Here is a 144,179-nt window from a genome sequence, read left to right as displayed (position 1 = left end):
CCCACATCTCCCACTGAGCCAAATATAGGGGCAGTGTTGGCAGCTGCAAGTTACCTGCAACTGCTGGACCTGGTGGCTCTGTGCAAGAAGAAGCTGAAGAAGAATGGAAAGTACCACTTACGCCCCAACCCTGGGTTTTTGCCTTACAAGATTGGCCCTGGTGGGGTAGGGGGAGGACGGTTTCGCGTATCCACTCCAGTCATTCACTCCTGCCTCTCTGGTGGCGTAGTTGGCACTCCTCGACCAACATCATTAGAGGATATGCACCATCTGCCACTGGCCCCCCACGCAGGAGAGCTTTATGCCCCAGCTCCCATACAGGGTCCACCACCTTACCCTCCAACAAAGGCATCCCTGTCACCACAATCAGGCCTGCGCTTACCCCCCACTGACAGGAACTGCTCATCCGTCTTTGGCCTTGACCTGTCCAAGAAAAGCCCCAGTTCCCAGTCACAGCTCCCTTCCAGTCACCCGTACTTGATCTCCTCTCTCCACCCAGACGAGGAGCCTCAGGGGGAGCTGGACCAAAGAACCAGCCCCCTGCTCAGCCCCAATGATGGCTCCAGAAAAATGGAGATAGCCCACCATGCAGGGTCCCTTACCCCACATCCTTTCCCTCTCTCTAACCATCCACTTGCACCCCATCTTCCCAACCTACACCGTTCTCAGGGCCAGGAGCCGTACCCCTGTCCTCCCAGTCCTGAGCCCATGGAGGACTCCAGAGAACAAGGCAGAGATGGCTCAAGCATCTACCGCTGGATGAAGAATGAACCGTCCAATCCAGAAGACGAATATGAGGAGGATGATGAAGATGATAGTGGAGGAATGGGTGAGCAAGATAAAGAGAGACACCACCAGCACATGAATCACCATAAGAACAGCGAAGAAAAGCTGAATATGAGTGAGAGGGGCTACGACAGAGGTACTGTGACCTGTGATGATGGTGAGGATGAGAATGTGACTGGAAGTGAAGAAACGGGGAGCAGTGAAGGCCGTTCATCTCCCCCTGGTGCAGGTGGGAGATATCACATACCGTATGAACCAGAGAGTTTTGGAGATAACTTGTATGTGTGCATCCCATGTGACAAAGGCTTCCCCAGTTCAGAGCAGCTCAATGCCCATGTGGAGACTCATACAGAGGAGGAGCTCAACAATGGCAGTGAGCTGGAAAACAGCAACAATGGCAGCAAACCCAACAATGCCCATGGACCTACAAGCTTGAACAGCTCAAGCAGTCTTCACAGCCCCTTCTTAGATAGCAAATCAGGGCAAAACCTCCATCCTATTGGCCTGGGAGAGATCATACGACCATATCGCTGTTCTTCCTGCGACAAGTCCTATAAAGACCCTGCCACACTGCGGCAGCATGAAAAGACACACTGGCTGACCCGCCCATACCCATGTAGCATCTGTGGCAAGAAGTTCACCCAGCGTGGTACCATGACACGCCACATGCGCAGCCATTTGGGCCTAAAACCATTCGCTTGTGATGCCTGTGGGATGCGTTTTACTCGGCAATATCGCCTCACGGAGCACATGCGTATCCACTCTGGAGAGAAGCCATATGAGTGCCAGGTATGCGGGGGCAAGTTTGCTCAGCAGCGCAACCTCATCAGCCACATGAAAATGCACAGCAGTGTAGCAGCCAGTGGAGGACTCACTCCTGATGGTAAGCTGAAGATAGACTTCACTGAGGGCATTTATCCCTTGAGTAAGTACACCGTTGAACATCTGGGTCTGAAGCAGGAGAAAACCTCAGATCTTCTCACGGCCTCTCAGCACCTGCTGGCTGATGCCAAGGCCATGGAGAGCCTCTACCCACTGTCAAAGCTGGCTGCAGTACATCTCGGCCTCACACACAATAAGATGGACATCCTAAACCAACCACTTCCACCTACTCCCCAGCAGCTCTCAGCGGAGGCTCGCACCATTGACCGCTACTCTCCCAGCTAGAGGGGGGAACCACTAACTATACTTTCCAAAGAGACATCACTGTATACCATTCACAGTATTCAACTCGCACCTCATCTTTATTTGAACTTGCACCTCAAAGAGTGGAGGCCAGAAAGTTTTGGCTATAAAATGCACACAGACTGTTTGACTTCTAAACGTGCCTTTCTTTGCTGATTTTTGCAGTACATGTATTTCCTAAATTACTTTTCTAAAAGGAGGAAACAGCTTTATTTATAATCTGTTTTGACCATGGACAAATAGACAATGCAGTATTTATATGAAAACAACTTCTTTTTTGTTCAATCAACCGAGCCAAATAACCAATTGAAAACCAAAAAGAGATTTTTATTTATTTTTTGTTTGTTGCAAAAAGCCAAAGAGAAAATGTCAAAATGTTACAGAAGAGTGTTGCAGTCATACCCTAAACCTGTGTACTAAATATTATTGGTGTATATAGAAAGAAAAAAAAAAAAGCACATATGAACAATATTCAGGGCTTCTGTCCAGAATGGAGAGGGAAATCTGGACAAATGAAAAAGCCAAACCTATGGGATTTTATAGTAATTGGAGGACTTTTTATAGACTATTTTTGGAGTACTGGATCACCTGTATCTGATTTTCCATCTCTGTGAATGGCCCAGTTTTTTTCCATACTAAAGGGAGCAACTAACAGAAGAGTGTGTTTGTTCCAGGACTTAGGTAAAGTGAAGCTTTTCTCTGCATTGATGTAGATGTGATCCCCTTCAGCATGGCGTGAGAGCGAGCTCACAGAGTGATATTTCATTTTTCTTTTTTTTTTTTACCTTCAAATGTATTGTCTCTTTATGTTTCCTTTCCTCCAACTCTTTCTTTTACTTCACACACCAAGTGCCTTTAGTTTGTTATTGGAAATGTAGCAAGTACTGCCCTGTGATCTCACAACTGGAATGTCTTTGCGCATATTCCGATCATGATATAACAATCTGTCCACGTATTTCAGTCCATCTGGTGTGACAGACTAAGCATGGGCGGCGCTTTTGAAAATTGAGTAATATTTATAGCAGAACAATCCTGCTTTAAATATGTTGCAGTTGACCCCTTTCAGAAAGCAAGCCAGTCTACAATATTCTTTTAAGCTAGATGTTTCTTTTGCTACAAATCGAGTGTATCTGACCAAACAGTGACATTTTGTGAATTACTGATTTAGACACACCTTTAAGAGCCTCCCTTATGTGAATTATCAGAGAGCACCTCCTCACCCCTATTATGGTGCAGTTAATTTAAGGCTAATGTAACTGCTTTAACCCAGTTGTGCCAAATGCACACACATATGTAGAGCTGCTAATGTGACAACCATCTGAACATAAGGAGCAGGACTTTCTATCTCTCTCTGATACTGTAAGCACAGATAGAAGCAGCTGGTCCACTCAGGGTAAGCCCTGTGAAATTTCAGATTTTCGAAGCCCATTCGCGCTTGTCTGTCCCACTGATCTTGGATTTGATGCCAGTTGACCAGGCCCTGTGATGTACATGCTTCCTGGATATACACCCTAATCCCCCAGCTACTGCACTAACAGACCATAAGCTACATTCATCTTCAAAACTGTACAGCAATGAATCCATCAATCCTTTCCTAACCTGTTAGGGTCACAGCCCTTGCTTGCTTCCTTTTTGTAGTCTTAAAATTTAGCTGGTTTGCCTCTTGATGTATAATAATATTTTCCCATGTATGTTAATGCATCTTCTAAAGAGATACGGCACCCCACAGTTTTTTAAAGTATTCCAAAGAGATCTTTCCCTCTGACCTTAAGTGAAACAAATATTTGTTGACCACTAGTTACAATTACAACCTCAGTGGGTGAATGTGAAGAAACAACGAATGCACTGTGAAAGAACTAATGAATCTTCAAGCTTTAGACCTTAGTGAATCTTGAGGGTATTTGAGACAAATTACCTGCTTTACTCTTTAGCATGTTGGCTAATCAAGGTTGTTTTCTTTCTTTCTTTTGTTGGTCAGCCTTAACTCTCTTACTGAAAGCAAAGTGAAATTGGTGCTTACCTCAGGACTGAAACAAAGTTTTGGCAATAGTTTGACACATAAGGCACACAAACGCACATAAACACTCATGCTCTCTGTCTCTTACATATATACATCTACACTCAAGTACACTCTATCTGAAGGGATCTTATTGTCTTTAAACCTGTGGTTATTTCATGTTAAAAGTATGTATTTTGTTCTGAAATGATTTTTTGAAATTACTTTTTTTTCTGAGTAGCCTATGCAACTCTCTTCTATTTGTACATTTACATATTCTATTGTTCAATTAAATGGTAAATTACTTTATTACCATAAAAGGCAAATTTTTAAATTAAAAATGATTTCATGATAAGAATCAGTATTTCCGCAATATGTTCCTCTGTACACTTGAAGGTACTTAAAATACATAGCATGGTTTTAAACTCTAAGAGGAATGGCAGACGGTAACTTAGTTTTCTGTTAATGTTATGCTGTATAAGAAATGTGTGTTTATCAATAATTTGCTGCAATCATAAACACTTGGCTGAGTTGGTAAGGAGAGAAGCATAGTTTCTGAAGTTGATTGACCCATTTGTTCTGGGCGGGCCTGCAATAACTTTCGCTGACCTCTTTGCCGAGAGGAGGATTAGACTCCCAGTGAGGTTTTGTATACATGTACTATTAAACCACACACATGAAACCAGCTTGTTTGGGGCGAGACAGATGCTGAAGTTTCCCAACACTCTTAAGTGGACAGCAGAGTTCCAAAAATTCCTCTCAACGTAATTTTGCAAAACACATGAAAATAGTCTGGGCACAGCAGTTTGTTTGTATCCAAACTAAACCCAGAGCATAAACGGGATACAAATCTTCTGACTTGAAGCAAAAAACAATATTACAGCTTTCATAACAGTTGAAACTTTGACCGCAGACATATTAATACACGCTGAGGAGATGTGACAGACCGTTTGAAGTGGATTTCAGTGGTGGGAAAATAAATCTCACACTCCCCCTCTCCACCATTCATTAACTCGGCTCTCATCGAAAATCTATCGCTCTCTCTCTATTTCCTGCTGTCCGAGAGACAAAACAAGAGATGAAAAGAGGGCTTTAAAGAAACTCCATTTTGGTTTCAAAAGCACAGAGAAAAGATATCACCTTTGTGCTACTTCGTTTAGTAATGCTCTGACAGGGCTGGGAATGTAGAGGTGTGCACATGTGCATAATGAGTCAGGGTGAGGGGGCAGGTGGGTTGTGGGTGCATGTTAGGTTGAGTTTTTGTACATACAATCAATTTGAAAGTCAAAAGTGCAGGAGCATTTGCAAAGGAGTAAAGTTAAGCTGAGGAAGTGAACTTTTGACTCTGTAGTAGCAGCGAGATGGATGGTTGGTGTGGTTCTGCTCTGAAGCAGAAAGGCAGATGATGATAGAGAGGCAGAGAGACACAGAGAAAGAGGGTGAAAAGAGAGGGTGAAAGAGAACAGAGCAAGTTTGGCGGGTGGACTGCAACCATTGTCTATCTATGGAAGAGTAGATTTTAAACCTCCATCCTATTTAGATATAGAATGCTGGGTCTGTTCTCCTCAAAGCGACTTAGTAATCTTTCCCTCCTTTCTTTAAAGTTGGATATTGGCAGTATTTGACAGCTCTGAGTCATTAACCCTCTGGTCACCCTGCTTGTCCTCCTTATGTGCCAAGCGAAGAGAAATAAAATGTGAGATATGGTGTAAAAAAATGTGGAACAATATTCTCTCTGATCATGCTTCATAAATGTGTCCAAGGGAAATATTCCTCTCAGCCTCAAGAAGCCCACATAATCAGAGTTAAAACCAAAGCTTAACCAAAGCTGATCGTAAAGTTTATAAGAAACAAATATACTAGAGAGAGAGGGTGATCTAAGGGGCTGTTCAGGCCGAATGTATTCTTGCGCAAAAAAAACTAGATACAATGCAACGAATTGAACAGAACAGGTGTCTCATGACATGGTTTAAGAGCTGAAGTTCTTTTTAACCTGACACTAGGTCTAAAATATGCAGTGTTCCTGCATGAGACACTGAAAAATAAAGACATTGTTAAAACTTAGGCAAATTAGAATGGGCAAATTAGAATGTTTAAAAGTGAAATTTAAAGCTTCTTGCTACGTTAGTGAGAAGGGGCTTTCACAGGACTCGCATCAGCGTGTCAACGCAATGTTTTGACCTCCAATGAAAACCCGCTGCAGAGAACCCCCATATCAGAGAACATTCCAACAACCTTGGCAAACGTTACGTGAAGGCCAGGAACAAAAGTTTTTAAAATAATGTTAATGGAACAATCTACACAATGTTATTAGTATTCAATAAAAGTTTAGAGAAAACATTCTTAGTGCAACCTTTCAATATTGTTCTACTCACATTTAGAAAACTTTTCATGGTTCCCACAACCACAATGTAATGTTTGGAACATACATTTTTTAACTGTGAATGTCTTGTTTTGATTTTAGTGCTAACAGCACCCAAGTATTAATATGCCATTTGAATTTTCCAGTTATCATTGGCTGCCGATTCGAAAAGACAATGGCAATGGCGTCAAAGTTAAAAATAGTTTGCATTAAATTGCTTGACAATGCTTGGCTAATGCTTCACTTCATAGACTTCAATGTATTCTGTAATGCTAACAAGAGTCATGTGGAAGCCCCCAAAATGAAGAGCTAATATTGCGGCTTCACCACAGGTCTGATATAAATCACACAGGAAGGTTGGTTGCATGTATTTAAAGGATTTGTTCCAAAACTTAGTGAGCATCCTCTGGAGCAGCATTTTAAGACATCATAGGCATGCTCCCGACACAAAGGCTGTTCCAAAAGGTAGCTAGGTACGTATCTTAATTATGCTGCCTCTTAAGATATCTTGTTTTGGCCAATTCTAAGGTAGCATCGGATGTGTCCTTCCCTGGGTAGGCGATCACAGAATGCACTGTGATGTAGTGATGGGAAGTCCGATTCTTTTCCATGAACCGGTTCTTTCGGATGGTTAGTTTCAATGAACTGGTTCAAAAAGCCGATTCATCAGTTGATTTATGTCATCACATAATGACGTCACTATATATAATGCTAATACGCTGCCGTCATAGAATACACGCACAAACACATTCAATAAAGCCATATGTAAGGGCGTATTGCTGATTATAACATTATATTTAAGTTATAATAATAAGGGTGTTTATTGTCATCAGTGTTTCATTCAGTGATCTTACAACACATCCTACATTAAAGTTTTGCATCTAAAGCACCCAATACTGACACTGATATACAAAATTTTTAAGGAATAAAAAGTGATTAAACTAGTCTTAATCAACTCACCCTTTTTTACAGAAACCATGATCCAGCTCATCACAACTTCAGATATAATCTGCATGCAAAATACTCAATAGTAAAACTTTTTACATCTCTCGATTGAAACGTTTCGTCCCCTCATTCAAGTCCTCGGTTCACGCATGCTCATCAGCTGCTCCCTGATCAGCAGTTCTCAGTATTATGTCCGAAAGAGGCGATTTTCAGTTCAGTGTACTGGTGACTTGAGAACTGATGTGATCGACTCAATGTACTGTTGCCTGGCGAACTACTGTCCTCGGATCAGTGTACTGTTGACTCGAGAACTGCTGTGATCGACTCAATGTACTGTTGACTCAAGAACTGCTGTCCTCGGATCAGTGTACTTTTGACTTGAGAACTGCTGTGATCGACTCAATGTACTGTTGACTCGAGAACTGCGGTCCTCGGATAAGTGTACTCTTGACTCGAGAACTGCTGTGATCGACTCAATGTACTGTTGACTCAAGAGCTGCTGTCCTCGGATCAGTGTACTGTTGACTCGAGAACTGTTGCGAATGACTCAATGTACTGTTGACTCGAGAGCTGTAGACTGGATCATCTTCATACGTTGATAAAACGGTAATACAATCAAGTTATAAACATATTTCCAGTATGTTTTATTTTTTACACTCTCTGTTTCTCACAAAATACACCTGAAATATACATTTCGCCCCTTAATCACACATGCTCAATGTCAGCAGTTCATTGGTTCTCAGGTTGTCAGACACATCCGAAAGATGCGATTCTCAGTTCAGTGTACTGTTGACTCGAGAACTGTTACGAGCGACTCGTACTGTTGACTTGAGAACTGTTGCGACCCGAGCGTTCAGTCCGATTTGTGAACTAGTTGGAGCAGTTAATTGCAAAGAAGAGTTGGCAAAAGCAGATATCACCAGTTCTAGGATCCTATTACTCCCGGTTAACGGCTCATTTAGATTCGGAGTGTCAGGCACATCCGAGAGACAGGTTAAGAGAGTAACTTGTGGATCAGTGTTGACTCGAGACGCGAACTGTTTCAAAAGTTTCAGTCCAATTTGGTGAACTAGTTCAACTCTTTCACTAAAAAGAACCAGTTCAAAAGAACGATTTGTTCACGAACTGGAAATCACTACCGTGATGAGCTCAGCGGAAAACTAAATCCAAGATGGCGGTCGAAGCGAAAGAAATTTAGATTAAAAATATATTTATAATCAGGGTTGGGAGGGTTACTTTTGAAATGTATTCCACTACAGATTACAGAATACATGCTGTAAAATGTAATTTGTAATGTATTCCATTAGATTACTCAAAGTCAGTAATTGGTAGATTTTTTCACTTGTTTTGACTATAAAAACTCTGCCAGTTAGACAAAATACACTTGTTAAAAATACATTCTCTGAAAAACCTAAATATCTTATGCAGTGTTGTTTCTAAAACAAGATTAATCAAATTGATCTTGTTTTAAGGATGTTTTGATATTTTTACAGGAAAACAATATGAAAATGATCAAGAAAACGATTTTTGCCCTAATATCAAAGGTCTTTCTAGAAAAAAATAAATAATGATCTAACGTGAATTTTCTTGATAAAAAAATATGATGTGCATGTAAAATGGCTAGAAATAGCATTTTAGCATAGCATAAAGCTGACAATTTACACAAGGTTATTTCTATTTCTTCTGCTCCAAACTTACTTCAAACTTACTTCTCTGTCTGCTCGTATGAATGTAACACATCATAAGAAAGTGTTTCACCGCTGTTCAAATGCACTTGGTATCGCATCATTTATATGTATAAATGTTTTCCATCTGAAAGGACTAAATATTAAATGAAACAAATGACAATAAAATGCAAAGTAATCTCTTCAGTAATCAAAATACTTTTTGAATGTAATTGTATTCTAATTATCAATTATTTAAATTGTAACTGTAGTGGAATACAGTTACTTATATTTTGTATTTTAAATATGTATTCCCGTTACATGTATTTCGTTACTCCCCAACCCTGCTTATAATCCATTCAATACTGAAAAGTATCGATAAATAACAGTTTAATATGACACAAAACTGACTATTTTACCCAAAATGTGTGTGTGTGTGTCATGCATATTTAGACTCATTAGAGGGTCGTGTCGTTTCTCTTGTGCCACCTGTATTGAAATTAGTTGCAAGATGAGTGTCCCGTGTGCTGTGCATGAGGAGGCTATTTGAATGATGCACGGAGCTGCCATCTATGTAGAGCGTTCCAAATCGCTCTCTTGTGAGGCATTATTTCAGCAAGGATGCTGCCATAGAGTAGAAGACAGCTGCCTATGTAGGCAGTAGACAGTGAGGCAGCTCACTAAGTTTTGTAACAGATCCAAAGTGTCAATTTATGCACATCCTCTGAATCTGTAGAGATAATCTTGACAGCCTAGTGATTCTTAGAATTGCTATTGATAAACTGGGCTTCACTTCCTTCATACAGCTGGTGCAATCTGTATACTGTTTGAGCATGCTGTGCATTTTTTCCTTCATCTAGGTATAAATTGTTGATCTTGACTTATTTTAAACAGGCTACACTGAGTCATGTGTGGGCATGTGAAATTTTCCCGGATGTCTTGATGAAATCGGTGTGGCCCACAGTGCACCTGTCCATGCATCTGTCTCTTACTGTCCCAGTAAGAGGAGGGCGCATTGACAAATTTTACATTAATCTTTGTCATAGCATTCTTGCGGATTCATATTTGAATCATGATTTTGAGTCACTTCACGAGAACTTGCATTTCTCAGCAGTCTTCACGTTCAGGCCACTCCTTCTTCTTCCCACTCATTCTCCTCCCTTCATTCTCCTCCCTTCATTCACCACACCATCTTTCCCAAGACCATCTTTTCCCAGCACATTTCAATAATCTTTCCCCTATCTCTGAGAGAACCACCTTGAACATCTCCCACAGTCTGACCCACAGTGCTGAGCACTTGCCCACACCTCAGATGAAGAGGCATCCAGCTGTTTTTCATGCTGAAGAAGACAGTTGTCTAAATGTTTATGTGAATAACTACTTTTTTTTTCTTCACACCCTGACAGAGTTCCCGAGTGAACTTAAAGGCATGTGTTAATATTCTCTAAAGATCAAGATCGACTAAATAAACAGAGGACAAGGCTATTGTCTGTGACTTCATAACTACAAAAATTTACCAAAGGCACAGATAAAAGAGGAACCTTTGTGATTAAGGAAACTTGATGATATAAAAGGGAAATGCTGTACTTGCCAGTATGGCCAACATGTTTAGCACTGCATAATTGTTGTTTGTTTGTGCAGATGTGCTAGCCTGCCCCTGAATATGTGAGAGTGAGAGAGAAACTAACGAAACTGACAAGATTAATGTTCATTAAATGTTGTTTTCTGTTCATTTTCTTCCCTGTTGAAAAGATCAGCAAATGTTGTGTTTTCGATACTGGTCCCAAACATGATATGGTGGTGTGCTGGTGTTCCTACAGACCGATCACACTGTGAATTCAGTAAAAGTAGGTAGGAAGTTTTGATGCTATGCTTACAGAAAATCGAATTACTGCCCCTAGTGCCCAAAGCTAGAAGTGTTGTTAAACATAGAGTATGAGAGTGTGTGAGCTCCAGTTTCCAATTTAAAATGTCCACAGAGTGGTGCCAAAAGCGATTTATATTTTTAGTTTTTTAAATGATGTAATACAATCAACAGGAATGTGTGTTTTATCAATTCTACCCCCTAACTCCAAACCCGACCCTAAACCTAACCGTCAGTGGAGTATTTTTCAGCCAAAAAATGCAACCTCTGAATCACGCTCACCATTGTTATGTGAACAGGATTACTTCCTGTTTCGGAGGTTGCTCAAACAAAATACTATCTGTAGCACTACAAGGAAATGTGTTCACGCTTGAACTAATGCAAAAATGTCTGACTGGGTATGCCACTTGTCAGTAAATTGGCAGAATGGGGTTGATTTCAGGGTACATTAACTTTTCGAAGCAACATGCCAATTGTGATCATGTTGGCTCCAACCAGGCTTCTAAACAAGCTTAACCAGGAAGCCTCCTTTGGTCAACCAGATCCATCAGAAACATCATGCTGGTTGACAATTTTTTTTGCTGGTGAACAACATGGCTACGCTGATCCACCAGCAAGACCAGCACCAAACCAGTATAAACCAACTTGGTCTAAGGTGGTCTTTTCCATAGGCAATTGTCATCCTGTGGGACCGATTTTACAAAACAACTTCTTGTATTGTTGACCTTGTGATGGGTCACTAAACACAGCATGTAGAGAACCATTTTTCAAGAGTGTCAAGTTACATTTAAGTTGTTTATTTTTTTTTAAAGTGGCATTGAGTTGAGGCATAATAGTGATGCAGGATCATATTTCGATTTCGATGCTTATGCGCTGAGCATCAGGATAGATTTACCAGGCCCTAAAATTAAAACCTTATCTCACTGTGACAGGAACAGGCTGTCTTTGTGCTGGCAGCGAGGTCCCGTAGCTACCAATGTCTTCTTCAGCATGTTTTGTTTGGTGTGAAAGCTATGCTGTACCCCATCCAGAGCTGAAACTCAGTCACAGCAGAGCTCAGATGAGCTGATTAGACAAAATCAGCAGACTGCAAGTGAATTTCCAGGCTACAGTGCAGTACGGACCATTCTGAGCTCTGTTTGTATTTTTGCAGCTCATCCTTGAATAGACATGCTTAAAAATTCTGTACAGCGTAACCAAACATATAAACAACAGGAAAAGTTGGATCCATTGGCAAAACAGAGTGCCTGATATTATTGTGCCGCTGGTAGTCATGCATGACCACACACACACACACACTTGCAGCTGGATGGCAAACAGCCCTGGCATTTCTCCCTGTTCCAGATTAGGTCAGATTTAATTAGACTGCCCTGCTTCTTTTGGAGTGTCGCTTTGAGTTTAAAAAGCCATTACTAAAGCACAGGCAGTGTTACTGACAAGGCGAAGCTAAAAAAGAGACCAATCAGAACATCTCGAGATGGTTGCAAGGTCTACACACACACATGTATAGGCTACACACGGTATACATATTGCTTTTATTTAAAATGTATTTAGCGTAATGAAGAATAAAAGAAGTGGGGTGAGGTTGTGGCTCGGAGTACAAAAAAGAAAAAAAGGGCCAGTACATAAACCAGACACCAACCAAAGAGCTAAAGTAATGGTAGGCATTTAGAAGTAGAACCCCCCACCCCCACCACAGTGTGAACAGAGAAAAAGAGGAAAAGGCACAAACTCACCCAACAACCCAGCTCACTGTGAATGTTCCCATTACTCTCGGGCCAAGTAATACACCAGCATGTCTGTTTTGATTTTACTGATCACCATTTCTTCTTTTTCTGAACTTCTTTCAAATATAACACAATTTATTATGCCACTTTCAAGTGCTTTCTTGCAAGATTTACATGACCAAAAAAGGCAATACAAATACATTTGAGCAGTATTTTTTTTAATTGCGTTGTCAATAGTTTATTTCTTTCCTAACAAAATGCTTTTACTGAAATGAATGTATTTATTGCATGTGAAATGTTTTATAAGATTTTTGTATAAATTTCAATTGTGGGGTAATAAAATTGTGTTCTTTAATTCCAGTATCTTAATGAATGACTTTGATAAGGCTTTTAATTGTTTTAAAAGCCATTGTGAAAATGTATTTTTTTTTCTCCATATTATCTGAATCAACTTGCCAATAAACAAAAAACATTCACAGAAATTGCATGACCAAATTTATTTTTATTTAATTAGATTTTTATTAACTGTGACCAAATATGAGAGTATTAACCACACTGCAGTTCTGGTTAAAGGAATATTCTGGGTTCAATACAAGTTAAGGTCAATCAGCAGCATTTGTGGAATAATGTTGATTACCACAAAAATGTATTTGGATTTTTTTTTTTTTTTTAATTTAAGAAAAAATGAGAAAATCAGGGTAACTGTGAGGCACTTACAACGAAAGTGAATAGGGCCAATATGTTAACGTGAAAATACTCACTGTTTCAAAATTATAGTCATAAGACATAAACAATATGTGTGTTAACATTATTTTAGTACAATGAAATCGCTTAACCTTTTCTATGTAAAGTTATATCCAATTTAACAACTTTGTTCCCATGACAACATAACGCTGTAAGCGCAACAACCCTGAAAAGACCATAAAACGACAATACTTTAAAGCTCAAATAATACATAAGTTTTAACAGAAGAATTAATGTAAGTGCTTTTCTAAAATTATAAGCTTCACAATTCTGCCTTTAAACCCCCCCCAAAATTGTCCCCATTCACTTCCATTGCAAGTGCCTCACTGTAACCTCCATTTTTCGTTTTTTTTTTTTTTTAAAGAAAAGAAGAGACCAGTCGAATATTTTTGTGGTAATCAACAGTATGCCACAAATGTTGTCGATTGAGTTTAACTTGTATTGAACCCAAAATATTCCTTTAATGTTCATTTGTGTCAACAGGTTTGTGTGCTTGTAGTGGCAAAGCATTTAAGTTGAGTTTAAAGGTAGGTCAGAGGTTCCAATCTGGACTTTGGTTGAGTGCAGCTAACCAGCTAAGTTAAATTTAGCAGAAATTCTGAATGAATCTCATAACTTATAAAAGATCTGCATAAAACATTCTTTACATAAATCATTCTGTCAGATGGAGAGTCAGCTGGCCAAAACACTCCTAGAACAGGTCTAAAAAAATCTTGAAAGCAGCATTCTCGCAATCACACACAAACAATAGGACATCTCCCGTGAAAATTTTGACAGTACTGGAGAAAATATTTCCTGGAAATATCAGCAACATAATCATATCCAGGACTCTGCCACGTGTGGCTTATTGCGATGCAGGGGAAAAGAAATAACAGAGTCCAATTTTGAGATCTGTAATGAAGTCACAAAAAGTTTATAATAACAAGTAGGGGCAGACTGGAGGAGAGCTTCCAGGAGTTTTGACAGAATAAATGTAACTATCCAACAGCTCATCAGAACTGCAAACTGGGACTCCATCTGTTTCAAGTGCAGAACCAAGACCCTGAACTTTAAGGGCTTCAACATGTTAAGGCAAATTAGAATGAATCCCAAGTTTTACTCTGTATACTGATGAATTTCTTTATGCATATTTAAAAGAACCTGTGAAAAGTCACCTTTGAAAGAGGCTGATATCATATATGGGAGTTGATTTTGATTAAAACTAACAGATTTCAACTTTTTTATTTTTGTTATATGAAGGTCACATTACAATTGCCTTGGAAACTGCCTTGATTTTTACCATGCATTCCTTTATTTTTGCTACTTTTCAAATGCTTTTAATGTATATATATTTCACATTTACATTTACATTTATTCATTTGGCAGACGCTTTTATCCAAAGTGACTTACAAGAGAGGAAAACATAAGCGAATCATCTTAGGAGACAGTGGTATGAAAAGTGCTGTATTACAAAGTATCACTAGCATCATAATAGTATTCAAAACAGAATAAAGTGCAACAGAATTTTTATTTATTTATTTATTTTTTTTAATGACTGGTTAAGTGCTCATGGAAAAGATGTGTTTTTAGTCGTTTTTTGAAGACAGAGAGTGAGTCAGCTTCACGGATGGAGTTGGGAAGGTCGTTCCATCAACGTGGTACGATGAAGCTGAAAGTCCGGGAAAGTGTTTAGGTGCCTTTTTGTGTTGGTACAACAAGGCGACGTTCCTTAGCCTATTTTATTGTTTTACACTTGTCCCAGACCCTTCCAGTCTTAAAATAGGAAAATCCATCATATAAATATTCAATACATAGTAAAAACTATGATAATCTACACAGAGAGTGAAATAATCATGGATTAATTTCTCTTGTGAAAATGATTTATATAATTTTTTTACACAAATTACAACCTTCAATCACCCTTCAGTTGTGTAGTCATTTCCACTATAACCAATAATTTTGCCAATAATAAAGTTTCATCAGAGGTTGGTGTACTGGTTACCAAGGAGACATAATTTCAGTGAAGAGCATGCTTGGGATAAAATATAAGATATGTTATGTGTGAAGTAAATAAAGAAAAATCAATATAAATATAATTTTGAACTGAATATTTTATATTATGTGTCATCAAGCTTTATTTTTGTCAAACTATTCAAACCCTAGAAAGCCATAAATCACAATATACAGTATACTGTGATTTCAGATATGGTGGAAATGTTCATGACATTTCAGAAATTATATAAAAAATAATCTTATGATACACTGTTATAGGACAAATTAAATAAACTAGTGAGAGTGTGAAAAGTGTTTTAGCAAGGCCAAAAGTGCCCAATATTTTGCAACTGGCAAAATGTTAACACTTTAATTGACATTAAATGCAGATGAGATTCTGATTTTAGACTTTAGATTTAATAACCCTCATGTGCCACAAAGTGATAGTTCAAAATGAGAGGAACAGTTATCACTTCCCCAGCAATTCCTCTTTGTTTCTGTACCTAAATCTTTTTTTCAACTATTTATTTATTTCTGTAATTATTTTGTATTTCTTGCCAAGAGGATGCTGCTGGACTTTTAAAAGCGTAATTGCTTCCTATTTCCTCACATTCAATTTTTTGTATAACCACATAAGCCAGATCTTAATTTTTTTTTATGCATTATGTTTTTCTCTCAGAGAAGATGAAGTGCAGGTTTTGACTAGTGTGAGTGTGTATAAGTGAGAGAAATTAAATATTAAAAGTGCCACTCTGCTGGGCTGCCGATCAGAGTGCCCAGGCACGGTTCTGGATTCTCTGGTAAAATGCACCTGCCTCCTGCCGCTGGGTGTCATCTCAATTAAAATGCCAGAGGTCTGAAGTGTTTGGTGTCGTGTAATGATTGGTGCCCCTGCCCATGTCAGATAATGTCAATGGGCACAGATTTCTGCCATGTTTACATCAAACATGGAGTCTGGAGTTAGCGGAGCATTAACACTAACAGGAACAAACTCTAACTGCAAATTACAATACATGCATGCCCATAAGAAAGAAAAACCACAAACTAAATATTTTTTATATCTTTTTATCTGATTTTAAATGGCGATCAAATGAATTTTTTCTTCCTTTCTTTACTGATAGAAACAGTTCAAGGTGGAACAGAAAATTAGGGGAGGAAGAGGTGGGGGGAACTGGATAGTGAAATGACCCGAGAAATCAAATTCAGGTTGCCTGTACAAAAGTGCCACCATGCAACATGTTGGAGCACCAGGTTGAAGAGCACAAGGGCGTATTGTGCTGATGGAATCACATCTCTCACAGCAAGAACCATGGCTGAACAAACTCAGCACGTGCCTACAAAACAGCTCAGTGAAACAGGGTGCGTACATTTCAGAGATCTCAGGCTTTCTTTGGCAGAGTGGATTGTTCTTGCCTGGTCTGACCCTGTGTTGCCATTTGGAAAGCTCTAATGATTTACAAGGTAGAGTTGACACACTTTTGATTTTGCATTATGCATGATTATGCTTTCTGTCCCAGCTTGCTCTGAATCGAGGAGAAAGTAAACATGTAACAAGTGGAAATACATTAACCTGTTGTTCTAACCTGTTGTTGGATAGTTCTATCAACATTTACTAACAGGGTTGGGGAGTAACGAAATACATGTAACGGGATTACGTATTTAAAATACAAAATATAAGTAACTGTATTCCACTGCAGTTACAATTTAAATAATTGTTAATTAGAATACAATTACATTAAAAAAGTATTTTGATTACTGAAGAAATTACTTTGCATTTTATTGTCATTTGTTTCATTTAATATTTAGTCCTTTCAGATGAAAAACATTTATACATATAAATGATGTGATCCAAAGTGCATTTGAACAGTGGTGAAACACTTTCTTTTGATGTGTTACATTCATACGAGCAGACAGAGAAGTAAGTTTGAAGAATGGAGCAGAAGAAATAGAAATAAACCTTGTGTAAATTGTCAGCTTTACGTTAAGCTAAAATGTTATTTCTAGCCATTTTACATGCACCAGACACGATCATATTTTTTTTATCAAGAAAATTCACGTTGGATCACAATTTCTTTTTTTCTAGTAAGATCTTTGATATTAGGGCAAAAATTGCATTCTTGATAATCATTTTTATATTGTTTTCCTGTAAAAATATCTAAAAATCCTTAAAACAAGATCAGTTTGATTTATCTTGTTTTAGAAACAACACTGCATAAGATATTTAGGTTTTTCAGAGAATGTATTTTTAACATGTATATTTAGTCTTACTGTACTGGCAGAGTTTTTATAGTCAAAACAAGTGAAAAAATCTACCAGTGCTGAAGAAGTAATCCAAAGTATTTAGAATCTGTTACTGACCTTGAGTAATCTAACAGAATACATTACAAATTACATTTTACAGCAAGTATTCTGTAATCTGTAGTGGAATACATTTCAAAAGTAACCCTCCAAACCCTGTTTACTAACCCTCATGTTGCTCCAAATCTGTATAACTTTCTGACATGAAACACAAAAGCAGATGTTAGGCAGAATGTTAGGGACTGACAGCATCAGTAAACATTCACTTTTATTTTGTGGTAAAAAGTGAATGGTGACTGAGACTTTTATTCTGTCAAACATCTCCTTTTGTGTTCCACGGAAGAAAGATAATCATACAGGTCAGGAACAACATGAGGATGAGTAAATGATGACAGAATTTATTTAGGTGATCTCTTTAAAGCAATTATTTTGCGATAACAATGGCTGGCTTTACATTATCCCTCACAAACACAACACTTTCTAAATATCTAAACTAAATATCTGGCTTCCGCAAACGCTTCATTTACACCTCTTCAAATCCACTCTCTCCTCTTCACCCAACCCTCATCCTATATTTTCACAGTTTGCTTTCCATCCCCATGAGCTTGGAAATTCAGCTCTCTATGTTTTCATTTGAAACAAACAAACAAACAAACAAAAAAAAAACTTACAATCTATGATCTATGATTGGAATATATTAGCCGTGGTTTACACCACTAGCTCTCTGTTAGCTAAGGCGTCCTGCAGAGAGACCAGCAGCCTATATGCCATAATGAAGAAAGTGAGGTATTGAGAGTGAAAAAATGTATAGGTTACAAACATGACAAGGGGAGGTGAGTGTTTGTAAAAGGTAGTAGGGTGTTGGTTGATGTTGCACCATGGTTTTTTCTACCACAACATGCATGTCACCTCACCACAATAGATAACTTACAGCAGTGGTCACATACTGATGAGTCGCATATCAGCTATAGCAATTAATGTTTCTATTTAATGCTCTAATGTAAGGGATAATGTACAATCAGCTGGTCATTACAGAAAAATAAACCCTGCCAGGGTAAAAATGTCTTGTATCACCCAAAATGTGCTGCTCTTTATGCAGCTACTTAGCAAATAAATAAAAAAATGAACATTCAATAATTATTTCAGTTGAAACAATTTTTTATTTATTTTTTCTCTGAGAAGAAAGACCTCAAGAGTGCAAAAAGAGACATAAAACGAGCACAGCTATGTAAGAAATTGCTTGCCTGGACCAGTGGTCAGTTACACAGTTTAGCGGTCATATTTGACCACAGAATGTCACGACTAATTAGAATCAGCTAGTGCACACATTTGTTTAATAAGTGATGTCATTAAATAAAGTTACAAAAGTAAGGCCTAAGTAAGGCCATCTAGGCATGTCAATCATATGCCAAGGATATATATAGTAAGCAGCTGCTTCCCTTGCACCAATAACGATTCTTCCAGCCTCCCTCTACCTCCATATTTTTTTTGCTTTAGTCAGAGAGTCCAGGGGAGGGGGAACTCAGAGCTCAAGCCCAGTCCTGGGCTCGAGCCCCTCCATTGTGGACAGCATGCCAAATCCGTTTACATATACAGCATGCCAGTGGCGGGCCATGCATTAAAAGTCTAGGCCTTTTAATGCAAAGTCTAGGAAAACACAGTTTCACAATGATTAAGACATCCTATGCCTTTGGGCATCATACATTATGTCGCAGCTAACTAATAATACCAACTGACATTTTAAAAACACGTCCACGCACGAAAGCCATAACTTAATAACGACACAATGCTCAAGCAAGCCTAATTTTAACTGCAGCATGACTGTTTTGTGAAATGAATGTCTCCCGAACAGACATTCAAAAATCATAATTTTTCATATGAATCTACCAAGGAGGTCTATAATACCTGGAAAAATCGATTTAATAATATTTGTGATTTAAATGTTGCACGGTTATGAGTTTTAAACATACATGGTTATGCTGCATTCCATTCAAGTTGGATGAGGGATATTCCTACTTGATATCTGACCATAAATGCATTCCATTCCCCGATATTCGGAAGATGACGTTTAAGGAAACAAAACTGCAACACCCCCATTAGCTTAGCAGGGGTTTGACTCTCATTAGAGATGTCTCCTACCAACCCAACTGATAAACAATGCTGCAGCGCTAGCATTTATGCTTCAGGTGTATTTTCAAAAATCGATTATAATGTTTTATACACCTGTTTCTGCAGGTGTTTGTTAAACAAGCCTTAATACCATGTAATGTGGAAACAAACTCATTTATCGATATTACTTAATAAAGTGAATGTTTATCACTTACTTTGTATATCTCCCTGAGTGTCGACATGTTTGTGTGACATCATGCCCCTGCATCTCGGCGAAATCAGAGTTGAGAATTTCTGCACGAACCTACAAGTTGTAATTCTGACATCAAGATGCATTCCATTGCACTTTTCGCAGTAGGAAGTTGTAAAATCTGACTTTCCGAGTTGAATGGAACGCTGATCCGACACTGAATGCTCATGCAGCCTAATTTATACTTAAAAAACTCCTGATGTTGCTATAACAATGCAAAAAGCACTTACCAATTTGCTTGAAATGAAAATCAGTCCCACTTTCCTGATTAATAAATTAAGCAATCACACGGTCATGCAGAACATCTCGTGTTTTTAAATCCATAAGGATCTCTTCCTCAATGGTGATAACGGCAGTAATGACAGTCGACTCGTCAGCAAGATCTCACGCTCGCTTTCAAATTATGTCACTTAAAGCGTGATTGCGTCACTCAAGGCCAGCTAGAAGGCCTCGACTGGGATATATCCTAAAGATCACACCCACCAAGAACATATAAATCAATCTGATTGGCTGAAGAATCTGACAGTCTGACTTTATTTGCCCATTCATTTGCACTGTTGAGGGATTCTATAGAAATTCTGAAGGCCTGAGGGGGTGGAGCTCAGATTCACTCACTGCTTTGGGCATGTGATTTGTGAAACAGTTGTCACACTTCGCTTGTAAGCATCAAGGAATAAATTCTGACTGGATAAACTTTTCATTTTTCTCATTTGTTTGTAGATTAATTAAGAGCGGAAAGCGATTTAAAAATACATAGGCAAAAAGGTGACTGAGAATGAAAGGATGAAAAATATTTATTTATTTGTCATGTTAGGCCAGCAGAGAAGGCTTTGCTAGCCCTGAGAGTTCGCCAATGCAGCATGCACTCCAGGACTATACGAACCAGTGAACTCGTGAAAGAACTGTAGTACTTCAAAGGCTTTAACATGCTTCACAATATTGTTGAAAAGTTGTGGCACAATATAGATAGCTCTTCAACCCATTAAACAGATTCCAGGGTGTGATACTGTGACATAAAAGAGCTGATTTAAACAAAAAAAATATTTACACCTTTACTTCACAGCCTAACCCTATGATAAAAGGTAAAGTACATGTACTGTATGTGCCACACACAGGCACACTTGCATGAGTGCATATGTATGTTTGTACGTGTAAAGAGTGGGTGTGTGCACATGTGAGTAGATGGTGGCGGTCAGGGTGTAAACTTTGAGTGCCACTTCCTGTCTTCTGATTGTCACACATCTGTGGGTACCTACACAAACAGAACCACCCATCCTGTGACATTTCCAGAGGATTTGTGTCAAAACAAGTGAGAGGCCAAACTGTTTGAACACTTACACAAACACTTATTATTATTACACAAAAACACCTTCACGTTGATCACTTATTGTCAATAAAATTGACCTTTTTTCCACAGAAATACACAATGTTTCAAACAAACACACACACATACACACACACAAACGCAGAAAAAAGAATAATTCATGTTGTAATGGATGATGCAACAGACAATTGTGAATAAGCGCCTGAGGTCTGAGCTGCAATGAACTTTGCTTGTACAAGCCCAGACTGTGGTATACTGGGAGGCCTGAGGCCAGTAAAGACAGGGGAACCCCTGCCTAAGAGCAAAGAGCTTGTACACACGCACAAGCACACACAATTATAGAGTCACAATCACTTAGATCTCTACTGCTATACTCATGCTTGGAGGGGAATGAGACTACCACACAGTTACACAAAGTGAGTTAAGAAAGTATATTTGTGAGTGTGTATCAGAATGAACAAATATTTATATCTTACCAATAAAGCATTTGGGTAGTTGACAAATAGACACAAATGTCCTGGTTACTTTCATAACCTCTGCTCCCTGATGGAGGGAACGAGACGTTGTGTCGATGTAGTGACACTAGGGGTCACTCTTGGGAGCCCCAAACACCTCTGCTTTTTGAAAGTAACCAGGATGTTCCCTATCTGTCACTCACTCGATGTTGTGTCGATGTAGTGACACTAGGGGTCCCTATACAAAACGCCACAACTAGCTGAACTGTGTTACATGGACTGGCGGTGTGAAACGGGCAGACCACTGTGTGCCTCATAGCCAGCGCACCAGGCCATCACGTAACCTCCCCCAATGCTCTTATGAGCGTCAAACGGTCCTTCGGGAACAAGTCGACTGCCCCAAAAAATAGGGACACGCTAGCCCAGCCGTGGCCTCTTTTCCTCTTTTTTCTCCCCAAAAAGAGTGGAATTTGTTAACTGACTGGGGGCCATAAATGTCTACGTCAGGGGGGGTGTCACTCCCAAGGGGAAGACACCCCGGAGACCACATCCTGCCCAGAGAAGGGGGGTGGGGGGTGGGGTATTTTGAGTGGAAATATGTCACATGGTCTTACCGAGTCTTGTCAGAAGTACAGTGGGGGAAATAAGTATTGAACGCGTCAAAAAAATTTTCTGTAAATATATTTTTAATGAGGCTATTCACATAAAATTTTCAGCAGACATCAGTATTAACTCAAGAAATCCATAAATGTAAAGAATTCACCACATTAAAGTCCATAAATAAAGTTATGTGGAATAAAGTGGAATGACACAGGAAAAAAGAATTGAAGACGCTAAGAAAAAGCAGTTCTCCAAGGCAAGGTAAGGCAAAGAACCAGCTGAAATCCGTAAGTAGTTAGAAAGTAATTATACCTCCTATCTGTGCAAATGAATATCAGCTGGGTTAGTAAATTGATGGTCTATAAAAAGGCTTTTCATTACCAAGGTGTCACACAAGAAAGATCTCATGATGGGTAAAAGCAAAGAGCTCTCCCAAGACCTTCGCAACCTTATTGTTGCGAAACATATTGATGAAATCAGATACAGACGCATTTCAAAACTTCTGAATCTTCCAGTAAGCACCATTGGGGCCATTATCCTCAAGTGGAAGCAACATCACTCCATCAACAACCGGCCACGCACAGGAGCTCCTCCCAAGATTTCTGACCAGAGAGTCAGAAGAATAGTCAGAAGAGTAGCTCAAGAGCCAAGGACCACTCGGGAAGAGCTCCAGAAACACTTGGAGGCAGCAGGTACCATTGTCACAGAGAAAACTATAGGCAATGCACTCCACCACCATGGCCTCTATGCACGCTCACCCCGCAAGACTCCATTACTAAAGAAAAGGCATGTTGAAGCTCGTGTAGTCTATGTAGTCTGGTCAGACGAGAGCAAAATTGAACTTTTTGGCTGTCATACTACACACCATGTTTGGAGAAGAAATGGCACTGCACATCACCCTAAAAACACTATACCAACAGTGAAGTTTGGAGGTGGAAGCATCATGGTGTGGGGCTGTATTTCATCGCATGGTACTGGCAGACTTCATATAATTGAAGGAACGATGAATGGAGCCCTTTACCAGGAGATGCTTGAGAAGAATCTGCTGCCATCCACCATGATGATGATGATGAGATGTGGGTGGACCTTCCAGCAGGACAACGATCCAAAGCATACAGCAAAGGAAACTCTCAATTGGTTTCAGAGAAAAAAAAATCAAGGTGTTAGAATGGGCCAGTCAATCACCTGATTTGAATCCAATTGAACATTTGTGGAAAGAGCTAAAGATCAAGGTTCACAAGAGGGCCCCCTGGAATCTTCAAGATTTAAACACAATATGTTTAGAAGAATGGGCCAAAATCACACCTGAATACTGCGGCCGATTAATTTCTTCATACAGGAAGTGTCTTGAAGCTGTCATTACAAACAAGGGCTTCTCCACTAAGTATTAAATAAATTTCAGTTAGTGTGTTCTATACTTTTTTCCTGTGTCACTTTATTCCACATAACTTTATTTATGGACTTTAATGTTGTGAATTCTTTACATTTGCGGATTTCTTGAGTCAATACTTATGTCTGGTGAAAATTTCATGTGAATAGCCTCATTAAAAATATATTTACTGAAAAAAATGTTGACGCGTTCAATACTTATTTCCCCCACTGTATGTCATGTAGAGAATTCACATGGTAGGTCCTACCCGAGGGGGGAGGAGTTTCTACAAACATGGTGACCAGGGGCAGAGGGGCCTCTGCCCAAGGAAGACGCAGTTTACCAACAGGGAAACGATTTAGCGGAAGATATCACATGGGGTCACCTACGGGGAAACAGCACATGTGGAGCACCTACCCCAGTACAGGGCCTAATTAGCACATGTACTGGGCTGGCAGCGAGTTTCTCTGCAAACTCGTCTGCCACAGGGCTAAGGAGGAAAGTCATCCAGGGATCACAGCTTGTAAACAGGACTGAGAGTCAAGAGTGCACGTCTTCACCTCAAGGGAGTGGAAAGGTGCTAGGCGCAAGCGGTACACCCGGCCAACTGTCCCGGAACTTACCTGCTCGTACCTGACAATACACGGGACGAAACCGGCTCAACCCGGAGATTGTAGAACCTTGCAAAGGTGTTGCCCAGCCCGCTGCTCTGCAGATGTCTGCCAAAGAGGTGCCACTGGTCAGGGCCCAGGAGGCTGCTACACTCCAAGTAGAGTGGGCTCGTAACCCCACGGGGGGCAGCACGTCCTGAGCATGATATGCCATCATCAGACGGTCCGGGTCAGCCATCGCAACGGGTTGGAAAGCGGGAGTCATGTGTCCAAACTCTGGGCAAGGGGGACCAAGGGGACAATCACGTCGGACGTACCGGCAGGTGGGGCCTCGCGGTGGGGTGGATCCTGAGGCGCCACATCAAGGGGGCTTGAACCCCGTGGCCGTGCTAAGTCCAGAGACATCAAAGCACTTACCTGGCTCCTGACGCCCACCATAAGATTGGTCGAGGAGAGGGGAGGAGGAATATCATCCCCGCAGTTCGTCGGAACCGATCCAGTGTGGGCATGTTTGTGCCACAGCTGGGCGCACAGGGGCGGGGGGTCCGCCGCTGGAGCGCCAAACCTGCCAAAATGGGATGGTGGACGGTGGTCGTGACAACGGCCGTGCGCATATGACATGTGACCAAGGGAACAAGAAAACCACTCTTTTGTTGAAGTTTTGGATACCGCAGCCTCTTGGGCATGCGGCGAAAATTGAAACAAAAGATTCTCCTCCCGGCCCTCCACCGGGGGATGGAGTGGTCTGTCCACCAGCTCCATAGAAGCGGGTCTCCTCGTCAAGAACAAAAAAAGGAAAGAAAAAAAGGAAAAAAGAACATGACCCATCCCATTCATGGGCTGCTGTGGAGCCGGTGCTGTTGCTGCAGGAGGATGCCCTTGGTGACGAGCAGATGGGGTGCGGGGTCTTGAACCACGCCGGCGCAGGATGTGCTGTATAGCCTCCGTCTGCTTCTTCACTGCTGAGAACTGCTGGGCGAAGTCCTCGACGGTGTCGCCGAACAGGCTGACCTGGGAAATGGGGGCGTCAAGGAACCGTGCCTTGTCAGCCTCTCTCATCTCGACCAGGTTGAGCCATAGGTGGCATTCCTGGATCATCAGGGTGGACATCGCCTGCCCAAGAGACTGCGCCGTGACCTTCGTTGCCAAGAGAGTGAGGTCGGTCATCGAGCACAGCTCCTGCATCAATCCTGGGTCAGAACTACCCTCGTGCAGTTCTCTTAGTGCCTTGGCTTGGTGCACTTGCAGGAGAGCCATGGTGTGCAGGGCGGAGGCGGCCTGTCCAGCGGCACCGCAGGACTCAGCCACCAGAGACGACATAACCCTACAGGCACTGGACGGGGGTCTTAGGCAGCATTTTACGGGCACAGGTGCACCGCAACCACCTTATCCACCTGGGGAATCGCCGAGTACCCCCCAGCAGCCCCACCATCAAGGGTAGTGAGAGCGGAGGAGCTCAGAGACCGGGTCCAGGCAGTGAAAGGTGCCCGCCACGACCTCGTGAGCACTCCGGGCCCAGGAACCAATCGTCAGGCTGTGAAGGTTCGGGGGGGGTGAAGGGTTCCACTCCAGCCTGACACACGCAGCCGCCCGGGCAAGCATGGCTGCCAGCTGCGCATCAGGCTGCGACTGGGCGACCAAACCTGAAGGTGGAAGCCCAGTCCAGTCCTCAGCGTCAGACTGGACAGCCTGCTCTCCGATGCTGCAATCCAGAGCTCATCCACTTTGCGATCGCTGAAACGAGATCGTGAACTCGCCCTGAGACGAGCCGGAGGTCTCATCCCAGCGAGATAAACGAGCGTACTGGGGAATGGGAGGTCCATGGGGAGTTACCTGGCAGAGTGGCTCCCATTGGGGTCCCCAAATCACCCCAGTGCTAACCGTCGCGGCCTCAAACCCATAGGTAGAAGGACCGAGGCGGGGAGCCGCTGGGGTGGTCTTTCCCTCTAACGAAGGAAAAACCACGACCGCACCGTTGCCATGGTCACGCCCTTGCAGTGAGAACATGACCCATCCACGAATGGGATGGGTCATGTTCTTTTTTCCTTTTTTCTTTCCTTTTTTTTGTTCTTTTTTTTGCTGTCCAGCCAAATTATGAAAATATAAAAGAGAAAAAAGCTTGTACTTTTTATTTGAGACAGTAAAATTACATCATGTCGTCATGTGTGCGTGAGAGCACTGGGTAAAGTTCAGCTGTTTTGAAGTGAGACTTTGCCCTGGTACTGTCAGCTCAGGTGGGGTCAGGTCTGAACAGGCCTCTGTGCGGCTGGGAGCTCAGTCAGTCAGTGAAGCGTAGTATGCTGGTGTCCAGTAACCTCACAGCATATGGAGCTACAGAACTATTGTGTAACCTGCCTCACAGGCAAGACAGAAGTGAGGAGGAGGAGGATGGGGGCTATCAGCTCCACAATCACTTTCACTGCGTATATCTGTGCTGGAAAGGTGTTGGTGTATCTGCAAAAGAATGTGTGAAAGCTCTCGACTTGGGTGTTATATCTTTAGGCAAGATAGTCACACTCATAAACACACACAAATTCATTCGCCACATTACAAGGGCACAGAATCAGATAGAATGTAGACTTTTTTCAATAAAAACATATATTGAGGTCCAAATGCGTGGGTCGACATTGAAAATCTAAAATCTAAATTTAAACCTGAAAATAGTAAACAAAAATTTTTAGGATTTTGAAACATTTTAAACAGAATAGTTATGATCTAAAATGAAGAAGAAATATGTAAGATTCTGCACTATTTGTAAATCACTAATCAAATAAGCAAATTTGTGACACTAACCATGTTAACTTGTTTGTGCAAAAGATTCGCTTTAAAAAAAAAAAAAGAAAAAGATTTTTGCTTTTTTTTTGCTTTTCAAGTGCACAAGTTCATTTTTGGAACATTCTTAAATCATGCTGGAATAACATGGATCAAAGGGTTTTGCACAATTGTCCATGCCAGCTCGAGTGCATGCTGTCATTACAGCAAAACAGGGACATACCAAACACTAAGAAATTCTGAAATTCATGTTAATTTTTTAATTCAGTGTTTCACTCTGTTTGTTCTGCTAATAATCTAATATGTCATATTATTAAAAAGTGTACTAAATAAAAAAAATAAATAAAAAAAAGTAAAATATAAACATTTTTACTAGGGTTGACTCAATAAAAATAATTAACTAATTAATTGCACAGTTCCCTATCTGTCACTCACTCGACGTTATGTCGATGTAGTGACACTAGGGGTCACTCTTGGGAGCCCGAGACACCTCTGGTCTTTGATAAAAGGCCAATGAAAATTAGCGAGTGGTATTTGCATGCCACTCCCCCGGACATACGGGTATAAAAGGAGCTGGTATGCAACCACTCATTCAGATTTTCTCTTCAGAGCCGAACGGTCATGCTCACTGAGCTGAATTCCCACGACTGTTCATTCACCTCTACTGGATCTGACGGCGCATTTCAGCGGCTTCTTCCTCCTCTGCACTGGTGCACTGCAGAGAATGCCCCTGGGTGCTTCGGCAGAAATAAGCGAATATTTCTCTAAAAGAGCAGCACACACGGAACGTCTTTTTAAAGACGTGTCTTTTAAAGATGCCTTTCCTTTGTGTGTTATTCCTGGTTGCGCTCATTATCTCTCGCCTTCTGACGGTCACGATCACTGTCTTTCGTGTCTGGGCACTGCTCACGTGGAGACAGCGTTCGTGGATGGGTCATGTACTCATTGCGAGGACATGTCCATGGCAACGATGCGGTTGCGGCTTGCCTTCGTAAGAAAGCAAGCCATCCCAGAGGTTCCCCGCCTCGGTCCTTTTACCCACGGGTATGAGGCCAGCGCAGCTAGCACTGGGGGTGATTTGGGGACCCAAATGGGACCACCTACGCTGGGTATCCCCCCGCGGACCTCCCATTCCCCAACACGCTCGTCTGCCCCGATCGGGCTTCCAGATGAGTCCGCTGGCTCGTCTCACGGCGAGTTCGACCTCTTATTTGGAGCCCACGAATGTGATGAGCTCTCGAGTGCAGCGAAAGTGATGAGCCCTCTTCCCTGAACCCTCACGGCTCGATGATTGGTTCCTGGGCTCGCGGCGCTGCTCAAAGCCACTCCCCGCCCCGCCCCCATTCCTTTCTTCCCGAAAGTGCACGAAGAGCTAACAAGGTCATGGGAGGCACTTTTTACTGCCCGGTCCCAATCTTTTCAGCTTCCCTGCCCTCACTACCCTCGATGGTGGGGCAGCAAAGGGCTATTCAGCAATCCCCTGGTGGATAAAGGCGCTCGTGGTGCACCTATGCCCGCAGGGTGCGGGTGCCCAAAACCCCCGTCCAAGGCCTGTGGGCTTACGTCGTCTCTGACGGCCAAGGCCTACGGTGCCGCTGGACAAGCCGCCTCCGCCCTTCACACCATGGCTCTCCTGCAAGTCCGCCAAGGTGCTAAAGGAACTGCACAAGGGTAATTCCGCCCCGGGATTGATGCAGGAACTGCGTTCGGCGACCGACCTCGCTCTCCGAGCGACGAAGGTCACGGCGCGGTCTCTCGGGTGGACGATGTCCACATTAGTGGTCCAGGAGCGCCAACTTTGATTCAACCTGGTCGAGATGGGTGAATCCGACAGGACACGGTTCCTTGCTGCCAACATCTCCCAGGATGGCCTATTCGGCGACACCATCAAGGACTTTGCCCAGCAGTTCTTGACGGTGGAGCAGCAGACGGAGGCTATCCGGCATATCCTGCCCCGGCACGGCTCAAGATCCCGCACCCCGTCTGCTCGTTGCCAAGGGCATCCCCCTGCGGTGACTGCACCGGCTCCACCGCAGCCCGCCCCTTCGGCCCGGCCCCGGTGTAGAGCCCACCGCAGGAAGCAGACGCCACCCGTCTCACGGCCGCTGAGAACCCGTGAAAGGCTTCGAAGTGCCCCTGAGATGGGCGACCCAGGGACCACGAAACCCGCTGCTCTGGAGCTGGTAAGCAGACCACTCCATCCCCCGGTCGTGGGCGGGAAGGAGAATCTTTTTGTTACCTTTGCATTTAATTGCACTGCATGCCCAAGTGGCTGCAGTACCCAAGAGTTCAGCAAGAGCGGTTTCCTTGTTCCCTGGGTCACGTATCTGGTGTGCACGGCCGTCATCACAACCACCGTCCACCACTCTATTTGGCAGGTTTGGCGCTCCAGTGGCGGTCTTCCGCCCCTGAGCGCCCAGCTGTGGCACAAATCCGCCTCCGATGTGACAGTCTCCACGGGTCACGAGGACAGGCCTCTTCCTCCCCCGTCCCAGGCTGTTCCGGGGTGGTCACAAGGAGCCAGGTAAGTACTTCGATGTCCCTGAACTCAGCATGGCCACGACATGGTGTGGCACCTCGAGCTCTGCCCTGCCGCGAGGCCCCATGTCCGACAAGATTGTCTCTTTGGTTCCCCTCACGTGGAGCTTGGATGTGTGGCTTGCACTTTCCAATCTGTCGTGATGGCTGGTCCGGACCGTCTGACTCGGCTACACGATTCAGTTCACCAGGTGTCCGCCCAGGTTCAGCGGTATCCACTTCACCTTGGTGAAGGACGAAAACGCTGCTACCTTGCGCGTGGAGATCACCACCCTCCTATGGAAGGGTGCGATAGAACCTGTCCCTCTGGCCGAGATGAAGAAGGGGTTTTACAGCCCCTACTTCATCATACCGAAAAAAGGCGGTGGGTTGTGGCCAATCTTGAACCTGCGAGTACTGAACTGGGCTTTACACAGACTCCCGTTCAAGATGCTGACGCAAAAATGCATTCTGGCGAGCATCCGACATCAAGATTGGTTCGTGGCGGTAGACCTGAAGGACGTGTACTTCCACATCTCGATTCTACCTCGACACAGACCCTTCCTGCGGTTTGCATTCGAGGGTCAGGCGTATCAGTACAAGGTCCTCCCTTTCGGCCTGTCCTTGTTTCTTCGCGTCTTCACGAAGGACGCAGAGGCAGCCCTTGCCCCGTTAAGGGAAATGGGCATTCACATTCTCAACTATCTTGACGACTGTCTAACCCTTGCTCACTCTCGGGACATGTTGTGTGCACACAGGGACTTGGTGCTCTCACACATCAGCCGACTAGGGCTTTGGGTCAACTGGGAAAAGAGCAAGCTCCTCCCGGTTCAGAGCATCTCTTTCCTCGGTTTGTAGTTGGACTCAGTCTCTTTGTCAGCGCACCTCACGAACGAGCGTGCCCAGTCGGTGCTGGCCTGTTTGAAGGTGTTCAAACAGAAGACAGCGGTTCCACTGAAATTCTTTCAGAGGCTCCTGGGGCATGTGGCATCCTCAGCGGTGGCCACCCCGCTCAGGTTGATGCATACGAGACCGCTTCAGCACTGGCTTCAGACTCGAGTTCCGAGATGGGCATGGCACCGCGGGACACATCGCGTGGTCATCACGGCGGTCTGTCACCATCTTTTCAGCACTTGGACTGACCTCTCATTTCTACGAGCAGGAGTTCCCCTAGAACTGGTCTCCAGGCATGTCATGGTCACGACGGACGCCTCCAAAACGGGCTGGGGCTCTGTTTGCAACGGGCACGCAGCCGCAGGCTTGTGGACGGGCCAGCGACTGCATCGGCACATCAACTGCCTCGAGTTGTTGGCAATTCTGCTCACCCTGTGGAGGTTCCGGCCGTTGATCCAGGGCAAGCACGTGTTAGTTCGGACAGACAACATGGCAACGGTAGCATATGTTAACCGCCAAAGCGGTCTGCGTTCTCGTTGTATGTCACAACTAGCCCGCCGTCTCCTCCTCTGGAGTCAGCAGCACTTCAAGTCGCTGCGAGCCACTCACATCCCGGGCAACCTCAACACTACAGCGGACGTGCTGTCAAGGCAGGTTACCCTCAGGGGAGAGTGGAGACTCAACCCTCACGTGGTCCAGCTGATTTGGAGTCGATTCGAACAGGCACAGGTGCACCTGTTCACCTCCCAAGAATCCTCCCACTGCCCGCTCTGGTACGCCCTGACCGAGGCCCCCCTCGGCATAGACACGCTGGCACACAGCTGGCCCCCTGGCCTGTGCAAATATGCATTTTCCCCAGTGAGCCTACTTGCAAGGTCAGGGAGGATGAGTAGCAGGTTGTCCTGGTAACACCCTACTGGCACACCCAGACATGGTTCTTGGACCTCACGCTCCTCGCGACAGCCCTCCCCTGGTGAATTCCTGGTGAAGGACTCTTTCTCAGGGATGGGGCACCATCTGGCACCCATGACCAGACCTCTTGAATCTCCATGTCTGGCCCCTGGACGGGATGTGGAAGACCTAAGCGGTATACCACCCACGGTGGTAGACACGATCACTCAGGCTAGGGCCCCCTCAACGAGGCGGCTGTATGCCTTTAAGTGGCATCTGTTCGCTAAGTGGTGTTCTTCCCGATGGGAAGACCCCCAGAGATGCGCAGTCGGATTAGTGCTTTCCTTCCTGCAGGAGAGGTTGGAAGGGTGGCTGTCCCCTTCCACCTTGAAGGTGTACGTTGCCGCCATAGCAGCAAACCATGATGCAGTCGACGGTAAGTCCTTAGGGAAGCACGACCTGATCATCAGGTTCCTGAGAGGCGCCAGGAGGCTGAATCCCTCCAGACCACGCCTCGTTCCCTCATGGGACCTCTCTGTAGTTCTTCAGGGTCTACAGAGAGCCCCCTTTGAGCCTTTGCAGTCAGCTGAGCTTAAGGCACTCTCCTTGAAGACTGCCCTCCTGACTGCGCTCACTTCCATCAAGAGGGTAGGAAACCTGCAAGTGTTCTCTGTCAGTGAAACGTGCCTGGAGTTCGGTCTGGGCTACTCTCATGTGATCCTGAGACCCCGACTGGGCTATGTGCCCAAGGTTCCCATGGCCCCTTTTAGGGACCAGGTGGTGAACCCGCAAGAGCTGCCCCAGGAGGAGGCAGACCCAGCCCTTTCGTTGCTGTGTCCAGTGCGCACTTTACGCATCTATTTGGATCACATGCAGAGCTTTAGGATCTCTGAGCAGCTCTTTGTCTGCTTTGGTGCACAGCGGAAAGGAAGCACTGTCTCCATGCAGAGGATCGCCCACTGGCTCATTGATGCCATAGCTATGGAATATCACGCCCAGGACATGCTGCCCCCGGTAGGGCTACGAGCCCATACTACCAGGGGTGTAGCGGCCTCCTGGGCCCTGGCCAGGGGTGCCTCTCTAACAGACATTTGCAGAGCAGCAGGCTGGGCAACACCCAACAACTTTGCAAGGTTCTACAACCTCCGGGTGGAACCGGTTTCGTCCCAGGTAGTGGCACGCAATACAAGCGGATAAGCCTGGGATAGCCAGCCGGGTGTATCACTTGCACATAGTGCCTTCCACCTCTTTTGAGCTGAAGATGTGCGCCATTAATTCCCAGTAGTGTTCACAAACTATTTTCCCTAGTTGACTTCCTCCAAGCCCTGTGGCAGTCGAGATTTCGGAGAGACTCGCAGCCGGCCCAGTACACGTGCTAACTAAGAGCCCTGTTCTGTGGTAGGTGCTCCGCATGTGTCGGTTCCCTGTAAGGTAAAACCCCATGCAATGTATATCTTCCACTAATTCGTTTCCCTGTTGGCAAATTGCGTCTTCCTTGGGCAAAGCCCCTCTGCCCCAGTCTCCATGTTTGTAGTAACTCCTCCCCCACTGGGTAGGATCTACTTTGAAGACTCTCCACATGGTCGGCAAGACCATGTGATGTATTTTTCCACTTAAATATCCCCCCCTCTCTTTGGGCGAGGTGTGGTCTCCGCGGTGTCCTCCCCTTGGGAGGGACACCACCCGACTAGACCTGGTGGCCCAGTTGGATAATCCCCCTTCTTTTTTAGGGAGTGGAAAAAAAGAAGGGGAAAAGAGGCCACGACTGGGTTAGCCTGTCTCTATCTTTTGGGTATTCGACTTGTCCCCAAAGGGCCGTTCGACACTCATAACTATGTTGGAGGAGGTTACGTGTCGACCTGGTGTGCTGTCTTCGAGGCACACAGTGATCTGCCCGTCACACACCACCAGTTCACGTAACACAGTTCAGCCAGTTGTGGCATTTCGTATAGGGACCCCTAGTGTCACTACATCGACACAACGTCGAGTGAGTGACAGATAGGGAACGTCATGGTTACTTGTGTAACCTCCTTTCCCTGATGGAGGGAATGAGACATTGTGTCCCTCCTGCCACAACGCTGAACTACACGATGAAATGGCCGGACATTGTCTCGGCTCCTCAGCATAAAACCTGAATGAGTGGTTGCATACCAGTTCCTTTTATACCCGTATGTCCGGGGGAGTGGCATGCAAATACCACTCGCCAATTTTCATTGGCCTTTTATCAAAGACCAGAGGTGTCTCAGGCTCCCAAGATTGACCCCTAGTGTCACTACATCGACACAACGTCTCGTTCCCTCCATCAGGGAACAGAGGTTACGCAAGTAACCATGACGTTTTCTGTGATTAATCGCGATTACTCATGGTATTTTAAAACAAACATCAAAATGTAATCATAAATATATTTACTTAAGATATAGTATACTTAAATCCTGTACATACTGAAGAAGTTGGTTAGTCATGCTTTATTTTAATTATTTAAATATGTACACAGTGTTCAGTTTTTTTGCAGACAGAGTTAATTAGACACATTGTTTCAGGTACAGATACAAGTATATAAATACATACTATTAAATCATTGGACATGCTGTAGTTAAAAGTTGGGCAAAATCTTCTGCCGTTTTCCAGTGGACTTTTTTAAAAATAGGATCAAATGGGCAGATTAAATTCAAATAAAACTTTATTGTCAAGATAAACTTAATAGTACATTGCCAATGCATTATTAGACAATTTACATACAGATATCAAAACAAATTGAATGCTGAAAATTAATTTGCCCAAGTTTTTAATCTCAAAAATATTATTGTCTCTGACTGCCGTTCAGTGTCTGTTGCTCACACACTGGGTCTCTCTTGCTTTTGACACTGGTTCAGATGACAGTGAGTGAGTGTTTTTGGGCATTGCGAAGAGATACAGCAGCCTGCCCGTATCTCTCCCACATCTGGCTCACCACAAATGTTTACTAGTAGTCTCAGACTTTTGTACCTCAGTAAACAGTAAATACGCTCAAACTGAACACCAATTGTGAGACTCGTTGTGGAGATGTGGGCGTGGCTGAGCGACATCTGTGGAGAGCAAGGCAGAGAAAGTGAGTACAGTAAGGACTGACACCTGTGAGAAATCACCTCTAACAGCTGTTTTGTGTTTGCAGTGAGAGCAGGGAGGGATTCAAAAGGGCAATCCAGACAGCCGGAGGCAGAGAGAGCCGAGCTTCAGAGCTATGTGTTGAAGGAACTGTTCTGCTGGAAAGCGAGTTTTTGATTTGTTATAAAATAAATTAACCTTTGAGTTGAATTTCGCCATCTCCCGCTTCCTCCTTACACCTTCACGTACGAAACTGTCACACTCATGTTATCTCATCAGGATCTGACAAAAATGGGTGCAGTGCTGAAACATCTCAAGGAGGAGTGTGATGCTCGATAACAGCATATTTGGGCAGCACATTTCTATTACAGGAGTAATTTCAGGATTGTTGATTTCAAAACATTTGTATTTAAGGTTGATGTGGATTTCTGACATCAAGAACGTGTCTCTGCATACATGTATCAAAAAAGGAGAACAGGGAGAGAAAGAGAGATGAGGAGTGTGTGTGGTGGGAAATTAGTGCTCCCACTAGTCATGCTAACTGCCCTGTGTTTGGTTGAAGGTAAACACTCAGAGCAAAAGTCTGAGATCCACAGACTTTTTATCCTCCTAGGCTGATAACACAAGAGAATGACTGCATGCTGGTCTATGCTAGACTTCTCAGCAGAGAGTGAGACATTAGAAAAAGGACAAGAAATTCAGAGGGGAAAGAGTATGGGAAATGAGATTGTAAGTCTCCTGAATGAGCACCATGGGCCAACATGACTGGAGTATGTGCACTTAACCACGATGCCATGGCTCCAACAAATAAAAATACAATCTAAAAGGCTACCATGTGCCTCAAATCTGAACTAACACATTGGGATTGATATACATTCAATCCTTAACCCAAAAAATGACGCCGTAATCTCATGACTTTCATGAACCGTGTTATTGACCATGCCAGTTATGGCTTGATCCTTTCTTTCACTTTCTCTGTCTCTCTTTCTTTCTCAGAAATGCTCTCTCTCACTTCTCTGTTCCTCGGATCACATATCCATTTTATGATCCATGCAACTCTGGAAAAACAACACAACAAAGAAATTCTAGATACAGTGCTTCAGAAGCCTGTTATGTGACATGACTTAATGTCCCTCTCTCTTTCTCATTAACTCTGAGAGCATGGCCCTAACAGACTATCTATGTGTGGAAGAGAATGGATGAGAGATGGAAAGAAAGCGTGAGAGCGTGAAGCACAGATAAGGAGATGGCAGGATGGTGACAGTTAAAGTGAGATTCAATTCATTCAGTAAGAATAGAAACCATGTGAACTGCCTTTCATGTGCAAAATAAACATATCTGAGATATGGAAAGCTCATAATTAGGCCACTGAAATGACTACAAATTGAAAGGTCTTTGTGACAAAATGGTGATATTTAGCGCATGATGTAAATCCTCTACCGTACAAAATTGTAACCATGATATTTGATTTTTTGTAAAACGAAATTATAATTTCCTTCACAAAAATGATTTAAATTGTTTAAGAATGACAGTAAAGGCATTTATAATATTACAAATGACTATTTCTATTTAAATAAATGCTGTATTCTTCAAACTTTGTTTATCCATGAATCTTCAACTTGCAGCAATGCAAATGCAAGTCTTTCAGGCATTCTAGCAGTATGTTTATTAAGCTATTCAGATGCTATTAGCACCAATTCCCAAAGATGTAATTGGTTTGTAGGACCCATCCATCCATAATTCTTATTTCTAATCATTTAGAAAACTTATTTAAGTTTTTTGCCCATTCTACTCTTTTCTATTTATTTGCCAGTGTCAGATGTGGCTTTTTCTTTTAAACTTTCTAAATGGCCAGCATCGTATAGTATTCTCTTCACTGTTGCAGAGGAAACTGTTGTTTGTCATGAACTGGTCATTGAAGCTGCCATTAAGTCCTGAGGTGTTGATTCTCAAACTAGAGACTTTTATGTACAGTACTTGTCTACTTGTTGTTGTGCTTCTGGGCCGCCCGCTTCTCTTTCTGTCCTGGTTAAATCCAGTTTGCTTTTGCATAGAATAGCCATCATCTCTTAAAAGAATAATATACTGATAATTTTTAGAGAAGTTTGTTTGTTTCTGGCCATTTTTCAAACCAAAAGTTGACCTGCGAGTGCAAATTGACTTGTTGGAAAAGCAAGTGTATTCAATACTTCAGCAAATGAGAAAATACATTGTTTTGTGATGTTCAAATGTCACTGAAAAGCACAACCACTTTAAACTGTTCTAACAAAAAGAAAAGTTTCTTGACTACCAAATTAGCACATTAGAATGATACATTACTTTCTTAGTAGAGTCGAGTAATGACTGCAGAAAATGGGGCTTTATCATCATGGACAAGAATTTAATAATAATAAAAAAGAATACTGTATGTGTGTGTGTATATATATATATATATTCACACACACACACACACACACACACACACACACACACACACACACAAACATTACTAATGATCAATTTAACCCTTAAATGCATACCTAGGGTCTTTAGAGACCTGGGACCTCATTCCACCCCCTGTACCTCATCAATTTTTTGGAGTTGTGCCCACACTTCTTTAGAATTCCTAAAGATCTATCTGTTATAAATAGTATAACACACACACAAAAAAGTAAAAATTGCAAAAATAATTTTACATTTTCGCACTTCCATAAATTCTATTTGTTTTTACGATTATTTCATATCTATTTAAGTTTACTGGCTATCTATTTCTTTGTTTATTACAAGAGAAATGAGTACTATATTCATAAAAATAAATACTATATCACATTGATTTTCTGTGCAACAATGAATTATCAACAGTGGTGAATTATCAGTATCCCATGCATGTACACATAAATATTATACATGTTATGTTTTACTCAAGATGGCGCTGATATTTCAGTGATTGATTTGATTTACATTTGACATTGCTAGCTGACATAGAAACAACATTGAAGTACATTATAGCAAGTGTAACACATGAACAGTATGATATGACTATTGTCATTTGGGTGTACTAATGAAATAATATAAGTTGTGCATCTAATTGCCTGAGAAAATACATACGTGTAACATATATGTAAATTAGGTGTAGCTTATGTGTATCTTATGTGTAGATTATGTGATATGTGTAGCACAATATGTGTTTGACAGCCACATGTGTTGCATCTTTCAGTGTGAAAGTCATGAATCCTGTTCTAGATTTGCCCTGATTTGTTGCATTATCTCTTTGATTTATGAAAAATAAAACATCACATTTTTTTTAATAATAATTTTATTATTTTCTAATTGTCTTAAAAATATTTTGAAAATGTTACACTATCTGGGCATTTTGTACATCCATTTTTTATAGATATAAGTGCCAGGTCTCTAAAGACCTGAATATGTAAGAGTGTTTGGGGAAATTACCATGCATTTAAGGGTTAATGCATCCTTGGTGAACAGAAGCATCAATTTCTTTCAAGAACAAAAATGTCTTAGTGTTTCCAAACTTTCGAACATTCAAAGTGGTAATTGAAAATTATGTTAATTACCACAGAAATTAATGTCATCTTGTCCCTCAGTTTGTAAAAATGCATAGCATGATAGAACCACTTACCAACTTTGTCTGTGCAAAGCTACAGTGTATCCATTCTTTCAATTCTGCTGAAAAGTAACCTTGGTAACTTTTGCTACGTATCTGTGCAAATCACCAGGAAGTAACTTGGAATGGACGTAATACAATTGTCTAGGAGCTAAAAAACAAACTCCTCAAATGAAAAAAGAGCTAAAACCAGACTCAGTTTGTTGGCTGGTCTTTGCTGGTCTTGCTCTGTGGTGGGACATGCTTTAGCAGGTCAGGTTGGGAGACTTGCTGACTCCCCAGTTAAACCGGCTGAGCACCAGTTTAGCTTGGCCAGACTTGAAGACCAGCTTAACCAACTTAAACCATTTTCTCCAGCAGGATCCACCCACTGGAATGATATCAAGCATAACGAAAAATTCATGCAACTAGATAAGTTGCATGCACTTGGCTTAAATTGTAAATGCATTACTGTAAATTAATATTTCATCAGTTTTCTCCAAACAGAGAGACAAGACAAAATAATTTTCTGCGGTAATCAACAATAAGCTGCAGATGCTATCGAAAGAACTTTAATTGTATTTAACCCAGAATATCCTTTATGACTGTAAATTCTGGCACTCTTGCTATTGATTTAATGAATGTTTAAGAAAGAGACTTTAGAGTATTCCCAGTTATGTCTTTATGTGTGTGTGCACTCATCTCTTGCCACTCTGCCCCTGATTACTGGCAACAGCCCCAATGTCTGTGCTAAAAGTTATGTTGTGAAGAGAGAATAATAGAGAGAAAGAGGGGAGGTTGAAAGAGGGGGTGTGAGAGGGCACAGGGTGCAAGACACAGGAAGTGGAGAAAGATGAAGAGACCAGAGACAATAAGATGTACAAGGGTGCTGTGGCAGAGGAAGAAGAGAAGAAAACACAAGCTGAAAAGAGAGAGAGAAGAACAGAGGAGAGAGGGAGAAGACAACATGCCAAGGAGGAACGTGGGAACAGCAGGAGGGTCTGAAGAAGGAGTAGGGCGTGTGTATATGTGTGTGCATCTGGCACTTGCAGGCGGAGAGATAGCTTAGGTCAGGCTGGCCGGACGTATGTGTTTGTGTTCGGCTGAAGAGGGATGTGAAACCAAGAAAGCCCTCACTGGCTATGTTCAGAGTTGGAACATAGCCATCACAGAGATGGACATGGACAAACACACAGTGCATACACATGCGTACACCCACAAAAAACAGCCCTGACACTCATGCACATCTCCCTCAGAAACAAACAATCAGTATTCAAAGACATTCAGTTAATCAGATGCAGTGCAAAACATTTTATTTGAGCTGGCACAGAGAGGCTGGCTGACATCTTGGTGTGGGGTACAAACAAGACACTGGAATGATAATAGCTGACTGTTTTCAAGTCGAGATCCAGGAAAAGTCAAAATGCTCAAGGTTACAGCAGAATCCCAAAACAGGATGGGCCCTGCTTAAGTTTAGTTTGCTATCTGGGGGCTCTTAATTGTGATGCCCTCTGTGTGGCACCAGGAATAAGCAGACGTCTGCCCTGAAGTGCTGGGGGGCTTGATGCTAGCAACCAAAGAATGAATAATGCTCAACCTATTTAAAAAATGACATTAGGCAGACAGTCTGACCAACATGATCATACAGGAACTCAATATGCTGCTACCGCATGTTCCAAGTACCCTGACCTGACATCGACCCCATTATACCGAATGACTAAAGTTGCCAACTTGTTGCCATGCGAATACTGGACGATTAAGCATTTTGAGCACTTAAATACGGGAGCATTTCGGTGTATGTAGGGGGTGTGGGTTTTGGTGTCTCCCTCAAACATTTAACCGCTTAAACACAGGACATGAAACATCCCATATGGGATGTCTTCATTTTACTGAAAATATGGCCCTCTCGGCTAATCCAGGACAGTTGACAACCCTGCAAATTACTGAGAAGTGGCAACTCCCATCAGACATCTTTTCAACAATTCAAATGTTATTACCTTTTCCTGTGATGCTACTGTGCCATGGGTTCTGATCCCACTGAAACCAGGAACTAATTGCTTTCACATAATCAGTGATGAGTGTGATTCAGAGGTAGTGTTTTCCCTCTAAGATTAAATTTTTACTCCACTGATGGTTAGGTTTGGGCTTGGGGTTTGGGTTAATTTAATATGGTATGCTGTTGACTCTATTACATCATTTACTACTAATAAATCTTGTTTTACAACTTGCCTTTGGTGCCAATCTGTGGACATTGATTCAGTGGTTCAAATTTCAGTAATCACAGACTGTTTTCATCTGAAGAACTTTCGACCTACTGTCAATGAATTCACTGTGAGATCAGTCTGATCTGACCTGAGGAATATGAACGTGTCCTGTTGCAGACCACCACTTCCTGCTTAGTAGATCCCACTGCAGGCTGTCAATGGCACATCGCGGCACTGTGGCCTTCCGAAAATGTCAGCCTTGCCTTGTTGCCCCCCCGCCATCTGGGAATTCTGACAGTCACTTCCTGTCCCTGTACTCCAGAGCGCAGTGTCCTCATGGCCACAGAGGCATGCTGTGGTCCTCCCCCCTTTCCTTTGTGCGCTCTAGAGAGGCAGCCAGTTAACTGTAGAGGAGCAGGCAGAAGGACCCATTATTGCAGTGGGTGGAGAGGTGGCGCTTTAAACGATGAAGCTGCTCGTCATTGTTTCTAGTTTGAAAGGTTGGACTGTCACACCCAGGGTACAAAGGAGTGCAAGGAGGGTGGATACATTTAGAAAGCAAATACCAAACATTCTTATGCAGACTTTCTTGTGTTTGTTCCTGTGATCATGATACATGAATGTGTGTGCTTTTAGAATGCTATTGCATAATACACTGACAGATCCTCTTACTCAGGAACAACATGTATTGCCAGCTATGCACTCTAACTCAGTTGAACACAGTTTTAATCGTGATTCTCAGTTCCAGCAACATAACAAGAGCATCCCGGCTGGTACTTCAAGGGTTAAGTCCCCCTGCACTGGCTAGAATGTCTTGGCCATTTCCTGTGGGCTGCCCAGCCCTGACCTGCTGGCCCAGGTCCGGCCGCACACACACGTAGACAGCAGAACCATGCATCCTGTCAGACAGTGACACCCCCACGACTCCTCACAAACTTACATAAAAACACATGCATAAGTGTCTCCCTTCCCCGATTGCCTGATACAGACAGCTCTCTGCAGGCATACATGGAATCTGTCCAACCAGAGGCTCAGGCTACAGGTGCCTCTTGAGGGAAATGTTACATTAACAGCATCAACCATGCTTACACTCAAACAAACACCCCAGGTCAACTAAGCATCATTTGCCTCTCTTTAGCTACACTCATGCATCTATGCCTTGAGTGTGGACAGAGGGGAGTGGGCGCACTTGTTCCTGTACATCCATTGCCATCTGTGTGAGAGCCCAAACGGAAGGTGTCAGGAAACAAGGCCAGAGTCCAGAGGCCAGAACAATGAAGGTGAACCATTCTATTTTACTGTGCAGAACAGGCTGTTACCATTTTCACATGTGTGTGCATTTGTCTGGTTCGTCCATCAAGCCTGTGCTGCCATATCTCGGTGTTTCCTGGCGGCACGATGTGTCGTTAGTGTTGTGGGTTGCGTCTAGCACGTCAAAGGTCGCATCTCGTGTCTTGCGTGTGGTGGGATCTGCTGCATTTACGGCCTTAAAGGGAGTCAAAATTAAAATTCTGTCATTTACTCACCAACATTTTGATCCAATTTTTGTGTTTCATGGAACAAAAGAAAGTCATGCTGGTTTAGAAGAGTACACAATTTTCATTTTTGGGCAAACTATCCCCGTTAAGACCTACAGTACATCAAATGCAGGGTGGTGCTGAAGTCTTTGATTCCATTGACATGTTTACAGGCTTAACATATTAACACCCCTCTTAAAGCAGCAATGGGCAGCCCTTGGCTAACAATGTTTTGAAGCACGCTTTCCTAACAGAAGGGATATCTTCATCGGGTGTGCCATATATTAACTTATAAATGGGTAAAACATGACTACATTTACAACCAAACTTTGGCTAATTCAAAGCTCAATCTTGCTCTGCAGGTAAATAACCCATTTCCAAGTATTTCTCAAAAAAGGCATAAACATTTCATAAGCACATCTTTTACCAAATGATTGGGACTCTACTACTTGGTAACTTTTTTGTTTTTTGTTTCTTAAATAAAATGCTCCAATTTTCATGTCTGCAACCCATATGTAAGACTGATTCATTTAGTAGTTTACTGTTGTAAGCTGCTCCCTTTGATGAATAGGTCCAGATAATATGTTGCAATTATCAGGATAGGACCAACCTGTGCAAATAAAACATGCCAAGTGTAAATCTAGCTTCTTGTTCTAGATGACACCCGGCCCTTGAGTTACCCCGTGTGTAATTAGATGCATGTCAATGTATTGACTGATCCTGTCATTATGACTCAACATGGACCCGAACAGAGACGAAATGGAAGCCACTGTCACACCTTTCCATGTGTTATCCACCTTCCACTCAAGGACTCTGGGAATAATTCAGACTTCCCCTTGATTTCGCTCCATCTTTCTCTTTCTCTGCTGGTCTTGATTCTTTGTGTTCTTTTTCTCTCCATTCTTTCTTCTCTCTGGAGCCCTTTTCTGTTTCAGGCCCTCGTCCCCTGTTGGACCTTGCCTCTCCCTCTCTCCCACATCTGGACAGACAGCTGCGGCTGGCCGGGTTTCAGCACTGGGGGTGGGGGTGGCTGCTTGCAGCAGGAGGGTGGGGAGAAAGCTATCCATTGCAAAGCCCAGGGCACTGTAAAAAAAAGGGGCTAATTTATGAAAAAATAGAGGATTTCACACATACACACATACCAAGTATACAGCTAAAAGTGTAAAAAAAAAAAGGTTAAACTAAATCTCTCCATTCTCCCTCAGTCTATCAAAGTGTCTCCCCTCACACTATTAAAGTGCATTAAAGAGGGCAGAGAGGAAAAAAGGGAAGGAAAGAATAAAGAGGGAGTGAAACAATGAGACAAGAGATGCAGGTGAGGGCACTGATTTCAATGTCCTATTTCCACATCTTATATTCATTAATCTGTTTAACCCAAGGGCTTCTTTAGAGCCAAGCAGAGGAAAAGACAGACCGACAGTATGGGGAAAAAAAATACAAACGAAAAGAAGAGTAGGATAAAATAACATACTTCTCCAGTCTCACCGTTTTACGTCTTAAGAGGTAAGCTTAATCAGCCCTCCATCTCTATGTGCACTGAATTAATATTGCATGCATTCTTCTTTACACTGCGACTGTTGTTTTGATATAGATGGGTGCCTTGACGTCACAGTAGTGTGGTCGACGTTCTAATCGAGTCCAAGTCATTGTGTGGGAAAGTGCAGGATGTGTGCACTGGCTATAAGTTCCACCTCCCTGTTGTACCAGTATGATGGTAAAGAGGTCTTTTGTTTCAATTAGCTCTCTATGGTCCACTATCTCCATTCTGCCTAAAGGTTGTGACCTCTGTTGGAGTTCACACAAGGACAATGAGGTCAGGCTTTGGGTTTACTGCAGAACAGCAGACTTGGAGCATGTGGGGAGGCTATATGAATATGGAAAAGATTTCCCTTACAGTTTTGCATTTTCCAACTCATTTTGTGGAATGCCAAGACGGCTAGGGAGCCCAGAACAGAGCATGAAGAATCTTGCATGGTGAGATCATGGCGCTGGTGAGGGAAGTTGTAGAACAGGTCCAGGAAGTCGGAGAGGGAAGTGAGCCAGTTAGAGTAAGGGGTGTCTGTAAGTATGGCTATGTTCAGAAAGTAAAACTAGCTGACAATTTACTGAAAACTGTGAGGTATACATGGTATACTGCCTACTATTTTTTTTTTAAATAGTAAGTGAAACAGTAGGCATTATTCCACAATAAACATTTCAAAGACTTGAATTCTCATTTGTTGTCACATGACTTCATTATGTTACATGTGAGTGACTTCATAGATTATTTAGCCTGAGACGGACCACTTGTATTAAAATGATGAGAGAAATTGTAATGGCCAACATGGTGGGTGTTGAAAAGGACATCCCACCTTAGAGGTAAAGGAGCCAATCACCTTTCAGATACAGATATCACCTGTCAGTTAATTCAAGAATGCACATGCGTGATTTGAGCTAAAGAAGCACAATTTATGATACCAGTTTTGTCAGATTTTACTGCTTATTTAACATATGTTATTGTATCTTAATCTTGACCAAACCTTTTGGAGATTTTGTTCTTTAATTTTTTTTGGCAGCAGTTTTATAACTCTAGTGCATCAAACGTGAAGCAGCACTGTTTAGATGCACAGATTTTAGCTCATCTTCTCAGTATGTTTGATCATTGACAGCTTTAAAAAAAAAAAAAAAAAAAAAAAAGGATAGTTGAAAATAAAATATATTTTTGGTTTCTATTACATAATGCAGAAGTTACCAGGATTTAGGCCTACATTGTTAACCGGTGTTATGTCATCATGACAACGAAGTTGGAATACTGAATAACTTTACACAGTGAGTATGCAATGTTATCACACTAGATTCATGTTAATAACTTCTGTTTAAGTATTGCAGCAATAATTTTGAAACAGTTTGTAGTTAATGTTTTGAGTAATGGACCTGTTTACTTTCATTATACAGTATGTACAAGCCGGTGCCACACTAGCCGATGTCATACCTCCGAATGAAAAGAGAGAGATCTCAGCAAAACAGTCGGCAAGTGTGACACCCTCAGCAGAAATTGAGTTGTTTAAAGTCTGCTAGTATGACTGTGGCTTTCTTAAATGCAAGAGAAAAAGAAAAATGGTTTGAAATAATTTTCTTTGGTAATCAGCAATATGCCACAAATGCTGTCAATAAACTTTTACTTGTATTAAACCCAAAACATTCCTTGTAATAATTAATATATATGAATTTATGTTAAGTCTCAAAGCAGTCCTGGTTTTGATGGCAAGTGCTGTTCTCGCTTCATTCTCAAAAGTTTGAACAAAATATCCATATCATCTTTACTCTTCACACATTCACACTTTTTTTTTGTTATTAAATTTTTTTATTGATTCCATCCACAGAAACAGATAAACACAACATAAAATATGGAATCAGTTATATAAATTAAACCCCTCCCCCCGAACATCCCCCCACCCGACACAAACACGCACTACAGTGATCACTTACAATTATAACATAAAAAAATAAAAATAAATAAAAACAAACAAAAAATATATACTTTCAAAAAAACAAGAGTGCACATACATATCAAACTAAAAATTAAAAATTAAAAATCAAAAATTCCTCTCCACTGCCCCTCCCCGAGAACCCTCCAAAAAAGCTAAATATCCACCCCACCTCCTATTAAACAAATCCCATTTTCCCAACCTTCTATAAATCGCCTCCACAAATGCCGCCACCCCACTCATCTCTCTGCAACACTCCCGAAACGAGGGTGCCCCAGCCGTCTTCCACCCCCTAAGAATGATTCGCCTGGCAACCATAACTCCGGCCAGGACCCAACCTTTCAAGTGGCTATCCCCAAAATTAATGACCGCCCCATCACCCAAAATGCAGAGTCTGGGGCAAAATGAAAATTGAGTGTCCAAAACGTCACACATAAATCTCTGAATCTTCAACCAAAATTCTTGTATCTTAACACATCACCAAAAAACATGGGTTGTGTCTCTGTGATTGGCATCGCCAGCAGGTGGGTGTATCTTTAAGACCAAGTCTATACAATCTAAAGGGTGTCCAATATAATTGATGCAAAATCTTAAATTGCATCAGATGCACCCTTGCATCTCTAGATGTAGACTTGATGTTTTTTAGAATCCTAGCCCACACTCCCTCCTCCAATACCAAGTTTAAATCTCTCTCCCATAATCTCTTGAGAGAAGTTGAAGCTCCGTCCCCCAGACTCTGAATTAGCAGGGAGTAATATACTGATGCCTCATGACCTTTTCCAAAAGCAGTTATCACCACTTCTAGAGTTTCTGCCCCTTTAGGGGGGTGTATGCTACTCCCAAAAATAGTACAGAGCAGGTGGCGCAGCTGTAAGTACCTAAAGAACTGAGATCTGGGAATCCTGAAATGTTGGACCAAATTTTGCGTATTTACCTCCCTCTCAATCCACTCTGACCAGCAGAAAGGGGACTTATTAAAATGTAATTTTGGGTTTAGCCATATGCTCGAGGCAACATTTAAATAAATGTCCGAATTAAACACTCTTGACACTTTTGTCCATATCACATGCAAGATAACGGGTTGCAACTTAACTTCTCTGGTTAGTTTAATAGAAAGGCTTTGCAATGGCAAAATAAGGGCAAGAACTTCCTGTTCAATACCAAACCAGGGAGGAGCTCTCTCAGGTGGAAGCGACCAATGAGACCAAATGTCTGAGACCAAATGCATAATAATAAAACAAAATCTTGGGTAGACCTAGCCCACATTTGTCAACCGGCCTATGTAACTTATTGAAATGTAATCTGGGACGCTTACCATTCCAAATGAAGGACTTCGCTATGCTATCGAATTGCTTGAAATAAGTGAGGGGGACAGCTACAGGGAGAGACTGTAGCAGGTAGTTGAATTTTGAATACAATTAATTTTAATAACATTAACCTTCCCAATCATAGATAAATGTAATGAAGCCCACCTGTTCACATCGCTCGAAAAACTTTTTATTAAGGGGTCAAAATGTCCTGTTTGGGCCACTGGAAAACACCCAGCTGAAAAGCTGTTACTGGACAGTATGCTGTCAGAGCCAAAGCTTTGGATTTAGACCAATTGACTCTGTATCCTGAGAACTTAGAAAAGGAATGAATAATTCTGCGGAGGCAAGGCATAGATCTAGTAGGTTCAGAGGCAAATAATAAAATGTCATCTGCATAAAGCAAAAGCTTATGTGTCATACCTCCCGCCATCACCCCTGGAAAATCATCCTCCTTTCTTATCGTGGCTGCTAATGGTTCCAGTGCAAGACAGAACAATAATGGGGAAAGAGGACAACCCTGCCGGGTGCCCCTATCCAGAGTAAAATAATCTGAAATTAATCCATTTGTTTGTACCGCCGCTACCGGGTGTCTATAAAGTAACTTAATCCATCCAATAAAAGTCTTCCCAAACCCGTATATCTCCAACATCTTAAAAAGATAATCCCATTCTACCATATCAAATGCCTTTTCAGCATCAAGTGAAATGGCAGCGACCGGAGTCTGATCATTTGCCACTGACCACATAATATTGATGAAATGCCTAATGCTATCAGAAGAGCTGCGGCCCCAAATAAACCCCACCTGATCTATATGTATAAGAGATGTCATAACTTTACTTAATCGGTTAGCCAAATTTTTTGACAAAATTTTAACATTTAGCTGGATCAGGGAAATTGGACGGTAACTCTTACACTTGCTTGGATCTTTGTCCTTTTTAAGAATCAGACTGATCCGGGCTTGTGTCATGGTTGGCGGAAGCTTTCCATTCTTTAATGATTCCGTATAATCTTCTAAAAAAAAAAATGGAGCCAGTTCTGTAGCATAAGATCTAAAAAACTCAGTGGCAAAGCCGTCTGGCCCTGGAGCCTTGCCTGTAGGCCTCCAAGGTTATCTCAGAATCAAGAGAATTGTTTTACTCCGTCGTCAGTTTAGGGAGTTCTAATGGTTCCACAAACTTTCTTATATCTTCAGTAGACGAAGATTTGGAACTATAAAGATCAAGATAGAACTCTTTAAAAGCATTATTAATATCAATGGCTGAGGTAAATATTTCACCACCAGCAGATTTCACTGAGGGAATGGTAGAAAAAGACTCTCTCTGCTCTATAAATCTAGCCAAAAGTTTCCCTGCTTTGTCCCCCGATTCAAAGTATGACTGTCTTGCCCTGAATAGCCAAAACTCCACCTTCCATGACAAAATAGTATTATATCTGTAATTCAGTCGGGTCAGTTCTTTGAGGCCATCAGATGACATTCGGCACTTCAGCTCTGCCTCAGCATTTTTAATATTCCCTTCCAACTCAACGAGTTCTCTCGCTTTGAATTTTTTGATGAATGAGGCATACTGTATGATCCGACCCCTAAGAACTGCCTTAAGTGCCTCACAAGCCATGCCCACAGAGGATACTGAGGACCAGTTGGTCTCCATATACACATTGATTTCAGCCTATACCATTTGTTGGAAATCAGGATTTTGCAAAAGGGATACATTAAAGTGCCAACTATATGATTTATTTTTCTTCGTATGTGGCAACACCTCTAAACTCACCAGGGTGTGATCTGAGACTAAAATTTCCAGTTGAGCAATCCACAACAGATGAAATGAGGGCCTTAGATATCAAGAAAAAATCTATTCTAGAATAAATCTTATGGACTGATGAAAAACATGTATAGTCCCTCCCAGATGGGTTTAGAAGTTTCCAAATATCTGTAAGACCAAGATTTTTACACATCCTTTGAAGCGTCAATGTGGCTCTAGGGGGCTTCAACAGATTAAAGTCTCCTCCCAATATTATATAATGAGGGGTGCCAGTGGCTTGCAACATCCCTTCAAGATCAATAAAAAAGCCATGATCATCAGCGTTAGGTGTGTAAATATTAGCCAAAATCAATCTTTGCCCCTGAATTTCTGCTAAAACAATAATGACTCTTCCTAATTTATCTTTAATCTGTTTGAGACATTTGAATTGTAGATGTTTACTTATCAGTGTAATGACTACCTTGCTCTTATTTGATCCAGCACTAAAGAAAACCTCATATCTTCCCAAATTTTTCAGCTTCCTGTGGGGATAAATGCATTTCATGAAGAAACACTATGTCCAATTTTTTACATTTAAGAAAATAATTAACCTTCCTTTTTATGGGATGCCCAAACCCATTCACATTCCACTTTGAGAGTGATAATCCACTCATATTAACATTTGACATTTTGACATATTAAAAAAATAGATTGTGTGTCAAAAATGAAATTATAAAGACCACATTCCAACGTTAGTGCAACAATCAAACCCCGAACTTCCCCCAGAACCAAACAAACAGAAAAAAGAAAAACATGCACATTAACCCCGTGCACGACAGCGCCAACCAGCGTCCATCACTCTAAACTCAAAAAGTCCATGTACGCCTACGAGAGCCCCCGCAACAACTTTGCCATCAGATTGCTCAAGTCTGGTGCTTCTGTACAAATTTTGTGAGACAGAATTACATAACAGAAAATAATATACACAAAGAATGTGAAGATTAATTCACAAAACTGTGTCAAAGGTGTGTTCCTCCATAAAACAAATTCCAGCCGCTAGCGGAACCAGCAAAAACAAAAAACAAAAAACAATTCCATTCAGTTTCCTCGGGCAGTCCAACGAATGTTCAGTGAGCTGGCTGTTCATGAGTGAAACAGATGATGTAATCCTTCCAATGTCCTACAAAAAATACTCCACAAAAACAAACTCTAGGCAATAGGAGGCATAAACACAAGGAACATGCAGATTCATCCACAACTGTCCCGAAGGAGTGTTACTCCACAAAACAAACTCCAGCCGCTAGACGGAACCAGCACAAAAAGAAACAAAACAGGCACCCAATTTTCTTGGACGGTCAAGTGTATATTCAACGAGACAAGCTATTTGGGGGCAACGTGAGAAACACACTATGACTTCCTCAGTCTATCGATTTTATGAAAAACATTGCTTGTTGTGGGCATGTAAAAATTTTGCGGCCATCATTAGTATCTATTCTCAATTTGGCCGGAAACATCAGTGCAAAAGCGATCCTCCGTCACTGCAAGAGTTTCTTGAAGGAGTGTTCTACACAAAACAAACTCCAGCTGCTAGGCAGAACCAACACAAAAAGAAACAAAATGGTGCCCAGCTTCCTCAGAGAGTCGAGTGTATGTACAGTGAGTTAATCCACTCTGGGGCCACATGAGAAACACCAAATGGCTAACTCAACCCATTAACTCTATGAAAGACAACGCTTGATGCGGATATTTAAATACTTTGCGGCCAACCTTAGTATCTATTCTCAGTTTGGCTGGAAACATCAGTGCAAAAGTGATCTTCCATTGATGTAAATGTTTCTTGCATTCCTTGAATCGATCACGTTTCTCTCTTGTCGAATTCGCAAAGTCTGGGAACAAGAAAATGCTGTGATTCTTCTAAGAAAGCTTTCCTTTACTCCTCGCCTCGTGTAACACGAGATCTTTATCGGATGATCTCAGAAATGTGGCCAGAATTGATCGGGGCCTGTCTCTCTCCACGGATCTGCGAGCCGGGACTCTGTGAGCTCGCTCGAATTCCAGCTTATGGCCTGTTATGTCGAGCAGACTCGGGAAGAGCTCGTCTAGGAATTTCACCATATCTCTGCCTTCTTCATGCTCAGGATTTCCAACAGTTCGGACGTTATTTCGCCTACTGCGGTTCTCCAAATCCTCCAGTTTTTCCAAAACGCACTGTAAATCTGTCTTGATCGCTAGCGGATTAGCAGCTAATTCCCTCTCCGATGACTCCAGATAATCGATCCGTCTCTCGACTTCCCCGATTCTTATAACCAACTCAGAGAATTTTGTTTCCATCGCCGTAATCGATCGACGTATTACAGCAAGATCCTCCAAGTCAGCTATGACCTTCACCAACATCACAGACATGCTCTCCAGTTGCCGTTGGATTTCTCCTGTCACACCATACAAACTGAGTCCCTGGTCTGCGGGCCTGTCTGAGGTTTCAGCTTGAGCATGTAAGTGTCTTTTAATATCTCCAGAGCCCGAGGATTTTGAATTCTTTGACATGTTGAATTCAAAGAACAGATATATAGCAGGGTATATCGAATCTCATTGGTTTATGACATAAAAATGATTCAAAACTAGCAAAGTGCGCAGAGCTCGCCATTAACATGTCTGCTCCTCGCATGGCGTCACGTGACTCTGCACGTTCACACTTTTGTCCCATGATTGATATACAGCAAAATATCCCAAAACTCTTCAGTTTTTGCTCCTCTCAAATTGATGTTCATCCATCTCTATTGTGAGTGTGTTGTGGAAGTAAGTTCCCCCCACCTTGCTACATCTTTTGACGCCCATTTAATTTTTATTTTAAATCTGAGGTGTGAACATCTGAACTAGGGGCATTTCATGATGCTTTAAAATGTTTTTAAACAAAGCTTAACTTATCATTTGGCAGACAAACAGCAGTCTGATCAAATAATTAATCAAAAAGAGAAGTTAAAAATTGTGACAGTACTTCCAGTTTATTAATTTCACTGGCAATGGAATTTCAAGTCATGCGCATTGCATTGTGAGCTACAGTAGTGTATACTGTATATTTCTGCTAATGTTTTAAGTCATCCAGGTATTCTATGCATACTGTGCAAAGGATTCATACTAAATATAACAGGAACAATAAGGGTAGTATGGTAGTATGTCATTCCAAACACAGCATATGTTTCTGTGAAACCCAGGGAGAGGGAGAGCGGGTGAGTAAGAGCAAGTGTGTGTGGGTGAGTGTTTGTGTATAGGGGAGAGGCAGAGAGTGTGCTGTTCGCAGGGCTTAGGAAGGTGAACCCAGGCTTCTCTCTGTACAGGAAGCCCTTGATTAGTGCTAACGAGAATTGCAGGCCATATTAATGCAGCCACACACCTCTTCTTACCTCCGCCTGCCATCTGCAGCACCACCACTGCCTGCCAGACCCCATAAACCCACGCATACAATCACATAGTGCAGACACACACACACACACACACACATGCAATAATACACTTTACACTCTTTCTACACAAGCATACCTCACATTCCCACAAATACCCTGTATCCCCTTATCAGAAACTCACTGCACACACTTCACACTTTTCAACCCTCAGAACAAAAGCTTGATCAAATCCACAAACCCCATTGCATTATAGCCCATATGTGGTGTTGAACCCCTTAGATGAGGTGGTGAACACCATTTGCATGGAGAATAACCGGATGAGGATCAAAGTGGTGTGAGAAGATGGTGCAATGGAAAAGATGGAGATGGAGAAAAGGTCTGTCACACACTTTATTGCTCCTGCAGATGGTAGAGCGGGTTGTTCTCACACACACAGACATGAATACCCTCAAATATTCTCCTCACACTCCCACACACATTAACACATGTTTCACATTCAGATAGGCCATGTGGAAATCTCCAGCACCACTATCCTTCTCACACACACCTACACAGAACAAAAACACACATGTATGTTAATAAAAGGCTGGGCTCTTAGCTCAGATGAGATGTTTTTCAATCGGTCATACTGGAGGAGCGCTGGTCTTTACCTTAGAGATTAACATTTGCCACACACAACTGTATGGACATGTACTAGCCCATAACTACTGTAATGACAGAACATAACACCAACAAAGACAATTAAACTAACATAAATCTAAACGGGTCAATCCGGTGAGAGTGAAGTAAAGCAGAGCAGTGTAATAATCATCTCATACACTACAGTCAAGCCATTTATCAATTTTTGCCACTCATAATTTATTCGTCTCTGTTTTTTGGCCTTTTTGCCATTTTAAAGCAATATTTCAAGCTCAATACAAATTAAGCTAAATTGAGGTTACAGTGAAGCACTTACAAAGGAAGTGAATGTGGCCAACTTTTGGAGGGTTTAAAGGCAAAAATGGGAAGATTATAATTTTATAAAATCACTCACGAGTTAGATTTGAACTCCTTTCACCCCCATTAGCACAAATAATGTGCCTAAGCATAAGCACTAACCACTACTTCTCTGACTGATCATGACTGATATTTCCATAATTTTTTGCACTTAATATTATTAACAAAAAGGACTAACAATGTATGTTTGGTATTTTTGCTATATCTTTTTTAAGTAATAGTGACAGTGGAGGTAGGGAACAACCTAAGCACCAGACCAACATCTTGAAGCACATGGAGCTGCCGGGTTATGTCAATGACCTAACAATGTTTCTTAATATTTTTTCATGATTGGACTGGCCATTTATACTGGTTTTCATCCATTAAGGCTGCATAGAGGAAAGGACTAAGTAACTCAGTAACTGATGTTCTTAGTTTGGTGCCTGTCGTGGTGTCTTACATCAACACCTTCATCATCCTCTAAAAGTTTTCCAAACAGTGTCAGCCGAAAAACATACCAGACCTTAAGCAACTCTGTCATACATTTCTCCAACACTCAGAGAATGGATGTGCAAATGTGCTAATGTTATTGGAAATAGAGAGTGTAACTGTGTGTTTACGTATCTGTGTGCATGTGTGTGTGTGTGTGTGTGTGTGTGTGTGTGTGTGTGTGTGTGTGGTCAGTTACAAACGTGTCTAACTTTGAATGAGGTCACATGTCAGGGTAAATGAGAGGCTGTTGCCCTGTGTGTGCAGTACATAATGCATGACAGGCAGTTTGACAGGCAGTGTGAAGTTTCTGTGTTGTGTGTATGGAAAGTGGACAGCAGTGTGTGTGAACCCCTGAGGGAGACAGAGGGTTATTATAGTTTAGATTTTTTTATGTATAATTTTAATTTATAGTTTATTTCAATTTGTCCTTTTAATTTAGTTTTGTTTTATTATAAATGTTTGCTCCATGATTGCTCGATTTTGATTAGTATTCTTTTTCAGTATATTTAGTTTTTATTTAAGTTTAAGTATAAACTAAATATTGTAAAGTTAATGCTGATGTTATCTAAATATGTCTAATTGTGCTGTGCCGATGCAATCATATATCGATATTGTGATTTTCACCATATTGTTTTGATACTTTAGATCCTTGTTTTAATATTTTTATTGATCTATAAGTGTATTCACATGTCTAACAGTTTATTTTTGAAGAAGCAGGATGCTAAAGAAGTGCAAAAGAGTGATTGAAACTGAACCTTGAATGCTGAAATGCAGGGTCATTCTCAATCACGATCCATTAAGATATTGTGATGTATCGCATTATTTTGAATCGTGATATACGTATCACGATAAGAATCATATTGTTAGGTGCTTGGTGATATCCAGCCCAAATGTCTGATGCTGTTAATTTCTCAGGGCTGTCTAATGTTATCACTATATAGTGACATTTTTATGCTTAATGAGGGTGAGTTGTAAAGGTTTTACATTTTTTAATATACTATATCAAAAACTAAACCTAAAATTAATTAGTAATAATTATTGTTTGTAAAGTTTGTTTTAGTTAAAAAGTGTTTTTTTAGGTCACATGCACACTAATCTGTTTTTGTTGGAAAAATCTGTTTTCAGTTTCCTAATGTCATCGTTTCCTAAAGTAATGGAGAGTGTTTTCAAATGCCATTTTAGTGCGGATGAATAAAACATTGCAAAATCATTGTGTTTCAAACAAAAGGTATTTAGTTTTGTTTCTGTTTTGTTTCAGTTAATGAAAAAATTTTCATTTAGTTGTCGTTAATGATAATAATACTGTTGAGAGAACGAGCCGAGAGTAATCCGACAGAAGATGAACTGAGGAAACACATGGCATGTAGAGTACTACTGTATATCTCTAATTACATAAGAGGATTGAAAAGATGGAAAGAGAAAAAATGACAGGGACTGGAGGGAGGGCAAAAGAGAGACAATAGTAGAGGGGGTATCCTGTCTCTGATTTACCCGGCTATGATAGCAATGAGACCCAGACAACATTCTGATGTCACCCCCTGTTTTCTCGACCTGCCCAGTAACTCCCGCACTTCCTGTCCCCAGAGCAGTGATGTCACAGGACAGCTGGGGATGTCACGTCCACTGCCTGGCCTCCCCAGCGCCCTCGCTCTCTCTGTCTTTCTTCCATTCTTCAAAATTTCAATCCCTCTGAGACCAGGGACTGTTACAGAAGCACGTACCACAAACAAACACTCACATTGAGTAAAAAAACATACATGCAAAACCCTTTTGGAAAAATACAGTGGCCCCAAAAATATTTGGACACTTAAACCACATTCAAAAAGGTATGGATTCCATTACATTGACATCAACAAACAAATTATGCTACAGGTTTTCAGAACTGATTTTTTGCACCCATTGTGCAATTACTATTAACCAACTTGTCCCAATGTCATTTTTCAGTGGAAGTTCACACAGGTGTCCTAGCAGAGTAACCACTGGGGTGGTTCAATTTACTGTGAACATGTTCCACTAATGTTTGATGGAAAGTGTCCAATCATTTTTTTTTTTTTTTGGATTATTCAACCAATTTGGAATGCCCAATTCCCTATGTGCTTTTAAGTCCTCGTGGATGCGTAGTGATTCGCCTCAATCCGGGTGGCGGAGGGCGAATCCCAGCTGCCTCCGCGTCTGAGACCGCCAACCCGCGCATCTTATCACTTGGCTTATTGAGTGTGTTGCCATGGAGACATAGCGCATGTGGAGGCTTCACGCTATCCATTGCGGCATCCACGCTCAAATCACCACGCGCCCCACTGAGAACGAACCACATTATAGCGACCACGAGGAGGTTACCCCATGTGACTCTACCCTCCCTAGCAACTGGGCCAATTTGTTTGCTTAGGAGACCTGGCTGGAGTCACTCAGCATGCCCTGGGATTCGAACTAGCGAACTATCGAACTCCAGGGGTGGTAGCCAGCATCTTTTACCACTGAGCTACCCAAGCCCCTCCAATCACTTTTTTATCTTAATTTTGAAAAACATGCTATAAAATTCATACAGTTTTAAGTGTGGCTTAAGTGTCCAAACACTTTTTGGGGCCACTGTATGAACATCCTCAAACACACATACAGTACCTATCTACTTATACTGTACAAGCACATCCACACAACATGCCAAAATCAACGAATGTACAATTAACTGATTCACCGAGTTTTGGTAGCAGTTACATTAAATGCTTTATAAAAATGCTAATAAATAAATTTAATAATTTTATGTCATAAACATTATATCAGAAAATAAATGTCTCTGATGTTCAGTCCATTCTATGACTATGGCAACCTGACCAGAAAAACATCTGTGCAGGGGTTGACAATAGCCTGTCTGTTCTTACTGTACATACTGTTTCTTAGTCTCACGTTACAAGGTTAATTTTAACTGCTTTAAAATGGTCCTTCAGTTCTAGCAGAGTGGATGACAGATTTCACATAAAGAACTTGAGTCTCTCTCTCTCCTTACTGTTTTATCAGAAGTGGCATGTTTGCTTTGCTCATTAAGGTTGAGTGACAGTGAATTCCTTGCAGCTGGGAATGAGACAGAGACTTAGAATGAGACTAAGAAGAGATGGAAATGAGAGTGAGACAGAAATTGAGGTGAGCCTGGCACTTGAGAAAGAGATAAGACTAAGACAGAGACAGAGATGAGACTTGGACTGAGACAGAGATGAGACTGAGAATGTAACAGAGATGAGACTTGAACTGAGACAGAGATAAGACTTGGTCTGAGACAGATACGGGACTGATACAGAAATGAGACTAGGAATAAGACATGAGATTTAGACTTAGACAGTGATGATAGCTGTACTGAGACAGAGATGGGACTGAGACAGATGAGACTTGGAATCAGACAGAGGTAAGACTGGGACTGAGACAGAGATGAGACTGGGACTGAGACAGATATGAGACTTGGACAGAGACAGAGATGAGACTTGGACTCAGACAGAGATACGACTGGGACTGAGACAGAGATGAGACTTACACTAATACAGAGATGAGACTGGGAATAAGACAGAGTTGAGACTGGGACTAAGACAGAGATGAGACTGGGACTGAGTTAAAGATGAGACTGGGACTGAGACGGAGATGAGACTTGGACTGAGATGGATATGAGAGACAGAGATGGGACTGAGACAGATGAGACTTGGTTTCAGACAGAGGTAAGACTGGAACAGAGATAAGACTGTGACTGAGACAGAGATGAGACTGGGACTGAGAGATGAGACTTGGAATAAGACAGAGATGAGACTGGGACTAAGATGGATACGAGACTTGCACTGAGACAAAGATAAGACTGGGACTAAGACAGAGATAAGACTGGGGCTATAACAGAGATAAGATTGGGAATAAGACAGAGATGAGACAGATATGAGACTTGCACAGAGACAGATGAGACTGATATTGAGACAGAGATGCGACTTAGACTAAGACAGAGATGAGACTGGGACTAAGATGGATACGAGACTTGCACTGAGACAAAGATAAGACTGGGACTAAGACAGAGATAAGACTGGGGCTATAACAGAGATAAGATTGGGAATAAGACAGAGATGAGACAGATATGAGACTTGCACAGAGACAGATGAGACTGATATTGAGACAGAGATGCGACTTAGACTAAGACAGAGATGGGACTGGGACTAAGACAGAGATGTTACTTGGACTAAGACAGATATGGAACTGAGATGGAGATGAGACTTGGACTGAGACAGAGATGAGACTTGGTCTGAGACAGAGATGAGACTTGAACTGAGACAGAGATTCTGCGGTTGAGACAGAGGTAAGATTGTACTCAAATGCAACTGACACAAAATGACTATGACTGAGACAGAGGTGAGACTGGAACTGAGATGAGACTGAGACAAAGATGAGACTGGAGCTGAGACAGAGATGAGACATGCATTGAAATCAAGATGGAACTGGCACTGAGACAAATATAAGACAGAAATGGGACTAATTCTAAAATAAAGATCATATTAGGACTGAGACAGAAATAAGACAAGGACTTAAGAGAAAAATAAGACTGGCACTTGAGGTGCAGTGATGGAATTTGGAGGGAAATAAGGGGATTTGGCAGACTGTTAGAGTGCAGGGAGATACTGTGAGGTAAGATACAGGACCATCTTCGTTCTCTCTTAGCTTCTGTCATATCCAAATCCCCATATTCCGATCCAAATTCCATCACTGCATTTACTGACTTGTCAACTTGTTTATTTATAAACTAATCACTCTCGTAAACCTACAGCCAAACAGAGAGACCATAAGAACTATTGACCACACTTGTTCCTGTTCAACTTCCTCACCTCATAATAGTTCAACACACTGTGTCAAAATAACTAGGAGAGGCTCATTTGAAACAGCTGTCCCCTGATCTGATGTTAAACTCATATATGATTTCCAGCTCCTGGTTCAGCTCTCGCACTCCTACAACCCATTCATTCACCATCAGCTCTTAGCCACACATAATTCTCTCCAAAAACCATTCATTCTGTTCTTCTGAAAGAGGTGGGAGGAGAAAGTGCTGTAGGGCTTTACTGGTTGTTTAGATCAGTGTTACTATCAGAAATAATTAATAATTATTTCTGTAGTTATTAATTAATATTTAAATTAATTAATTGGATCTAACTCATTAAAACCTCATATGGGGCTCCAGTAAATGTAGTGTGCTACGTTTAGGAGCAAGTTTGGTTATTAGCAATAATTAATAATTATCAAAGATAATTACTCATTATTAAAATCAATAGAACATTGATAAGAATCAATGTTAGCTTTTTTAATCCTTTAAAATCAACAATTATCAAAGATAATCGTTAATTGTTAACATCGATGAAACATTCATTAAAATTAACACTAGCTTATTGATCATTCAAATTCAACAATCATCAAAGATAATTATCAATTCTCAAAAATCAGTAGAATATTAATAAGGATTAACATTGACGGGGCACCACCCTGAAATCAGGGACTAATAACCAAATAGTAAAACAGTTTCAATATTAGATTGTTTTCTTAGGAAAATCGACATCTGAAGAATATCGATTTTTGGGAAAAAAAACATTGAATGAAGGTTTGAATCTGAGCACTGACATCCCGTCAGCATGACACAGGTGTATGCAAAACAAACCAAAACACTTCTCTTTGTAATATAAACAAAGTTTATTTATGCAGTAATATCAATTAATAATTAATACAATGCAGTCAATAAACGTCCGACTTACAACTACAAACTAAACAGTGATATAATTAGATATGGAAATAAAAATAATTCTATTACACATAGGGTGTGTGTGTGTGACAGTGTGTGTGTGACAGTGTGTGTGTAAGGAGGGACGCGCACAAAATAGCGGACTAGAATAGCGGTTCCGTATTAATGGGACATATGTAAAAAAGGTCTATTAGCATCATCCCTTGAAAGGTGTCAATCCAGGCCCGTTTTGTGATAGACGACCTATCTTGCGTGTAGCTTGTGATGCTTACGTTGCAGGTCTCTGTCTATAACGGTTTGCCAAGGGAGAGCTTTGCTCTAGCCACCTCTGCGAAGGTGTTGGAACCCATTAGACTATTTCGGAACCGGTGTCGAGTAGTGCGTGGGAGCTGAATGACCCATGTGTCAGGCGTTGCCCTTATGGTACAGATCGCCCAAGAAGGTCAGAAAAGGAGGGTGTGGCATGTTAGGAGTGACTGTTTTGGGGAGCAACTTGGACACTGTTCCCCTTTTCCCGACCAACAAAGTAAACTTTGGCGTTAACGGGAGGGGGTACATCGTCTAGTCATACTGACGAGGTTTCAGCGCCGTGTTCCTTTGAGGAGTTCGACGGACCTGGTGAACAACGGAGCACGTCAAGCTTAGTTACCAACTCAGTCAAGCTAATATCCTCCATTTCCTCTCTCAAATCTTGTTCTCTGAGGGGATTTGAAACCTTTTCTACCCACTCATCTTCTTGTTTGGGTTTTCGTTCGAACCGTGCATTTCTTTTCAGCCGGCGAACGTTTTGTTGTTTAGGCCTGCAATGACCCTGGGGGTGTGTCTGGTCACCACCCCCCTGGTTCTGTTGCTTACCCTGCTGGCAGGGTGATCGGTGCCTCTGGGGTCCGGTTCTAGCATTCACCTTAACGCGAGGCATTTTGTTACCTTCAAGCGCTAGGTTGTGAAGGAAAAGAGACTTGAAAGCTTGTTCCTCCTCCAGACCTGGTGCATTACTTCCTTGGAAGTACGTGGTTCTCAGGCGTCTATAATACTCACGCGGAGGCTCGTGCCTCTTCTGGGTGATGGCGAAAGCAGCTATGGTAGCGGAGGCTTCGTCGATATACAACGTAGGGCTTTACACAGAGCTGAGTAGCGGTTTCGTGTACCAGTCGGTAGCGTTTCTATGAATGCATGGACACTCCTTACAGTGGTCTTCCATATAAGCTTGAGTTTTTCACATGACGAAGCATAAGGCAAATCAGTCAGGCAGTGCTCAATTTCCCTAAGATAATTGTCGATGTTTGAATCTCGATTACTTGGGTCAAAGCGTTCTATGTCCCCTGCGAGGGACTCGAGTTGTCGGATGCACAAGCGTTGGTGTCGGTATGACCACGGGTCATCCGAGTAATCCGAAACATCATAGTCACTCGGATCGCTGTAGCGATGAGGACGACTTTCCTCCCTTCGTGGTGGGGAAGGAGTCCAGTCGACACATGGGGGTAGACCCCGGGTTGCGTACTGCTCCCTGGCTAATGAGATCTTCGAGCCGCTTACACCACTCTGGGCTTGAAAATTATCGTCCCCCCTCCGTGGTGTGGAATCAGTCGGTTTGAAATGCAAGGTGGCGTGACTGAAAACTGACTGGGGGGGGCAACTGTAAGGAGGGGCACCTGCATCCAACCAGCAGGCCGCTGGAGGATTTTGAAAGGTGTCTTGGAGGACGAAGTCAGAGACTGTACCACTAGGGGCAGCTCGGCTCCTAGCGTGTGTTCCTGGGTTTCTCAGGGGCACATTTCTACGCGTAGCGCTATAAAGGCGGCCCTCTTCTATGTCAGATGTTGTGCTGTGTGTTTCAGCTGCACTTACCTGATCTGACTCTACTTTTAGCTGGGCAGCTTGAAGCTGCCTGCGCAGGGCTTCATTTTCCTCCTGCATCCGGGCATTATCTTTCTGTGCCTGGACTTTCTAAGCTTGGGTGCACCTAATTTCTTGGTGCAGGCTGAGATTTTCCTTCTGCACCACTTGGTAGCTGCTCTACAGATGGGCGAGCTGGGCCTGGTGCTCGGTGGTTTGCAGTTGGGTTTTGCAGTGATGAAGAATGAACATTTGGCCCACAAGGTCCAGGATTGTGCGCATTGGCTTCCCGACCGGGTTGTTGACATAATCAACTAGTTCCTGCAATGCTTCATCACAACGACTAATATTGTAGCCATTAAGGTTATCTCTCTCCTCTATGGAGAGACGGAGGACAGCAGCAACTACATCTTGCAGTGCTGGGTCGACTAACCTCTCTGGAGCTTCAGCTCCAGTCACGCAGTGCGAGTGGTGACTCATTTTACTGGGGCCATAAAAATTCTTGTGATAGTGGCTCTGACAGCTTGTTGTTTTACAGTTGATATAATGCTAACACGAAAGCACAGTTGAGAGGCTTCGACCTGTGGCTTACGGTCTACTGTTATGTAATGTAACACATAGGGTGTGTGTGTGTGACAGTGTGTGTGTGAGGAGGGACACGCACAAAATAGCGGACGTGACTGTCGTGGATGAGACTTCCGGCCAGGGAGTATGACCGCGAATGGGGGTGGAGATGGCGTCTACCAGTTAACGCGTATATCCGCTTGTACGATAGCTTAGGGACAAAGCTGGGCTTTAGCATTTAAGCTATCTACGAGCCAAAATGTGTGCCAGAATGTTTGTGAGGGGTCGCGTGCCTGCGTGTGTGTGTGTGTGTGTAATTAGTATGAGAGAGAGAGAGAAGTGACAGCCCTAAAGCTGATTTCGCGATCGTGAGAGAGAAAGCAGCTGTTTAGTTCATCGCTCAGAGACGCGGTGGACGGCTCGTAAACAGTCCCGTGTTATTTGACTCTTTAATGGATGAACTCAGTTGCGGTCTCACCCGCGATGGCGAAATTGCACAACAATCCAACTTGGTTGGACCACAATACAGCAGAACAAAATCGTGATAATTAATACCCTGAGTATTAATAATGAGCGGACATGGCGATCCGTAAACTGTACAAACAAAAACCTTGAAACACAAGAATAACACACTATAATATTCTATCTCTGCCCAGACATAAACCTCTTACTTGAATCGCATGAGGACACAGGTAGAATGTGTTTTCCTCCATCCTTTAACTCTGACCTGGTTCCTTGAGGCTCGGGTGATGATGGGAGGCCGTTTCCTCGCTCTGTCGGCGGACGGTACGGCTGTTGATTGTCGGCGGGCGGTACGGCTGTTGATTCTCGGTGGGCTGGCGGAGAACTCAGAAATGTCGACTTGATTGAAGATGGAAGAGAAATCTTTAATCTCTTCACTTCTGTAGGCAAACAGATGAAGATGCGAATTACTCGGCGGTCTCCTTCGGATCCGTTAGAGTGTTCGGTTAAACACAGAGTAATCTCAACTCGTCCAGCGAGATGGAGATTGTATGGCTACAGTTTCAAGTCGGACGTTACTTCCTTGTGCCATGAGGTTGCACCTGAGAGCAGCAAAAAAAGCTACGTCTATATTCGGTGAACAAAGTCGCTGGAAGTAACTCACGAAACATTTCAGAGGTATTTCAACTCCTGATGATGTCACGTTTGAGGGACGTTCTGTTGTGTGCCTCATCCAATAGGAGTTGAGAGTTCGATCCTTTAGTGAGCAAGGCTTCATGGATTTGTAGTCTGTTTTGGACTCCCTTTGTTTGATTTTGGTGCGATTTTTATCAGGAAGATTTACGACTTGTGTGTGGGGGCTGAGTTAGGTTTTACGACTTGTGTTAGGCCTGCCTTTGTCTTCTATCTGAATACATGAGGCCCAACAGTGCTAAGGGAAAAAGGGGTGTGTTTATCCATGTGTGTGTGTCTATTCAAAAGAGAGAGCCAATGCAAAAAATAGGGGTAAAGGGGTCTGTAGGACACCCCTCATGGAAACTGAACACCCTGATATCCCTCTCCTCACTCTTTCCTTGCCCTGAACCCAAACTGTCCCCTGCTGGACACTGTCCTTACCCAAACACACACTCAGCGACACTTTCTCACGCAGACACAGACCACTCACACTGTACAAACACATGCTGATGCAGGATTGGGTTTCATTAACCAATTCGCATAAACCTAGCCACACACATACACGCACACACACACACACACACACACACACACACACACCGACACAAACACATATACACACACACGTCTTTAAGAGAGAGAACATACCCTAGACTTCTATGGTTTTACAACCTCTGTGCCTGATGCATGGTGTCTTGCACAATCTTTCAACATTTTTAACCATTCAGGGTGTGATGTTACATCCAAACCACCATGGGTGATTACTTTTAACGCTTACTCATAATACTAGATGCATGTCCACTTTATATACCATTGTACTTTTTATTCATGACAACATAAATCGTCTTGGTTATGTGAAGTGTAACCCTGGTTCCCTGAGTGGGAACGAGACTCTGCCTAATCACATTGGGACATGCCCTGAGTGTCACGTGGTCTGAAGCCCTTATACAATCACGGCAATTTATTGGCTGATGGCGCTTAAGTGATGCCTCTAGGGAGCTATTTCATGGGCTTGATAAAGGCGCTCGCTTCGTGCCATTGAGTCCGATTTTCTGCATGAAGGCACGAGCCTATGTAGCTGCTAGAGAGTATGGCCAGCTTAAGCAGCATCTCGTTCCCACTCAGGGAACAAGGGTAACGCTTCACATAACCGAAATGTTCCCTTTCGTAGGAACTCAATCTATGTAATTGCATTGGGAACAATATACATTCACAACATGCGGACAGTAGCTGCCAACTGTCTATGCCTGTGTGGCAAGCATATAGAAGCACACAAGCGAGCTAAAGCATCTGAATAAAACAGAGGAAATTTTGAGTTTATTCCTGTTCCAACAGAGAGAACCTGGGAAGTATGAGTCAAACCCTAATCCAGATTATAAAATCTAACAAATATATGTAAAGAGGACCATCCTGCCGCCATACAAATGTCCTCCAAGGATGCACCTCTAGCCAAAGCCCATGAGGATGCCATGCTCCTCGTAGAATGAGCTTGAATACCCGAAGGTGAATGTAAACTGCGCACTTTGTAAGCACTTGAAATTGCATCAACTAGCCAATAAAACTTTGGACACCAAAACACTGTTTGCTGCCACCAAAGCACACAAACAACTACTCTGACTTACGCCACTGGCTAGTACGTTCAACATAAACTCACAGTGCCCGAACTGGGTAAAGCATATGCAATCTTTCATGCTCCTCTGACTTAAATAAGGGACAATCGAAAGCCTGAAAATTATTGGTCTGCGAGCGAAATGATGTAAAAACGACCTTAGGAAAATAGCCCAAGCGATGTCTTAACACCACCCTTGAACACCCTGGTGCAAAATCCATACATAAGGGATTAATTGACAGGGCATGCAAATCACAAAGACTTTTAAATGACACCATTGCCACCAGCAGGGCCATTTAAAGAGTCAGAAACTTATCAGTGACTGTTGCCAAGGGCTCAAATGGAGCACCCAAGAGTGCCTCTAAAACAACAGATAAATCCCATAAAGGAACGCGGACGGAACGAAAAGGCGTACCTCATGCATTAAACGAGAGACAAGAGAATGTCTACTGACAGAGAGTCCATTGGCTCAGCTGCTATAGCGGGAACATAGACTTTAAGCATTGCCGGGGCAACCCCGGACCCAAAACGCTCTTGCAAAAAATCCAGCACTGTACTGACAGGGCAGTGAACTGGATCTTCACCTCGCGCTGTACACCAGGAAGCAAAAATAAGCCACTTGAACGCATAAAGCTTCCTAGTTGATGGAGCTCTAGTATTCAGAATGGTATCAACCACAGCAGGGGATAACCCATCATTTAAAAGTGCGCCCCATAATTTCCACAAGTCTGCCAAATGCTGCTCCGAGACTGAGACAAAATGTCTGTTCTGACTGAAATCTTCCTCAGGAGAGAGACCAGAGTCGAAAACCATACTTGAGATGGCCAAAACAGTGCCACTAACAGAAGCCGAACCTGATCCTCCAGAACTCTCTGCAGAACTAAGTGCAGCAGACTGATCAGTGGAAACGTGTAAAAACGTGTTGTCAGCCACTGATGCGCCAATGCATTGATGCCCAGTGGTGCCAGGGGTGAGAGGGGACAGTGTGATATCTCGCTCAAAGTGAACAGATCCACTTCTGCTCTGCCGAACCTTCTCCAGATTTGTTCCATAATCTGAGGATGTAATGTCCACTCACCGGGCATCAAGCCCTGTCTGGACAGAAATTAAACCGGTCCGGAACATGCACATCTCTTAGAGACAGGATATTGTCCCATGCCCACAGAAGAATGTGACATGCCAGCCTCAGCATGGCATGAGAATGCACTCCTCCATGGCGATTGATGTAGGACACCACCGTCCTGTTTTCTAACCGGATAAGGACATGACTGCCCTGAAACTCCGGGAGGAAAAACTTTAACACCAGCAGCACCGTGAACATCTTCAGACAGTTTATGTGCCAATATTGCCGCTGGCCCACCCAAACCCCACAGGCTGGACGACCCTTGTATACAGCGCCCCAACCCGTGAAGGAGGCGTCTGTCGTTATATCTTTGTGGCGACACACCTGTCCTAATGGAACGGCTGACATCAGAAGGCAGGCCCGTTTCCATGGTGACAGAATTCGGTAGCACCCTCGTGTTAATTTGAAGAGACGGAACACATGTGTCAGTGGTTGAAGTCCCTTTGTGGAGTTCATCCAGCACTGAAAAGTTCTTGCATGCAATATGCCCAGGGGAATGACAGCAGAAGCCGCAATCATGAGCCCCAAAAGCCATCTCCATGTTGGGCATCCAAAGTCTCAAACTGGGCTAGCACCAACCCATCGTCGAGATAATTCAAAATGCGGATGCCCTGAAGCCTCAAGGGCATCAAGGCCACATCCATGCATTTTGTGAAAGTGTGTGGTGCCAGTTTATTTCAGAAAACTGGTTCACCACAACGGCCCCAGCATTCTTGGGACAACGTGTGATGCTTATGTTCACTATATGTTTTGTGTACACTTGTGCTTGTCTCGAGACCCTTGGTCACGAAGACAGAGGCTGAATTCTGGAAGCATTTTTTATTTTAGAATGTTCACTCCCCAGCAAGCTGCAGGGGAAAACTGAACCATATTCTGGTTGTTGGACGTTCGAGTCACGTACAACGTCGAACTCATCCTGATACTGACTGAAGGGCAAACAGGAGAAACAGGTTTATATGGTCAAATTTCATTCACTGAATAGGGGCTCATCTTTCGATACACAGCAAGGCCTTCAGGCTCATGTGTAGACCTATTTTTATCGTACATTGAGTTATATTACATGTGCCCTGAGACCCTTGGTCATGGAGGCAGAGGCAAAACTCAAGCTGAAAACATTCAATGCTCATTCGCCAACATAAATTACGGGGGAGACTGAGCTAAATTGGTGTACTGAAAAAATGGGTTAGAACTAAACAGGTCCCAACATATAATGGGGGAACAACACCTAGTACCCAGATAGCACGAAACACCCTCGTGAACAAAAGCATCGCCTTGACCAACTCATTCCCAGCATGAGCTGTGGGGTAAAAAAGAGGGAAATTCCAAACACAGCCGATATTAGCTCAAAGTCATTCCTTAACGCGATGCGCTTGGTTGGACTGCAAAGCCATCATGTGTAGATCCAACAGCTGACTGAAAAGAACGACATCCATGCTGCCACCGAAAAATTGAGCAGAGATAGCAGTGCACGTCTCTTGTCTTGACAGATGGTAACTAATTTTCACGCTTGTTTGCCAGAAAATGGCTGCCGAGCTTGGCTTCAACGCATGTCCGACGAGACTCGCGCTTTCGCTCAAGAGGGTTATAAACATGAGGAAGAATCCGATGTCCATTCACACTCCAATCTTCTCAGACACAAAGCCGAAATCCCAAACTGCCCCTGCACACAGAGCTCCAATCTGGAGGCCGTGGAACTGGAAAAACTGGGATAACACCTCGTGGTGAGAAATTGCGAGCCTTGAACAGCGCCACTGCCCCCGTCGGACCCTTGTAATTTTTGGGAAAAAACACATTAAAATTGTTCTGAAATTACACTGTATAAAACTATGTGAGTTCTCTTAAATTCCATCCTGTGTTGCCCCTCAAAAGGGAGAATAATAATGATCCTCGCTTCGACGTGAGTCATTGGTACAACATGGGCCAGACGAGATCATACACTGAAGAAAAGAAAATCTGACTCGATGGCACAAAGCGACCACCTTTATTGAGCCCATGACATAGCTCCTTAAGGGCATCGCTTAAGTGTCATCAGCCAATAAATTGCCGTGATTGTATAAGGGCTTCAGACCACGTGATACTCAGGACATGTCCCAGTGCAATTACGCAGCTGGAGTTCCTACGAATGGGAACCTATATGGCTGATGAAAATGGAGCACCAAGCCTCAAACTTCTGGAAAATCTATCTGCATTTTTTTCCTTCCAGTAGATCCAAACAGATAACAAAGTTATATTTCAATAAAATAAGATCTAAAGAACACTGGTAACACTTCAGAATAAGGTTCTACTAATTAACATTAGTTAATGTATTAGGTAGCATGAACTAACAATGAACAATGATTTTTCACTGCATTTATTCATCTTGTTTAATGTTAATTTATCAAAGTACTATTGCTCATTGTTTGTTCATGTTAGTTCATAGTGCATTACCTAATGTAACATATACACTTTTTAATGTAAAAAGTATATGCAGAAATGAACATTAACCCATATTAATAAATGCTGTAAAATTATTGTTCATTGTTAGTTCATTCATGTTCAACTTCAAATTTGATCAACTATTTGTTAACTGATATTAACAAATACAACCTTATTTTAAAGTGTTACCAGTACACTTTTATTCAGGTATTATTAATGTATTTAATGTAGTTTACTTTGCATAACCTAAAATACATCTATCCACTGTCAGGGACACCATACATTAAAATGTATATTTGATAACTTGGGTATTTCAATTGGAATTTCCATTCAGTTCTACTGTGACTATTTCTAAGACTAAAATAAAACAAAACAAAGATGCAACTTTCACATGGATATTTTAATTAAACAATAGTATACATAAATGTAAGACTCTTAGCTTATTTCAGTATAGAAATATGATAAAAACTACCTCCAGAAAATACTTCAGAACCAAAAAATAACACTCATAAAAAGCTCCTTAGTTCCTCCCACCTCTTCTCACCTCTGTGTTTCTCCTCCTGCCTTCTGTCTATCATTCTTTTTTTCCCTTCCTCTCTCTAAGAGTCAAAGTCAACCAAGGTGTACAGGTGGAGCTGCAAATAGCAAATAAATATTGTAAAACAAGGTCAATAAATTGAAGCACAAGAAATAAAAATAGGCTATATATATCGAGAGGTGACAAGACCCTCTTGTTTTATTTCTCTTTCTTTTTTCTCTCCTCTACCTGACTGTGTGCTTGTTTTCCCATGTGACACTCTACTTCTGTTTCCAGGCTGAGAGGTGGGACTCTGGCCACAGCAGCATACTTTCCAGTCCTGAAGGCCAGCAGTGGCTCCTCCTGTCCACACGGGCCTGCATGAAGCCTTGCACTGCTCTCAGCCCAGCTCACCAGCCCCCTGCAGCATGGTGATTGAACCTGGAGGCATACAAACACACACACAAGTATGCACATACAGCAAGGAGACCACTTGTTGTATAGACCTCCTGTGCAAGAAAATATTGAACAGGTGTTCCTATACATACCATAAAATGCATAGTTTCTTGTGAGAAGAACAATTGTATAGTGACCCCCAAAAGTATTTGGAAACTAAAGTCACAATTAAACATTTATCAATGTTACTGCATAAAATAAAATATCAAACCAAGTGGAATTTATTGAATCTATTGCTGTAAATAAAATAAAAAAATAATAAAATATAAATAAATAAAAAATAAATAATAAATAAATAAATAAATAGATATGCTGTTCTAAATAAAGACAAATAGTACTTTGGACACTTATAGAAACATGTCCAAAGTACATTTGAGGAACTACACCTGTGCTTTCACTGCTAGAACACCTGTGTGAAATACCTTATATCCATAAGACGTATAGCCATATAGACAAAGATGACACAGTGGCTGAGACATAGATGTGATTGTGACTAGGACTGAGACAAATATGAGAAAGTGGTTAAACAGAGATAAGACTGGAACTGAGAAAAAGACAATCACATCAGGGTTCGTGGGTGGACATTTCTTTGCCTTTGTGTGCAGCGTTTGTTCTCTTTTCAATGTTACACTCAGTTCAATAATCAACACTCAAAATAAACATAAACTTTTTCACAATACTCCATAGATTCAAAACTCAGTGTGAACAGATGCCAATGCTGCACACTCGTTCTCTCTCTGCTCTCTGGAGTGTTTTGGCTGCTTTTGAGATCTCTCCCCACTTTCGCTGTAACAAGGAACCGCTGTTAGAAATCATGTCAACCAGCTTGACGAGCCACACCACTCCCTCTCTCCCGCAAACAGACACACGACCAAGCCCCCATAACCACATACCCCCACCGCCCGACTAAGGCCGGGGCAAAATCCGGCCTGCCAACTCCCCCCATTTCTGAAGAGAAAGTCAGCCACAGCCATCTGCGCCCCCGGTCTGTGGATCACCTCAAATTTGAACGGCTGAAGTGCCAGGTACCAACGGGTGATCCATACATTGGTATCCTTCATGCAGTGGAGCCACTGGAGTGGGGTGTGATCTGAACAGAGGGTGAAGGCCTGCCCCAGCAAGTAGTAACGGAGGGTGAGGACAGCCCAATTGATCACCAAACACTCCTTTTCAATGGTGCAATGGTTTCAATTCCTCAGCGAGAGTTTACAACTAATGTACAGCACTGGTCACTCCTCTCCTCCACCTCCTGCGAGAGCACTGCCTCCAGCCCTCTGTCAGATGCATCCATCTGCAAAATAAAGGGGAGAGAGAAGTTTGGAGCATGTAAGAGCAGTTCTCCACAAAGTGCAGATTTCACTTTTAGAAAAGCCTGTTGGCATGATTCTGTCTACTGGACCGGATCGGGAGCCCCCTTTCTAGTGAGGTCAGTCAGTGGGCTGGTGACGACAGACAAACTAGGCACAAACCTTTGGTAGTAGCCAGCCAGCCCCAGAAACTCTCACCTCCTTTTTGCTCTTGGGTGCTGGGCAGGCCATGATAGCTGCGGTTTTGTTAATTTGGGGACGCACTTGCCCATGGCCCAAGTGGCCAAACTTCCACCCACCCAATTGTGCACTTCTTCGGGTTGGCCGTGAGCCCCACCTATCGCAGCGATATCAGGACGGCTCTAAGATGTTGCATGTGCCGCCGCCAATCATTACTATAAATGATGATGTCATCTAGATAAGTGGCGGCATAAGCTGTATGTGGCCTGAGAATTTTATCGATGAGATGCAGGGAACGTGGCAGGGGCCCTGAACAAAGCAAACGGAAGGGTCACGAATTGGTGTAAACCGAACGGTGTGGAAAATGCAGTTTTTTCTTGGGAAATTGGAGTTAAGGGGATCTGCCAGTAACCCTTTGTTAAATCCAGTGTCAAATAAAATTGAGCAGCACCCAACCGATCGAGCAATTCATCAATCTGGGGCATTGGGCACGCATCAAATTTAGACACGGCGTTCACTTTTCGGTAGTCCACACAGAATTGGACCGTCCCATCGCTCATAGGTACCAAAACCACAGGGTTAGCCCAATTGCTGTGTGACACTTCTATTGCCCCCATCTCGAGCATTGCCTCTAATTCTTTCTTAACAACCTTTTTTTTGTGTTCAGGAAGGCGATAGGAGCAGCTACGAACCACCACCCCTGGGGTGGTCTCGATGTGGTGCTCTATGAGGTTTGTGCAACCGGGGAGAGGCAACAACACATCCGTGAATTCCGCTTGCAACTTGGCTACCTTTGTGACCTGCTACGGTGAGAGGTGGTCTCCACACGGGACCGGTGTGAACTGATTAGGTTCGAGCATCACCTCTGGCCTGAGCTCCGCCCTCTCGGGGACTACCGTTGCCAAGCTTTTAGGAGATTGAGGTGGTAAACTTGACGTGCCCCGCCCTTATCCATTAACTTGACCTCATAATCGAGATCTCCGACTTGCCATGCAACCTCAAAGGACCCTTGCCACTTGGTGAGCAATTTAGAGCTTGAGGTGGGTAGCAATACAAGCACTTTATCTTCCAGTGTGAATTCCCGTAGTCAAGTGCCCCTGTCATACATCCAGCTTTGACGTTCCTGAGCATGGAGCAAATTCCCGTGTTAATTGACCCAAAGTGTGGAGTTTTGCTCTAAGATCAAGAAGGTACTGAATTTTGTTTTTACTGTTTGAAGGTCCCTCCTCCCAAGCTTCCTGTATGACGTTGAGCATGCCACGTGGCCGATGCACATACAGCAGCTTGAATAGGAAAAGCCATGTGGAGGCTTGTGGGACCTCTCGCACTGCAAATAACAGGGGTTCGAGCCATTTATTCCAATTTCTAGCATCCTCGTGTACAAACTTACGAATCATATTGTTCAGGGTTTTATTAAATCATTCCACCAACCCATCCATTTGTGGGTGGTAAACACTGTTGCAAATCAATTTAATACCTAATAATTCATACTGTTCACGTAGTGTTCGTGACATAAATGTAGTGCCTTGATCAGTGAGGATTTCTTTTGGAATCCCCACTCGGGAGATCATTCTGAAGAGTGCCTCCACAACACTACGTGCTGAGATGTTGCGCAGGGGCACCGCTTCTGGATATCGTGACTATGTTTCATAGTCCACCAGAACTAATCCAAAGCAATGACCACGTGCGGTCCGTTCTAATGGCCCGATGAGGTCCATACCAATTCTTTCAAAGGGTACCTCGATTAACGGTAGAGGGTGCAATGGTGCTTTTGTGGTGGCTGGTGGATTCACCAACTGACATTCACGGCATGCCGCACACCACCTGCGAACATCCCTGTGAATGCCCTGCCAAAAAAAATAGGCCATTATTCGGTTAAGTGTTCTTTCCTGTCCTAAATGGCCAGCCATTGGATTATGGTGAGCCGCCTGGAAGAGAGCATCCCGTCGGCTCTTCGGGACTAATAACTGGGTTGTATTTTCTTTTGTTTGAGTGTCCTGTGTCACTTGATACAAACTATCTTTGATAATTGAAAAATATGGGTATGTGAGCACAACGTTAGGCTGGAGCTGTTGACCATCAATTACTCTCACTTTGTCAAATGTGTGTTTGAGGGACTCGTCACATGACTGCTTTAATGGGAAATCCCCTTCAGGGAACTCCCTGAGGGCGGGGACCCCTCCCTTGCATCATTTTGACGTGGAGCAGACGTAGATGGCTCTGGCACCGCCTCCCCAGCCATAGCATCGCACATCACACACTGAGACATTATTTCACAGGACCCATCCGCACATATTTCCCTTAACAAATTCTGGAAATCAGACCAATTCCTCCCCAAAATTAGCGGATGGGTGAGGCGGCAATTAGCCGTGGCCTCCACTCTATGTTTTCCTCCTCTGAATAGTATCTCAGTGGTAACCATCGGATACGCGTGGATATCCCCATGCACACACCGCACCTTCACCCAATTATTTGTGCCCAATGCCCCATTTTGTACCAAACGTTGGTGGATGGGGGTTTGAGAACAGTCCGAATCCACCAAAGCTTGATACGTATCCCCTTGGGTATCCGATATGCCTCAGCTCATTCGCGGGCGGCCTGTGGGGCGTCGGGAATCCAGAGCAGCGTACCCACCTCCATTACTGGGCAATGGTCCTGGAAATACCCTGGATCCCTGCAGCTCAAACAAACCAGCCCAGTCCCCCTTCCTCCACTCATGGGAATGGACTCGTCAACCTGGGGGGGATAGCGGAAAGAGGCAAAATTAGCAGGGGAGACAGGGGAGGAAACCTGGGCATCGGACCATCCAGCCTCTTGGGGGCAGGAATGGTATTGAAAGAGGAGGGGCGGAAGCGGGGTTTGGGGGTAGGGAAGAAAGAGAGAAGACAGAGAGAGAGACTCCGGATCACTGCTTCCGGGAAACGCCGTCATGTAGGCCTCGGCCAGCTGGATTGGTTCCTCCGGCAACACCAGACGGTGGCACTGGACCCACTCGGCCATCCCATGGGGCAGCTGGGCAATGAACTGCTCCAGTACCACCTTGTCCATGATTTCCTGGGTGCCATGGGGTTCCCCCACCAGCAACCATTTCCGGCAGGCGTCCCAGAGCTGCTGTGCGAAGGCGAACGGGCGGCCGTGTTTGCCCAGCTTCAGGGTACGGATGTGCTGTCGGCTCTGTTCGGGGGTCCGGCCAGCCTGCTGCAGAATGGCTCTCTTCAAGTCATTTCAATGTTACACTCAGTTCAATAATCAACACTCTCAAAATAAACATAAACTTCTTCACAATACTCCATAGATTCAACACTCAATGTGAACAGATGACAATGCTGCACACTCGTTCTCTCTCTGCTCTGTTTTGGCTGCTTTCGAGGTCTCTCCCCGCTATCACTGTAACAAGAAACAGCTGTTAGAAATCATGTCAACCAGCTTGACAAGCCACACTACTCCCTCTCTCCCGCAAACAGACACACGACCACGCCCCCATCACCAAAGTCTGAGACATAGATGAGACTAGAACTGAGAGAGACATGAGACTGGCTCTGAGACAGAGATGAGACTGGGACTGAAAAAGATGAGACTGGTCCTGAAAAAGAGATGAGAATGAGACAGACATAGGACTGAGACATAAGACATTGATGAGACTGAGACTGAGATGGAGACAAATATGAGACAATGTCTGAGACAGAGATAAGACTAGACCTGAGACAAGGATGAGACAGACTCTGAGACAGAGATACAATTGAGAATTAAAAAAAAGATGAGACTGGGACTGAAAAAGAGATAAGACAGAGAAAAAGACAAAACAGTGTCTGAGAAATAGATGAGACTAAGACTAAGACAAAGATAAGACATTGCCTAAGACTGAGATGAGACTAGAACTGAGACAGACATGAGACTTGCTTTGGGACAGTGATGAGACATGGACTGAAAAAGAGATGATACAGAGACAGACATGGGACTGAGACAAAGACAACACAGTAGCTGAGACACAGATGAGACTGGGACTAAGACTGATGAGAAAATGTCTGAGACAGAGATGAGACTAGAACTAAGACAAACATGAGACTGGCTATGAAACCAAGATGAGACTGGGAATGAAAAAGAGATAAGACTAGGACATAAAAAGAGATAAAAATGAAACAGATGTGAGACTGAGACAAAGACAACACAGTGGCTGAGACATAGATGAGACTGGGACTGAGAAAAAGACAAGAGAGTGGCTGAGACAGAGATGAGACTGGGACTGAGACAGACATGGGACTAACACTGAGACAAAAGAAAGCCTGGGACTGAGACAAAGATGAGACAGTGGTTAAAACAGAGATGAGACAGGGACTGAGAAAAAGATGAGACTGTGTCTGAGACAGAGATTAGACTAGAACCAAGACAAAGATGTGTTGGGCCTCATGTATTCAGATAGAAGACAAAGGCAGGCCTAACACAGTCGTAAAACCTAACTCAGCCCCCACATACCAAGTCGTAAATCTTACTGATAAAAACCGCGCCAAAATCGAACAAAGGGAGTCCAAAACAGACTACAAATCCCATGAAGCCTTGCTCACTTAAGGATCGAACTCTCAACTCCTATTGGAACAGGCACACAACAGAACGTCCCTCAACCATGACATCATCAGGAGTAGAAATAACTTTGAAATGCTTCCAGGATTGGCTTCCAGCAACTTTGTTCACCATGTATAGACGTAGCTCATCGCTGCTCTCAGGTGCAACCTCGTGGCACAAGGAAGTAACATCCGACTTGAAACAGTGGCCATACAATCTCCATCTCGCTGGATGAGTTGAGATTACTCTGTTTTCAACCGAACACTCTAACGGATCCGAAGGAGACTGCCCAGCAATCCGCATCTTCATCCGTTTGCCTGCAGAAGTGAAGAGATTAAAGATTTCTCTTCCATCTTCAATCAAGTCGACATTTCTGATTTCTCCGCCAGCCCGCCGAGAATCAGCAGCCGTATGCCCGCCGACAGAGAGAGGAAATGGCCTCCCATCATCACCCGAGCCTCGAGGAACCGAGTCTGAGTTAAAAGGACGGATGAACACACATTCTGCAACCTCATGCGATTCAAGTAAGAGGTTTACGTCTGGGCAGAGATAGAATATTATAGTGTGTTATTCTTGTGTTTCAAGGTTTTTGCTTGTACAGTTTACGGACCGCCATGTCCGCTCATTATTAATACTCAGGGTATTAATTATCACGAATTTGATTCGCTGTATTGTGGTCCAACCAAATTGGACTGTGCATTTTCGCCATCGCGGGTGAGACCGGCAAACTGAGTTTATCCATTAAAGAATCAAAGAAAGCGGGACTGTTTACGAGCCGTCCACCGCGTCTCTGAGTGATAAACTAACAGTTGCTTTCTCTCCCACGATCGCGAAATCGGCTTTGGGGCCATCACTTAATTTTCTCTCTCTCTCTCTCTCTCTCTCTCGTACTAACCACACACACACACACGCGACCCCTCACAAACATTCTGGCACACATTTTTGGCTCGTAGATAGCTTCGTGCTAAAGCTCAGCTTTGTCCCTAAGCTATCGTACAAGCGGATACACGTGGTAACTGGTAGACGCCATTGACTGGTTTCTCTCCGCCCACGTTCGCGGCCATATTCCCTGGCCGGAAGTCTCACGTGACATACTCTCCATGAGAGTCACGTCCGCCATTTTGTGCGCGTCCCTCCTTACACACACACACACACACACACACACACACACTCGCTCTCACACACACACACACACACACACCCTCATGTGTTATAGGATTATTTTGATTTCCATATCTAATCATATCACTGTTTAGTTTGTAGTTGTAAGTCGCAAGTTTATGACTGAATTGTATTAATTATTAATTGATATTACTGCATAAATAAACTTTGTTTATATTACAAAGAGAAGTGTTTTGGTTTGTTTTGCATATGCCTGTGTCATGCTGACGGGATGTTAGTGCTCGGATTCAAGTCTTCATTCATTGTTTTTTTTCCTGAATATCGATATTCTTCGATGTCGATTTTCCTAAGAAAACAATCTAATATTGAGACTGTTATACTATCTGGTTATTAGTCCCTGATTCCAGGGTGGTGCCCTGTCAATGTTAATCCTTATTAATATTCTATTGATTTTTGATACTTGATAATTATCTTTGATGATTGTTGAATCTGAATGATCAATAAGCTAGTGTTAATTTTAATTAATGTTTCATCGATGTTAACAATTAACGATTATCTTTGATAATTGTTGATTTAAAGGATTAAAAAAGCTAACATTGATTCTCATCAATGTTCTATTGATTTTAATAATTAATCATTATCTTTGATAATGATTAATTATTGCTAATAACCAGACCCGCTCCTAAACGTAGCGCACTACATTTACTGGAGCCCCATATGAGGTTTTAATGAGTTAGATTAAATTAATTAATTTAAATATGAATTAATAACTAAAGAAATAGTTATTAATTATTTCTGATAGTAACACTGATCTAAACAACCAGTAAAGCCCCACAGATGAGACTGGCTCTGAGACAGAGATGAGACTGGGACTGAGACAGAGATGAGACTGGGACTGAAAATGCGACGAAAGTGAGACAGACATGGGACTGAGACAAAGACAAGACAGTGACTGAGACAGAGATGAGACTGGGACTGAGACAGATGGGGCATACACTGAGACAGAAGAGAGACTGAGACTGAGACAAACAACGAGACTTTGTCTGAGACAGAGATGAGACTAGAACTGAGAAAAAGATTAGACAGGCTCTGAGACAGAGATGAGACAGAGACAGATATGTGACTGGCACCGTGACAGAAATAAGACTGAGTTTGTGACTGGGACTGCCTTGCACTATAAAAATGTCTCCTTTTCTTTAAATGTCTTTCTGGTATAGATATGAATGACTGTGGCTAGATGACTTTTAAAATCTTTAGCTCATCTTAGTGACTTCACAGTCATGCAGTTTGAATGGCTCTGATGCAACCAGGCCTGGTTGTGAAGGTGTGAGTCAGTGTTATTTTGCTGATGGGCCGATGGGTGCTGTTAAAGTTTGACTCATGGAGGTCAGAGGGAGATGTCAGGTTCTTATTGAATTACGCTTGGAGTGCAGGCAGGGAGAGCATGAGGCCCTCAGACAGGACAGAGAGTTCTCTGTGCCATGCTCTCCAGACAGGAAACTGCCAGTCTCTTTCAGATTAAGCTTATTTCCTCTCTCCACTCTCACCTCTCCATGACCCGCAGATTTGTGACCTTTACTCTGAGAATGGCATGAGTCCAGTGTGCATAGAAAACACACCCACACAAACACATATGTCCCATACTTCCCTCTTCCTAAATGATACCTAAATCTGATTCAAAAACAGTATGGACACTGCATTGGAATGCATTGCTAAAGCATTCAACAGACAGACAGAAAGAGAGAGAGAGAGAGAGAGAGAGAGAGAGAGAGAGAGAGAGTAGAGAGAGAGAGAGAGAGAGAGAGAGAGAGAGAGAGATCATGAAATAAAATGTCAATACTCTATCCATATACAGAGAACTCCCCAGATCCCTGCTCACTCATTCCCTCCCAAACAAATAGTGGCAGTAATTTTTCCCTCTCACTGAGTTTTACGAGTAGTAATGTGAAGCACCTTTAACCACACTCAAGCCAAACTAGTGTTACAGGAGTCTGTCTGTGACCTGACACCCACATTGCTTTAAACACACACACAAACACGCACATAAGTACACAAACACAGAGGGTTTGTTCCAAAATCTAGTGAGCTTCCTTGAGAGATAGCATTTTAAGACATCATAGGTGCGCTTAGTTGTACATGTGCTAAAGGCCATACAGAAGTAAAACAATACTTTTAACAATTATAATGACAGTATGCTTGCATGCTGCCACATCCCTGCTGAGAAACTGTTTTACTGAGCTTAGTTTGTCTCCCACCATGGGCTGGTTGGGTTAGCTGTTTTTTTTTTATTTTTATTGAGGAGTTTAAGACATTTGTCAGCAGGTCAGACTGGAAGACCAGTTAGGCCAGCTTATCCCAGCAAACCAGTTTTTATTTGTTTTCTATCATGGCAACAGTAATTAATCAAATGTTAATAAAATCATAAAGAAGAGCGTTGCGCATCCGTCAAGTGTTGTAACATGGCGTTCAAAGTTTAATCAATGTCAACTTCGACCCCATTACCGCTGACCTCTCAAATGGTCAGCCAGTGATTACCAGGTAATTTGTATAAATGCAAAGACTCTTTGCAATGACAGGTCCAGCTAGTAATTTTTACATGTTTTAAACTCAATAATAATGTCTTTTAGAATACAAAGCAACAAGAAATAATTAAAAACGGTCAAAATTTCTTAAGAGATGTTGAATGTTTAATAATTTATTTTTATTCATAAATATTTACCTTGTTTTAGAGCATTCAGAGATCCCAGTTCATCAGCTAATTTAAATTCACCAAGAACCTTCTAAGTCCTTAATGTAAACAAGTCCTCATATTACCTTTTGGAAAGAATGTAACAAAGCAAGTGCCAGGACTTTTTTCTGTTCTCCAAATTCATGTTTTCAATGTTTACAGAGCACACCTCCATCTTTCTTGCCTGGCAAACTTGTAAATTGCCATTCCATGATGTTACTTGTAACGATTGTCATGTGGAGGTCAAAGCGATGCTTGAAACTGGTGTGTTGACACCAGGGTAAGAAATTAAGGGGGGCTTGGGGCAAAAATGCCACCGAAAGTGACAAACATACCCCAGAAATGAAAAATTATGGGGCAAAAATGCCCTGTGATATATATGTTTTTTATTTGTAGCATCTTATCTAGTTTTTATTGTCCTATTCTAGGCCTAGTTACATATTAACACAAATACAGTATAATTTTTTCATAATTTAATAGGAAAGATTAATTATTATTTATTAATATTCTAATATAATAATATTTAACGAATATAAATATTATCAATATTTAATATAATGAATTTAATATTAAGAATTTATAGTAATTGATTACAATGAAGTATTTAAACTAAAGGATGAACCGCTGTATATTTTATAGCCCTCACAAAAGGTACATTTATTTTTTCAAATTTAGGAGCAAAATATAGCCCCTCAACTGAAAAGTACATTTCTGACACTGGTTGACATCCTGACATGAGTCATGTGGAAGCCCTTTTATTATTGGGTATATACTGTATCCAAATGCACAGTGTAGATGAAGACACTTTTGATTTTTTTGGTTTGAAGATTCAAGTGCTTGCCCTAATGAAACACATCTTAAACCAGCATAACAGACAGGCAAAGGGAGAGAGAACTGACCAACCAGCTAAATAAGATGCTTGATGCTTGGCCACCCTGGAAGATCAGCTAAACTCAAACCAGCTAAGACCAGCAAACAATCTTTGGCTTGTTTAAGCCATTTCCCCCCCCAGCAGAGTGGTTTCACAGCCAGATTGGGGCATTCTGCGGCATCCTCTACCACCTAGCACTCAGAACCTGCCTGTAAAATGGAGAATGAGTCGTGTCAACTGCTGTCAACAATTATTTTCACATACTCTGTGCTACAGTCAAACAATGCAGACAGTGAATGCTATAAACGACGCTATCAGTGGGAGCAATCCGTTCTTTGTGAATTCCACCCAGAGTGTGTCAAAGCAAAGTAATAAACAGCTGGTGTGTGGGAACATGACCCAAACTCATGACTTACTGGTGACAGGACTGGGAGTGCCGTGCTGCCGGTCATAAGGGAGCTGGAGTGTGAGGAGCTCAGAGAAGACACACCACTGCAGTCACCCATCACAGCCTCCGCCCTGCTCTTGCCTTCCTAAGAACCTCCTATCACCTTCATCTGTTATTAGATAAAGAAACTGCACATCAGAAAATGTCCAATAAGATAAGGGCAGAGTACCAGGAAATCATGGCTGATAACCATCTCAATATGAATCCAACATATCTACATGGGCTTGTGTGCACATTCATAACATTACCCGTGATAAACTGCATTTGATTTCAAGCTGCATTTAAAAGAGCCGCAACAAAACCAGCTGAGCTGGTGTTATGCCAACTACATAGACATAATAATTATTTACAGGGCTGTGTTTGGCAAAATAATTGTTTTAGTCAGGGCTATTTCTCTTCGTAAAGCTGTTGGCCAATGTGTTATTTCCTGAGCGTTTTTGGACTTTGCAGGAAACAGCAATCGAAATGTTTCACAATCATGTTTTAATACACTTGCAGATGAGTAAATAAAAGCACATGAAATATCACAGCCCTTGTGTAACGAATTGTACATCACTTGGTTTAAATGGAGGGTTGAATTCCTTTCATCTCACTGTGTGGGTGGACCAGTGTCGTATATTAAGGCCACATGTAATGCCCGGCACTCTGCCTACAATAAAAACAGTGGTTTAATAGGCTCTGTGAGAGCTCTTTTTGATTGGATTTCGGGGTCATGAGCCTTCCATTAGCTACAGGGTTAACTGGGTGTTAGGTTAGTACCAGTACCTCAGTTAAACCCCACCTTGTTCCCTCACACACATAAATACACACACTTGATTCCTCTCCATGTAATTCTATTCTAAATGTTACAAACCAGCTGAGAAAATGTTTAGCTTAATTTAAGTTTAGTGGTGCTGTGGTAGCATTTTACCATTATTCTTCCACAAATTAAAGCTTAAAGGGATATTTCACCCAATAATGAAAATTCATAATTCACTCACTCACATTCACATTGTTCAAAACCCATATGACTTTCGTTTTTATGTGGGTATTCCCACATAAAAGGAGATGTTAGGCAGTATGTTAGTCTCCATTCACTTTTACTAAATTTTTCCAGACAATGGAAGTGTAAGGTGACTAAAGGCCGATTTATACTGACTTGGCAAACAGGTTTTGCTTACAGTAGTTCGCCTACAAATGATGATGAAATGCAGTGACATTTTTGTTCTGCCAATGTGTTTGTTTGGTGATATTTCTCCTGTTCTTGCACATCTCTGAAATTCTTGACCAAGGAGAACTCGGCTGGTCAAAGAGTGTTGATGATTGGTTAAAACTAATAGTGGGTGTGATTTGGTCGTGATGTTTTTTATTTGCAATTGAGCGTGCCAGCTGAGTAGTTGTTACCTAGGTTACTGTCATTAAAATGGATAATTTTGAAGCCCGTCTCTCAGAGAATGTGCAGAAGTATACTTTTTAAAATTTGATTATCACCACATACTCCGCAAAGACAGCGTGGCAACAATAAATGTGTGTAGAGATATTGGAGTTTTTATGAACTCAGAACAAATAACTTGTCGCCGAATGTGGAAGGGGCTCCGTGGCAAGTTTAATAAAGCAAATAAGTGATGCAGCGCTAAAAGCACCGATCCATGGAGAGAAAGACCTGCATTACTGGCATTACTTCCATGGCTGGAACAGTACGTTACTGTGACATTACCCTCAACTAAATAGTTTTAAAATGACACTGTGTGTAGTAAACGCCGGCTTCGTTCGCCAAGGATGCTTTAGTTCGTCCAGGGGAAAACATTTGGCTTCTTCCATAGTATAAAACAGGCTTAAGGGTGAAAATTCTGCCTGAAATGTATTTTTGTGTTTCACTGAAAAAATAAAGACAGTCATACAGGTTTCGAACAACATGAGGGTGAGTAAACGATGACACAGTTTTAAACTATACTAAACTATAGCTTTAAAGAGCTTAAAGATTAATAATACACTTTAAAAAAAGTTGTACATTATTCATATTTTGAGACTAGCAACCCTAAAAACAATTAAATTACTGTGACAGGTGGTAACCAAAGACATCAGCACAGAAAAATGAAAATACCATAAAAATAGCCAGTTTGCTAACTTGTTAGAGAACTTGTGGAAGCATAAAATACTAACTAACACCTACTCGTTTTAAATATAAAGTATACATTTTTCAAGCAAAATAGTAACTCCACAGGAACTATAAAAATGTGATATGAGGTTTTCAGAATTTTAAACATCTGTAAAAAAAAAGAAAGGATGGGTTGTCAGACCCAAGTGCATTCAAGATGAATTTCATTTTTATTTATGAAATGTGAAATTGCTGGGACACTGATTGTACAATGACCCATATCCATCCATCCATCTTTAAACTCACAATCTTATCTAATTATTTTCAAAGTAATTTTCCATAATTATTCAAACTGACTCCCATTTTTACTTTCTTAATTAAAGTATCCCTTTTGATTGACTTGCCATCTCAGCTAGCACATAATCATCATAGAAAGCCACTGACCACAGTTATGCCGCTACGCTATAACCAAAAACAGACAGAGGCAATTAAAGCAAAGTGTGACAGTGACGGGAGAGGATAGGGCGGACATACTAACAGTGAGCAGCCCAGAGACATGGAGCTCATCAGAGGTGCTGTTCACAACCAAAACACAGTAGTGTGGGAACCACAAGAGCTGTTGAGAGGATGATGAAAATCGTCACTTGGAGACAGAGAAATAAGAATGAAAAGGATTGTATGAGAGAGGAGGGTTACTAGTGAAAAGAACATTTTGCACATTCATGCATTTTCACATCAATGATATGGTGGAAATGAAGAACAAATACTAAAAAGAGTTCATAAAGTCACAATTCACACAAGGAGGTGGAGTTTTAACAATAGAAACCAGTTAACCCGCATTTCCTCTGATCAGTAGATTTCTGAGTCATTCACCTGAGGGGAATCTGTCATCTTTATGTTCCTTTTCTCTCATTCCAGTTAGAAGCACCTCAGCCAGACCCTGAGGTGTGTGGATATCTGTGTGTCTCCTATTAGGTCTCATAAAAACTCCTGTCTGATCCATCTCCAGAAAGGAACATGTTTAGTCGGCCAAGTGAATGCTTGGGGCAGCAGACTCACTTTGAAATACAAATAAGCAGGTATCCTGAAGCTACAATTTAGTTACACAAGCATTCATTGACACACAAATCAGAAGTGTTGAGAAAGCTACTTTAAAACTGTAGCTTCCCAAACTACAGATAACTGAAAGCAGTTAAAGTACAATCAAGCCAGCCATTTTAAAATGTACAGTAGCTTCAATAAAAGCTATTAAAGTAATATTCAGGGTTCAATACAAGTTAAGCTTAATCAGCAGCATTTGTGACATAATGTTGTTTAACACAAAAATAAATTTTGACCTGCTCATCTTAAAAAAAAGCACTTGGAAGTGAATGGGTCTGGTCTATAAACATTAAAATACTCACTATTTCAAAAGTATAGCTACAAGACATAAACTGTATGCACATTGACATGATTTTAGTGTGATAAAATCGCTAACTAACCTTTTCTGTGTAAAGTTGCAGTATAGCCAGTTTTACAACTTATGTCAACAAACCCTAAAATTACTGTAAAAATGACCATTTAAACAACTTTACAGCTCAAATAATACAGAAGAATCAGTTTTAACAGAAGAATTAATGTAAGTGCTTTTATAAAAATATAAGCTTAGCATTTCTGCCTTTAAACCTTTCAAAACTTGACCTCGTTCACTTCCATTGTTAGTGCCTCACCGTAACCTCGATTTTTGCTGTTTTTTTTTTCTTAAAGAAAAGGAGGAACGAGTCTAAATGAATTTTTGTGGTAATCAACATTATTCCACAAACGATTGTGCGTAACTTGTCTGAACCTGGAATATTCCTTTAACAATAAGTAACTAACTACATTGAACCAATTCAAAAATATAAGGTAAAATCTCTTAAAATAAATAAGACAAAATAATAAATTTTTAAACAAGGTTCCTAATTAGGGTGACATTTGCACAATATACAAATAATATAAAAAATTAGAAACATACTAATTTGTACAAGTGAGTTGAAAACATTCACATGAACTGTTTTCTGAATGAATCAACAACCAAAATTAAATGAAGACTTCCCACACTGCATTGAAGAAGAGGCAACACTTTTCAATAAAGGTTCTATTTGTTAACATTAGTAAATGCATTAGGTATCATGAACTAACAATGAAAACAATTTTTGTACAGCATTTTTTAATCTTAATGTTAATGTTGCGGTAATTTATGAAAATATATTCATTGTTCATTGTTAGTTCTCATTAGTCATTAACTAATGTTAAAGTATACAACTTTAAATTTAGAAAATGTATTAGTATATGTTAAAACAAACATTAACCAAGATTACCAAGTGTTGAAAAAAGTATTGTTCATCGTTAGTTTATGTTAACTAAAATAGTTAATGTTAACAACTACTATTGTAAAGTGTTACAGAAGAGGATATTCTAGGAAAGTGTGTTTGATTATTGCTTGAGTTTGCTCGATTTTAAAACATAAAATGAAGTGTGATGTAGCATTTTGTTGCGCTTCACTGCTATTCATTGTAAAAAGTAGCTTGTTACTGAAACAGTTAAGTTTAATTGAAAACTGCAGAGCTAATGTCTCGCAAATGGAAAAACGTAAAGTTAATAGTGTTGCAACTTTTACTGAGTTACTTTCCAACAATGAAAATTACAAAGAGAAACAAAGAAAGATAGAGAGAAAGAGAGAGATATAAAAAACACAAGAAAGCAAGAAGGAGAGAGTAAATGAAACCCTATCAGAAGGACAAAAACAATTAATCATATCAGTGGAAATGCTTATAAATGGTGCCAGTAATTACTATAACATGCTTTACTCTTATAAAGTTTCTAACAGTTCCCCAGCCCCCTGTAAAGTGTTTAATATTCTCTGTGAACCCAGCGATCAGTGTGGGAGGTGCTGCTCTCTAATGTGCATGAATGCAAATGCGTAACTGATAAGCTCTGAAAGCGGCATCTGCACATACCTGTTTGCTGCTCAAAAAACATTTATATCACTTTTAAATGGATTTCAGTGCTTCTTTGAGGTGAACTGATACAATCTAAATGGGATAAAAAAAAGCCAAAGGCTGCTGGGTGTGGGGATGTCCCTACTTTACCTCCCTCCCTTACTCTCTCTCATTCCCTCTATCTCTATTTTAACTCTCTGTTCATTAACCCAGACCCGTTTCATCAGAGACACTTGCTGACAGTAATGCATGCCCACCCATGGTGCTGCACACTCACACACACACATATGCACTGCAAGCCTGGTTGAGAATAGCTGTTAGCATTGGTCTGATTTATTAGGACCTCCTATTAGGACTTATAGTGATTCTCTTTTATGACTAAACAATGGGCGAGGCTTGTGGAGGCAGGGGGTAAAGAGTGACAGTTCACCCACAGCAAATGACAATCTCATTGCCAACAGACACAATTCATCCTCTCGCTGAGCTCTCTGTTCTTCTCTCAGACAGATAAATATCTGCAACTGCAACTGGCACATCAATCATCATTTATTGCCATAGCCACTATTAACACCTCAAAGCTCTTTCAATAAACTTTGCTGGTTCATCACGTCCTCCTCCTGTTGTAAAGTTGTGCAATTCAAAACTATACATTCCTGCTTTTTTCACCCATAAAATGGCAATTACTGTGGCCCCAAAAATATAACAACTGTGCAATGGATGTCAAGATTTTCACTGTAAAATGACTTTCCTATTATATGCCTTCAGAAGACTTGGAATATGATGCACAAGTTGCCTGGACAACTTTTATGATACTTTTAGATCCTTTTTTAAGCTTTAAAGCAAGTTCCTATCAACTGCCATTATATTAAAAAGACAAGGTTGGAATATTAATTAAAACATCACCATTTATGTTCTCCCAAAAAAGAAACACCTGGTTTGGAATGAAACGAGGGTGAATAAATTATGACAGAATTTTCACTTTTTGGGAATTGCAGTTCTCACGTGGATGATGCAGGTTTTAGTTTGAATGATGTGTCCTGATCCCATTCCCCTTCTTTCCTACATATTTTCCTATTTCTCTCTACTGTATTTCTCCAATAAATTAATAAAAAGCCTAGAAATAAAAAGAATGGTAATTCTGTTCACAACATAAATGATCCTTATGTTCTAAATGGTGTAATATGTGCATATTTGTTTATGTGTGGAGAGCTGAGGCAAGAGGAGAAAAAGACCAGAGTATTGATACCAGAGACCCCTCATTTACACAGGACGAATGGAAAAAGATCTGCCAGCAACTTTATGACTTTTTCTTATGCCCCTTCAGCAAAGAGAGAAAAAGGTCTCTCCCTCTTCTCTCTCTCTCACCCTTTTCAGATTCACATAAAGTCTGAGATATTTGATGATTTATGGTGAGAAGACGAGAGGAAGAGAGAAAGAAAGAAATGAGAGAGAGAGGGAGGAAGAGAGGGGGCGTGGTGGCAAGGGGGTTCAAACATGATGCAAACCATTTGGAGGAGAAAAAGGAGGCTGCCAGCACAGCCTGCTCTGTTTAAACTGGGGAGGAAGTGACCGTATATACAGCATGCCAGCAACCTCTCTCTCTCCCCTCAAGTACACACACACACACACACACACACTATCAGTGCTGAGGTCAGTCACTGGCCATTGGCTGCAGAGTGTGTTTGTTATTGTTATATTGTGTTTCTTTACATCACCACTGAGGCCATTGCCGCTGTTATTATCATTGTTCTTATTATTACAATCTATGAGCTTGAGGGCAAAAATGAGGGCAAGGATGAAGGAGCATCAGGATACAAGGGAGAAGAAAAAAAGGGCCTTAACTACCAGGGGCCAGCCTATCAACTTTGAAAACAAATGTTTAATATAAGCTTGAATATGTGGACCCACAGCTTATACAAGGCCCCCCTCAATAGGGCCCTTTTCTATGAGGGCCCCCAGCCCTCTTATAGGACCCTTTTGCATTACTGTTTCAAATTAAACTTTTTGGAGCCACTCTTTAACCCTATGATGCATATCATATTTGATACATGACTTTCTAAAGCCTCTACATGATCTGCAACATGATCAAAACTTAGCTGAAAACCCTGTTGTATGCAATGCAGTAGATTTCTACTGCCTCCTGGTGAAAGTTTCCGTGCTCTTGGAAGTAGAAGACCTTGTAATATAATTTACTAAATAGCTACCTTCACATTGTGATGCACTCATCTTTTTGATGTGAAATTTTTGCTTATTTTTATATAGTAAAATTAACAATAATGTTTATATTGTTACTGATATTTCAAAATGAGTATTTATTGAATTGAAGCAACATGTGCTTACTTAAAATGTCATTATTGTATAGAAACACTTGTTTAAATAGGTTTAAGAAAATGAATTTTCTCACTATTATTTCATATGTTTCATATGGCTTTATAGGATTAAGCTTTATGCTTTGTATGAAAAGTGCTTTCGAACAAAAACATTTATTATACTATTCATTGCTACAACTGCAAGCTTGCCCTACATTACAAATAGCTTGGCTTAAGTGGTTGGGAAAAGAAATATTGAAATTTTATTTTGCGTGGTACAAAAGTACTGATCAAACTAGTTACGAAAAGTTTGTTGAGGCAAACTGTAATGTTAGTTTGACAAAACCTTGTCAGAAAATTTGAAACACTTTTAAATGCTTGAAGTCAGAAAGTTTTACAGGTCTTACAGTAAGACAAAGAAAGAAAGAAAGAAAGAAAGAAGAGAGCATCTTAAAGCAGATTAAAGGGCTTGTGTGTAAGTTTTGACAGTTGAAGTTTGAAATCACGAACATGTAATGTAGTCTAGGAGATTTTGGCATAAATTATGACTTCACAGGGCTTTTATGATGGAAGAATATTAATGGTAGCCAAGTTTTAGGGTCACTGCAAACAGAATGTATAATAAAATGACCAAAAGACCATTATTTTTGAGCCACACACCTTTCAGCTCTTCAAAGCTCTCACAGTGGAGGGTAAAGTCTTTGAAGGTAATAGGGTGTAAGGATGATCACTTCTAAATGGAACACACCTCATCATTCAGATGAGTTAGAAAAGATATGGCAGCGTGAGCCAGAACAGCCTGAACTCTTTGCCAAGTTTCACCAAACCCAAGCATAGATGCTGTTGTAGCCTATTTGTTAAATTCTTCAATGAAGTGTTTGATGAAGTTAAAATATTTCATAATGTATCATTGCCCCTTTAAATATATGCACATTTACACTTTTATTACACATTTTGTTACATGCTTTTTTTTTTCTTCCAATGCATAATTTGTAGCATTTACAAGTATTAACACTGAGTTTACATTATGTATAACAAATGTTAAAATAGTACCTTCTCTTTAAGAAAAGTTGCTGTTCAGCAAATGTGTTTTGGTTGAGCGGTTTCTTTACCACATCCATGCTGTGTGTTTGAAAATTGATTGTGTGGATCTCTACTTTAAAAGATAATTGGACTGGAGGGGGCCCTAAAAGAAAATTGGCCCTGGGGCCCTTGCTAGTCGTAATCTGCCCCTGCGTCCATAACTTAATCTTATAGGGCTCTGAGACTGGGACCTTCCCAGGGTAGAGAAAGGATGGGGAAAGGGGGTGGAAGATATTGAGAAAGACAAAGTGATGACCATTTAGACGTATTAATTCAAAGATGCATGTTTTGTTTAGTAGCACTCTGTTCTGCATTTTTATGTTTAAATGTCAAACAAAAATGCACTAAATCAATTGTTGCAGCTGTGGCCAAGAGGTTAGCACACATGCTCCCAACATGTTGAGCTATGGTGCTCATGCAAGAAAAGCAGGTTCATATCTGGATCACAGGAGATTTATGTAATTGTGACATTTTATTTCAGCTAGTCATAAAATTTCCCACCACATCACAAATTATGTGAAAATAATTCTGTGGTGATGGAAATTACATTTTTTCATATTTTTGAAATAAAATGCCCAACAGCTTTGTCTTGCTAAGGCTACATTCACACAAGTAAATAATATTTTCACACTTTTTCCTGACTGGAGATGACGCCCAATGAAAATATTATTCTCACAAGTGATATTTACCTTGAATGTTCTTTGTTTTCACTCATATTTAATTTCAAGTATGCTCTTAACTGACAATTTTGTCGACTTGGTAAACAAGTACACACATTTTTTAAAACAACTTTATCTGGTCCAATTTTTTGGTGTAGTAGAATGATGCCACAACTAGGAAAGTTGTAACTTTTGGCAATGTAATAGAAAACATTTTATCACAATAAACATTTAAATGGTTTATGTTTATTCACTCTTAATTTAGATTATCATAGTTTTAAACATGTAATAATTTGTATTTTTATAATGGATTTTCCAAGTTTCATATTGAAAGTCTGGGTCTGGGACAAGGCTAAAACACTCAAATCCAGTGGTGAATTCTAAGGGCAAAACAAAATTTATTGCAAGCGAAATTTAAATATATTTAGAACTTCTTGGTAGATTCATATGAAAAATGCTAATTTTTGAATGAGTGTGATGAAGAGGAGGGCATGGCCAGGCCGTAACGATGGACGCCCTGTGCCGAATCAGCCCAATCAGCTGGGAGAGGTATAAAGTGGAGCTGGGGACGCCAGTTCGAGAGAGAGAGACGCACAAAGTTGTGTGTGTGTGCGTCAGTTTTATGTTGTGTTTTGTTCATTTGTGTCATTAAAAGTTTACGTTGAATGCTCAGCTGGCTCCCACCTCCTCCTTGCCCATTGTATGAATTCATTACATTGGTGCCAAAACCCGGGAGGGAGGAGGGATGCGCTGTCGGAGAGCCTTCGCAGCTGATGGAGGGATGCGACGCCAAGGAGGAATGGTTCGGTGATACTGGAGCAGTTCCCCAGAAGGCGGAGGAGCCCGCTGCTGTCCACCAGGAGACGAAGGAGCCCCTGCCGTCCACCAGGAAGTGGAAGAGCTGCTGCTGGCTGCCAGGGGGCAGAGGAGACGTTGCCGTCTGCCAGGAGGTGGAGGAGCAGCTGATGTCTGCTGGGAGGTGGAGGAGCACACTGCTGTCCACCAGGAGGCAAGGTCCTGTGCACAGCTGGCTGAGGACCAGTCGACAGCGTGTTCGGGGACTGGCGAGCCAGTCTCTTTCTCTTTCTCCTCTTTCTCTCTCTTTCTCTACTGCTCACCCTTTCCCTCTCCCCTCTCCCTCCCCTCGTCTTACTCAGATTCCCAGGAGGCGGGTAAGGCCGACCACTGGAGGTTTCCCCGGCCTGAATCGGGCACTGGGGGTATGCGACGAGGAGGAGGGCATGGCCAAGATGAAAATGCCCGGTGCTGAATCAGCCCAATCAGCCAGGAGAGGGATAAAGAGAAGCTGGGGACACCAGTTCGAGAGAGAGAGAGACGCAAGAAGTTGTGTGTATGTGCGTCAGTTTTATGTTATGTTTAAGTTCATTGTGTTACTATAAGTTTACGTTGACTGCTCAGCTGGTTCCTGCATCCTACTTGACTATCTTGTGAACCCTTACAGTCAGTTTGGGAGATGTATCCAACTCTTATTTAATAATGTATTTCACAAAACAATAATACTGCACAGGGCACTGTGCACATTTCTGGGAGAAAGAGCCTGGCAGCGAGGCCGTAAAGCACCAGAAAAACAGCTCAAGAATGTTTTATGATAGGCAGAGAGTCCCAACATGCAGGCTGAATGTTGGGCACAGCTAGATTATAGAGAGGACATGAGATTGATGGATCGCTCTCCTAGTGAGCTGGCACTCGGTGAGCGGGTTAGCCAACCTATCGCACTGCCTCATGTACAGAGATCCACTGCCAGACACACACACACACACACACACACACACACACTCACACTCAGGTCATATCTCAGTGCCTCTGGCTCTGCACACACCACCCACACACTGAAACATCAAGTCTGCTCAAAAGACCTGCTTAAACCAGCATGAATTCCATGTGAATTTAGGCTGTTCTAGCTGATGGACCAGCATGGTCATGGTGTTCACCAGCAAAACTAAATGTGTTTGGTCATGCATGGTGTTCACCAGCAAAACTAAGCTGGTAAAGCTGGTTCAACCTATGAAGTTCTTGCTGGTTGAGTTAGTTAAGAAGCCTAGTGAGGACATCAGTAAACCAGCATTGAAAACACAACATATACCTGTGACCAGCCATACTTTTTTTTTCAACTGTAATGCCTACATAGACAGCTGCCTTATGAAAAAGCATCCTGACCATCATGGAACCTCATAAGTGACTGATTTGGAACACTCAACATAGGCGCAACTCTACACACCACACAAATAGCGATCCGCGTAGGAGACTCGCAGTTGATTTCATAGAGTTTTACGTTAGCAAGTCATGTTAATGGCGTGATACTCTAATGAGCAGAAAAATACATAGCACTCACAAATATTGGATAAAATAATTAATTTCTATTTACACTGAACTATTTTTATTGACACTTTTCCGTACTCAACAAAATATATGTGTTAATTTATTCACATTTCTTTTGATTGCCTTGTTTGCCATCTTGGATTTATTTTTCACCGAGCTTGTTGCAATGCATTCTGGCACTGTCTTCTTCACGAAGGATCCATGTGATGTTGCCTTAGAATTAGGCTAAAACAAGGTAGCTTATGAGGCAGCATAATTAAGAAGTCTACCTTTTGGAACAGCCTTCCCTACTGAAAAGTCCAGCTTAAAACAGCATGAATTTCCAATAGTGCTGGTTTGGTGCTAGCCTGTGTGGTGAACCTGCATAGCCATGTTTTTCACCAGCAAAAAATTATAGTCAACTAGCATGGTCTTTCTGATAAACTGGTTAACCAAGGAAGTCTTGTTTGTTAGGCTAGTTAAGAAGCCTGGTGGGGACACCAGCACATCAGCATCCAAAACACAATGTATGCTGGTGCAGAATAATGCTGGCCTTTTCAAAAAGGTTCACATTGAGACCACGAATATGATGCTTTAAAATGCTGCCTTCGAAGGCAGCTCACAAAGTTTTGGAACAGATCAACACTACCCTTTTGTTTCTCAGGTTTCTGGTGAAGTGAGTCACACACACACAAGGGAAAGGATGCAGAGGCTCATCTGATTTTACAAGAGAAGCAATCGGAGGAGGCCAGGGTGGCACTGGGGATCAGTAACTACACGGCAAAACCTTCATCTGATCCAGCTTAACTACACAAACACACACACATAGTCTGAAATTCAGATTTCCAATCTGGATGAGAGCATCTGGCATGTAAAAAAGTGTGTGTTGATGTGGGGACGTTCACACATCTGCGATCATGAGTGTGTCAGAGTTTGTGAAGACACCACTTTGTGTGAGCAGATATATAAAGATCAATGTGTGAAGACACATTTTTCAGTCATGGTGGGGACATTCCATTGACTTCCATTGTTTTTATAGTAAGTTAATAATGCTTTCTATCCTCTAAACCTACAAACCTTTTACAATTTTAGAAATGTATAAAGACATTATTTAGTATTTTTATTTAGCTGTTTTCCTTGTGGGGACTGTTGGCAGATAACAATGTGTGTTGCACACCGAGTTGCATGTGCAGTCCTGTATGTGCACAAATTCACCCTGTGACAACACACTGCAGAGCGTCAATACACATCAGCATGTGAGCGAGAGATGTGTGAGCATCTGTTCAAGTGCGTGTGCATTGTCATCTGCGAGTGCGTGTGCGAAAAGGGCTGTGTGCAATAGAGCCTGCGTACGCACGCGTGTGTGTTTACGTGTGGCCGTGCTTCAAGATTGTGTCGAGGGTGTGTGTAATAAATGTGCCCGAGCGAGAGGGCCCGAAAGATATATCACAGGCAGAGGAGAGCAGAGAAAGTGCAGTGGGGAGGGAGGAGGGCAGAGAACGATAGATTGGTGATGAAAAAAGAGGAGCTTGTTGGGGGGGTGGTGACTGGTTTCTCCTGGGTCCTGCTATGTTTCCCATTATGTAAGCCATGGTCACCGGCAGCATGCCAGCAGGCAAAATAAAAGAGTCTCTCTGGCTTGGCATGGCTCATATTTTCCTATCCTCAGTGCGGGGTCAGAGAGGGGTCAGGCAGCTGGATGGGGCGCTGGGGGGATTGTGGGGTCTGGGCTGGCCTCCAAAACCTAAAGGCCCAGGGTTCAAGTACCAGCTGAAAGCAATCAGGGGGAAATCTGGGAGTGCCACAGCTGCTCTGTGTGGTGCTGTTCTGTGGCTCAACTCAACTCTCTGTCTTTCCCCCTCTTTCCTTTTCTCTCCTTCTCTCTATCACTCTTGATTGCCCCCCCCCCCCCCCCCCTTTCCTCCCTCACTCAGCAGACACAAAAGGCAAAAACAGCATTCTTTTAACATGAAGCTAGCGGTGTGCATATGTAGATGTGAGTGGTTTGTCTTTGTGTGTGTGAGGTCAGGGGAAAGACAAAATGGAAAACAAAAATACCACTACAATCTGCCTAAACCACAGAGAATGGTACACTGTGTATATCTGACCAGCTATTATGTTTGATGGGTTTGTGTGCTCTGTGTAAGACAGTAATAGCATTAATGTGTTCTTATGACTTTCTGATGGGCTGCAGAAAGCATGCACTGCTGTGTATCTTATTATCAAAATGTATATGTCTGGTTGCTTGTGATGACTGAATTGAAAAGCAGAGGCTCAAAACAATGCTAATACCCCATCTACACTGAAAGTGAATGACTCTTTGTAAAAATGAGAATGCTTTCATTATGCACACCAATCATTCATTCATTCACATGCACACCAATACGCTGCAGACTAACAAAATAAGCTTATTCAAAAAAATCAAACAGCATAAGAAAAGACACAAGACTTGAAATCATTGGGTTATTCTCTGTTTTTGACGTCAAAGCGCAAACAGGCATGCACACAACATTTGTGCACACTGGATAAACCATGAAGAACACTGGTAAAGGTATTTACATGCAGAGCGAAATTGGGATAATGGGCAAATAGCTACATGTGTCGATCGGCATATGTTAACACAATTTATGACTTTGCTCCAATAAAAGAAAACCATTTAAGGTGTTAAACTTAAACTATAACCAGTGTAAGAACGTGCACGTTAACTCACTCACCATAATTGCACAATGTCATTATAAAGGGGCGTTCAAACTGGCAACAATTTGCAGTGACGAAGTGACCGGAGGTCATTCATTTTTAATGTGAGTTTTAATGAAAGATTTGAGGTGACATGAAACCACTGGTAACACAACAAAAGGCAGTTCAACTTTATGCAAATACACAGTGATGACCAATGGGAATGCAGACAGACAAACTTACACGATCTTTCACCTGATACAGTTGGATACTGCAGTCGAGCAGGAACACATAGTTGCAAGCAACAATACAACGACTTGCCGACCTCCAGCGAATAAATTGCTATATGCACCCCTTAACAGAAGCATCCTATTTGTCACATTTCTTGCTTGCAGAATATACACTGTGTACAGAAACATTCATGCTGATAGCAGTTTGCAGTGACAAAACTGAAATCATAAATTTTCAATGAGGGTTGGCCAATTGAGGCGACATCGTTGGCGATGCAACAAATACAGCAGCGCTTAACTGTACGCAAAATGCAGCAATGCAATGGAGTGACTACCAATGGTGCTCCCTGTGGAGATATGGTCAGATACTGCAGCAAAGCAGAAATGTTTACCACCACCTAACGTTCCAATAACTTTTGCTAACGTTATGAAAAGGTTAGGAAACAACCTATTTGAAAATATAATTATGGAACATCCTTATCATGTTATAAGTGTTCGATAAAAGTTCTCACAATGTTAGAAGAACACATTCTTAGTACAGCACTGGTTGCACATCCTTTAAACCAGATTTTTGTGCTGACTTTTTTGAGAGTGAAAAGCAATAATTAATTTGTCAGATTACATTTTCAGGAAAACAATGTTCTACTCGCGTTAAGAAAACATTTATACTGTTCCTACAACTTCAATGTAACTTTTGGAAAATGTTGCAAGAACAAATTTATTAGCTGGGTAGCAACAAACTTTACAGTGACCACGTTTACATGCATGTAAGGAAATGGTTTATTCCAGGGTTTTATCAGAAAGCAGCATTCTGGGGGGCCTGGGTAGCTCAGTGGTAAAATATGCTGGCTACCACCCCTGGAGTTCGCTAGCTCGCTAGTTTGAACCCCAGGGTGTGCTGAGTGACTCCAGCCAGGTCTCCTAATCAACCAAATTGGCCCGTTTGCTAGGGAGGGTAGAGTCACACGGGGCAAACTCCTCGTGGTCGCTATAATGTGGTTTGTTCTCGGTGGGGTGTGTGGTGAGTTGTGCGTGGATGCCGCGGTGGATGGTGTGAAGCCTCAACACGCGCTATGTCTCTGTGGCAACACGCTCAACAAGCCATGTGATAAGATGCACGGGTTGACGGTCTCAGACGTGGAGGCAACTGGGATTCGTCCTCCGCCACCCGGAATGAGGCGAATCACTACGCAACCATGAGGACTTAAAAGCACATTGGGAACTGGGCATTCCAAATTGGGAGAAAAAGGGGAAAAATCCCCCCCCCCCCAAAAAAAAAAAAAAAAAAAGAAAGAAAGCAGTGTTCTGAAATGTCATGTAAACAAAAATGCTGATTTCCTTAAACCATTTAAAGGATTAAGAGAAAGTCCATGTAAACACATAAGCGCCATTCTGATGGGTGTTTGAAGAGTGTGCATGCGTGGAACAGACTGGGATAACAAACATCATAGGATAGAGCCCAACAACACGTCAACACAATGGAAAGAATTCAAAATTTCTGGGAGTACAGAGGGAAAAATCACATGTACTATAAACTATACCCATTTATATACACAAATGTAAAATAGCGACGGTCCCTATGACTCCCTAATGTCTGCGTATGCGCTCGCACGTTGGGGAAATCCCAGAGTTTTGTGTAAGAGGGAAACCCCTTCCACTGTGTCGCAATACAGCTGCAAGTCGCGATAGTAAGTTAAGGAAACAAACACAGCAACAACTCTGGAATATATGAAAATAAAGTGAATCAACAGACAATAAAATTGTGAAGCTTTCCTCAGATCGCATGTTTGTTATTGAAAATTACGTTGCCGCGGAGAAAGCTTCTTACTTATGAAGCCGCATGTACCCGGGAGTAAAGAGTACACCGCTTATACTGTGCATGTAAATGGGAATGCTGTTTTATTGCAATAACCTGCTTTCTCGCAATAAGCCGATTTCTGGTGTCCATGTAAATGTCACTGACTGGATGACCTCAAGCAAATCACATTAAGTGCATTTACATGCACAATCTTACACCAATTATGCTTAATAAGCCGACAACATGTTTGGTCATGCAAAAGCCTTAAACAGATCTCCTTTATTGGGGTAAGATCATGAACAGTTTAAACAAAAACAATCAGCAAAATTAAATGCCCATTAAACTGATTTTGCTCTGCATGTAAACACCTTCACCAGCGTATTTACCGGCCTATCCAATGTGCACAAATGTTGTGCACATGTCTGTTTAAGTTTTGATGACAAAAGCAGAGATTAATCTGATTATTTTAAGCCTCATGTAAACTAGCTTTTTGCATTGTTGGATTTTTTGAACACACTCACTGACAGTAATTTGCAGCATTCGTTTTCAAAAAGAGTTGTTGATTTGAGGTGACATGAGCATCATAGACTGTAGGCAACACAACAAATCTGAATAAAGTTCAACTTGCAAACAGACACCCAACGCAAAGCTGCGACTTCTGGTGGAAATGCAGTCAGTAAAGCTTGTGTGATCGGCCACATTTAACAGGAGAGTAGGAATGCCTACTGTATTAACAAACAGTACAGTGACTGAGTGACCTCCCACGATTTAACCGCTGTCAGTATGAACAGTACGTTGTGAGTTGTGAGCCTTCTACTTAGTCTGACTAAGCATTTACTCAGACGTGACCTCTCTGCTGGACAACTGGGGTCAATTACATTTACATTTAAAACACTCACACACACTTCCATAGCACCTTTCACTCATCATTAACAAACTCTCAGTGCACAAGGGTTGACAGTGGCTGATGTGTAAACCCGGATGCCATGACCTCTAAAAAAGCGCAGCACCGTTAATCCCACTTTAAGAAAGGAGTGCTGTGATCCCACATGTAAAGTGACCACAACAGTGCTCCAGAGGGGGGTGGAGGGAGAGTGAAAGTGTGTGTGCCCTGACAGAGTTCACGTGTAATGAATCCCGCTGCGTACCCATGTAGCAATTTAGTGGAGACGCAGGGTCGAGTGAGCAGCCAGGCAGATGGCATCTCCTAACATATTACATGGAAAGACAGAGAGAGAAAGAAACAGAAATCAGTGGTCTTCTTTAACTCAAGCCCAACACTGTTCTATATAATCACTGTTATCCATAATCGAGAAAAACTGGACACCCACAAACACAATAAACAATACTAATTAGACAGTTAGGTGGAACTCACAGTTCACATGCACACATCAGTTTGACAGGACTGAACACACATGTACTGGGGCTGTGCACACACTCAGAAAACACTATGCACCACTGTATACGATTAACACAAAATATAAACTACACAGAAATGCCTACAAAAATCACTCATACAAACAAACAATTTTACAGTTTAATTATTTAGAAACATCTGTTAACATCTGGGGCCTTATTTATAAAACTAACATACTGTACGATCAGATCTGATCCTGAATTCCATAGAAACGAATGTCAAAATGTTCTTAAATGTATGGCAGTAAGTAAAAACATGCATACAAACTTTTTATTTTGCATGTGAAATGAATGACTGACTTAATGAACAAATTATCTGCATTTATCTGGATGAATTTAGGATTGTTTTTTTTTTTTTTTGTGAAAACATTATGGAAATTATGGTACGTTCACATCAGGATGATTCTGTGCTTGCCTTTAAAAATGACACCCCTGATGTCTCGTCAAAGGGATGGTTGCTCACATTAACTCACATTAAAATAATACATTTTGAAAGCATCAATACTGAAAATGTGATACCTGAAAACTCTTTTGTACTTAGATTGTATTAGCAATATAATATTCACAAGTATTATTCATAATTTGAGTATTACATTTTTGGGTTTGTGCTTAGTAAGGAAGTCTACAGAGCCAGGGAGGACAGGGAGGGAATTTAAATAGTTTTGCATTACCTCACCTTTGATTTACCATGTTTTTCTACTCCATATTTTAACCATATTTGTGGTAAAACCATAATAATACAGAAAACCAAAGCTATGGCAATAAAGATGGTTAGTTTCACTGAAGTAACACCATAGTTAATTTGTGGTACAAATATGTTAAAACTATGGTTTCCAACCAAAACATGCCCTTACAAAAATTAACCATGGTTACACTATAGTAAAGCTGTAGTATGTAACAATTTTTTAAGAACCATGTAAAAAATAAAAAAAATTATAATAATTCCTTACATTTATATAGCGCATTTCTAGGCACTCAAAGCACTTTACATAGTATAGGGGGACTCTTCTCAACCACCACCAGTATGCAGCGTCCATTTGGATGATGCAACAGCAGCCATAGTGCGCCAGTACGCTCATCACACACCAGCTATTGGTGGAGAAGAGAGAGTAGAGTGATACAGCCAATTAATTGATGGGGATTATTAGGAGGCCATGATTGAGAAGGGCCTTTAGGGGAAATTTGGCCAGGACACCAGGGTTACACCCCTACCCTTTACAAGAAGTGTCCTGGGATTTTTTAATGACCACAGACAGTCAGGACCTCAGTTTAACATCTCATCCAAAAGACAGTGCCTTTTTTACAGTATAATGTCCCCATCACTATACTAGGGCATTAGGGCCCACACAGACCACAGGGTGAGCACCCCCTGCTGGCCTCCCTAATACCTCTTCCAGCAGCAACCTTAGTTTTCCCCAGGTCTCCCATCCAGGTATTGCCACACTCAACCCTGCTTAGCCATAATGGGCAACCGGCAAGAGCTGCAGGGTGATATGGTTGCTAGAGGACACATGATACTTGTACCACAAACTAACCACGTTTTTTTCCAGAATGATTTTTATTTTTATTACCATAGTTTTGGTTTTTCCTGTATTATTATTATGGTTTTACCACAAATATGGTTAAAATATGGAGTAGAAAAACCATGGTAAATTTTGATGCAGAGGGAACCCAAAATAATTGCAAGGGAACACCAAACTTTTAGTAAGGGAACACAAAATGACTTCTGAAAATAAATTCCTTGTCCTCTAAGGCACTCCATATATATCAGATGTTAAGGGGTATTGTTTTGCCACCAAGACACTATGATTTTTCAGTGAGGTGGTGTGTATACTGGAGTCTGCGTGTGTGTGTTTGTGTAAGGTTAGTTTGGGGTGGTGTTCTAGCTATGTCTATGAGTGTATGTAGTTTGGACAGGTTGGTTTCTGAGCATCTGATGTGGCTAAGAACAAGGAGAGAAGAATGTAGTTTGAAGTTTCACTAATCCACCAGATATCCACAAGAGCAGACCACTTACTGTTTAATGTTACAGACACACACTATGTGGATTCACCTCTGTAACAACAAAGTTGATTTGATTTATGAAATTTAAAGTCTTTTAAAAAGCGTAAAAACTATGTGACACTAACAAAATATTGGTCTGTTTGTTTAAAGCTTCCCAACCAGCCCGACATAGCAACAATGGCTCAACAAGTGGGATGAGTTTTGGGTGGCTCTATCTGTTTGTCCAACCAGTGGCAGACAGTTTCAGGAAACCTGTTTGAATAAAAGTTTTTTTCTTTTTACAATAGACTCTGACATTTTACACTTTACCTTTAAAGGAATAGTTCACCCAAAAATGAAAATTCTCTCATCATTTACTCACACTCATGCCATCCCAGATGTGTATGACTTTCTTCTGCAGAACACAAATTAAGATTTTTAGAAGAATATTTCAGCTCTGTAGGTCCATACAATGCAAGTGAATGGGTGACAACATTCTGACACTCCAAAAATCACATAAAGGCACCATAAAAGCAATCCATAAGACTCCAATGGTTAAATCCATACCTTCTGAGGTGATATTATAGGTGTGGGTGAGTAACAGATCAATATTGAAGTACATTTTTGCTTGAAATTCTTCTTCCTGCATGAAGAATCACCAAAAACACAAGAAGAAGAATGTGAAAGTTAATGTGCAGCCTGACTGAGCAGGGAGGAGAATTTATAGTAAAAATTGATTTGATCTGTTACTCACCCACACCAAACAAGTTACTTCAGGAGACATTGATTTAACCACTGGAGTCATATGGGTTACTTTTAAACTGACTTTTGTGATTTTTGGAGCTCCAAACTTTGGCACCCATTCACTTACATTGTATGGACCTACAGAGCTAAGATATTCTTTTTAAAATCTTCATTTGTGTTCTGCTGGAGAAAGAAAGTCTCACACATCTGGGATGGCATGAAGGTGAGTAATTGATGAGAAAATTACAATTTTTGGGTGAACTATTCCTTTAAGGAAGTAAATGGGGTAAATTTTGATGTCATGTTGATTTTAAGTTGTGGTGGTGTTGTTGTTTGTACCTTTCATGCTATCACAGAAAGCAGATTTTCACTGTCTCTTACTGTAAACTTTGATTTGAAAACTCTGCCAGTTGACTTTTTACCGGTTTCACTCTCTTTCTAGAGCGAGGAAAGGAGAGGACTAGTGTGAGAAGATAGGAGAAAGAGAGAGACAGAGACAGGGAGAGAGAGAGAGAGAGAGAGAGAGAGAGAGAGAGAGAGAGAGAGAGAATGGAACAATATGCTAGTTATCTGGAGGATGAGTGAGTGGGGTAGAGAAAACAAAGGAAGTCATATAGACAGAGCCAGAGAGAAGCAGACACAAAGGGCTGAGGTGACACACACATACACGCTGTCTGAGGGTCTGTACTCCCTGTATATCTGCATGTGTGTGTGAACATGTCAGGCTGGCAACAATGCGGGCTAGGCTGCAGCAGGAAGTGTGTTGGGGATAAGGCAGCCATGTGGCAGGATGTTATGGATTTCTAATTAGAGCAATTCATCTGTTAGCGAGGCTATGCTTTCACTGCAGCTTTTACTGGCTGCCCTTGTCTCCTAAACACATACACACTGACCACAGACCCTAGACACTGACCACACACTCTACAGCTGCTGTTACAACCACATCACTGTGCAAATTATACAACTTTCAGGAGGATAAAATGTTCGAAAGGAATTTCTATAGAAAATATTTGGGTGCAATAATTACGATCATCACATGCAACCCTTTGTCCTTAGTGGCACTGGCAAGTAAGCCAAATGTCAGCTAACTTCAAGACTTTCCCAATGTAATCAAAATGAAGTTTTCTGGCTTTTAGTCCATGCCTGTATTAGCTTTGAAGCTATCTAGTGTACTCCTAAACTTTGACAAAACTTACTTTTAACAGATATATGCTTTTACAATTTAGTCTAGTTTTTCTTCCAGGAAAACTGACAAGAAATATTGATGACTCTTCCTGCACTATACAGATTTTTGTCAAATCAAATGCGCTCTAGAATGAGAAAGTCTCTCTCCTGAACAGCACCTACCATGACCATAAAGAAGCAAATTATGATTTAAGGCTGTGACGTAACTAAAGACTATACTGGATATTTAAAAATAGGGAGGAGCCCTTTGATGTATCCTATCCAAATTTCAGATTTCAATACAAAATAAATCAACACAATGCACTTGTCAAGCCTTTTCATGGAGCCTTTAAATAACATAATAATTCAATAATGACAGAATTTATGTTTTGTCAATGTATCGTGAAATAATGATCCTGACGGAAAGTACTCGAGCCCCCTTTTTACCAGCATGTCTTGCACTCACTGACTTTGTTTGCAAAGGCAGAAAATTATCTGATTTTTTGGCCTATCTAACTCATATCCATTTAGGTTTTTGTAGTCTGAACAAGACAAAAAAATTTGGATTTTTCCAAACCGAAATTATAGGTGGTTTGAAATCTGATTGATTTCTGATTTTTCTTAATGCATCTAAGTCTGAACGGTCAGATCTGATTTTTATATGCTTTTCATAATTCGTTGTGCGCAACGGGTTGTTTTGTCGAGAAGACGTACTGCTTCACAGGGCACTTCGAAGGGAAAACAATAATGATGGTCATGCTGTAGGATCATAAGAAAAAACTTTCAATAAAAAAATTACTTAAAAAGGGAATTCAAAATGACCCATTTTATTAAACCTTTCATCCCTCCGACAGTGGAAGGTTAAGTCTATGAGGGGAATTGTGCATTGGGATGATCACTTCTGAATGGAACGCAACTTTGTGTTAATTATGTTACAGGGCAGCCAAAGTAGTGCAAACTTCTATGATAATACAGGCATTGGCTTTAACCACCCAAAGAGATGCGCTAAAGTGCAGTAACACACACCAGCTGCGAGTTACCACAATGTGATAAGGTATTGAATGACTCAATCGAATACTGGACGCTTGAGCATTTTGAACGCTTCAATACAGGACGGGGGTCTTCTTCAAGAGTTTCACTGTCTGGCTCTTTTATACTTCAATATGGTACATTTTGCTAGTCGCTAAAATACAGGACAACATACATCCTGTATGGGATAAAATACGGGACAGATCAGCCTAAACAGGAAAGTTGTAAACCTTAGCAGCAATAAACATTGCATTTGCCACCTCTCCTGTTTTTTAAGCCGCTGTCTGTGACGAATGTAATATCTGAATGCTGCCCTCATGAAAAACATCTATTGCTAAACTCTCATGCATGGTGAACATACACAACTTTGCATTGTTACTATGATGACTAATGTGGATTCGCTAGCAAAAGTGACTGCTGTCCACATTTAACCTGCAGTTTGAACAGTCAGTCTAAAAAAATCGTATTTGAGAAAAAAATCTGATTTTTCTTGCAGTGTGAACAAAGCCACTGTGATCATTACACATGTACATGTAAGCTTATTCAGCTTGGTGTATTTGTGCAGTTTTTTTGTTTCTCTTGTTCTAGAACACTACTTTTGAGGTAAACATACTCTGACAGGTATTGTTTGTCACACACATTGTGTTCTCATTCATCCGATGCTTCTATGGCATTTTAATCAAACGCCATGTTGTTGGAACCCAAAGTAGTGAATGTGTTAGCTGCAATAATTCACTTATCGATCAATGTCATGCACTGATTTCATTACAACTCTCTCTCTTGCTTTCTGGAGTTGGCCGAGGAGCTTCCATTACAAAACACTCTCTTCATTCCGCCAAGTAGCATGCCAAGCTATTGCATTACATCCAGGATACTGCACTACTCTAGACAATCATATCAAACAAATAAACAATTGATTTTGTGTGTGTGTGTGATTTAATACAAAGAAATGTGTGCGCGCACACTTACACATGCACCAAGTATGGGTTATGTACATACTGTGGCCCCAAAAAGTTTGGATACTTAAAATTGTATATGAATGACATTGCATTAGATAACAAAATATCAAACCAAGTGATATTTATTTTAAAGAAAGATAGCTCTAGCACACTTTTCAAACAAAACATTTAACAAGAAACTAGTGTTTGGAGAGACTTTCTGAGTCATACGAACATGTCTATAGTTAATGTGCTTAACTACACCTGTGGTAACTTTGCTAGGACACCCGTGAACTTGAGGGGAACTTTTTTCAAACATCCATTAAAACTGACCTTGTACCAGTTGTTTTAAAGTTACAAAAATGAGGGGGGGAAAAGTTACATTAGTTCTGAGAAAAGGTCTAGCATCATTTGTTTGCAGAGGCCACTTGGTTTTCTATTTTTGTTATCTTATACAATGAAATTCATTCATATTCAAGTGTGGCTTAAAGGAATATTCCAGGTTCAATACAGGCAAGCTTAATTGACAGCGTTTGTGGTTGCAGTGATGCACTAACAATGCAAGTAAATGGTGTCAATCCGTAAACTTTAAAATACTCTCTGTTTCAAAAGTATAGCCATGCTATATGCGCAAATATGCATGTTAACATGATTTTGGTGTTATCAAATCACTGACTAACCTTTTCTGTGTACATTTATTTGACACATTTTACAACTTTGTTGCCATGACGACATTGCCGTTAACCCTAAAACGACTGTAAAAGTGTCAATTTAAACAAGTTTACAGCTCAAATAATACACAGATTTTAAAAGAAGAATGAATGTAAGTGCTTCAATAAAATTATAAGCAGCAAATTTCTGCTTTTAAACACAGAAATTTGGCCCCATTCACTTCCATTGTAAGTGCCTCACTGTAACCTCGATTTTTGCTTTTTTGTTTTTTGTTTTAAAGAAAGGATGGACAAGTCCAATAATTTTTTGTGGTAGTTAACATTATTCCACAAATTCTGTTTATTGAGCTTGTTTTGACCCAGAATATTTCTTTAACCCTCTGGGGTCGACGGACACGCCGTCCTGCTGGTTTTTTCCCTCATAACAGTGGAAACGACTTAAAATACTCCATCATTTTTGGGCATACAGATAAGTGTAAGACATCATTAGAGACTATAAAGGGTCTACTTTTATTTGTGTACACTCACAATAACAACAAAACATTGTGCTTATGTAAAATAAAGAAAATAAACAGGGTGCACTTTCAGCCATCTCCGTCTCCGCGAGCATCTTTCTGAAACACGTCACAAAAATGAACTGAAACTCCACGAATTTTTATCACACTAACATGAAACATATGTCTAAAGAAAGCTTATAAAGTCTACTTTTAAATAAAACAATTCAAATTTAAAACAAATATTCTCCTGCAATGTAATCTGTATGAAACTAAGCGATGTACAGTTTGTCCTGGCTCAGCTAATTATCGCTAATGGGATCCCACCCACCAGCAGAGCGCGCTATTTATATGGTAATGTGCTGAAGCGATCAATGCAAATGGTAAACGCCCCCACAACAATGCCTTAAAAAACATCAAGTTCATTCACTTTTCTGCGCATTTGGAAGATGGCACGCTACAAAAGTGAGGAAGCTCTACAGATGGTCCTGGATAGTGACGAAGAGTTCACATTTTCCTCAGAAGAAGAGCGGGACTCCGATGAACGTTTGCATTTTGAAGAGCGACTTGATCCAGCCGAGGATACAATTTCGGATGAGTAAGTCATTTAGTTTTACTTACATTAGTTGACATGCTATTTTATATAAACATGTACATATTTTACTAGTTGGACTATTTCCAGACTTGCCAGCCAGTATTCAGAGTATTGAAATTTGAAATATGTCCTAATAGGCAAGTTTTAGTTACATTTAAATGTTTTGGCTAAAGCAGGTATTTAAATTGTATGCTGTATGATATAAATATGATATGTAATATGATATAAAAATAATATGAATGTTTAGACTATATTTTATCTAGTGTTTATGCTGCCTCATTATCATCAATGAAGCTTGTGCTTGCAAATATCTGTTCGGGTGTAAATGTGTAAAATGTGCTGTAAATATGTCCATATTAGAAAATCAGCATATTAGAATGATTTCTGAATGATCATGTGACACTGAAGACTGCAGTAATGATGCTGAAAATTCAGCTTTGATCACAGGAATAAATTGCATTTGACAATATATTCAAATAGAAATGTTATTTTAAATTGTAAAAATATTTCACAATATCACTGTTTTTGCTGTATTTTGGATCAAACAAATGCAGCCTTGGTGAGCAGAAGAGACTTCTTTTAAAAACATTAAAAAATCTTACCGATCTAAAACTTTTAAACGATAGTGTAGGTCTAAAATTTTTAGTTAAGTTTTTATGTAAAGAAAATGTTTAGTCAGATTACTTTTAACTTAAACTTGATTTTGTGAATAAGCTACAAACAATACATTCAATCATTAAGTCTCCTCACATTCATTCTCTCTCAGGGGAGGGGTCTTTGTCTCAGGTGTGAATCACATCAGTATTCATGATCATCCATGCCTCCTCGCATATGGCCTTTCTAACACTAAAAGTGTCTTACAAAAGTTAAATGACTATATTGTTTTGTATGAATGAGTGATCAGGATGGTTTTCACATCATTTTTGTATCAAAAACTCTAGGCTACAAGATCCAGTTTTCAAAAGTCTTGTGAACAAATGTTTAGTATGTGATATATGGCCTTATTTCAGTGACTAACAATTTTTGTTTTTTCAAAAACCACGCATAAACGTTATTTTCTCAAAAACACAAACATGTACATACATGTTGTTCACATGTTATTGTAGCCCAGTTTGTGCTGAATACAGTTCCCTATCTGTCACTCACTCGATGTTGGTGTCAATGTAGTGACACTAGGGGTCACTCTTGGGAGCCCGAGACACCTCTGGTCTTTGATAAAAGGCCAATGAAAATTGGCGAGTGGTATTTGCATGGCACTCCCCCGGACATACGGGTATAAAAGGAGCTGGTATGCAACCACTCATTCAGATTTTCTCTTCGGAGCCGAACGGTCATGCTCATTGAGCTGAATACTACTGTTCATTCACCTCTGCTGGATCTGACGGCGCATTTCAGCGGCTTCTCCCTCCTCTGCACTGGTGCACTGCAGAGAATGCCCCTGGGCGCTTCGGCAGAAAAACTAGAGAGTATATTTTCTGAAAGAGCATTTTTTCCCTCTAAAAGAGTATATATTTCTCTAAAAGAGCGCACACACGGAACGTCTTTTTAAAGACGCGTCTTTTTAAAGATGCTTTTCCGATTGTGTGTTATTCCTGGTTGTGCTCGTTATCTCTCGCCTTCTAACGGTCACGATCACTGTCTTTCGTATCTGGGCACTGCTCACGCGGAGACAGCGTTCGTGGATGGTCATGTTCTCATTGTGAGAATACGTCCATGGCAATGTTTCGGTCGCGGCTCGCCTTCGTAAGAAAGCGAGCCACCCCAGAGGCTCCCGCTTCGGTCCTTTTACCCACGGGTATGAGGCCAGTGCGGCTAGAACTGGGGGCGATTTGGGGACCCCAATGGGACCGCCTCCGCCGGGTATCCCCCCGCGGACCTCCCATTCCCCAGCACGCTCGTCTGCCCCGATCGGGCTTCTGGGTGAGTCCGCCGGCTCGTCTCACGGTGAGTTCGACCTCTTATTCGGAGCCCACGAAAGTGATGAGCTCTCGAGCGCAGCATCGGAGAGCGGGCTCGTCCAGTCGGAAGCCTCAGCTGGGCTCCTCCCTTCGGGGTCGATTGACCAGTCACAGGTTGATGTGGAGATGACGACATGCTTTACCGGGCAGCCACGAGCGTCGGTTAGAGTGGATTTCACTGCTCTTCCCTGAACCCTCGTGGCTCGGTGATTGGTTCTTGGGCTCATGGCGCTGCTCAAATCCACTCCCCGCCCCCGTTCCTTTCTTCCCGGAAGTGCATGAAGAGCTGACAAGTTCACGGGAGGCACTTTTTACTGCCCGGTCCCGATCTTTTCAGCTTCCCCGCCCTCACTACCCTCGATGGTGGGGCGGCCAAGGGCTATTCGGCAATCCCCCGGTGGATAAAGGCGCTCGAGGTGCACCTATGACCGCAGAGCGCCGCCACCTGGCGCGGGTGCCCAAAGCCCCCGTCCAAGGCCTGTAGATTTACGTCGTCTCTGACGGCGACGGAGGTCACGGCGCGGTCTCTCGGGCGGACGATGGCCACACTAGTGGTCCAGGAGCGCCACCTTTGGCTCAACCTGGTCGAGATGGGTGAGGCCGACAAGACACGATTCCTTGCTGCCCCCATTTCCCAGGTTGGCCTATTTGGTGACACTGTCGAGGACTTTGCCCAGCAGTTCTCGATGGTAGAGCAGTAGATGGATGCTAGCCGGCATATCCTGCCCCGGCGCGGCTCAAGATCCCGCACCCCATCTACTCATCGCCAAGGGCGTCCCCCTGCGGTGACTGCACCGGCTCCGCCGCAGCCCGCCCCTTCAGCCTGGCCCCGGCGTGGAGCCCACCGCAGGAAGCAGACGCCACCCGTCTCGCGGCCGCCCAGAACCCGTGAAAGGCACGCAACACAAGCGGATAAGCCTGGGATAGCTGGCCGGGTGTATCGCTTGCACATAGTGCCTTCCAGCTCCCTTGGAGCTGAAAACGTGCGCCATTAATTCCCAGTAGTGTTCACAGACTTTGTTCCCTGGTTGACTTCCTCCGAGCCCTGTGGCAGTCAAGTTTTCGGAGAGACTCGCTGCCAGCCCAGTACACATGCTAACTAAGAGCCCTGTTCTGGGGTAGGTGCTCCGCATGTGGCGGTTCCCTGTAAGGCTAACCCCATGTGATCTATATCTTCCGCTAGTTCATTTTCCTGCTGGCAAACTGCATCTTCCTTGGGCAGAGCCCCTCTGCCCCAGTCTCCATGTTTGTAGTAACTCCTCCCCCATTTGGCAGGATCTACCTTGAAGGCTCTCCACATGGTTGGAAAGACCATGTGACGTATTCCTCCACTTAAATATCCCCCCTCTCTTGGGGCGAGGTGTGGTCTCCGCGGAGTCTTCCCCTTGGGAGGGACACCCCCTGACTAGACCTGCCGGCCCAGTCGGATAATCCCCCTTCTTTTTTAGGGAGTGGAAAAAGAGAAGGGGAAAAGAGGCCACGACTGGGTTAAGCCTGTCTCTATCTTTGGGTAGTCGACTTGTCCCCAAAAAGGGCCGTTTGACACTCATAACTGTGTTGGGGGAGGTTACGTGTCGACCTGGTGTGCTGGCTATGAGGTACACAGCAAGTCTGCCCACCACACACCGCCAGTTCACGTAACACAGTTCAGCCTTGTGGCGTTTTGTATAGGGACCCCTAGTGTCACTACATCGACACCAACGTCGAGTGAGTGACAGATAGGGAAGGTCATGGTTACTGGTGTAACCTCTGTTCCCTGATGGAGGGAACGAAACGTTGGTCCCTCCTGCCACAACGCTGAACTACCCGCCGATACCTTATATCGGCTCCTCAGCGTAAAACCTGAATGAGTGGTTGCATACCAGCTCCTTTTATACCCGTATGTCCGGGGGAGTGGCATGCAAATACCACTCGCCAATTTTCATTGGCCTTTTATCAAAGACCAGAGGTGTCTTGGGCTCCCAAGAGTGACCCCTAGTGTCACTACATCAACACCAACGTCTCGTTCCCTCCATCAGGGAACGGAGGTTACACCAGTAACCATGACGTTTTATCAGACTTTAGCCATTAATATGTTTTTAAGCAACTGAAAAAAGCACAAATGTCAAGGCATGTCAAAACTTCTCCAGGGCTCAAAACACCCTCAGACCCCAGAGGGTTAAGTGCCAAATTACCTCTTGGGGCCTCTGTTTGCATTTGTGTATGGGTTGGTTGGTTTATTTAGCTGTACATGTCCCGAGAGCTGTACATTTTCCTTTTTTAACTCTTAAAATCCTGAAAGTTTTCTTTTTCAGGTAGGGTTAATGTTAGTCTGTAGTAATTTTAATTAGCTTTACTGTATATGACATCAATAGAAGTATATTATAAATAGTCTATCGTGAAGTCTATTGTCCATTGTGAATATTACGCTACAGTCATCCATGTGTGTGCAACATGAGTTTGCTGGAGTCATTCGGAGAATCTCAGGAACTCTCCATTCAGAAACAGAGGGACGCTACATATAATGGAAAAGAGAAGAGCAGAATGTCTGCATGTGACATGCTCCAATACATTCCAGCCTGGAACAGAGCAGAAAGCGGCGCAAGAAGGAGAGAGGGAGGCCGTGCGAGGCCGGGAACACAGAGCAGCGGCCGTAGGGATGTTTAGATAGGTGCAGGCTGCCACTAGGAAGTCCGGGCTCCAATATAAACATGCAGCCACACAGCCCAGTACTTACGACTGTGGGAGAAACCTGCCCCCAGCCGCCTTAGAGGGAGAGAGAGAGAGAGAGGGAGGATGGGTACATGGCCACTTTCAAATCCTTGTGGAGTATATACACAGCTGACTTGCCGCTCTGTAGCAATTTCCTCTCTCTCTCGCCTTCTCTCTCTCCCCAAGCTGGGCTCTAGAGGCCAAAAAGTAATAAGCGTATCTAGATGTGATCTCACTAATAAACAAACACACATATGCAAACACACTCTCACTCTCTCCCACACACACACCCACCCACACGGGTCACAGTTAATCTCTTCAAACTTGTCATTTTGATGATAGATAAGAGGGGAACTGGAGATGCGATTCCAGAGAATTTACACAATCACAACACAAGTGTATCAGCAGGGCGGCTTCACCCCACGATACTTTAAAATAGAAAGACACTGCCCACTACAGCTGGGAAATGATTGAACAACTTCAAATTTCTTAAGTGAATCACATTCCCTAGCTGAAAAGATTAGCTTGGACAAATGAAATTCATACATTTTCAAGCGTGGCTCAGGTTTGAGAATATATTTTGGGGCCACTGTGTTCTGGCAAGCAGCTATGCTGGTCTTGTTAGCTCGGCCTGGATGTACTAATCATATTAGCAGAAAAAGCATAAGTTATGAAGAAGGGGTAGGCTACCTATAGAACACACAGTGTCTGGCCATGACAGGGTCAGTAGAGTTCTGCCATTTGTCTCTCAGAAGTCCTGTATGTGCAAGCTCCTCTAATTCGAGTAAAGATGGAAAAAGGCCAGTGCATGTTTAGTCTGTCTGGCGGTGATAAGTCCCATGAGCAGCAATTGTGTGAAGAGCAGGACTGTCACTGAATGTCTCTTTTGAGAGAGGATCCATTACACAGCACTTAGAGAGAGACAGACATACAGACTTCTTGCTAGAGAGTACTCTAAGTCGTTTTGGTGAAAAGCAGTATATAGCCCTGTGACCTTTTAGAAAATCTTCGGTCCCACTTTAGGGTAAGGGTTGGCATAGAGTTAGGTTTAGGGGTAAGGTTAACAGTGTAACTACAGCTGTAATTCAATGCAGGTACTTTAAATGAAAGTACAATGCAACAACACATATGTACATAATAAGTACACTGTATCAAATGCATAGATAAAGTCACCTAAAATAAAGTGGGTCCAAATCATCCTTAAAACACACTTTTCAGAATTTCTCTAATAGGCAGCCACTCTTTCTTTAATTTCACTACTAAAAACTTCCAACAGTGCATCACAGGACAATTCTGTGATTTGTATCTTTTTTTTTTCTTCCCTAAACTGTCATTTCGATAAACTCCAATTGTGTATTTTGTTGAGGAGAGGGAAAAAAGTTTCCTGGACAATTTGATGTGATCCTCATACTGTATAAGAAACAGAAAAAGTTGAAATCTGCAAGGTTTAATAAAAATCAACACAAAGGACATAAAAGTACCTGAAAAAATAAAATAAACACACCCATAAATGCTTCTGTGGCACAAAGGTTAATGCACATGGTCAAGGGACACAAAGAGCCGTTGGCTCATGAAGATGAAGGTTTGAATTTGGTCTTCACCATATTCTGATCCCACTCCGTATTTCTATCCAAAAGTTTCCCCATTTCTCCCCACTTGTCTCATCATGTAAAGGTATTATAAGCCCAAAAATAAAATAAAACAAGAACATAAATGCTAAAGAGAAGGACTAGTTATAAGACATACACACATACAGTACACATAGACCCTGTTTACACCTAGTATTAAGATGCGGTTTTGGTGATCCGATCACATGTCATCAGCATTAAATACATGTTTTAGGGTCTAAAACGTTTTGTGATCGGATCACAAAAACCCCATACGAATGTGGTCAAAAACGCATGAGACCGCATCACTTTTGTGTTAATGCTAATCCATACTGTATGCATCCCGGCAGCAGCGAAGTGCCACCCCTCACCTGTCAATCAACCGCTGCGCTAAAACAAGAGTTTAAGCTTTGCAGGTTACAAGCGGCTTTAAAAGGAAACAACAACCCCCCAAAACACCCCCACAATTATGTGACACACACACACACACACACACATATATATATATATATATATATACAGTTGTGCTCAAAAGTTTGCATACCCTGGCAGAAATTATGAAATTTTGGCATTGATTTTGAAAATATGACTGATCATGCAAAAAAACTGTCTTTTATTTAAGGATAGTGATCATATGAAGCCATTTATCATCACATAGTTGTTTGGCTCCTTTTTAAATCATAATGATAACAGAAATCACCCAAATGACCCTGATCAAAAGTTTACATACCCTTGAATGTTTGGCCTTGTTACAGACACACAAGGTGACACACACAGGTTTAAATGGCAATTAAAGGTTAATTTCCCACACCTGTGGCTTTTAAAATTGCAATTAGTGTCTGTGTATAAATAGTCAATGAGTTTGTTAGCTCTCACGTGGATGCACTGAGCAGGCTAGATACTGAGCCATGGGGAGCAGAAAAGAACTGTCAAAAGATAATGGAACTTACAAAGATGGAAAAGGATATAAAAAGATATCCAAAGCCTTGAAAATGCCAGTCAGTACTGTTCAATCACTTATTAAGAAGTGGAAAATTCAGGGATCTCTTGATACCAAGCCAAGGTCAGGTAGACCAAGAAAGATTTCAGCCACAACTGCCAGAAGGATTGTTAGGGATACAAAGAAAAACCCACAGGTAACCTCAAGAAAAATACAGGCTACTCTGGAAAAAGACGGTGTGGTTGTTTCAAGGGGCACAATACGACTATAACTGAACAAAAATGATCTGCATGGTCGAGTTGCCAGAAAGAAGCCTTTACTGCGCCAATGCCACAAAAAAGCCCGGTTACAATATGCCCGACAACACCATGACACTCCTCACAGCTTCGGGCACACTGTAATTTGGAGTGACGAGACCAAAATAGAGCTTTATGGTCACAACCATAAGCGCTATGTTTGGAGAGGGGTCAACAAGGCCTATAGTGAAAAGAATACCATCCCCACTGTGAAGCATGGTGGTGGCTCACTGATGTTTTGGTGGTGTGTGAGCTCTAAAGGCATGGGAATCTTGTGAAAATTGATGGCAAGATGAATGCAGCATGTTGTCAGAAAATACTGGCAGACAATTTGCATTCTTCTGCACGAAAGCTGCGCATGGGACGCTCTTGGACTTCCAGCACGACAATGACCCTAAGCACAAGGCCAAGTTGACCCTCCAGTGGTTACAGCAGAAAAAGGTGAAGGTTCTGGAGTGGCCATCACAGTCTCCTGACCTTAATATCATTGAGCCACTCTGGGGAGATCTCAAACGTGTGGTTCATGCAAGACGACCAAAGACTTTGCATGACCTGGAGGCATTTTGCCAAGATGAATGGGCAGCTATACCACCTGCAAGAATTTGGGGCCTCATAGACAACTATTACAAAAGGCTGCACGCTGTCATTGATGCTAATGGGGGCAATACACAGTATTAAGAACTAAGGGTATGCAGACTTTTGAACAGGGGTCATTTCATTTTTTTCTTTGTTGCCATGTTTTGTTTTATGATTGTGCCATTCTGTTATAACCTACAGTTGAATATGAATCCCATAAGAAATAAAAGAAATGTGTTTTGCCTGCTCACTCATGTTTTCTTTAAAAATGGTACATATATTACCAATTCTCCAAGGGTATGCAAACTTTTGAGCACAACTGTATATATATATATATATATATATATATATATATATATATATATATGTATATATATATATATTTGTGTTGTTTGCTTAATTTGCTCAATGCGACTTTGATCCGTTGCATAATTTTACAGTTTTGTTAATAAATTCAGCAGGCTTTTGTATCTTGAATGTGACACCAAACCTTGCGTTTCTTGAATTCAAGCAGATGGAGAGCTATATCCGTGGCCTATAAAATGAAAATGCGAAGACAGAAACTAATAATAAAAGTTATATTTATATTATATTTAAAAAATAAGTGAAAAGACCAATAATAATGCTGATTTTGTCCCACTGAAATGCTCATGTTACAGTATGGCATTGATTTTGAGAAATTGTCTGGTATTCACAATAGTAAGGTTATCTATAACATCTATAAAAAGTAAAAAGTTATTTGAAATTATTCTGACAGTGTGACTGAGTTGGAACTCCTTTCATCAGGTTCTTATTGATTTCAGTTCAGTAATCTCTTGGAATTTCTGATGGCAAACAAAACCAGTTATATTTTCTTACACTCAAAAAATATATTTTAGCCTATTTTTAAAGATAAAGGATTGATACACTAAGGACTGACACATTTCTATTTCATCTTTAAAAAAAAAAAGTGTATTTTGCATTTGCCCTTATGAACATTTTAATTTATTTACTTAATTATAGTTTTAACAGTGGTATTTGTAACAAGACCTTGGTAAGCACATGGAAGCATAGATCTTCTTCACTACCATGGTTAGATGTAAGATGATTTATATAAAAAAAACTATGGCAGTTTTGTGATTATAAACAGTAGGCCTACCCTAAATATAATTAAAAACAATAAATACAAAATATAAACATTTATAAGTTTTAACAAAAAATAATCATATTCCCTCACTCCCCTAATGTAGCCTATGACAAATTTAAAAGAGCTGAAGTAGTGATATGATAATATTTATTAAGAATCTATTTCTCCCTAAAGTACAGTTTGTGTTACTATAGTAAATTCAAGGGTGGTGATACAAAATTCTGTGCCGAATTCAAATGGCTTCCGCGTCTCGCGTCCTGCTTCTCACTTGTTCTCGCAGCGCTGTAATAATAAACAGTGCGCGTTTAAGAGCTCGAGACCAGTCTGCGAGTAAAAACACCCCAGCTCTCTCCATTGAGCTGTATCCACCTACAGAGCCATACAGGTGCATTAGCGGAAGTTGTGCCTCCGCCTATTTGACGCTGCTAAACCAGATACTTCAGATGCGTCGCTAGACTTCAGAATCAGATGAACCGCAGTACAAATGTGCACCAACCCGTATAATGGAGAACTGGTATATTCCAAGTCTAGATAAAAGTATTAATATTACTGATAAACACCCCAAATTTGTATCCTAACGCCCCCCCTCCACTAATTTGCTCTCAGCGCCCCCTGGCATCCTTTGAATGCCCCCTGCACTAAAATAATGGACAATTTTGCATGAAATGCTGCATTTGTGGTTAGAAATTTCAGCAGCATCTGGAAGAAATAGCGCACCGTTTTTTCACGCTTTCTTTGTCTTTTCTGACTTTGTTGCGGTTTATCTTGCAGTAACACACTGACATAGTGATTCATGTATGCCGTCATGAAACAGAGTCCCTTCCTCCCTTCCAAATCTGATCAGAAGTTGTCACAGGAGATGCATTTAAACAACCAGATGTAAACAGCGATGTGTCACCTGACCACGTGCGATCGAATCACCCGAGAGTCATCTTTAGCACGAGATGTAAACGGGGTCATACATACATCAATGACGTTACACTCATTTTTGTCAGGATCTATTAAAATACATCAAAAATGCAATTCACACAAAACAGTTAAATAAGTACTGTACATCTATACTATGATAAACATGTTTTAAATTTCCCAGTTCAAAGTCATTTTGATATTTTTTTCTGGGGGTTTAAGCAGGGCCGGCCCATCCTACAAGCAATACAGATGACCGCCTAGGGCCCCAACGTGCCTGAGGGGGCCCAGCGAACACGTGAAAAATAAATGAACAAGTCATAAGATTAAGAAACATTGATGAGTTTTATTATGAAATTTTCCACTGTCCAGTGGTTTCTAGAGCACACACACTCAGAGGAGGTGCAACATGCATGGAATTGATCATTTAACATACAAATCACAATGATGGTTAAAACTAAAGACATCATATTATGTATAAAATGAGCTCTGAATAATCACAAAAAGACAAATAACTGAAAGTTACAAGAAATAAAATAACAGCAGTGTATCTAATATTGACAAGAAATAAATCTAAGCAGTACATCCTAATCTGCATAATGTATTCATAACACAAAGCATTGCTGGGAACTAGAGTGTGGCTTCTTATAACAGACACTGCTATTATAAAGATGCAAAAAACTCACATAGAGTGGAAAAATGAGCAATTATTCTGGAAAATAACCAAACCATCCTATCTGCAAAGATCTCAGCTCTCTAAGAAGTATGTGTTTATTCTTTACCTTTGTTTACAAATATATATTTCGAGGTGTTGTGTTTATTGATCCTGTTTAAAATATGTAATTTTATTTATACATATTATACATTATACATGGCTGCAGTTACCTTATTTTCCCTGATGTTTTGACTTTTATTCACTTTTGCACACATTCTGGCCTACTTTTTGTTTTCACTGATCTTGTTGCTCTAAATAAACATTTACACATAGTTATGTGGGTAGTTGAAATGGAATTTCAAGCATTGTCAGCAGTGTCCTAAAAACTATCTAAAACTATTTTAAACATAATTTTCTTATTTTGTGTTACTTTAATGGGTAACACTTATGGTTGTACTACATTAGTCAACATAAACTAATAATGAACAATCATTAATAATCTTGGTTAATGTTAATTTCGACATATACTAGTCCATTTTTAACATTAAAAATGTAACATTAGTTGACAATATGAACTAACATGAACAACAATAAACAGTTGTTTTTTTAATAAATTTACATTAGCCAAGATTAATAAATGCTAGAAAAGTTTATTACACATTGTTAATGATACCTAATACAAACCTCATTGTAAAATATTACCCAGTAATTATCATACTTGCAGTTTTCATGACCTCATATTAATTGAGACACTAGTTTATTTGTACTTCTAGAAAACAATTTGAAAGGCGATCAAAATAAGGCGATAAATTGGTGACTTGTCACAGCACCTAAAATACACATATTCCCTTATAAATGCATGCACATTTAACCTAACATCTTCATGTTGGGAAAAAAGCTATTGGACATGTTATTTGTCATCTACTGAGCTATACATTATAGTGCTTCTTTTTCAGTGCTTTCTATTAAAAAAATCTGCTCATCATGTTTGCAGTGGTTCTATGGATGTTTTAAAGTTATGACAATTTTCACACTGGGGGCCCATTTCATGATTTCGCCTAGGACCCCACAAACCCACGGGCCGGCCCTGGGTTTAAGTAAAAACTTATATGTAAGTTTACTGTATATGCTAATATACTGTATATGCTACTGTTTAACATTCCTTTAAGAAGTGTGTACATTTAACACAGGCTTATAGGTGCAATATGTAAACATTTTCATGTAATATTCGCCTTTTTTTGGCCAATCTGTGAAAAGGCTTGTAACGCAACTTAAAAAATGAGCCCTTCCCGGACTTCCTAGGTTGCCTATTAAAACCTGTAGGCTGATTTTCATGTGAAGGGAGCAGGTCGCTTTTGCCTGGAAAATCCAAAGGATGTGACCTTTATGCGCGCTCCCGAGAGCCTTGCCTCAGTGCTTCTCTTCCACTATTCAACAGCGACAACAAACTGCAACACTAGGTAACGTTATCTTAGAGATGGAATCCAGCAAACATCCGGCTCCCAGCACAACACCGACTCCTACACAAACTCTGAGCAAGCCAAAAAAAAAAAACACACACAAAAAAAAACATTTATCTACTGAATCCCGTCTGGCTAAGCGGGAACACGATCATGGTCGAGTGAAAACATCGGCAGGGCATTTGATTCCTGGAGGGACCTTCGTTATTTTTTGGAGATCAGAACCGACCCTGAATTGGCGTTCTTCTTATTGGACAAATAAGCTTACATAACTGCAAAGCATGTGAAATATAGTGCCATAAGTATTGATCTGTGTAATTTTAGCTAAACTACAATTACACATGAAATTAATGTTAGACAATGTTCAAGATAATGCAAAAAGCTCCATTAATTTGTGTAACTGATGTAACTTTGTAATACAGAAAATACATACAATCTATTATTATAAAACAATAGCACATCGATATATCAAAATGGCAATTTTGATGGAATCACATCAATACTGAATTGTGTCAACATATTTATAATGTACAGTCTATTTTATAAACAGCTATTGTCATCATCCACCAAATTTAGCTAACAGCTATTGATAAAGCTGGCTAGCTAGCTAACGCCGACATAGGCTATCGTATAAATGTAGTCAATGTATCATGCAAAGAAAAGTGATTACTTCAAACTACAGTCTCACGCAGTCAGACCTATATCCACACTTTGTTTTAGCACTGTTCCAGCACGGAAGAGTCAAATATAATATACAGTCTCAAAGTTTGTAGTAAAACAATCATAACTGTGTAATTTTAATTAAGCTACCTTTTCTGTCAGCATGATGTCGGTGAATCACGTTCAGTCTGTTTGTACGTTACGTCATTGTTTTGGTCGATGCTCGTTCGCTCATGTCCCTATGAGTGCAAGCACAAGCAAGAGGTAGCTGGCTGCAGTTCATTTAACGACCACAGGTGTCATTAATAACAAGGGTTTCTGAATCTTACATACTGTACCTTTAAATAACACAACTGTAACTTAGTAAAAAAACAACAAAAACAAAATCTATCACAAATGTTTGGGTAAACTTGCATTTCAAGTTGTGCATAAACTGTAGAAATGTGCATGTTGTGAAAGGATTTTTATTTGTTGCAACTGTTTTACTGGTCCCCATAGAAACCACAACCTGGCCAGTGGCCCCCAGATAATTTGATTTTGGGACCCCTGGCCTGACTGACATTCTGGCCATATAGAGAAGGAATGGACCCACACCCAAACCCAGACCCAAGCACACAGGCCATGACACAACTCTTTGCCAGTAAACACTCGCATTCAGTGCTTCCAGGAACAGCACCCTTTTTCTCCCCCACATACACACCAATGGTGGGACACACACAAACACACCCAGGATAACAGATAAACAAATTATTCCACTATTACTCTCATCACCCAGACCTCATCATTATCACATAAAGTGTTGCTGGAGATGATGACACAAAACCAAGTGTCCCATCTACATCGAATAAGACATCATTACTCTCATACATACAAATTAATTAAAATCGTCAATTTCAAAATGAGGCCACAGGCTCACTACATGAGATTCAGCACTGTAACAGCATTTCTGTTTGGTGTGGCGATCAGTTGCGTATTTCCCCTAAAAAACTCACTTGATTTAGATTTCCCGGACACACCAATAGTTTCTTTCTTTGACACACTTTCTCTGTGCTGTATGCATGCAAAAATTACTGTCTGTGGTTTCATGCTGTGCGACTGTGGGAACAGCTCAGATCCCGAGCTCTAGCTCTAATAAGCTGATCGACTTATCAGCAGAAATAAAGTCACACCTTCAAAAATGTACACTTCGAATTCATCTAAAGTGGTTTTGGGGGATGACAGCAGGCCATGGCTGACACATGTGCTGATTAATAACAACACTCTAAAAGCAGGCCTGTTCCAGGAACATTTATGGACATTCCGAATAGAGATTCTTACACTCTGTAAGAATGGGCTTTGCAGATGTGTCCACTGGTATGCTTCAGTAACTGTAGCCACACTTTGTGCCATATCTCTTTCTCTTCTTTGATTTTTGCTTCCACTCTGCCTTTCCCACCCATTTCTGCTCAGAAATTAATGCTGGTCTACATGGGCAGCTCCAGGGCTGGACTACCGGGCCTTAAGCCACGAATGTTTTCCGTAAAGCCCCAAATGTTTTGATCATCTTTTTGTAGTGACATCAGAAGTATCTGTGCTTAGGTATCAAGTTGATATGAAAACATATTACATTTGATTATTTTAACATTACATTTTAAAGTTAAGGTAATATATATAAATTAATAATTCCTGTCTTTCTACAGTATTGATAACACAAAATACAGACTCAACTCAATACCCACGTGCTGTCATGTCGGCAGCTGCTTTCCAGCTCTCATGCAGCCTTTGTGTGGGCATGCAAGAAGAGAGCTTGCGGCATGCGATTGCGGCTGTATGTCTTGGAAACTGTGTTGAGTTGGTCTATGCAGTAGGTACATACTGAGATATATAACCCTGAAAACAAGGAGAAATATATACAGATGTACTCAAGGAATTTGCTAACTTTAAAGTCACGAGCCAGGACATTTGCATTTTTAGCAAAACTCTTTATTAAGACACAAAGCAATAAACATAGCGAACGTTAACAGATCTATCTATAGGAGCAGTGGTGGGTACGGGCATTGGTGGCTCAGTGGTTAAGGCTCTGGATTACTGATCAGAAGGTTTGGGATTCAAGCCCCAGCACCACTAAGATGCCACTGTTGGGCCCTTGAGCAAGGCCCTTGACACTATCTGCTCCAGGGGCACCATATCATGGCTGACCCTGCACTCTGACCCCAGCTTAGCTGGGATATGTGAAAAAAAGAATTTCACTGTATATGTGCAAAATGTGTAATAAATATAATTATAATATTATTTTTCATCTCTTGTACCTATCTAGCCTGTTTATAACCTGCTTTCTTGTACTTTAACTTAAGCACCTGACAAATCAATGAAAACGGTATACAGACTTACAGAATGTGTGTCAAACTACGGAAAACCGAAAAGGACAAAACAGTATTTTAAAAAATTTTTTTATTGCATTTTAAATTATATTTGTTAAAAGCATGCAATTTCTGATCTTCGAGCATATCTAAGACTGAGACAAAAGTTAATGAGACTTTTTTAGTTTACTATATGAATGGCACCTCATAGATGTATTCAAATTTATATTATAAAGTGTATTTTATTCCGATATTTCATCAAAGTATGGCCCCATATCCACAGAGGTTTGGGCTAAGCCCCGAATGTCCACTGACCCTAGCACCGGCCCTGCTGGTATATAGTGGTCTATTCAGCAGGGTGTAATGACAGTCTAGAGAAACCCATCTGTACAGTGATCACAGAAATACAGATGGAATACATGAACCATTATATATCCCATCTGTATTTCTGTGATCACTGTACCTGCTTTATATGGGTCAATGATGTCAGTGATGCTAAGTGTTTTGTGTGTGGATCATTTAAGTTATTCAAAAGTACATTAAAAATACAATTCACTCAAAACAATTGCTGAAATGAAACATTGTCATTTTGATATTTTTTTGGAGGTTAAAATATAAACTGTCTAAGTGGTGTAACTGTCCAGAGACAGTACATTTTAATAATTAAATAAGTACAATTAAATAATCTCATTATTTATTTAGCTGGAATTCTTACAAAAATTAATTTAGCATACTGTAAGTAATTCTGAATAACATCATTGTTATTTCTTTAAAAATAAGCAGTGAAACAATTTATTTTCAAAAATATTATAAATATTTTGTCCACCAAATCAAAGTCAGGTGGTATTCCCAACATGCAGGTAGCCATTTTGTTGTCATGTGACTAGAAAACCATAGAGCAGAGAGGACCCCTTTAGACCCTCATGCCTGCGTGTGAAGTTTTTAACAAAACAAATCTGATATTTTTACATTTTAATGAAAAAGCAAATTTTCTTCAGGTCAAAAGGACCAACCCTAAGACAACTTATTGATATTTGTGACACAAAAATTTATAACCTAAGCCTAACCATAATATTTGTAAAAAAATATTTTAAGGGCTGTTAATCTATTCAGTTTGTTAAAATCAAATTATTGCAATTAATCACATAAATAAATATTTGATGAGAAAGCCCCTGATATTACATTAATTCTCTATTTAATGATTAAATAATTACAAATAGCCATATTTAAATAACTATAAAAAATAATATACTGTATATTATACAAATAATAATTCAGATTAGGCCTAAATGCATTACATTATTGTGGTAGACGAAAATCATTAATAAGAGAATACAAAAAGTCGACTTAGAAGGCAAAAAAATAGTTTTTTTCCATTTTATTGAACATTAGACTTTCATTGGCTTACAGTCTACAACAATACATTTTGCAATTACATTTGTCAATCTGTATGAGATAGTTTTATTATAAGGGCCTGTTTAAGGACGCATCAATGTACACATGCATCACAGACGGATGCGTTTGGAGTGTCTCTTTGGTTGCGTTGTCATAAACACAATGTTTGTACATTGCTGTGTCAAGTTAAACATACTGTAGTTTGAAACATGTCTCACGATCCCTCTTTTTGTTCTGTAATTGCTCTGATGGTAGAAATATTCCATTTTACAGTCCAGGAACGTAATGAATTGCTTTTTTTTTTTTTTTTTTTTTTTTTGAAAATGCTATAAATGTTTTTCAGAACTATATGAAAGCCAACATGGACACAAATATTACATCAAACAGGAATGTGAAACTATGTTTTGCTATTGAAATGCTTATCCACCAGCTAGACCAGCATAAACCAGCCTTGACATACCTGGAAATCAATGCTGGCCTAAGCTGATCTTTTCAGCAGTGTGCAGTGACTACCCGGAGAAACTCTAGATCTCAATCTTTCAAAACAAGTTGAGCTGATTTGAGGCAGCCCTTTACCATAGACTGCTCTCTCTGGAGTCTGTGGTCCTTTAGTGCCTACAAAAGACAAAGACCCAGAATCTTCCTGCATTGTATCAATGTTGCTGACAGTTTGAGCATATCATCTGCAGTCACTCTGAGAGAGAGGACAAGGAGTGCTGCGTTTCAGGTTGACTCAGTTGTCCATGCACACACACCTGTCACATTGTACAACAAATGAGCAGCTAGTCAAGCACACTTAAAGTTTTAAAGATATGTGCATTCATGTAACACTTACATACAGACGTACACACACTATACACTTTCACACAAAAGTCACTCAAATAAAGACACACCTTGCATAAATCCATGTAAATACAATAAATGTGTTCCCCTGCACTATAAACACATCGCTCGGACTGGAAGGGCTTCAGACGGAGGAGTCGGCGTACTGACATTTGAGTGTGTCCTGCAACAGAGAGAGACTCCATCCTCAATCAAAACACACTAACGCGCTGCCTACGCACGCCTCTGCGCCATGCTGAAACTAGCCAGGTCCTATTGGTTTACAATCCTTCAAACATTGTAGACTGGTCTTGAGTCTCGTGATCTACTGCTCGATAGACTTTACAGTATACACACACACACATAGTGTTGATCTCGTTGATTAAGGGTATTTTGATTATCAACGATAATAAAGACGACACAGAAAAGAAGCATCATGACGATGATTAAACTAACAATGTTTTAAGAAGAAAAATCTACATAGAATTTATTGACAATAAAGATTTTGCCATTTTGCACGTTTTTGCCAACTAACATTTTATGTCGACTAAAGTTATATGCCATTTTAGTTCGAGTAAAAGACTAAAATTAATGACGACTGAATATTGACTAAATTTAAAGGATATATTTGTCAAAAGACAAAAATTACATCTAAAAAAAAACTGTTAAAAATTAACACCGCACAGGTGAAGGGCTGTGACAGTCCTCTCATAAACAACAATCTGGAGGTGTTTGAACTTAATCGAGTCAGCCAATTCTAATGACCCCGAAGCAAATAATGCTGATCCGCTTTGACTTAATGCACGATACATTGTGGTCAGAAGTTCTGGACAGCTCTTACCAATAGACCTTTATCACAGTCCATGTGTCGTCACATCCGGCTCCGAATAGTAGCATAATCAATGCGTAATCACCCCATGTTGGGGTGCAGTTCTATAGCTTTGTTTTCAACAAAATGAAAAGAGCACATGCACGCTCAGGATATTTTAAAGTTTGCAATTATCCCTTTCTTCCGCCATTTGCATAAAATAAGGTGCTGAGCACTGGGCATGAACATACATCTCTACTTTGTTGGTATACTATACAAATATTTTCTTGAAAGTTTTTATATTTATTTACTGTGGAAACCAACAACAACACATATTTAACCTGAGCTACACTCTATACAATAAAAATTTCAACATACTAAAATTGAAAACTTCAGTTTAACTGATGCCTTAAAAGGTAAAGTATCATCAAAGTGGTGCCAAAGTTACAACCAGTATGATAAATTTATGGAACTTTTTCAACCACTTTGAATGTAAGAAAATCAGGTTGAAACTTTGAAAACATACTACAATATCAAGTAGAAAGATGGCTTTTTAGGGGAAACCAGTCAAACAGAAGTAGTTAGCTGTCATTGCAGTGTCCAATGGTTGTTCAAGAAACTTGTGGATAACAAGAACAGATAACAGAGAGGGCAGTAGCTACAAAATGAAGTTGTTTGTTGATTCATACACAGTCTTTTGAAAATAACCTCAGTTGTATCGTCTATTTAAGAGAGAAAAGGACACAATGTTAGAAAGGGTGAGAAGAAGGTAGAAGTGGGAGAGAAAGAGGGAGTGGAAAGGAGTGGAAGTTCAGAAGTAGAAGGAGGCAGATTTTCAGGATGGAAAATCCCTTTATTTCTCTGTCTCAGGAGGAGAAGAGCTGTGGGACTTTCTGTCTTAGTGGAAGGGAGAGAAACAGAGATAGAGAGATAAGAGAGGGAGAGGTTTGCATGTTGCAGCCAGAGGCAGGCACAATGCAGGTTAAGAGCAGCCACGTCGGAGACTCATGACCACTCGACGGACATATTATTCTAAATGCTTGGGCAGTCTGTGAGTGTGTGTGCGCAGCAAGTGTTTGAAAGCTATTGCTTACTGTGAAAGAGACACATATAGACACCAAGCACTGAGAGGTGGAGAGGAGGGGTGGCGGTGGGCTGCAGGTGGCTTATTCCTGTGCACTGCCAAGAAAGCAGAATACCCCGGGGTGGGAGAAAATAATGAGAGAGGGAGAAGGGGAGGAAGAGGCGGTTGATTTAGGCAATGTTTTTTTGGTATTGATTTGGAAGGGGCTCTGGGTTACATTGCAGCATGCTTTGCCTTCTACTTGAACCAGGGTGTGACTCGCAGCGAAGCCCAAATGACTTAATTCATTCTTCTAATCCTCCACCCGGTGCACTCTCAAGACTTTAGAGGCACAGAGCTGTGCCCAATCCCCAAAGCTGGAGAACCGGGGCCAAGATCCATTCTGATAAGAGCACATGCCCTTCCTCTCAATCGCACAGATGAACACAAACATATTCCTAGAGACACTTATGTTCACCTCCCCCCACCAACCTTAGACCACAGTCTGTGAGCTCCTCAACGAAGAATGCTCACTAATACCATCTCCGCTGGGAGAGTGCAGGGCTGCATTCATCAAACCTTGACATGTCAAAACGGCACTATTTGCATTTGCGTGAGTCGGGCAATAACCAATGGGACTTGCAAAATATTTGTAAATATTTCACCTGGGGGATCTCAAATGGACGAATGAAATATGAGCAAACAAAATATAAAATGCACACAGTGCGAGTCAACACTGATCCACAAGTTACTCAATTATAACGTGTCTCTCGGACGTGCCTGACACTTTGACTCAAAATAAGATGATAACCAGGGGTAATATGATCCTAGAAATAAAGATGTCTGCTTTTCCTAACTCTTTTTGTGAAATATTTTGCTTAAAAAGTGTACTTGTTCTGTGTTCTTTTTAAATGCCACTTGGTTTGATATATGTTATATAGCACAATCACATTGATACATTTTTAAATGTGGCTTAAGTGTCCAAAAACTTTTTGGGGCCACTGTGTACAGACATACAGACATGTCTCAGACCTTTGGCAAAATCCCAAACTCATAATCCCATCATCCAACAGATAGACTGTGTCTTTTGTGGTCCAGATCAAACTTGTGCTGTGCAGTTGTGGCCAACAGCAAGCATTTATAGCAGCCAATTACAGTTTTGATGACCTCAGCTCTGCAAGGTGGCCATCAATTTACACCTGAACTCAAATGACACATGCAGATGTACAGGGAGGCTCTATCCACTTTGGCCACATCTAGTAGGAAGGAATGAAAAGGAGCTCAGAGGAGGAGGAGGAGCAGAGGAGTGGAGGGGTCGGGTAATCTTTCCTATGGGTGTTGTGCGATCCAGCCTGTATGACAGCCGAAAATGTGGAACGCATTACAGAAGTGACAGAGTCAGGACACAGATACAAACAAACACATAAATCCCCATAGACTGACACACAGACGCTCCACCAGACAAACAGGCACCCCTGTGCCCTAACTGCACTATATCTCGCTTTCTCTCTCTCCCCTTCTGATTCACCATCTCTGGCACTGCTCTTTCAAAAACACTCACTTCTTCACTCATCCATCTCCTTGTGTCCTTCCTAGTCGCTTTTATGACCTCAGCTGGCTTTTTCATTCTCTAAGATCACGGTCAACTTCTCATCGTTGCTCTCTGTTTTTTTTCAATTGCTCTCTCTCCCTCTCAGTGGGGGCCTCTGGCCTTGGTCAGAGACCCAGAGAGATGCAGAAAAAGTATTTGCCCCATCTCCATTTCCCTGCCCCACTCTTGCTGCGCCTAGGCCGTGCTATAAAGGTTAGTGAGAGCTTGGTGTGGGTGTTGTGTCTTCGGGTGAATTATGGGTACTGCAGCCAGGGGACCCCAGAAAGAGTGAGATGGGTGTGCAGCTGGAAGCAGGATAAAAGGGAAGGAGAGAGGGAGGGGAGAAGGGAGAGGGCAATTCAAATGTTCATAATGCCAAGTGCTGATGTGTTTGTTTTCCATCACTGCTGTGAGGAGGGGGGAAAAAATAACATGAAAACAAATAATGGATGTGATATATGACATACTGAACATTCATGAGCAGAATAATGGCAATAACTTGACACTGAAAATGGGTGAATTATCACCAAACAGCCCACTGGGAGGATTACTATTGTGATTGAAAACATATTAAGGATAATGCAGACCTCTGGGCTGTTGTTCAGTATAGAGAGTGTTTTTAAAATGTATTTGTGTGTAATATATTGACTAGTGAGTATATTTAACACATTGTTTGAGGAAGTGAATATGTGGATGACAACGTAGATAAGTGTGCATTTGTTTTTCAAGTGAACAACAAATTAACAAAAGTAACAATTTAAAGTGTACAGAAAAAAGATAACAAATCCAAAACAATGATAAAAATGCAAAAATTACAGAAAAAATGTAGACAAAAAAAGATGAAAAATAAAATTAAAATTTTAATAATTAATGATAATAAATACTATATTTTTATTATTAATAATAATAAATAATAATGATGTATTTATTACTAAAATAACATTTTTTGTTATAATAGCACTAATAATTATTATAAATAAATAATAATAATAATCTATAATAACAGTTATTAATAAAAATATTATTTTTATATCATTCATATAATATATATAAAATACAGAAACAAACAATTAAATAAAGTTAAATCTCACATAACCCTATAGTCCAACAGATCAAAACACCTCTAAAAACTCAAGTGCAAGTTTAAATGTAAAGTTTAATTTATATTCATATTTTAATTAAAAATGTCATAAAAGACAATATATAAATAAGCTTTATTAAATACAATAAAAAAAAGAACACCAATTAGTTGAAAATGGTTTGTCATGGAGTGATTAATTTGGTCCTCATTCAGAAACCAAAATATGTCTGTGATAGGGACAGCAGCGGTCACAAAGAGAATCACACCGGAGAGAAGGAATGGCGCTCCAAAAAGGATGGTTATTGCATCAGAGGTGCAAATTGTGCAAATAAATAAGTGTTTACATGTGAACATAAAAACAAGGTCACATGAAAAATAAATTTAAAAAAAAGTCTAAAAAACTAGCCCTGTTTCTGGCACTAAGAACAGTACCTACTCCTCTCCCTAAACAATGGAGGCCTGAGTATATTGCACACAAACAGTGCTGGCATAACCTTGTCCATGTGCTCAAAAACTTGTCATCCATTTTTCTTTCCCTCTCCTAGTGGCGACTGGTTTATATACACAATTTTCCCGCCTTTGTTAATTGGAACAAACCATTTAGTTTAACTTAAAGTTAACTCTCACCTCCCTATTCTTAAATACAAAATCTTTGAATAAATACATAAGCATGAGTTCAAATGAGAGTTAAAAACAAAACAAATGAATAGGACGAATAAAACATTTGCACAATAAACCCCCCCAAAATATTGAAAATTGGCAAGTAAAACAATAAATAAGTCCTTTGAACACAGTAAAATCCTGTGATGGAGACAGAATCGCAGGATTTCCATCAGTGTCACTAAAAATTTCACACTATATTTTCAACAAGCACTTATAGCTGTTCTTTTCAAATGTCTTTATAAGGTAAAGCACTAGTCATCTGAGCATAAGCATCACGCTGTATGATTTACTGTCACAGACCTACATTAATATGCCATGTTCAGAGGGACCAAACAGTAGAGTGTCAGACGCTCTCAACAGTAGCAACAGAGTGCTAGTTGGATTGACGGAAAGAAGATGGAAGAGATGACCAGAGAAGGAGGAAGAGAAGTGAGATTGGAGACCCCCATTGACAGGGCCTCGCCCAGACACACACAGACTCACCCCTGGCCTGACCCACAGCTCATCTTATGAATGGAAGGAAATAGTTTCCTAAAAAAGCACATTTGAAAGCAATAATACAATCACTCCGCCTTCCAGAGCTGCTACAAGAGGAAGGGGTGAGATAAAAAGTGAAAGAAAAGGACAAGAGAAAGAAAGAGAGAAAGAGAACAAGAGAGGTTTATTTTATTAGCCCTTAATAAATATCTGACAGATTTCCTCAGGAAATATTGCAGATCACATGTAAAATAGTTTAAGACTGATGTCAACTGCAGCAACATATGAAATCTATTACTGCAAAGCCGCAGCAGGCACAGAGTGAGAGAGCTGTGCTGAAAGTCATGCTGAAAAAAAAATCTCATGGCCTTTCCAAATTCTTCGAGAGGTAAAAAAGTCAGCCAAGACACAAAATCAGAGGAAAAAAAATGAGAAGGAAAAAAGAACAGAAATGCACACACACACACACACACATACACACAAATGCTGAGCTCCACATCCTGTTGGGGTTGAGGCCAATGCTATGGAGAGTGCCCAGACTCGGCTGCCAGCTCCAGGGAAGGATGGAAGATGGAGAGCAGACTGGAGGAGCAGGAGGCCAAAGTGCCCAGAGAACAATACCAGCTGCATGGAGGCAGGGTGGTTGGAGTGAACCCTCCTCCCCCATCCTAAAGAACCAGAGAGTTGACAAAGCAATCAGCCGCCTTTTAGCCAGCTCACCCTGCTGGCATCCTCCTCACATCTGGGCCAGTGGGCAGCACGGAGGACAACCTATTTGTCTAACTGGCCCACATACTGAACTGAGATCAGAGTAACCTTATGCGCAGACAGACTCAACTTTATTACACACTTCCTATTCATCATAATCAGCAATATAATGGAAAGCCAATAGGCTGCAAGAATCCAAACATTCAAGATTTAATCTAGTTAATGAACAGCACAGCTTTCGACTTTAGCAATTTTTAAGGCAGATGCAGTGGTCAAAAAAGACAAAAGTAAGTTTTAAGGGATATGTCACCCAAAAATGAGAATTCTATCATCATTTAGTCACACTCGTGTTGTTCCAAACCCATCTGACTTTCTTTCTTAAGTGGAACACAGAAGGAGATGTTAGGCAGAATGTCCACCAATGGAAAAACTGAAGAAAGTGTAATGAAAGTGAATGGTAACTGAGACTAACATTCAGACTGTCTGGGTTAGTATGAGTTTGGAAAAATGTGTGGTTGATTAAATGACTTTTTAATTAAAATTTTTAGGTGAACTATCCCTTTAAACCCAAGGAGATCTGTAAAACCTGGAGCAAGCTATCTGTTATCATTCCCATTCATCTTAAAGGCAAGTTCCTTCAATTTGAAATCTGCTGTATCTTTTCTTTTTGAGCCGATCATCTAAGCTATAATATGACATGGGACTAATTACTGTATAGCCACAGGAAAATGATGTCATGACAATGCTGATTGGCTGATGGCACCACAAGAACAAGCCCTTCACTAGAGACTATCCTGTATTATAAGGACGGATTTAAGTGCATTTACATTTCAAAGAGCCCTTCCAAACAGAATCAGGTACTTGTAAAAAATATCTATGATACTATAACGAAATATTAGTGACATATCTGTTGCTTGCAACATTTTTATTTTGTCAAATGATATGGTTAATTTTGAATGGATATCAATGGAGAAAGACGGTGTAGTTACGACATTTACCAGCAGGGGCTAACGGGCCCATGTTAACCACCCAAACCTTGACCCTTTAGTTAACCCACACCAACGCACACACACTTAAACCCTTGGTTCCTTGTTTTGCATGGCAAGAGGAACTAACTCTGCCCTACTGGTGCCAGTATGTCTCAGTGTGGCAGCTATGAAATCTGCAGCCATCTCTACTCTCTGTCTCTACTCAAAACAAAACCACAGACCAGTACCCACAAACCAAGCAGCCCTGGACTAATAATCATTGAACAACACACCCACACACACACACAGAGAAAATGAACACGAGCAACCACACATACCAAAGAGGGAGGTAGCGCCATGGAAAATGAGAAGTAGTGAAGTTTCTGCTTTTTCTGCAGTATTTCCCTCTTTTTATCATCACCTCATAAGACGGCATGTAGAGTTCAGCTGGGGCACTGTAGGGTAGTAGGTGGGCCAGTGCAGATATGAGCAAGCCACGCAAGAGGTGATGATTGTGCTAAATGGACTGAGTGTCAGCAGGTCAGCCTTGCATCTGATAAGCACCACAAGCCTCAGCTCTTGCATGTGCTAAATATGTGTTGGTTTGCGAGGAGAGGAGAAGGGTATACTGATGTCCAAAGGCAAAACATAGTAACTACGCATTGATTTTGACAAAAACCGGGTCACTTTGACTAGGATCTGTCCTGTGGGTTAAAAATGTGTTAAACACAACTACATTCAGAAAATGGGAGTCTGAAAATCACCAAGCCACAAGCCGCCGCCGCCCACCCCTCGCACCCCAGACCAAGGAGGGGAGTGCGTGCAACCGCCGGACCCGGACCATGTACTGGCCCATTCCTTCAGACACCCCCCAATCTTCACAGAGCCCCGCAGCTCCTCAAGGACACCAGATTACCCCTTTGTTTTGGATACTTTTCCCTCATTCCCCTTTTAAAGACTTTTTATGTTGTATTTAAAATAAACGCCTCTCCGAGTCCTGATGCCACACCCACTGTGTCTGTCTCTTGCACATTCTGCCTCACAAGTTAAAAAGAACATCAACTGCTAAAAAAAAACTTGTCAGAGTTACTGCATTTTGCATTTGTTGGGAAGTACAGACATTAAGGTAGACACTAAATTAAAATTTTCACAAATGAAAATAAGGCTGTGAGGAATAGATGTCTGTTCAATAGGTTGTACTGTATAATATTGTCATATTGATCATTCAGCTGACATTAAAATCCGTCATGCCACAAAAATTCCACTATTAATATGGGTTGTGATAATTAGTCATGATCTTGAATATTTAAAGTACAACACACTGAAGAGACTGTACACTTATTCCTCACATCCTCGTTCTCATTTGTGAAAACTGAAATATGGATTCTACTTTGGCTAAGGTCTGTAGCCTGGGCAAGATCTCTATATACATAGTAGTTGTGATGGTGTAAATGTTCATTGCATTTGGGTGTAAAACAAGTCGGCTGTGCGCTGTGAGCTTGCTCTGATTAAAACGGGACTGACCTAGCACAAGAAACTGACAAGGAGAATGGTGTCAGAGCCCAAACAGGCCCTTATATGGAATTCTTGGAGTTGTTTTCTCTCCTCCTTGAATCTCTTGTGCTAGTAAGCATTGCATGTTTTGAGGTGAAAAGATGATTGTTCCTCCTTCCAAGTACTCTTATTTACATTTTTGCTGGTCAATTTGCTGGCAAGCCTGTGGTCAGTAAAGTCACTAAGACAGGGCCCATGTACTGGATATGCATATGCAATTATGCATTTGCCATTCTGATCTTGCAAACAGCCCTACCTACCACAGCCTCCTCTGACCAAGTTCTACCCGCAACCCACTCAGAGGGAGATAACAATAGATGAGAAAAGGACAAGAGGCTCCCACATAAACTCTGATTCAGATCCCTCTGAAATTTTGTATTTTTTTTTGGAAAAAACTATTAGCATTTGTCACACAAGGCTAGGGATGTGCAAACTACATATTATTGAAAATTGACAAGTCGGTGGGTTGCCTGAACGACTACTTGACTAATCTGTTTTAAGGAAGCCCTGTATAACTAGGCTGGTTTTGAGCTCACCTGACAAGATCAGATGCATTTCTAAGGTGGCCTTTACATAAAACACATTCCTGTGTTCAAAATCAGCTAGACGGATCGCAATGAAATAGAACAGAATGCAGGGTTGTCAAGATGCAGTTTTTGAACACTGGACTGCTTTTACCTTAACACACCAACTAAAAAATGCTTGCGGCAAAACTCTAAAAACAAAAAACAACACAAGATGTGTATGGCAGAAGCAGCGGTGCATTAAAGAGAATGAATTTATAGATGCAACCCTTTCTGAAAATATTTTACCGTACAAACTGACAAAACGGCCACAGCACACTGTCAGCACACTAATTACATCACCACCACAAAAAAAAAAAAAAACTAGTTTGCCTCATTAATCGACTAGTTGATTGTGAGACATCTAGTCAAACATTGTGACCAATCCCTACACAAGACATCCACAAGACAATTGATCATTGCCTTCATCAGTGGTGTGGCTCTTATTGGTCACACTATGAGTGTTTGAGAAAGGATCTCTTCCTGACGTTAACTGAATCATGCTGTATGGGAAAGAGCCCTTCCACACTCCATTTATCTCTGGGCGAGGGCCTAAGGTAGAGCCCTGAGAATCCCCGGTGAGCCCAGCAGCCCAGCCTCCCCTCATCCTCTCCAGTTCCATGAGCACAGTGCCATATTACTCTTGGCAGAACTCTGCAAGCTGTCCCTGCGTGCCTGAAAACCAGCACACCCCCGTCGTCCCCTCGGCCAAGGCGCACATTTCTCACATTTTCTGGTGCTCTCAGTGAACAGCACACAGGGAGTGCGCTAGCAGGCTTCAGACTGACAAACAGGGGATGGGGTGGACATGTCCTGTTCATTCGTATCTTTTCCCTCTGTTGCAGTTCACTGAATTTGCTCTGACTGACAGATGACAGATTCCAACAAGCGTGCATCTCAATATCTTAATCAGGGAGAGATCAGAGAGTAAAAGCAGATGAAGAGGAAATTGAGTGGTTGTCTCTATGCCAACCTGTAGCTCACAGCCACTCTGGAAAAGAGACTGAGAAGTACACCAATTTGCCTAGCAGCTGCACATTATTGTACTGACACAGGGCAGCTAAATTAATCTAATAGCAATATACAGTGGGCCAAAAAGTATTTTGACACTTTAGCCACAATTAAAAATGTATGAACATCACTATATTAGACAACAAAATATCAAACCATGTGGCGTTTATTTTAAAGAAAGCACAAGTACACCTTTCAAGCCAAACCTTTCACAATAGAAGGTTTTAAATGACAAAACAACATACTGTATTTACTGTCCAAAATTAATACAAAGTATTTGGAGATTTTCTAATTGTCAAAAGTTAGAGGAATGTGTCCATAGCTAATAAATGGGAATACCGTTTTCCTTATGCAGTTTAAGGGATTATGAGAAAGCAGTTTAACACATCTGGGTTTCTGAAGAACAAGGCTTAAGTGGACCATGTAAACGCTTAAGCGGTTTTTCAGGAGTGCGTATGTGCGTGAACAGACCAGATAACAAACGTCATAGGATGGAGCTCAACAACAAGTCAACACAGCAGAAAGAATACAACATTTCTGGGAGGTACAGTGGGAAAAGCACATACACTATAAACTATACACATTCATTTACACCAATGTAAAATATCGACTGTTCGAGTATTTGTGCTTGTACATTGGGGGAATCCCGGAGATTTAAGTAAGAGGGAAACTCTACTTTTGCAGCACAATTCAGCAGGTCGCGATGGAAAGTTCAGGAAACAAACAAACTCACACCTCTGGAACATCTGGGAATAAAGCGAAGCAACAGAGAATAAAATAGCGAAGACTTACTCAGATGCCATGTTTGTTATTTACACAAGCGTTGTGGGGAAATTACATTGCTGTGGAGAAAGCTGCTTACTGATTGAGCTACATGTATATGGGAGAAAGCCGTGAACACAGTGCATGTAAAGGGGAATGCCACTTTCTTGTAATAAGCCATTTTCTCACGATAAATCACTTTCTGTTGTCCATGTAAACTAGTCAATTTGATTAGATTTTGATTCATTTCGGTTAGGGATGTAGACGGATAACCGGTTAACTGATTAACCAGCGTCAGGGGCGGTGCAGGGTCAGTGGACAGTCGGGGCTTAGCCCAGACCTCTGTGGATATGGGGCCATACTTTGATTAAATATCGGAATATAATACAGTTTACAACAAAAATTTGAATGCATCTATGAGGTGTCATTTATATAGTAAACTAAAAAAGTCTTACTAACTTATATACGCTCGAAGATCAGAAATTGCATGCTTTAAACACCTATACTTTAAAACGTGGTTTAAAAAAACACTATTTTTTCTCTTTCAGCTTTCCATTGTTTGACACACATTGTGCATGTCTCAGGGTTGGGAGGGTTACTTTTGAAATGTATTCCACTACAGATTACAGAATACATGCTGTAAAATGTAATTTGTAACGTATTCCGTTAGATTACTCAAGGTCAGTAATGTATTCTAAATACTTTGGATTACTTTTTCAGCACTGGTAGATTTTTTCACTTGTTTTGACTATAAAAACAAAATACACATGTTAAAAATACATTCTCTGGAAAACTTAAATATCTTATGCAATGTTGTTTCTAAAACAAGATCAATCAAATTGATCTTGTTTTAAGGATTTTTAGATATTTTTACAGGAAAACAATATACAAATTATTATCAAGAATACGATTTTTGCCCTAATATTAAAGAAACTATGATCCAGTGTGAATTTTCTTGGTAAACAAAATATGATCGTGCCTGGTAACGTGCATGTAAAATAGCTAGAAATAGCATTTTAGCTTAGAGTAACGATGACAATTTACACAAGGTTTATTTCTATTTCTTCTGCTCCAAACTTACTTCAAACTTCTCTGTCTGCTCGTATGAATGTAACACATCAAAAGAAAGTGTTTCACCACTGTTCAAATGCACTTTGGATCGCATCATTTATATGTATAAATGTTTTCCATCTGAAAGGACTAAATATTAAATGAAACAAATGACAATAAAATGCAAAGTAATCTCTTCAGTAATCAAAATACTTTTTGAATGTAACTTTATTCTAAATACCAATAATTTAAATTGTAACTGTAGTGGAATAAAGTTACTTATATGTTGTATTTTAAATATGTAATCCCATTACATGTATTTCATTACTCCCCAAACTTGTATGTCTGTATACAGTTTTCATTGATTCGTCGCGGGTGCTTAAGAGATGCTGCCTTCACGTGTTATCGTAATTATCGTAAATACGAGTTTTCCACTCAGAAGTTGCACATGACATAATTTTGGTACTGGAGTTTCCGAGATTGGAGGAGTCCTAAACTTTCAACATGGTGGAGGAGAGTGCAGTTTCTGTACTGAATGACAGGTTTTGTTAATTTTTCTAAATGCAGCTAATTTTTAGCACTTGCCGTTTTGGTTATATTCATTTATGTATATCAGCAACCATTCTATGCATGTTGTAGATTTTTGCACCATGAAAATAGCTTGTATTTGACCAAAATTCCATTATCGTCAGCAAGCTGAGTGATATGTATTATGGTGTCAAAATAAAAGTTCCTTAAGAAATATGTATGAATGAAACTGCCGTCGTCCATGTTTCCAGTTCTTTCCAACAACAAAGCACTTGAACACGATGTACTCATAATTACCACTTGGAATTGGGAAGTAGGACAATTCTGATAGCACACGAAGGCAGCATTAATTTACAAGAAAGCAGGTTGTAAATAGGTAAAAAATTTACTAGAGATGAAAAATATCCTTTTAGTCTGATAGACAAGGAAACATGAAGCATGTGCTGGGAGATACTTTTTGAAAGAAATGTTCCGATGCAAACTGTAAAAGTTTAGTAGTAGCACGAGTAAAATTTGGTACCATATATAAAAAGCAAACATCTGCAAACATTAGCATCTAAATTTTTATGTTTATAGCCCCGCATTTCACTTACTTTGCACGGGAGATGGGATTGCAATGCGTGGAGGGACTTTAGTACCTTCGGAGAGGGTTTACCGTCAACCGGATGTGTACCTTAATAACCACTGCCCGTGTGTATATACAGTATGATGATTTTTCTAAACAAAAATTATTAGGATTGCCAAGCAGCACAATTTGTGGTTAGGCTGGCTTTTTTTATTCTTCCATTGTTAAACTGACAAAATGTATCACCTTTAAGTTATCTTAAGGTCAATAGGGCATGCAAGCGATCCATTCAATAATTGTTTTTTTTTACTAAATATGAGAAGGAAATATATGGTTGTTCATTCAAATGTTGATGCAATAACTATTGCTAAATATGCATATCTGTCATGTGAGCCTGTTTTGTTTCAGGTAGCATAGACCTTTATCATACCTGTTTGGCCATTTGTTTGATTTATGGCTTATCGATTAACTGGTTAATAACCGCTTAATACTGGAGGTTACTCAGTGAAAAAATGTGCCAAAATTTGCATTCCCAATTTCGGTATATTTCAGTTAAATTGTCCATTTCGCTTAGATATGAAATGTATTCTCTCTCAGCTAATACTGTAAATAACACAGGGAATCTTCTAAATTGGTACATTATAAAAACAGTTTTACATTTTTTTTAAATTAACAACAGGGCCCAAACTATACAGGTTGATTTCTGTTTATTTAACCAATATAATAATCAACACAGCCAAAACTCAACTTTACAGTAAAAGATTGTTCTTGGGAATGTTTAAATGAAGATTGCAATTAATAGAAAATCAATATTTTTACCCAGCCTTATAGAAGTACTTGCAAAGTGTGACCTGCTTTGATGTTTTATCTAATGCAATAAAATGCATACATTTTATGTGTGACTGAATTGTCCAAATACTTTTCGAGGCCACTGTAAGTCACTGTGTGAGAATTTATGTGGATTAAAAAAAGTGAGCGTGTTTGTATTGCGTCTGTTTGTGTGTTCATTAAACGGGGCTCAAGGCGACCAGAAATCAGACCCCCATATGTTTCCAGCAACAGAGGATGGACGTTTAACCCTGATCCCACACACCGGGATCTTTGGCTGGAGAAGAAGATTTATATTTATTATTTAATCTCTTTTTTCCAAAACCTTAATTTAAACTTTACTATTCCCTCTGTGAGTCTTGGGTTTGGGCATTAATATATAAATTAAGCTTCTCAGCAAAAAAAAGGATGGGGAGAGAGAGCGACAGAAAGAGAGGAAAGGAGAGAAAAAAAACAGAGAAAAAGCACGGTTTGTCTCCTGGGTGCCCTTCTTGCCATCCCATTTCCTATGCATCTGGTCTGTGTTTGTGCGCAAGAGGAGAGGGGGAGAGAGGGAGGGAGGGCCGTCTGGGGCCGATTAATAACCAGTGATTTATAGGAACTTTTATAGAATAATACAATAAAAATGTGTGTGTACATGGTATTTGTGTATGCAAGTTCACCCGTGCATGTGTGAGTGCATGTGTTTGTGTGTATGAAGGAGGCAGTGAGCACACAATGGTTTTCTAATACTGGGGAATCAAAAACAAATTATCGAGAAAAAAAAAAAGAGACCCAGCTCAGGGTAAATTGGGCACAGATGGACAACGGGAGGCAGGAAATAAAGAGAGAGAGAATGCGAAACAAAGACATGCATATACGCATATAAGGAGGGCAATGGGGGTACCATGGAGCAGGGATGTGACAGAAAGCAAGAGAGAAAGGGAGGGAGTGAGAAAAACAGGATAAAGAGGAGGTGGGAGAAGGTGAGGAGGAGGTGAGACAGAGGACAGAGGAGAGAATTAAGAGGAGGAAAAGAGAGGAACTGTGGGAGGAGAAAGATCAGGGTTCCCATGCCCTGCGAAGAGGAAATGGGCTTCAGAGGGGACTGACTGCATGTGTGAATGAAGGACGTGTACAGAACATGGGATTGTACAACATTTTGAAATAACCAGATATGTACATGCTGTAACGTGCTGCCATGATGCTGGTGTATTGTAGGTGGTGGTAGGGTGTTGCTATGCAGTTGCTAAGCTGTTCTGAGTGGTTTTTAACATGTTGCTATGTGGTTGTTGGGTGTTTGCTTATACTGGTTCATGTCAGAAAAACCCACTCCCAGGTCTCTATGATTTTCACTTTAGGTATGGCTTGGGTTCCTCCTTCAATATAATTGTATAGGAAGTTTTTGCCTATGTTATTACCAACCTGGTGAAAAGTCTCTTAGAAAAGTAAAAGCACACCTCTTTTCAACAAACCACACAATTTGAGGAATCATTCATGTCCGTACTACAAATTATGAGTCAAAATTTAATACTTTGGGTTAGGGGTATTGAGAAAAAACTACAATTACAGTACAACTACATCACTAATGAATGTATGTAACGGGTAAAGATGGGCAAGGAGGAGGCAAGAACCGGCAGAACAGTCAGCATAAACTTTTAATGACCTAAATCAACTTACATAAACCCACAGACACACACACACACAGCGGCCGCGTGTGTCTCTCTTTCTCTCGGACTGGTGCTTCTGGCTCGTCTTTATCCCTCTCCGGCTGATTGGGCTGATTCAGCGCCGGGCGCCCATAGTTACAGCCCGGCCATGCCCTCCTCCTCGTCACAACGTCTTACCAAACAATGAATAATAACAAATTGACAAAACTGTGGCATAAGACATAGACATGCTAACATCTGTGGTGGCAGGTCATTTTCAAAAGTGGGGATGCTCAGAGTATTGTTTTCCCAAAAGCTTCTTAAACCACTACACAAACAATGAAATCTCTGAACTGAAATAATGAAGTAAGCTCAAAACTGTTTTTGCAACACAATAGGCTAAATATCCAATTAAGAAAGCTGAAATAAATTCGAGTACATGTCCAAGCCACCAAACACATTGTGGCCAAAAATGGGGCTTTTACATTTCATACACTGTCAATCAGGTTCATCACCAATTCAACATTTTGTCGTTTGTTCCAAAGTCCTACCCATTTGACAGCTCGACCAATCATCATATAGAGAAGTGGGCTTCCAGGCGAGGAAAAAAAAAAAACACTGATTAAAAGCCCAATGTCTAGTAGGTGATCAGATGTGGATCCAATACCAGGGACTAAAAATGGTTCAAGGAATGTAAACAAAATATTTTTTTAGCAAAACCTAATTGAAAACTGGAAACAAAGGGATTTTCAATTGTTCTAGAGTAAAACTTTATTTTTAAATACTGGTAACTGGTTAATTTTGTTCTGATAATGTTTTCATGAAACCAAAGGCCAAAGGGTTTATCACAGTAAATTTTTTGAACTACACCACTTCATGTTGCCCGAAAAAATTAAACAAGTCCTTTGATCCTTAAGTAAACTGCTGCATCACACATTTATTTGCCTTAGTGCCCGTTGTGGATGAAGCATTCTCTGAATAAAGACTTTTTTAACAACTATGTATCAATAATACATATACATGCACAGCTAATCCAGATTAGGTAAAAAGTAAATTTCTCTGTCTTCACTGAATTATTATCAGATATTATGCAAAAAAAACTTTATTAACCATACTTTTATTTTGTTCTAACCAGTAACCATTTTCTGAACCAGAACGAAAAAATACCATTATTGCTCAGAATGAACCGAAAGAAAAAACTTTCCTTTTTAGTCCCAGATGTGAACAGTGCTCATAAAGTTCCCTCAGACTCCCAGAGATGCAGGTTGTCTGGGCGGGACCCAAAATGGTGTGTATAGAGCCTCTCGTCCAATTGCACCAATGATTTGAATGGTACCTGCCATAGGCTCTATAGGCCTTGTGTCCATTGTCTTCTAAGGACTAATTCATGTACAAAAAAGCAGATTGTGTTATTTAAATGAACAGCAAGATAGTAATGTGTGATATTTTACACATTTAAAATATTGAAATGCACAAAGAGTAATATTTATATAGATAATCTGTACATATATTAAACTTGTCATTGCTGCATTTCTTATGCAATTTAGGGGAAGCCGTGCTTCCCGTGTAGTCTTAAAGCAATCGCCACTGCCTCACACACACATAAAGCAAGGGATTTGGCTCAGTAACAGGAATCTATACAATATCAAATGACTTTTACATTCATTTTATTATAATTAGTGTGGCACGATTTGGTCACTTGTCATTTCCCCCATCCACATGTGTGCTTCACATTTCAGAATATATCTTACTCTATGACACACAGAGAGTCTGTAAAATCCCTTTAAACATGAACAGTGTTCATGAGGGGTGGTTTTGGCTAAAGGGGCAACACTGACAACCAATTAGAGCGGGTGAGTTATAAGCGGTTCAGAGCTCAGGATTCTGGGAAATGAGAGGCAGGTACAGCTGGAACATGAGAGGAAGTGCTGCTTGTGTCCTGTCAAGCAGGACGTTAACTCCAGCCCTAAAAAGCCTACAGAGGACCTGTGATAAGCAAATAGCAATATGAATGACTTCCTGTGATGAGGGTCTGGACTGTGGCATCTGTCAGAGAGGATCTTCTGTCTTTGTACACAAAGCACAGACCACCGCAGCCCACTCAGTACCAGTGTTAGTATCATTAATGAAAATTAAACAAAAACTTTTTCATTATCTCAAATAAAAACTAACAAAAATTCAACAAAAATACATTTAAATGAAGTATTTTATAAGCTTTAAAAGAGCTTGCATGTTTCATTCTCTCTTTCTCTCTCTCCTCAACAGTTCCCTGTAACTTTTAATTATAATAATATAGGCAAATATCAATAAAATTTCTATCATATACCGTCTGCAAATAAGTGGATTTCTCTTGCGCAAATTCAGTGTTTTCGTCCTGTGGAGCACTCATATATCTTCATCTGAAGCACATATTCTATCAGCCTGGATCAAAACTCTGTTCCTTTGATTTATGTATGTTGCACGACGGTCAGTCCTTGACACTCTAAGCAGAGGGCTGTGTAAGCTGTCAGGAGGTTGCTGCTCACCAAACCCACACTTCTCCAACTCACCATGTGACCTCAAAGGGACCTTGCCACTTGGAGAGTAATTTAGAGCTTGATGTGGGGAGCAATACAAGGACTTTATCTCCCGGTGTAAATTCCCATAGCCGAGTACCCCTATTATACAGCTGGCTTTGACGTTCTTCGAGCCTGGAGCAAATTCTCCTGTATTAATTGCCCCAGTGTGTGGGGTTTTGCTCTCAGGTCAAGAACGTATTGAATTTAGTTTTTGCTGTTTGAAGGTCCCTCCTCCCAATTTTCCCATAGGACGTCAAGCGTGCCGCGCGGTCGACACCCGTACAATAATAGTTCAAATGGGGAGAACCTCATGGAGGCTTGCAGGACCTCTCGTACTGCAAATAACAGGGGCTCGAGCCACTTGTCCCAATTTTGAGCATCTTCGTGCACGAACATACGAATCATATTCTTTAGGGTTTGATTAAATCATTCAACCAAGCCGCCTGTTTGGGGGAGGTAAACACTGGTCTGAATCGATTTAATCCCCAATAATTTGTACAGTTCGTGTAGGTGTACGTGACAAGAACGTAGTGCCCTTGTCAGTGAGGATTTCTTTCGGAATCCCCACTCGGGAGATTATTCTGAAGAATGCCTCCGCAACACTTTGCGCTGAAATGTTGCACAGAGGCACTGCTTCCGGATATCGCATTGCATAGTCCACCAGAATCAATACAAAGCGATTTCCGCATGCCGTCCGCTCTCCCGACGAGGTTCATACCAATTCTTTCGAAGGGAACCTCGATTAATGGAAGGGGGCACAATGGCGCTCTTGGGGTGTCCGGCTGATTCACCAGCTGACATTCACGGCATGCCGCACACCCCCTGTGAACATCCCTGCGAATGCCCAGCCAATAGAAACAGGCCATTAGACGGTTCAGTGTCTTTTTCTGCCCTAAGTGACCCACCAGAGGATTATAATGAACCATCTGGAATAACATTTCCCAACGGCTCCTCTGTACCAACAATTGGGTTGTATCCTCCTTTGTCTGAGTGTCCTGCGTCACTCGATGCAACCGATCCTTGATATTTGAAAAATATGGATATGTGAGTGTGATGTCTGGCTGGAGACGCTGAACCTCAGTCACTTTCACTTGATCAAAGGCCCTGCAGGGAACCCTCTAAGGGCTGGGGAAGCTAAGTCTTCCCCCTCCCTTACGTCCTCCTGATATGGAGCTGACGTAAACGGCCATGTCACAGCCTCCCCAGCCAGCGAATCACACACCACACACCGAAATGTTTTGTTGCAGGACCCATCTACCCACATTCCCCTTAATAAAGTTGTAAATGCCGGCCAATTCATACCCAAGATTAGTGGATGGGAGAGGCGGGGACTAACCGCAGCCTCGACACTATGATTTTATCCCCTAAATTGAATAATGGCCGTCACTACAGGGTAATTTTGAACATCCCCATGCACACACTTTACCTTCACCTGTCCACTCGTATCCAAAGCCTCAGATTGAACCAAGCTTTGGTGAATGGAGGTTTGATTATAACCTGAATCCACCAAGGCTTGGTATGTACCCCCCTTAATACTCACAGGTATCTGGTATGCTCCTGCTTGATCGGGGGCAGCCTGTGGTGCATCAGGAATGCGGACCAATGTCTCCAACTCCATCGCGGCGCATCAGTCCTGGAACTGCCCAGTTTCCCTGCAGCTCCAGCAGACCGGCCCAGACTTGACAGCCACACCCGCAGCAGCGGATTCAGCAACCTGTAAGGGAGAGCATAGAGGGTTAGGGAAAACCGGCGGGTTGAACAGCCCATGGGACCGGGGAACTGGTTTTGGGGTTTGAATTCCCCATTTCCAGGGAATAGGAACAGGACGAGGGGAAGGAGAGGGGGAGGGAGGAGAGAGAGATGGGCAGAGAGAGAGACAGAGAAGAGGGCTCGCCCCGCCCACTGGGTCTCTGGCCATCCCGATGCTTCTGCTGCCTGCTCAAATAACTCCACGAATGCCTCCAGGTCATCTTCTGGTCCCATCTTGGTGAGTGTGAAGTGAGGCATGGCCGGTGGCCGGGGTCGGGTCTTTAGAATTTCTCTGGTGCATCAAGCTCCGTAGCAACTGTCGAACGTCCGCCTGAGCTTGAAGGAGGGCCTGGAAGCGCTGTTACTGTTCCTTACGCAGCTTAAGCAGAGACTGATGTTGAGTTTGGTGGATGCTGAAGAGGATCTTGAGAAGTTCGACGAAGGGCCAGGACTCCATGACGGCGTATCTTTCGACACCCCTGTAACAGTTTACAGGTTCTCTCGTTGAAGAAGGAAGTGGGAGATGGATAAACAATTTAACGTGAGTCTTTATTTCCCACACTTTTCAGTGTAACACACACACACTACTGGCTTTTTAGCCCAAATGATCACGCACACAGTCCACTTGTGTAACGCTCTCTCTCCCCCCTCTGGCAGTCTGGATTCCCTTTTTATCCCTCTTCAGCACACTGTAACACAGAACAGCTGTTAGAGATAATTTCCCACAGGTGTCAATCCTCATCATTCTTCCTCTCCCAGCCTCGCTCTCCACAGACATCGCTCAGCCACGGCCACATCACCACAATAATATATATATACAATTTCTTTATGTACAAATAAATGACTAAAATCGGATGACTAAACAGAAGCCAAAAGAAACTTCTATGTACTATTTTAAAGACATTTTTTAAGCATTTATTTTTGTGTGACATTTTTTGTAAATACAGTGCTAAATAAAAGTTAATGAATTTTTTTGCTATTTTATTTATATTTACTACAGTATATTAAATTATAGATATATCGGGATTATATAAGCCAGTCGGCCACCCTGCTCTCTTGATATTGGCATCAGCCATCAAAAGAACCCATATCGGTCGACCACTAATAAATACAGCAAAACGAACACTAAAATAAAACAAAAAAAAACACACAAAAAAACAACAGAGTCAGGAGAAAATTTACTATACAGTTGCGCCACTTTTGAATGTTATATATAGTATTTGTTCAAAAAGACACAAGACATAAACAATATGCAGGTTAACATAATTTAAGTGTGATAAATCTGCTTACTAACTTTTTCTGTGTAAAGTTATTTCCAATTTTACAACATCATATCTATGACGATGTAACGCCGTAAACCCTAAAATGACAATAAAAAAGTGATGATTTAAATAGTTTTAATAAAACAAGTTTTAACAGAAGAATTAATGTGTGTTTATAAGCTTCACATTTCTGATTTTAAACCCTCCAAAAATGTTTCCCCATTCACTTCCATTGTAAGTGCCTCACTGTAACCTTCATGCTTTTGAGGGACAATTCAAATAATTTTTTTGTGGTATTCAATATTTAAATTTTTGGGTGAACTTTCCCCTTAACTTTTATTAAACCTGGAATATTCCATTCGGTAATTGTCATTCCTTTCTATGTAAATTAGGCTCATTATAGATTTTGCTTCATTCACAAAACTCTGTGCTATTTGTCCGCTGCAATAAAAATTGCGCTATTA

General features: G+C 41.2%; 1 protein-coding gene and 1 long non-coding RNA gene across 3 annotated transcripts in view; one reads left to right on the top strand and one right to left on the bottom strand.

The window, feature by feature from the left end:
* The window catches only part of LOC127430258 (hypermethylated in cancer 1 protein-like), a 21,504-nt gene extending 8,958 nt beyond the window's left edge, over positions 1-12,546 (top strand). For both annotated transcript variants that reach the window (XM_051679941.1, XM_051679940.1), the window contains exon 2: positions 1-12,546. This exon is cut by the window's left edge and continues 290 nt beyond it. In XM_051679941.1, coding sequence (XP_051535901.1) covers positions 1-1,953 — 1,953 coding nt within the window. In that variant the 3' untranslated portion in view covers positions 1,954-12,546.
* Positions 12,547-39,226: 26,680 nt separating this feature from the next.
* Positions 39,227-117,924, bottom strand: LOC127430297 (uncharacterized). The gene is made up of 8 exons (XR_007895432.1): positions 117,893-117,924; positions 96,982-97,040; positions 79,691-79,831; positions 79,307-79,483; positions 68,300-68,491; positions 68,068-68,168; positions 42,501-42,805; positions 39,227-41,691 (listed from the first exon to the last, which is right to left on the bottom strand). It is a non-coding gene; the product is annotated as an uncharacterized LOC127430297 (long non-coding RNA).
* Positions 117,925-144,179: the final 26,255 nt, after the last annotated feature.

This window comes from Myxocyprinus asiaticus, chromosome 39 (assembly GCF_019703515.2).
Source record: "Myxocyprinus asiaticus isolate MX2 ecotype Aquarium Trade chromosome 39, UBuf_Myxa_2, whole genome shotgun sequence".
Classification (NCBI taxonomy): Eukaryota; Metazoa; Chordata; class Actinopteri; order Cypriniformes; family Catostomidae; genus Myxocyprinus; species Myxocyprinus asiaticus.
Note: the sequence above shows the minus strand (reverse complement) of the source record. Positions and strands in the feature narration are given on the sequence as shown.